Consider the following 144,179-nt stretch of genomic DNA (forward strand, 5'->3'; position numbering starts at 1 on the left):
TCCCTAACATAGGGGGTGGATTATACTGCTACGACCACAGGGTCGTATCAGCAAGGTTATCCCCCTTTTGCAGGGAACATCGCTGGAAAACCAGCGATGTTCCCTGCAAAACGGCAATTTCCTCCGCTATCTCTGGAATTTTATCGTCTTGGAGCAACGCGTTGTTGGTAACGCGCTACCAGGGCGATAAATTCCAGAGATAGACGGTGATGAATAACAAAGCGCTAAGCGCGTTTTGCGTTATTCCTTGCTGATATGCCCCGTAACAAGAGTAATATGCTACATGAAAAAATACAGAAACACATCCTGGAAAGAGCTACCACTCTAGGGGAATGCACAATAAATTAAAAGGTGCAAAAAATAAACATGATCGAAATCTCTGATAGGGATCACTTTAAGTTTCTTTCAATCACTGTGCAGAAATTGATCAGTGTTTTTGCCAGTAAAGTTAAGGCCATGTATATAGCGTCTGATAAGGACCCGTTTCAAAGCGCCTTTGTATTTACTTCCGGGTCTGAGACCCTGTTGGACCCGACCCACTTAAAGCCCTGCACAAGGGGTAGCTGTAGTCATGGATTGCCTTGCCTTGGGCAGCGTGATCTGAAACTCACAGACAGAAGCAGACACAATCTCGACCCGCTGTTCTTGCCGAGTTTCCCACAAATGGTAAATCCAGTCTGAGATTTGAGATTACAATAACCACCAAATTCAAAGCTTCAAACCAACTTTATGCCCGTCATTGCTGAAGCCGTGAAATCTGCTTCCAGGATCTCACCTTCAATGTTTTATCTTAAGCAAGGTGCTAAAGGCATACATATTCAAGAACTCTGTGTTGAAAGAACAGGCAGCTCGTTTGCTGTGGCTTTCTTTGTTTTCACCTTGTTGTTTTCAGTGTTATCCTGGTAAATTTTACAAAGCTTCAACAGCTGTGTATTAGGTCACACTCTGAAAGCCACTTTAATAAATAATAGAAATGCTAATATAAATATTTCATACTCGAAGCATTCATTGGTGATCTTTAATTCATCCGTTGCAGTACATACCTTGCCTCACAGCAATAGTCCAGTAGAAGCCCCTTTCTGTCTTAAGGACTTCTATAATAGACCAATGAGAACAATCACCTAAGCCTTCCAGATCAATATACTCTAAAATGCACAACTGTGGAAAAACTGAGGGGCATATCAACAACAACCGGCGATAATTATCTCTAAGCGCACTTAGCGCTAGGATAATTATCGCCAGCTAGCGTGAATTTTTATCGCTGAGATAGCGTGCTATTAGCAACGCTTATCTCAATAGCGATAAAAATCCTCACGCTAACAGGCTAACGTGAGATTATCGCTAGAAACCCAGCGATAATCTCACGTTACCTTGTTGATAGGGACAGGCAAACTTAGCCATGATATCCTTCTTCCATAGGATATCATGGCTAAGTCTGAAAAATACCAGACGTAAAAAAGCAGCGTTAACCGCGGTTAGCGCTGCTTTTTTTGTCTCTAACAGGGTTAGCGACATTCTTGATAATAGGAGAAATGTCGCTTAGCGACATTTCTCCTATTATTTTACTCTGGTACGCCCCCTTTGCATCTCATTAGAGATGCAAGGGGAAGCGTAGAGTAAAAGGGTGCTAACATGCAGATTTGCATGTTAGCACCCTGTTGTTGATAGGGCGCTAGTTTTATCTCTCCTTTTTTGGCTTTTAAAGCCAAAAAAGCAGAGATAAAGCCCTTGTTGATATGCCCCTGAGTGCTCCAAAGAATGGGGTAACCCGGGCCGTGAACAAGGTACACCTCCTCAAATAATGCAGCTCACAGTCCAGCACACCGGAAGTAAAACAAAAACAACCTACATGCGGTCAAATTATACTGCAAGGCAGTGGAGAGAATCCAAAACCCACCACTGACAACATGGCCTTCCATTTCAAAGCAAGGATTTTAAGGGGCATATCAACAACAACCGGCGATAATTATCGCTCAGCGCTCTTAGCGTGAGGATAATTATCGCCGGCTAGCGTGAATTTTTATCGCTGAGATAGCGTGCTATTAGCAACGCTTATCTCAATAGCGATAAAAATCTACACGCTAACAGGCTAACGTGAGATTATCGCTGGAAACCCAGCGATAATCACACGTTACCTTGTTGATAGGGACAGGCAAACTTAGCCATGATATCCTCCTTCCATAGGATATCATGGCTAAGTCTGAAAATTAGCAGACGTAAAAAAGCAGCGTTAACCGCGGTTAGCGCTGCTTTTTTTGTCTCTAACAGGGTTAGCGACATTCTTGATAATAGGAGAAATGTCGCTTAGCGACATTTCTCCTATTATTTTACTCTGGAACGCCCCCTTTGCATCTCATTAGAGATGCAAGGGGAAGCGTAGAGTAAAAGGGTGCTAACATGCAAATTTGCGTGTTAGCACCCTGTTGTTGATAGGGCGCTAGTTTTATCTCAGCTTTTTTGGCTTTTAAAGCCAAAAAAGCAGAGATAAAGCCCTTGTTGATATGCCCCTAAGTTTGCTGTGAACTGAACCAAAATCTGTAAGGATGTCTTCTCAAACTCATTTGTAGTGATTATCTTCCCGTTGCTTGTTTCCGGTCCAGGGAGGACCTGTCCTGGCAGTTCGGGCTGGACTGTTCCCAGGAGGCACAGGGTCAAGACTGATTTGCATATGGCCAGATCTAAACTGGGGTGGCATGGTGAGCAAAAGAATGATGTATTTAACCCAGATCTCTTGACTGGGGGTGAATGTTTTGATTTGTTCTGCATTCCGTCCATCAATTGTGTGTCTTTTGCTATCTTCCCGTAGTATGCATCCGTGAGCATCGACCCAGCCTTCTCAGATGGTCACAAGTTGCAAGGTGGGTGGGGCTAGTGAAGATGCTCTCAGTTTGAAGCTGAGAAAGTTGCCTTCAGATTGCATGTTTCAATCAGGTCTACCATCACTTACTATGTGGACTTCTTTCACTGCTAAATTGATATTTGTGCGCTATTGCCATAGTGGGGGTCGTCCACCGGGTAGCTTGGTAGGCAGTGCCATCTTAACAGCATTACAGGCCCCCAGGCTAAGCAGTGCACTGGGCCCTGCCCACACAATCACTCACAGGTTGAAAAAGGTTTAACAGAAAATTTGTGTTAAATTCTGGTCTGCATGGGGCCCCTAGGCTCGTGAGGCCCCCGGGAAACTGCCCAGAGTGCCCCTGCGTTAAGACGGCACTGTTGGTAGCTACTGGTAGCTGTCCGGTTTGAAAACAAAAAATACATATTGATTAAAAATACTGCCTAGTCATACGTTTCTGAGGAGACCACAGAATGTGCGAGGGGTGGTGACACTGAAAGGCATGAAAGTCATTGTTCAAATATTGCAATTAAAATAAAAAGATTTTTCAACGAAAAAAGCAGAAGTTTCTCTTTTATATATGTAATCATTTGGAAGTGCCATTGAAGTAGCTCTCTGAAGTGCAGCCCTGTACAGTACGTAATACCGAGGGTTTAGCCATTTTTTGAAGATGACAGCGCAACACATCTCCATATCCTTGCAGTGGCTGCCAACCAAACCAATGACAGGGCCATACACTTACAACCAATCATACACTGTGACACCCTGCAAGCTTGCAACATGACCACCTGTCTACACTGTCAATTTAGCAAAGGCTCATGGAGACCATTCATCAATAATAGTACTTGGGTAAGGGAAGAAGTGCCACCAATAGCCTGAGTGGAGTTGCTAAAGTGTGACAGAGAGTGGAAGTATGTGATAAACCTGCATTAGAAGGCCTGTAGCAAAAGAGACCAGAGGCTGGATGGAGAATGAAGACAGGTAGAAGATTTTCTGTGCATATATGCCATATGTGCATTTAATGTATGTGTTGCTTATGTGGCTGGCATTGTGTTCTTCCTTGAAAGATATTGTCTCAGGGAAAACCAAGTGTTTATGATACCCCCATCTCTGACACAACTGTGACTATCCCTGTCATAATATTGGTCCTGGTATAATAATGACAAATCTTGACATATTTTGGGCATGAATGGACTAATCATGGCATAAATTGAAGCCATATTGTGAGTATGCCGGGCCTAATTGTGGCTGTCAAATCAAATCATGAAATGCTTTATTCGATGATCAATCATAAAAGCAAGATCCATTACAAAATAAATAAGCAATTATAAAAATTGTTAAAAAGCGGGAAGTTTTTCCCTCAAATGTAAGAACCATAAAAAGAATAAAAACAACAATAAACTTCATAAACTCCTCTCAAGTCTATATACCAATGTACAAATAATAGAAAATGTAACAAACCATTTTCAATCATTACAGAGCCGCAATTACTTTTTCTCTTAGGTATATACCAATGTGCAAAAGATGGAAGGAAAAATAGACAATACAATATTCATGAATTTATAATGCCACAATCACTTTTGATCTAATTATCAATGCCCATCCTAAAAATTTGGCTGTAGCTATGGGCAACGGTAACCATGTTTCGGTGCAAATTAATCTAAGTGCAACCTCACATTTACGAGTGCCCAGAACACGGCAGATAGGAGCCAGCCAAATACGCCGTGGAATTATATATGCTGGACACACAAATAGCAAATGGGCCAAAGACTCTGTGGGTACACGACAAAAAGGGCAGGACATGTCAACTATTCTCCCCCAACATGCTGTGAAGGACTTAACGGGCAATGTACCCACTCTTAGTTGGAACAACAACTTTCTGTCAAAAGTCTTTTTAATACTATCCCAGTAAGCTTCTAGCCTTTGTGATGGTTTAGCCATCAGAAATTGGCCTGTCAAAGTCGATGGGTCACTATTCCGAAAAGTGTTGGCTTCCACCCATCCCCAGTATCTTTCCTTCAGCTGAACTTTCGATGGAAACCGGATATTTTCAGGATTCTCCCAAAGTACGACCATGCCAATGTTTCCTAACATCGATCTGATGTAATGTAACCATTTAATTTTCTTAAATTGGTCAGCTCTTATTAGGTCTTTAAAACCCTCAGCATATGAAGACAATTCTGGGGTTGACCAAATTCTTCGCAAGTACAATAGAGGACGTAGTCTGGCACTGTCGGCCAATGCCTTCCTACCTAAGTCACTAAGTAATGGCAACGCTGGTGTACTTTGCGGAAGATTAGTAAGTTTCCGTATAAAACTATTTTCGACTACAGTCAATTTAGAGAGGTTTTTATGTCCCCATAACTCTGCCCCATAAAGGACTGCACTGACAACTTTCATATCGTAAATAGTCAAGGCTGGGTTAATCGGTTTTGTAAAAGATGTATTAAACTCAGCTATAAGGGTACCAGCTAGCTGGCGATGTTTCCATGTGGCCATGTCCAGTTGCTTACCCCATTTCATATCCCTCTGTATGACGACCCCGAGGTATGTGTATTCTTTTACCTGTTCCAACGGGCGCTTGTGCAGCAGCATCGTTCCTCTTGAGGATCTGTGAGGATTAAATGTCATATATTTTGTTTTAGAGACATTTATCTCTAATCCCCGCACTTGACAAAAATCCTCAAAAAGAGATAGGGCTTGCAGTAGACCGCTCGGTGTTTTTGCAATTAGCAGCGTGTCATCGGCAAACATAAGAATCAGAATCCTTACACCCGCCAATTTAGGAGCATCCGTTGGAAAGTCTTCCAGGAATTTTATAACCCCATTAATAAAGTGGGAAAACAAAGTAGGGGCCATCACACAGCCCTGTCTCACCCCTCATTCTACTCTAAAAGATGGCGTAACCTGGCCCTGACTTCCCCACCTAATTTTTGCGTATGTTTCCTGGTGGAGTCTAGCTATGAGGGACAATAGAGTATGGTGCATCTTCAGGTCTTGCAATACTCTCCACAATCTATTACGGGAAACAAGATCAAAGGCTGATTTCAGGTCTACAAAGGCAGCACACAAGCTGCCTTTTTCCAATACCACCGTTTTCCAATAAAGTAATGTAAAGCGAAAGGTTTGATCAATGGTACTTGTACATGCCCTGAAACCAGCCTGAAAGGATGATAAAATATCTTGTTCGCTAATCCAATCCTGGATTTTATTTAACACCAGGCGTCCCATAATCTTCTGGGATGAATCGATTAAACTTATCGGTCTGTAGTTCCCAGGCAATGACTTATCACCCTTTTTATATATTGGGATTATCTCAGCTCCTTTCCATGACTCTGGTACCGACAGACCTTTATAAATTTCATTCATTAGAGTCAGGATATATCGGTTCCATTTGTCTTTGTTGGAAAGGAATATATCAGCTGGAATTCCGTCAGGACCTGACGCTTTACCATCCGATAAAGTGCACAGAGCAATGTTGACATCGGCTTCATTAAAAGCCGAACCATCATAATAAGTATATGAGAGCTCAGGCGTCTCCCTATCATCTAAACCACCAGCATATTGGGATTGAAAATGCTTTACCCATTGGTCTTGGCTTACATGGTTTATCGGCTCTAGGGGACAACTCTCTCTACCCCATTTTTACCACATCCCAAAATACTTTTTGATTTTTGTTTTCACAAGCCCTTTTCAAATCCTGCCATCTATTTTCGTCCCATCGTTTTTTTGCTAAAACCTGGGCTTTCTTATATTTCTGCCTAGCTAGCCGGATCTTAGGCATGTCACCTTCCTTAATGGCTATCCCCAACAACTTACGAGCCTCCTTACAATCCAAGTTAAACCATTTACTTCCCCTCTTTTGATGGGCACCCTTATTTTTAGTGGTTTTATAAAAGTAAGAACGAAGATGGGTAAAAAACTCAGCATGAAACCCAATAATCATTTCTGGGGGTGACGAATTAGCTACAAGATCCTCCAAGTCTACTACTGCCTTATCTACATCTAGGGAAATCATATCTAGGATTTCTGGCTTTACTAGTAGATTTGCCCATTTCAGTCATCTCATACTATTTGTGGAAACTAAATCTAGAGTTATCAGTTCCGTACTAGATTGGAGTGCGCCTTTTTCGACCACTACCTCAAAAACTACAGATAATGGGATGTGGTCGCTTTCGACCCGATTGACTACCATCATGTCCTTTAGCGCATACCAAAACTGGCAATTAATTAGTATATTGTCAATACGACTATGGCTAAAGCCATTATTAAAAGTACATGCGCCATCTCTATCTGACTGTGTTCTGCCATTTGTGGCCCTTAGTCCTTTCTCCATACAGAGAGAGTTCATCTGAACCACTACATCCGTCCATTTCTTTACCGGTTTTAAATCTATTTTCGGTATTCTCCAGAAATCATCTTCGGTATCGCAGAGATTAAAATTACCATTTAGAAGGGGTTCAAAGGTCATATTAAAATCGCCTGCTAAGATTACATCAATACCCCTAGAATGTTGATCGAGGAGAATACTCAGAGCTACTAACACCTCAGATTTCCTTCCCTTAGTCCCCCTTGCATAGATGTTATAAACATCCAATTTTTTGCCCACTCCCCAATTTAGCCGAATCACTAATATATCCTTGTTACTGGACTCAAGCACCTGAATCCAACATCCTGGCGCACCCAAGATGTCAGGCCTCCTGAAGGTCTGCCCTTTCCTCCAGCAATTGCGGGGACATAATAATTTAGAAACCCTGCGCAATGGATTGAATGCCCAGGTTTCCTGAAACAGGCAAATATCATATTGTCCAACAAATGATTGCCACTCTGGCGACATAATCTTAGAACTTAGTCCAGCTATATTCCACGATAGTACAGATAAACCAGTCTCTAGAATTCTAGCTGGACACGAAGATCTCACATTATTCAATGGGCTGCCATGGAAATCAGCTAACTCAATAGCTCGCTTTGATGTCGGTATGCTATTAGCAGGGGAGACGGTACAGGGCGGAATACCATAATCAATAGCTACCTCTTTAACTTCCTTAAAAACCAGCACACTAATATCGATGGAAGGTGAGCTCATGATGCATTCCACCTCATTGGAATAGTAAGTAGTGTCAGAAAGGGCCCTCTCGGGATGTATGACGTTTTGCATCACAATTAAAGGTCAATCATTTATATCTAGATTTAAGGATCCATCTAATGGGCGATCACCTAGCCCCTCGGAACAGCCCTGCCCAGTTGCAAAAGGAAAACGTCTAAATTGTATTGAAGAATAGTCTGGGGAAGATGTGCGAAGCTCCAAGGCTAACAAGTTCTCAACCAAGGCATGATCCCTTAGTGTTAGTTCTATGGCATCCCAAGGGTTTGTCCTGGAAGAAAGTCTACGAGCTCTCGAAATATCTTCCCTGATGATAGAACGACAACCCCTAACATGGCGAATCCAATGGATTGCTTTATTTGTGAGGGAATCTGCACTTTCTCTATTTTTCCCAGTATAGTATTTAGGAACATTGATCATGTAAATTTTTGGCTCCTGGTGCAAATCAATACCCAATAATGCAGAACCTTGGTGCCTTTGTTTGTTTAGAGGGATCCCTACGCCTAGATTAACGGGACATCTAGCCTTCAACTGTGAAAACTGTGGTTTTAAGGCATTTACGTAAGAGGGGCCGTCTACTTCTACGGTAGGTCTATTTTCTTCTCCCACCAACTGGCAGTGTAGAGTATTATGCTCCCTCCGTACACCCTTAGAGGATGTATCTGGGCGACTCTCATGTCTAGATGTCAACTTAGGTGGTTGGGGCAGCTTTACCCCACAATTTAGGTTTTCTGTGGGACAAGGCATCCTTTGAGTCAAGAAATCAACCTTTGCGGTCAATTCTACAAACTTAACACACATTAATGCCACCTCTATTTTTAGTTCACTAATAAGAGAGGGCAATCCCTGGAGATCATTGGTATTAACCGGGAGGGGTGGGAGAGGAGTACTACATGGTGACAAAAGAGAATTATTCGAGCAAACACCCACCCCTTCATGTTCGTGTAGATTTAAAAGGGGTGCAAACCTACTTGTGCAAGCAACCAAAATCTCCTCAGACACAAGACTACTAGCCCTACTCCCTGCCAGAGCTTGACTCTTGGATACAGATCCTTCTTTTTGTAGGTCAGCGGCATCTCCCCTGATAGTTTTGTGAAACATTGCGGGGATTATAATCTGCTGACATGTGGTAGTTTTAAGCAAATGTTGTGAGTCAAGATTTGGTTCAATACCTGAAACTTGAGTAGATGTATCACTACTTAAAATATCCTCACATTCGCTAATCAACAAATCTATTCTATCCAATGTACAATTATTAACCGCTGGCTACTGCCTCAAAGATTTCTTCAACCTTTTCCCCTTTGTTTCTCTGCTGCTATCCCCCCCCCCGCTCCGCTATTACTGTCCATTAATTTCCTTTTCCCCGGGATCAGCCCTATAAAATAAATAATGTTCAGAGACTCGTACTATTATTAGTCTCTGCCTCTATACAGAGTGAGATACAATCTTCTCAAAAGACTTTCCAAGTCCGTCAATAAAATGTAACGACACGATGATACGTCCTTCACCAAATGATACAGGAACAAAAGTCTCAATGTCCAAGCTTTGGGATGCTGCCACTAATACAAGGTAGCATACAACTCACCCAACTGCCGAACTGCTGCTACCAGGCAAAAAAGAAAATTCAAGAGCCCTGGCCCAGCCCAGCCTCCTCCGGGCGGCGACAGGCAAGGACGGGCCCGACCTTGGCCCAGGCTTCGCCCGGCGCACGCCCGCACGCGTCCCGCGAAGCGGGAGCCGCAAGCAGTTAAATAAGCCCCCCTGGGCGGGCTGATGGCTGCGTCAGCGGTAGCACCTCCGGGCGCGGCAACAAAGACTCCTGGGGCTTGAAGCCCCGATGTAATGTATTCACCGGGCGATGCGGCTCCCGCGAAGCGGGAGCCGCGAGCAGTTAAATAAGCCCCCCTGGGTGGGCTGATGGCAGCGTCAGCGGTAGCGCCTCCGGGCACGGCAACAAAGACTCATGGGGCTTGAAGTCCCGATGTAATGTATTCACCGGGCGATGCGGCTCCCCATCACAAGGTTGTGGCCATCCTTGGAATAATAATGCCCATGACTGACATAATGTGATGGTTCTTAGCATTATGCTGGGCAGCCATGGCACAATTGTGGTCCTGACATAATAGTGGACATACTTGACATTATGTCGGCATCATTGGTGTTATGTTGGGCATTTCTGGTATGTGATAGTAATACTGGGGCTGATGGAACAAAATCACTCATTATGATGCCTTTGTACTAGGGAAATCACAAGCTGACATTTTAAGGGACTGTGCTTGAAAATTATTTTTTGAAGCAGAAAATTAGTTTTTCGTTTAGAAAAAGAGAAGATTTTTTGAGTGTATTTACTTAGCATGGAAAGTGTATATTTGACATAAAAGCCTATTTTGAAAAACAGATATGCTGATGTTCGAAAACAAAAAATCCATATTGATTAAAAATACTGCCTAGTCCTACGTTTCTGAGGAGACTATAGAATGTGCGAGGCGGTGGTGACACTGAATGGCATGAAAGTCAGTTTTTTCCAGAAATTGCAATCAAAATAAAAAAGTTTTTTCAATAAAAACAGTAGAAGTTTATCTTTTACATATGTAATCATTGGGAAGGACATGCTTTTGGTGCACAGCCCATCCCCAAAGTAAGTTAATTGGGTGTAGATTTACACCGGAGGAGGAGACTCTTTGGTACAATGTAGGTTATGTGTCATGAACAGGCATCCCCAGAGGAGAGGGCATAAACCTCAAACCATCCACGATGCCTAAGGGTCAGGGAAGTTCTGACATATGCAGGGTGAGGGCCTTCTTTTGACAGATCACTGTCAAAGCCTTTTTGGCAGGTGTGTTGAGTCACATGTAATACTTGGGGTGCACTAGAAAGGGAGAGAACAGGATACCAAGCCAATTCTTGTGGAATCCCTGTCTGGTTGCTGAATGACCCTGCTTTTGTCCTACCAGACGTTTGTCTTTGGGTTTGTTGTGGGTACAATGCTTGCCTCAAATTGGATTTTAGTGATAAATGTGTGAGGACACTGTGATTACCATAGTACAGTCCCCACTCACACCCCCAGACTCAGAGCCCAAGTTTAGGGTGGCTGAACGCCTTCACCATCTTGGATTTGCTTGACACATTGCACTTTGGGCCTGTTGCAGTAAGGCAAAGCAGAACTACTGCAACAGTAGGTAGGTAGGCCAGGGCATGGAAAGTTTCACCCCATTGGTTAGAGAAGACTCAGGAGTCTCCACACTCGCTAGCTAGTTCCAGGCATAAATGTGGCATACCCAGGCACCCATACTTTCTGTACCTGTGGAAAATCAGTAGAGGATTGGACCTGTCCTCTGTAACTGAAGAGGAGCCATGATGGACTGGGTCAGCTCCCTCTTGTACCCAGGACAAAGAACTTGGCTCCAAGTAGTGGCTGTCTGACCTCCTGTGCGGCTACAGGGAGAGAACAAGCTGCAAGAGGCCTCTTACTAGAAATACCCATCTGACCACTGGTAACTAAAACTGGACTGGACCCTCCTGATGGCCTCTGCCTGACACCTTGTGAGTGCCTCCCCAGAGTTCCCGGGGTGTTTAGAAGTGTACTGGTGTGGTGAATTTAAAAGCTAAGTCAGAAGGTAAACTCTTTGACCAGGACGAATCCGGTTTGCGTATCTGACCGGTGCTCCATTGCGATGAGTCTGAAATTGAGCCTAGGTCCTGGACAATCGTGACTGTAAATTATCATTTGTGCCTAGTGCTTGTTGGCACCATTCCTGCTTAAAACTTAAAAATTCATATCTCAGTTCCGCTTATTAGAGTTCTGTAATTTTGCTTATTAAATTTTAATATATTTTTCTAGTTCGATTGGCGTTTTTTATTGTTTAGCACTTTGACTTCATCACTATTTTGGTACTGCTTAAATAATTTATACATTGCCCTAAGTTAAGCCTGTCTGCTCTGTGCCATAGCTACCAGGGGGCTGAGCTCATGTTAATTTAATGACTTGGAGGATAACCACCTTGACAATGGTTATGATTATTCCTTGAAGTGGGCAGTCACCCACCCCAAATAATAATCCAATTTCTTACTGTGTTCTACTCAAGTTTTAAATATCAAGTTATAAACAGTGTATCCAGAATATTGACTGCCACAATATCATTAATGTAAATATTTTTAGGTAAATTTAATTGTATTTGCATTCTAAACTCTATATCAATCGATCTTGAAGATATGTGTATTTTCAATATACAAAGACGTGGAGTTAAGAATAGCCAGACTATACTTGCCTATACACATAAATTTTAATGATATTATATTAGTAAATGTTCTAGTTATTACATTATGACATGACAACATTTTATCACTCGATGTTGTGACTTGCAACAACTGATCACTGTTGTGATTGTATTTGATGTGGTCATTACTGCAATGATGGTCGAATACATTAGTAGCTTGGGTCATTTTTATTGATCGGAAATAATTTTCATTATAGAAAACACTAGAGATGATGGAGGGTGTCAGAGAGGAGATTTTTCCATGGACAACAACCATCCATACAGACTTCTACATGGACTGTGGCCTACAGTGTCACAAGAGAGATAAGGACAACACTTCACCTACGCTAAATGTGCACTGGTCAGAAATCCATGTTACCTAAGGAAAGCAATCAGTTACTCTGCTTGTATCTCCTAGTAGCCAGTGGGCCAATTTATCTGTCATTAGTTGTTATCTAGAGCTACAATGTAGTTATCTCTGCATCAATAACTTAATTTGCTACCTGGACCCCCACCTTGGATCTTTTTACTACTGCTTTCACCTATTTGTCCTGCTTTTACCTACTTTCTGCGCACTTCTCCGCCACTTGCTTACTCAATCCCGCACCATCTTCAGCATCCCACCAAAGGACATCTGCCTGTAGCTGTCAATTAGGATCGACATGCATCTTTCTGTTATTGTTTTAAATGCAGTGATTAGTTTGAGCTGGTGGTTTCTGGCGCTCAGCACCAGCACTTAATTCTCAACATGGGTACTTGTGGCAGTTTGCCACATGGTGGCACTGTCTGTCTAATTTAGAGATGAAGACAACAACAGTTGTTTATTATTCTATATAGATTGATAATGACTATTACCTGCTGCCTAAGTCATCCTTATAGCTTTGGAGTAGTGGAATAGTATGAATTTTCACACTTATAAGAGTGTGATGGTTAGTAGTTGTGTTGGTACTATTATTGGCAGCACTGGCAGCAGCAATGGGTGGTGCAAGCTGCAGTCGTTTCCTGACGAGGGTCCTGGCACTTATTTTTTTTTTTCAAATTAAGCTCTGTTCAAACGTTTTCATTTTCGAGTCCCAGTGACAGAGTTTTCCTTTGACATTGTGAAAGATTTTGATAAAGATATTTTCTACAGCAACCTCTATTTTCATGGGTGATACTTTGGGCCTCATTTAGAGACTGGTGAGCGGCCTACCATCCACCAAGGGGGTAGAGCTAATACATTCCACCACCCTGGCAGGGTACCACCTGCCTGGAGGAAACCTCTATAAATTCAGACTAGCTGCCACCACTGCAGCTCTTCTGAAGGAATTTGAAGTTTGCCGAGCGGCCACCATGTTTCATGGGGCTGTTATCCCAACTCTTTTATTTTACAAAACGAACTCCGGATAGAGGGAATTTGGTTTTGTAAATTAAACATCTAATTGCCCTGAGAGTTTTCCTCAGGGTGTAGGGGTCATTTAGATTTTTTTTTCTGTTTAGGACCACCAGGCTTTTTTTTTCTGTCAGCCCGGATAGGAAAAAAATGTACGTTGGACCATCTGCTTCAAACAGGTCTGAGGTACGTAGTCCAAGGGCCTGAACTATGACTGCCCGTCAGCCTGTTTGGCTTCAATCACACTGATGGTGACTTGCGAGTGACAGTTGAGCACCATCCTTGTGAATACATTTGATGATTTTTTAAAGCAGTCGAGCTCCTTAAAGAAACCAAAGTTGTTTAAAAATAGGTGCAAACCAATGATACATACTTTAGTCTTCATCGCTGAAATACTTAAGTTACACCTGCTGTGTTAGCTAGCAGGGAACAGGCGTGGCGGGGCAAAAAAAAAAAAACACTTACCTTTTCATGGCCGCCATCTCTCCTCAGCTTCGGTCCCTTCTCATGGCCGCCTTCTCCTCATCTTCAGTCCTGGAAGCACACAGGCTCTTGTAAGCCAATCAGGTCTGAGTGCCATGGTTCTGTTCTCAGATGGGGACTGGGAGCCAGTGCATGTTCCCCACCAGGCTGTGTATTACAGCCCGGTGGGGAACATGCAAAGTTCACATGACTGTTTGGCCGGCCCAAGATGGACCCACTACTCCTACTCCTGTGACCCCAGTCCCGCCCTAACCTAGCCCCGTAGTGAAAAATGAAATGATAATAACGAGGTTATTATCATTTTATTTTTCCTGCTCTGAGAGCAATGGGGCGACGCCGTCCCTGTCCACCTGACTCTAAATGAATCAGACTTCAGTTTGGTGGAGAGGATACTTTGTCATCACTGCGAAGACGTACCCCATCACCAAACTCTAGATCAGGCCCTTAGCACACCAAAGCCAGCTGTGGCCCGTGCAAGTAAGTGCGGTGAGGCGGTGGGGCTGGGTTGGGGAGGGTATTCAACAGATGACCACAAGGGGAAATTAAATAATTAATTTTTCCTCGTGGTCAACTGTCGAAATCCCCCCCCCCCCCCCCCATCCGGTCCTGCACGTGCCGCAGCTGACCTGAGCCTTAGTTCTTTTAAATATTCCATATTATCAGTAGGATAAGTGCTGATCTGTATAGTCATACACCCAGGATTCAAAGAATTTGGCACTTGATTTCGTCCAGACCGCATGTCAATCTACGGCCGAATTGAGTGCATTTGCCATGACAAAGTCCAGTGGACAAAACACATGGTGGCTTTTTCTCTTTCCCTTCGCCACAATGTTACATCGGCCACCCTTGACAAGGAAATCAAGTTGTGAACCCAATCCATTGCTGGTTACATATATGGGGAGCTGTATTTCCTAATGATATGAGGAACTATGAAATGAAAGTGTAACAATAGGCTTCGTCCCAAATGATAATGAGCTGTATATATGAATGTTGATTTACATTTCATGAAACTATGATATGGACTATATGATATATAACTATACTTCTATTAAAACACTATTGTGTAGCATAAATACATACTGACTGAAATTTTGGCTAAAAACTGGTATTGCATTATAAGCCTAAACACGTTCAAGAGTGCCGCTAGCATATCTATACCTAATTTTAAATAGCCTTCCCGCTCTGAAGCTCTAATTCGTTTGGGCCAAGTGCTACCTGGTGGAAGTAGATGGGTGTCTAGGTTGTGGAGCCCAAAATGTTTAGGAAAGGCAGGGCAAAAGTAATATTATGCAAATGTGCCAAAAAATAGTGTCATGTGGTATCATTACCAATTTCACTCCTTCCACGACTGCTGCGCTACAACTACTATTGGTCTTCATTCCGTATATGAAGCTCCCTCGCCAAGTCGCATAAATGTTGCAAAAACTGAAAAGAACTCCCAAGCCATTGGTTGGCTGCACACAAAGGCGCTCAAATTCGGATCCAAGTGTCAACCCTGCTGCTACTAATTTCTTAATGTAGTTGGAGCTCTTTCAATCATTATTTTATGTTGCGAGAACTATAACACCATTGGAGCTACATCCACGTCTTCATGGCCTTATATCTAAGTTATGAACTTACATACTGCAGAACACGCCATATACCTTTTTTTAAATGACCGATAGACTTACATTTGATATCACAGTTTGGAATGTTGTATTTGAAGCTTATGCCACATTGCCACCTGAGTGCAATCAACCCTTAACATCACCATTAATCACAGAAAAATTATAATGTGCCTGCCGACTTCACCTAGACGAAATTATAGCATATCTTGTTGTAGTGGATAAAATTGGATGACATGTTTTTCCTTTAATGGTTCAAGAAACAATTTGCTTAAAAATACAAAATTAACACACAATTATCTAAATCATAAGCAAAACAAATAATCAGCACTTTAGTGGAAAAAGAGAAGAGAAAGAAATAAGAACGCCCATCTGCAGAAGAACAATCACTATAAAGTTATTATAAATTTATTACAAAATCTAAAACAGTTCAGACAATAACGCTCAAAACAATGTGCTGGTTTACAAACAATACAAATCACAAACCAGACAGGTGGCAAACGAAAAAATCAACGTTACATTGAGGGTACAACATATACAAAATGAATGTGTCATTCATAACTTTTTGGCCACATAGGCGTCGACCGCGTTTCGACCACTGTAGAGTTGCACTGTCATCCTCAGGACTAAAAGTTCCATTGAGCGTCACAAACAATTCAATATCTATTGAAAGAGGACTTCAACCTGAATTACTTCAGTTGGTCCAAGAAGAATATCACAGTATCGATAAAATGGGCAAGTGTAACTTCAGCCCGTTTCAAAGAGTTGAAAATTCAACCCGTCTCGAAGATGTCGACATTTTTCAAGTAAATGGCATCCCTCCTAGTAATTAGGAAGATGGTGTCAGGGGTCAGTGAGCAAAACATCGGTGTGCTTACGCACAACAATAGGCGGGCCAGTCGTTGAGGTAGCAGTAAGTTCAGGAAAGGCTCAACGACTGGCCCGCCTATTGTTGTGCGTAAGCACACCGGTGTTTTGCTCACTGACCCCTCACACCATCTTCCTAATTACTAGGAGGGATGCCATTTACTTGAAAAATTTTGACATCTTTGAGACGGGCTGAATTTTCAACCCTTTGAAACGGGCTGAAGTTACACTCGCCCATTTTATCAAAACCGTGATATTCTTCTTGGACCAACTGACGTAATTAAGGTTGAAGTCCTCTTTTAATAGATACTGAATTGTTTGTGTCTGAAGAAAATGAGTTTTTAATATGTTCCATTAATTTCCTTACATTCCTCCATTCCTTGCCATTTTGTGACAAAACCATGCCTACAGACTCCATTTCTGCTGACGCTCAAAACTATTGCATACCCAAGTCCCCCTGTTCTTTGCAGTTAGCCAATTCATCAACAGAAAGCCATGAGACACCTACGCCCTGTGTAAACAAGCTTGTTTTTCATCTTCTGCTTCCTGCTTGGTAAACATCCTTGACACCTTGATCAGGTTATCTGGACAATGGTCTGACTGACCGAGCCTTGATCAAGCTGATTGAACAATGATCTGAATGCCCAGCCTTGATCAAGCTGATTGAACAATGGTCTGAATGCCGAGCCTTGATCAGGTCATCAACTACAAACACCGCCTTGATCAGGTCATCAACTACAAACACCGCCTTGAGCAGGTCATCAACTACAAACATCGCCTTGATCAGGTTATCAACTGCAAACACCGCCCTGATTGAACAATGGACTGAATGCCAAAAGAGTGGAGTAAAAATGTATATAAGGCTTGTTCGCTGTGGAGTAAAGCAGCAGCCTCCTGGGTTTTGTCTCTGACTAGCTTGGGACTCTGTTCCATAGCCCGGGCTATTGTAATAAAGGTGGTTCTCTCTGCAGACAAAGGTTTCCGGGTCCACTTTATTATATAAGGAGGGTAAGAGTAGACTCGGGTGGTTCCTGCACCGCCAAGCCCCCACTCCTCCTTGAGGTGAGCGTTTCTTGGTTCTACAAATGGCGCCTGAACAGGGACACCACGGAGACGTAGGTCTGGCCCGGTGGTCGTGAGGGGACCCGTGGTGGAAGTCCGACGGAGGTACCCTTCCCGAGGGACCATTTTGAGTCTGGTAGACCAGAAGTCTTGCACACGGTCTTCCCCATCCGGTCTGGGCCAATTGACTGCGTACCGCTGGTGTCCCCTTAAGTGCGGTCTCTGTCTGGATCTGGGCTCGTGCCTACGTCTGCAGAAGAGAACAACATTTCCGGGTAAGGGTGGACTGATCATACACCACTTGTGCTCTGTTTTCTCTCTGTATTGACTTTTGCAAAAGCCAAGCCAGTAAGGTGAGTGTTTTTCTCCCACTGTTGTCTGCCTGAAGTAAAAATATGCCAGTCAGTAGTAAGTTCCGAAAGTTACGTGGTGCGTATGTACAGAGGACTCCCTTCTGGAGGCAGCCTGCCCGCTTCCTCCAGAAGGAACTCCAAGTTATGAGATGTATGTTAAATATGGGCCATCTGCTATCATGTTTTCTTCCTTATGGGTAAAATATACGAAACAAAGCAATGTTGAATTACAGTGGCCACAGTTTGGCTCCTTTGATCTCCAGGCCCTTTCGAGCTTGGAGGAGCAGCTGCTCCGCAAACGGTCTCGTCAAGCCATGTTTGACGCCACCGCGTTGTGGAGGAAAGAAATAGATCAAAGAATGGGAAAAAAACAAGCATTGAATAAAAAGAAAGAGATGATGTCTATGGCTGATCATTCGAAAGCGCATTTAGAAAATAAGGTTCAGGAAGAGGTTGAAATGGCAGATAGGCATCATAGGGCTAAGGCGACAAAATGTTACCCCGCTCGTTCTGCCAGGGACCTTCAGGTTGAAGATGAAGAGGGGGACTCATTGTTGAATGCTATTCTTGAAGGTCCACCTCCTGCCTATGCTCCGGCTCCTATGTATCCCGCTCTTCCTCAAATGTTCCTAACGCTCCACCCCCCCAGCGGTGGTTCAGGCTGCTTCACCCATTGTACCATTGCCTGATCCTTTGACTCCCGTCATCCTGCCAGCACCCCTCCCTCCAACAGTTCATACCGCCCCACCTATTGACCCAACCCCGGCCATACATTCCCGTCTGCTTGATAATCAGTCTATTGGTACCCCTGTTGGTGACCCTCATGCCACTCCGGACCGAACAAGATGGTCTTCTCTTATGCCCAATACCCTGTTTGGATTCTTTGGTACCCTTAGAAAGGAGTCTTTGAGGTCTGCTGAACTCGCTGGGGGTAGTGAAAGGGACGCTATGCGAAAACAATGTGCACTTTGGATAAATAATGGTAATATTTATGGCGTTAAAGATATCTGGCCGACGTTTAGACAATGGACGGCCATACAACAAACAGACATGGCCGAGTATATGTGCACACTTATAATGAAAAGATACGAAGCATTGTTCATAGATACTCCCCGGGGATTGATTGATTTAAAACTAACTATTGCCAAGGGTCATGTTCAGGGAGACGATATGCATGAAGCCTATGTTACCATGATTGTGTTCAGAGACACAATGGCTTTTCCGCCACCTCCGAATGACAAAGCCATTCCTATGAGAGAGACAGCTCCCGTCTTTATCCCTGCAGTGCTCGCCAATAACCAGGGTGTTGGAGAAGCCCCAGCCCACTGGCGTAGGATGTGGGTGCATGTCCCATGGAAAAGAGCGGATGTTCTTCAATTGAAATCCCAATTACCAGACCCCCGTAAGAATCCAGCTCTTTACTATCAGGAATTAGGTCAGATTGTTTCCTCTGGTGTCCTTACCTTAGAGGATACTGACTTATTGTTCGGGTCAGTAGTACCACCCAACATATGGGACAAAATACGCCATGCCAACCATAATGCCGCTTTGCATGGTGACTGGACCGACTTTGAGAGGATGAAGATTGACAGAGAGGGAGGGACTAAGCCTGATCCGGCTATTCTGGCTCTCCCAGGCCATCTGTTGCAACTCATGAAGACCCTTTTGCCCGAAATAGCTGTTAATTGGTTTAAGATAAATGCATGTAAACAACGTAAGGAGGAGTCTGTTGCTGATTTTTTCTCCCGCTTCGAAACTGAGTACAAAAGTCACAGTGGATTGGACCCTAGAGCCCCTGGCTCGGGTTCAGTGTTTATTGATAAATTTGTATCTAATTTATTACCGGATCTCTCGGCCCGCCTTAAGAAGGTTGAGAGTACGTGGTCAGCTCAGACTATGGCAGGCATCCTTGCCATGGCCCAATATCATGAGAATAGAGAGAATGAAGATAAAGACAAAGAGGGTAGGAAGAACAAGGACCTTGAAACGAAAGTTTTGTTACAACAAGCTTATCCACCCCGGGGACAAAATGCTAGAGGCCAAGGTCCGCCTTCGGACCAGTTCCAGAGGCTGCCCCAGCGCCCCCTTCAGTCTCCTTTACAGAAGTCCATCAGTTTGGCAGGTCCAGTTGATAAAGACCAGTGTGCCTACTGTAAGGCTTATGGCAACTGGGTTAGTGAATGCCCGGTATTAGCCCATAATATTCAGTCAGGAAAAACTAGGCCCCAAACCTAGAGAGAAGGGAATATGGGACCTCCTAGGCAGAGGCGTGCACCAGATCCTAATGTTCGACCCCGTATGGGTCCGCCCCAGTGTACAGTTAACAGATTTAACAACGGGTATGAGGCCACTAGGAACTACTTTAACGATGATTATGATGAGACCGATGAGACAGGTTTCTACCAGCCATAGGAAAGCCAGGAAAGGGGTAATGTAAGAGTGCCGATTCCTGTGGATCCGCAAGGTCCTTATGTCCGGATGTCAGTTGCAGGGGAAAAAAAGAAGTTTCTCCTAGACACCGGGGCTACTAGATCCTCTGTTGCGCACACCTTGATACCGGAGGCACCCCTTACTGGCTCTCTCAATGTCTCCGTGGGTTTTTCTGGGGTCCCTGTCACCAACCCCGTCTCTAAGCCTTTCCTGCTGGATCTCGGTCCAGCTCATATGGATGCTCCTTTGATTCTCACGACTGGATGTAGTGAAAATTTGCTGGGTATGGATTTGTTAAAGGCTTTACATTCTACCATTTCTTGTAGTCCTGATGGCGTGTCCCTTACAATATCATCAGATTCCTCCGCCACTATGTTCCTCTCTGGACCCCTCTCTCCCGTTCTGCAGGCCTTACCCTTATCACTTTGGGCCACTTCTGACACTGATGTAGGACTTCTCGACATTTCTCCGCATACTGTCCGTATCCAGCAAGTTGCCCAACTACCCCGGCTTCGCCAGTATCGGCTTCCCCAGGAAGGTGAGGCTGCCCTATTATCTATAATATCAGCTCTCGTGAAGACGGGAGTAGTTGAGGAGACATGTGGTAATAAGTGTAACAGCCCAATTATTCCAGTTCTTAAACAATGTATTGATCCCTCTCCCGTGGCCCCCAAAATCTATCGGTTTGTTATCGATCTGCGGGTTCTCAACAAAATTACGGTCTCACAGTATCCCGTTGTCCCTGATATCACAGCCCTCTTGACCATGGTCCCAGCGACCGCCACTAATTTTTCTATTATTGACCTAAAGAATGCGTTTTTCAGCATTCCCATACATCCGGACAGTAGGCATCTTTTTGGTTTCTCCCTTGGAAGGCGGAGTTTCCGGTTCTGCCGCGCCCCCCAAGGTTTTACTGAAAGCCCCAGCATCTATAGTCAGGCTCTAAAGAATCAATTGGACTCCCTGACGCTCCCAGCAGGAGCCACTCTGTTGCAATATGTAGATGACCTTTTAATTGCAGCCACTTCTGCTTCACTTTGTGAACAAGCAACAGTACATCTGCTTCACCACCTTGCCTCCCACAATCATAAGGTTTCCTTGAACAAATTGCAATTTTGTCGAGAGAAAGTGACCTACCTCGGCCACCTCCTCTCGAAGGAGGGAAGACAACTTACCGCTGACCGAGTGTCCCTTATTACCTCCATGCCTCCCCCTTTGACACAGAAACAAGTACGTGCCTTTATAGGCCTCACTTCCTATTTCAGACAATGGATCCCTATCTTCTCGGCCATTGTCAAACCTCTTTTATCTCTCACTACTAAAGATATGCCAGAAAGAGGTTTTCCATGGACAACTGAACATGTGGCTGCCTTTCAGACACTCAAAGATGCCTTATATACAGCTCCAGTGTTAGGCACCCCAGACTATGGCAAACAACTTTTTCTTTTTGTCCATGAGACACATGGCTGCGCTTGCGCGGTCTTAACTCAGATTTTTGGAGACAAACATCGCCCTTGTGCTTATTTCTCGGCTACACTTGACCCAGTAGCCCAAGTCCTCCCTGGATGTTTGCGCGCAACTGCTGCTGCTGCACTTATGGTCCGCCAGAGCGCAGGTATTGTTATGTCTTCACCCTTGACCTTAATGGTCCCACATGCAGTAGATACCTTGCTCAACAACACCAAGACACAACACCTTACCAGTGCACAACTTACATGTTATGAGCTCACTCTTTTTACCAGTCACATTGACATTAGGAGATGCAATATTCTAAACCCAGCTACACTACTCCCTACTGAGACACAAGGGAAAAATTCTGACCCTCATGACTGCATATTACGGACTGAAGAAGAGACAAAGGGCCGTGTGGATCTACAAGACACCCCCCTAACAGACGCTGAGGGAACACTATACATAGATGGTTCATGTCTCAAAAGATCGGATGGAACTACATCTGCTGCATATGCCCTCACCACTCTTCTTACAGTAGCTGAGACAGCACAAATTCCACAGGCATCGGCCCAAGCGGCTGAATTAATGGCCTTGACATGAGCTTGTGAAATCAATAAAAACATGACTGTTAATATCTATACAGACATTCAATACGCCTTTAGGGTGGCTCACAATTTTGGCAGACTCTGGAAAGAAAGACATTTTCTCACCTCACATGGGACTAGAATACAACATGGTCCCCTGATACACAGACTTCTGGACGCCTTGACATTACCTAGAAAAGTTGCAGTGATTAAATGTAAAGCCCACCAGAAAGTGACTGATGATGTACGGGAAGGCAATGCCCTTGCAGACCAAACAGCAAGACAGACTGCTCTAAGTAAATCAGATGGAATGTTTGTGACAGGACCAGGTAGATGGGTGGTGGAAGGAAAAATGTTGGAAAATACTAGTCAGAGTGTGGTCGAGATTCAATCTCATGCCACTGCAAAAGAACTGCTCACATGGGAGGAACATCTGGCAGACAAAGAGATAGAGGGATGATGGGTGCGTATATCCGAAGGGAGGCAATGGGTGTTACCAGACAGTCATGTCCCCCGGTTGTCACTATGGCCCATGGGCCTGCCCATATCAGTGTAAGTCATGTATGATCTGCCTTATGCACAATCCAGGAAAAGGTACAGTTACCCCCGCTGGTGGCTTCTCCCCTCCTATGTTTCCTTTTGAGGCCATCCAGATGGATTATATCCGCATGGGCAGGTGTGCGAATTTGAAATATGTCCTTGTAGTGGTCTGTGCCTTCAGCAGATGGGTGGAGGCCTACCCCACCAAGGATTGCACAGCTATTACAACGGCTTTGTTGAAAGAATACTTTCCCCGATTTGGGTTGCCCCATTTGATTTGAAGTGACAATGGCCAACATTTTACAGCCAATGTGGTCCAGTTTGTGTGTTCCGGGCTTGGTGTCAGACAAAAGTGTCATGCTGCTAATCACCCCCCAGTCAGCCGGGTTGGTGGAGAAATACAATAGGGTACTTAAATTAAAATTGGCCAAAATAGTGGCGGAAACAGGTGTTACCTGGGTAGATGCCCTAACCCTTGCTCTCTTGTCAGTAAGGACGACTGCCCACTCAAGGATAGGATTATCTCCCTACGAATTGGTATTCGGTAGACCAGCTAATGTATGGGGCGGCCCAAGGCCAAAGAAATTGTCTGATGTTGAGTTCCCAGTATTGACTGATTACCTATACCAGTTAACTGATTCCTTTCATACTCTTTATCATCAGGTACACACTGCTATCCCCGACAAGAGCAAAAGCCCGGGTCACACCATCCATCCAGGTGACTGGGTGGTAATCCGAAATTTCCAGCGTACCAAGTGTCAATCAATCAATCAATCAATCAAAGCATAGCGCACTACTCACCCAGAGGGTCTCAAGGCGCTAGGGGGGGGCATCCGCTACTGCTCGAACAGCCAGGTCTTGAGTTGTTTCCTGAAGGCGAGGTGGTTCTCGGTCAGGCGGAGGTGGGTCGGGAGGGAGTTCCAAGTCTTGGCGGCGAGGTAGGAGAAGGACCGTCCCCCTGTGTTGGCTCTTCGGATGCGGGGGACGGCAGCGAGGGCGTGGCCGGTCGATCGAAGCTGGCGTTTGGGAGCGTAGAAGTTGAGGCGGCTGTTGAGGTATCCTGGGCCTTGGTTGTGTAGGGCTTTGTGTGCATGGGTGAGGAGACGGAAGGTGATTCTCTTGTTGACCGGGAGCCAGTGCAGGTCTCTCAGGTGTCCGGAGATGTGGCTGCAAAGGGGGATGTCCAGGATGAGTCGTGCTGAGGCGTTCTGGATCCGCTGGAGTCTCTTCTGGAGTTTGGCGGTGGTTCCGGCGTAGAGGGAGTTGCCGTAGTCCAGACGGCTGGTGATGAGGGCCTGGGTGACCGTCTTCCTGGTCTCGTGGGGATCCACCGGAAGATCTTACGTAGCATGCGCAGGATGTTGAAGCACGACGAGGAGACGGCGTTGACTTGTCTGGTCATGGAGAGGGAGGAGTCCAGGATGAAGCCCAGGTTGCGTGCGTGGTCTGTTGGTTTAGGTGCGCTGCCTAGGGTGGGGGGCCACCAGGAGTCGTCCCAGGCGGAGGGTGAAGATCCCAGGATGAGGACTTCCGTCTTGTCCGAGTTCAGTTTCAGGCGGCTGTTCTTCATCCATTCGGCTACCTCTTTCATCCCTTCGTGAAGGTTGGCTCTGGCGGTGGCGGGGTCGTTGGTGAGGGAGAGGATCAGCTGGGTGTCGTCGGCGTAGGAGATGATGTTGAGGTTGTGCTGGCGTGCGATGTCTGCGAGGGGGCTCATGTAGACGTTGAAGAGGGTTGGACTAAGCGAGGAGCCTTGAGGGATGCCGCAGATGACTTCGGTGGCTTCTGATCTGAACGGGGGGAGACGGACTCTCTGTGTCCTTCCGGCGAGGAAGGAGATGATCCACTCCAGTGCCTTCTCCTGGATTCCGACGTTGCTGAGGCGCTGCACTAGTGTACGGTGGCAGACAGTGTCTAGGAGGATGAGGGCTTCTGTTTCTCCGTTGTCAAGCAGGGCTCGGATGTCATCGATGGCTGCGATCAGGGCGGTCTCGGTGCTGTGGTTGGCCCGGAAGCCAGACTGCGAGAGGTCGAGGGATCCGTTCGTCTCGAGGAAGGCGGCCAGCTGCTTGTTGACGGTCTTCTCGATGACTTTGGCAGGGAACGGGAGCAGCAAGATGGGGCAGTAGTTCTTGAGGTCGGTGGGGTCGGCTGATGGCTTCTTTAGTAGAGCGCTGAGTTCGGCATGCTTCCAGCTCTCCGGGAAGGTAGCGGTGTCGAAGGAGGTGTTGATGATGTCCCGCAGGTGGGGTGCGATGACAGCGTCGGCCTTGTTGAAGACGTGGTGAGGGCAGGGGTCGGTCGGAGATCCGGAGTGGATGGAGTTCATCGTGCGGACGGTGTCTTCGGTGCCGATCGGGGTCCAGGCGCGGAGGGTGGTGGTGGGGGGCCGTGGTTCGGTCGTGGCGTGCGTCGGTTGAGTGCTGAAGCTGTTGTGTATGTCCACGATCTTGTTGTGGAAGTAGGAGGCAAGGGAGTTGCAGAGGTCTTGCGAAGGGGTGATGTTGTTGTTTCCGGCGTTGGGGTTGGAGAGCTCTTTAACGATGTTGAAGAGTTCCTTGCTGTTGTGTGCGTTGTTGTCCAGTCGTTCCTTGAATGCAGTTTTCTTGGTGGCGTGGATCCGTTGGTGGTGTTTTCGGGTGGCGAGCTTGAGGGCAGTCATGTTGTCTGGTGTTGGGTCTCTGCGCCAGGCTCTCTCGAGGGCTCGGCAGTCCTTCTTGGAGCTCTTGAGTTCGTCGGTGAACCATGGGGCTTTCTTGCTGCCGGGTCTGCTAGGCGGGGTCCTCAAGGGGGCGAGTTCGTCTGCGCAGTCGCTGATCCACTTCGTGAGGTTGGTGGCCGCTTGGCTGGGGTTCGTTGTGCTGGTGGGTGGGTTCTTGCTCAGGGAAGTCGCGAGCTGGTCGGCTGTGATCTTGTTCCAGCTTCTGCGTGCAGCCTGTTGCTGGTGGTGGTGGATCGTGGTCCTTCTGAAGCTGAAGTGGACGCAGCTGTGGTCAGTCCAGTGGAGTCCGGTGGCGTGGCTGAAGGTGATGTCTTTGCTGGATGAGAAGACGGGGTCGAGTGTGTGTCCGGCGTAGTGGGTGGGGGTGGTCACCAGCTGCTTGAGTCCGAGGTTTGCGAGGTTGTCCAGCAGGGTGGTGGTGTTGTGGTCGTTGTTGTTCTCCAGGTGGAAGTTGAGGTCCCCGAGGAGGATGTAGTCAGCGGAGGGGAGGGCGTGCGGGCTGACGAAGTCGGCAATGTCCTCGCTGAATTGTGTGCGTGGTCCCGGGGGTCTGTAGATGAGGGTGCCTCTGAGGGTGGTCTTGGGGTTGATGTGGACCTGGAAGTGCAGGTGCTCGGCGGGTGCGAGGGTGTCGTCGGTGTTGGTCATGATGCAGATCGTGTTCTTGTGGATGATGGCGATGCCTCCTCCAGTCTGGTTGATGCAGTCCCTCCGGATGATCTTGTAGCCGTCTGGGATGGCGATGGCGATGTCGGGTGCTGAGGAGGCGTTCATCCAGGTTTCCGTGAGGAAGGCGACGTCTGGGGCTGTGGTGTCGAGCAGGTTCCAGAGCTCGACGGCGTGTCTGTGGATGGAGCGGGTGTTGAGCAGGATGCATTTCAGGTGGCTGCTGCTGTTGCTCGTCTTGGTCTTGGTCGGTGCTGGAGTAGTGCAGGTTCGGATGCAGGTGAACTTGCAGGTGTGGCAGCAGAAGGGTCCGTGGGTGCGTCTCGGGGTGGCTCGGTAGCAGCCCGGGGATCAGCCGGCATTGAGTGCGTTGAGTTCAGTGGCGTCGTAGGTCCGGCGGGGGGGCTGGTGTCTGCGGGGGCCAGGGGTCCTGGCACTGGGCGCGGTCCAGGCGCGGACGGGCGCAGACGGGTTTACCTTTGGCGCACCTTCGGCGCGCGTAGGGCACGCCCGCTGCGCGTGGCCGCTGCGCGTTATCCACTCTGCCATAAGTGGAGAGGGGGGGGGGCGGAGCGAGGGAGGGTCAGCTGGGAGGCGGGAGCGGGGAGGGCACAGAAAGGACGAGGGCGTGGCCGCGAGAACGGCGGCGGGAAGCAGGGAGCGGGGCGGGGAGGGCACAGGGGGTACAAGCACGAGAAAAACAATAAACTACAACAGTAAAGTACAGCAGTCACAAAACAAAACAACAGTGCAAAATACGAAACCGGGCAACAGAGTGCTACCTGGTCCGGCGGAGCCGAGACAGGGGGGAGAGCGCTCAGTGTGCGAGCGTTGCCTAGCAGCTGATCAGGCCGCAGAGGAAGGCGGGCCTGTGGGGCAGAGGACTGAGCGAGGCTGCGAGCAGCAGCGAGGGGAGAGGGCACCGGCACAGCTGGTGGCCGTGCAGCGCTGGAGTGTCCTACGAGCAGGTCACCTGGTGTCTGGAGCCCCGCTGGTCACACCCCCGACAGGTTCTTCTGGCCACCCGCACTGCTGTAAAAGTCGAAGGAAGAAAGAACTGGATTCATGCTACCCACTGCAAGAGGGTGCCTCTCCCCCTTCCGTACGACCAATGGGTGAAAGAAGGATTGCCGGATTGCGACACAGAAGTAGTACCGACCTTTGTCCCTTTCAGTGATGCTCGACTTCATTACACCACTACGGAAGCCGAAACTGATCGAATCTTGGGGGGTCCAGTCGTCCCTCCTCTGCAGGATCAGGGGAAGGAACAAGAAGCTCTCTTTCCAGAACACTCCATACCTTCTTCCACTCGCTACAACTTTAGACCAAGAAAAGGGGCTGGCCCTTGACTCTGTTTGGTGTCTATAGGCTGTAGGGCTGTGATATCCCGGCTGAGACCGGTGCTGGTATGCTGGACCAAGGGGATGTCCATAGGACTCTTGGTATCCACATCCAGTGAAGCAACCACCAATCACAGACAGCCGCTAGTGACAACAGGCGGAGCACAATGGCAGCAGTCCGAGGATCTGAAGCGCACAAGAAATATGTCAAACTTCTGAACAATAAATGTTTCCTTTCCATGATAGTTATACTTTTTGCTCTCCTCAGCCTGTTGGTTGTGGGATGGCTTCTGTTACTGACCTCTCCCACAGCTCCTCTGGTTACGACACCGACACCTGCGGAACATCTCAATGCCACCTTGTCACTGCATGAACTACCACGACGCCTGGAATTCATGAACAATACTTTTGTACAATTATTGCACCAGCATCAGCTTGTGATTAATACTTCGAACTGTTGGGTATGTGGGCTCATGCCACACTTTATGACACACAATGTCCCCTATTTCGTCTATCCATTTTCTGTTTTTGGGTCCTGTCTGGCTTGGAGGATGCTCGTCACTGATGCATATACGATCAATGGAACAACGAGCTCCATCATTGGCGATTTTTATGACACTTTCACCCGAAGCAGAACAGGCAATGTCAGTAATCCTTTCTGCCCTACTCCATCTGACATCTTGAACATTTCTCGTGCTGAACGCAATGCGATGGTTGCTTAGATTTGTGTTTCTGGCCATGGCCAGATATTCCGTGAGTCTGAATAACGTGTCCTAAGTATTCTAGTGTGTTGCCTTTCCTGTTTGAGTCTCCCAGTAGGCTTAGTCTTGCCTTTGCATGGCCTCTCTGGGTTCTTAGAAGATGCCTTTCCCTGTGCGTGATTTCACACTGTCTCATGCTGGCAGGTGCTGCTGTGTTTGCCAGCTGAGTGACATATCATTCTAGCCATACTTGGCTGCAATTCTTTGGGAAAGTCCAGGTACAGCTCTTCGAAACTACAAATATTTTCATTTTAAAGCCCTACAAATTCAACAGAATGATATAGTGACTACCATATGTATTGACAAAGGTCCTCACATAACGAGGAGAGTGGTGACATCCTGCCACAGTAAGAATTTGTCTGGCCTGTCCTTTTGTTTTTGGTCAAAGGATCAGAAAAACTACTGACGGTGCTCTGTGTTTTTGTTGCTCCTCCAGTGGAAACTGTGTGGATCAATGGCACACTATTCATAGAAGATCAATGGTGAATCCTCACCAGGTTATTGGATGACTGTACAACAGGCTGCAGCTTATTCTATAGTTCTGTTGCAAGAGCTTTAAATCTATGCCTTAAGCTAAGAACTTGCCAATCACATAACAGGCACCTTACATGGCTTCCTTCACTTTGCCCTGTGTGCATATGATAGGCTCTATAACATGCAACGTGCATATATTATGGGTGTGCCCCCTTCATTGATGCATATGTGTACATTTATTTGCAGTTGTATGTAGTCTGGACTAGACCTGATGGGTGTCACAGTGGTTTCCATAAGAACAGTTACAATGTAGGTGCTTTAGTTGCATACTTTACCTTTTTCTGAGGGTAGGTTCTCAAGTTGCTAGACAATCAAGCACAATCCATTCCTTTGAGGTAGATCCTGTATACGTTCCCATGCATTCTGTTTTAAATCCTGAGGCGCATTGACCAAAACAAAGATGGCTGCCCACGGTATTGTGATAATTGAAGTGAAACCAACCCAATTTTTCTCATGCATGGTCATGTTTTGCAATAAGGCTGCCTCCTATGTGGAGCGCTGCATGTGATGCAGGGCAAAAACTGTAGGGTGCTGGTGTCCTCACATATTGTCTGACCCTTCTCTCTGTGGAACTGCCAGCTGCAGTGGAGCCACTTCTATTCCTACCCAGCTCACTACTCTATGTGGATGATATCCTCAACAGGGACATGCCAAATGTAGCATGATATTGAGTTTCTCAACCATGTTGTCTTTGTGGACATGACACTTTTCATGTAGATTTCCCCCAGAAGCTCTGTGTCTAATTTGTGAGGGTTAATAGCATTCACAAAAACATCCTGGTCACATCTGAGGTCTTCAGGAGAACAAAGGACTGACCAAATCCAGAGTTGCATCCTGCCACAACTCCCCCGCAAGATTTGCCAAAATTGATTAGCCTCACATCGAAGGGTGCCTCATAATTCTCATGTTAGACCCTTATGGCTATCTATGGCCTTCCATTTTGTCCTGTGTTTGGTGATGTATGGTAGAAGGATAGACCAGGCAAGTGATTTCTTACCAATCAATCCTATAGTGTAGGTTCCTTTGACCAGCTAGTTCCTGCTCTCTTCCCTTCATTGGGAAAATACCTAGGAAGATGTGCCCAGCACAGATTGTTTACAGTTATAAAATTTGAATTTAGAAAACCTTTTTAATTGCCTCTAACTTCCGCCCATGTTCCATTAACTAGATAGGAAATGGCACTTCTGGGCCAGTGCTTGGTTGTCATCTTCTGATCTTCTGAGAAGCTCTGGAGCATCATCCGAGAGAGACTTCTAACCAGAAACAGTCTTTGGAAGATGCAGTCTTCCACTGATTCTTCGGCAATGCCTCGGTTTCTGAAAAATATCTTTTGCTGCGCCAAACTGTTAAATCTGGGGCATTGCTGCCCTGGAAGTAAGAAGGTGGCTCAACCTGAAGGATAAGAGCAGTTATAAGCTATCTGGGTCTGCAGAAAGGATGGATTTAGAATTGAGCCTGAGCTGAAACTATGACAATCTGCTGCCAACTGGCGGTTAAGACACCTAACAATATCTTCTTATAAAGTGAAATGAGGAGCAGCAGAATACATTCCATGACCATGAGTGTGATGAGTGAGCATTGCCCTGACCCACCATGTATCTAACTGAATTTGTGGGAGCCTGCAACACCCCTTATTCTGTCTACTAGGAAAACAAGAGTTTTTACATTTTGCTTATGGTTTTTCTGTAAAGGTTCTGTGTGCGAGACTTGTCATCTTAATGCAGGTAACTATTTGAACCATTGTCTACTCCTGATGGTCCTGAGCAATATCATGACTTAAAAGTGCAGAAGGACCCTAGACCTTAAATATTGTTCTCTGCTTGCTAATGGGTACCCATGGATAACCCGCTACTTGAAAATGTCCGCACCACCAGCAGTTTATGAGATACAAGCCCCCAATACACCTACCTGGTGCTATATCTAATAAGATCTCATCTAATACCCCTTCGAGAACATTTACCAGATTGAGGTGTATCCGGGCTATGTTTGAACTGGGCATAACTTTGTCTGGAAATTGACTTGTTGAGTATGATTACTCTTTCTTTTATCTGATTTCCAATCCTATTACCATTTTCTGGGGGTAACTGTTTGACCTAGCTACCCATGAAGAGTAAAAGGAGCTACTTTTATATCCAGCTGCAGTGGAATAATACCTGAGGACATCGCACACAAGTGTTAAACAGTAGTACCTGCACCAGATACTACCTATTCACCACTGACTGCCTCAGGACCCAGACAAAAGCTTTTCTACTGCGATAGTTTATTTATTTATTTATTTATTTATTTATTTATTTATTTATTTATACGTTTTATATGTGCTAGCTTGGCCCGTGGGTATCAGAGCACTTTACATACACAAAGGAAATGAAAAATTGCATTACATCACAGGACATGAGGATGCATAAAGATATAAGCAAAAACATAATACTTAGGCATACAGTGAAGGGGAGAAAAACGCAGATGGTTGAAACAGTCAGATAACCACCCATCCTTGAAGGTCAAGTGAGAGGGGAGTCCACTAGGTTATTGAAGTCTAGATTAGTTGACTTGGTCGGTAAAGTATTTGTTGAGGAGAAGGAGTTTCAGGTCCCTTTTGAAACAGGAGAAGAAGGGGTTGCATCTGAGATCTATAGGGAGTGTGTTCAACATCCTGGGTACGGTACCAGAAAAGGATCGGCACTGAGTCGTTTTCCTTTTCAATTTCGGAGGGATGAGAAAAAGTGCGTTGGTGCTTCTCAGAGTTCTGGATTTTCCTGCTTTTACTAGTTTGCTGTTTAGGTAGTTGGGGGACAGTTGAAGAATCTTTCTACATATTATAGAATGAGACACACACTTCCTACAGAAACATGAGACACCAAGAAACACAGTACATGAATGTGGTAGCAAAGTATACAAAACATAAATATACAAACCAGTATGTTATGTTATGTTATGCCATGCTATATTGTGTTATGTGCATTTTAATAGCAATTTCTACCAAGGCTTTAAGTTGAGTGAGTCCTTTATTAATTAAATTCATTTGAAAAAAATGCCTTGAATAGTAGTCCCTATCGGGCTTTATATTTGTGTCCTTAACTTTACTGGCAAGAACAGGGATTGATTTCTCAAAAATGACTACGAAACCCCTTAAGGCATTCCATATCAGTGATACAATCCCTATTTATATTTCACATGTTATACTTCATCTTGCATTCCCTTAGAATATTTTTTCAAGATACGTTTCAGTAGTTTTTTTATGCAACACATCACTCTTTTATAGAGCATATTTTAAACAGTGCTGCCTCCAGGTGTTTGAGTAAGTTCAAACTGTGAGTGTTTCAGACTGAGCACAGTCGAAAGCTCTGAATGTGTGGCAGAAGGCAGTGGGAGCTTCTCACAGGTCCGGTCAGTGTGCCGTAAAGGTATCCAGACTACATGGCAAAAACCAAAGGAAATGATGGACGGAGTGTTGAACATTGCAAGCACTCACCCCCAGTCAACTGATCTGGGTTTAATCCATCACCGTTCTTTAGCCCACTCTGCCACCCCAGTTCAGACATGGCCATATGCAAATCAGTCTGACCCTGTGCCTCATGGGAACAGTCCAGCCCGAACTGCCAAGCCATGTCTTCCCTGGACCGGAAACAAGCTTCCTGGGATGGGTTTCTGGTATTTCAGCCGTCTTCAGCCAGGCTTGCTTGAATCCAGTGGCAAAGTGAGCAAGGGACTCACGTCTGAGCATACCCTGCCAACTTATGGCGAACAAAGCAAAAACCAAAGGAAATGATGGACAGAGTGTTGAACATTGCAAGCACTCGCCCCCAGTCAACTGATCTGGGTTTAATCTATTACCGTTCTTTAGCCCACTCCGCCACCCCAGTTCAGACATGGCCATATGCAAATCAGTATGACCCTGTGCCTCATGGGAACAGTCAAGCCCGAACTGCCAAGCCATGTCTTCCCTGGACCGGAAACAAGCTACATGCACATCCAGTCCTTGGCCTCACTGTAGAGCGCACAGAGCGTGGACTGCGTATGTGCCGATGGAGGATTTAAGAAAGATGTGGGCAGAAAAAGAGGGTAAGGGTATAACAGAGAGAGAGAGACTGGAGAAGAAAGTTGTGTGAAGGAGAGAACAAAAGTGCCTGAGATGCTCTGAAGGCCACCAGTTCCACAGACCTTTGTAATGTTTAATTCACAGTCTTATATTTTCAGAATTGAAACATTTTCCATTTTAATTATTCACAACAAAATCACTGTTTTTATTCATTTAGCTACTGCAGCTAATAATCATTGGCAACACCAATATGTCTGGCTTATTTTAGGTATATGCGTTGGTTGCTGTGTGACATGTCTGGATGAAATAACAAATTTACCTTGAGGAACTTAAATACCTGTCACGTAAGAGGATTTTAGTTTTCGTGTTTTAAGGCACGACCTTATTTACAAGGGGCACGCGTCTTGAAGAGGATTCCCAGTCCACGACCCTTTTAAACAACCACCTTTTTCATTCTACTTAAAGCACTGCCTTCTACTATTAATACTGCGGTGTAGTGCGTTCTTGCACGGACTGCTCTTTTCAAACGTCTCTGGGGTTTCCCTCTACCGTTTGTGTGTGATTATTTGGCTGTTTCGTTAGCAGAGCTTTGAAAAAAGTCTACTTATTGTTCGTGTTGGTTAAATTGAAAGGAAAATGAGATCCGTGAATCCCAAACGCTTTGAAACACCTGTAAGCCCACACGCCATGCCAATCAATATTTTATGTAATTCATGTACTCTGAAGTTCCTATGTAATGTAAATTGTTCTATTGTAAAGCGCTCTGACACATTTGGGTAAAGTTCGCGCTATAGGAAAATGGAAAAATAAATAAAGCATTCTGGTATTGTATAATTTTAATTTTGGTTCTGTAGTAGATGGTAGTGGGCTTAATTTGGTACACAAGGACCTTTCCTGCCCTGTCCCTGTTTTTTTCGGTCATGCAAAAATAAAAAAACAATCTGGTATTCTATAATTTTGGTTTTGGCCTTGTAGTAGATGGTAGTGGGTTTAATTGGTACACAAGGACCTTTCCTGCCCTGTCCCTGTTTTTTTCGGTCATGCAAAAATAAATAAAGCATTCTGGTATTGTATAATTTTAATTTTGGTTCTGTAGTAGATGGTAGTGGGCTTAATTTGGTACACAAGGACCTTTCCTGCCCTGTCCCTGTTTTTTTCGGTCATGCAAAAATAAAAAAACAATCTGGTATTCTATAATTTTGGTTTTGGCCTTGTAGTAGATGGTAGTGGGTTTAATTGGTACACAAGGACCTTTCCTGCCCTGTCCCTGTTTTTTTCGGTCTACAACCTATCCAATTGATCAATGCTGCTCCGACCAGCAGGTCAGGGTTACCCCAGGGTTAGCAGGAAACTCCTGCCAGCGCTAATCTTCCTCTGAGATTGCCGCCTGCGATAAGAGTGACCCCATATCTAGCGCACGGTGCGCACCCCTCCCTTGCCCCTGGGTTCGCCCTCCAGATATAACCTCTTACAGTCCTCCGCCCTGACGGATCTCTCTCCGAGCAGCACTACGGAAGCCTCCCCCGGACATCTGGAGGGCCCGCTTGCCTGAGCAGACACCGCGCTTCTTGTTTCCTTCTCCGTGAGGCGCGCGGTCTGGAATGCGAGGTATGCTAGGTGGGTCTAGGGAGTGCGGGACTAACCCCTCTGACTGAGGGGGTGATGGATATGCTGTTGCTGGTCTTAAAATCATTCACAGTGAAGGTAAGAGCCTCGCGGCTCACTATCAAGATATGCATCTTACTGCAAGCACCAGGTTACCCTAAAATGGCCCATCTGGATAACAAAGTAAAACATACACTAACATCCATTTTGTGTCCCACACCCAATCCTTTCTGTGGTTAATCGCTAGCATCTGTACATCCCTAATAAAAAAGAAATTTTACTTTATTACCTGTGCACTGCACAACAAAAATCTGGAAGGACCAAGACTGTCTGAGGCAGCAAATAAAATGGCGGTTTGCATGAATGTAGCCAAAGAACTAGAGCAGACCCGAACTGTCAGGCCCAAGGCCACCAGCCCAGGTCCATGCTTTCCCTCAATACACATACACGGTACTGCTTGTCTGAAAACTGCATACATCTCCACACCTACAATGGGAACTGGAAGGTTTTTCAGCCGGCGGAGTCCTGGGCAGGAAAAAGCCACTTCACACAAATGTCACCTTCAGAAATAACATTAAAAGAGAAAACATTCTCCCTATGTTTTTTAGAACCCTACGACATCTGCGCCTATTCCCTCCTTTATTGAACCACTTAGACAGAATACTCATGGAGCAACTGTCATATTCAAATTGTCATTTTTAGGTAGAGCCCAGTGGCAGCGCGCATACACTGCTCGCTCTGCGAGGCATGCTGTATTATGGTATGCACTAGCAGCCCTGCCCACTTTCCGCCCATATTTGTCATTGGCTTTGTGTCATTGTTCTTCTTAAATGGTGGCTTCTGATTCGTAAATGGGCTTGTTAGGCCCGCCTTGGCACTGCCTTTTTTCCATCTGTTACGGCCCATAACGACTGGACCTTTTACTTGGCTTGTTACACGGCCTGCTTTATCTAGGGAGTGAGCACTATTTTTGTTATTGCCACTGATGGGGACAATGGCGGCTACTTTTTTGGGAATTTGCATAATGATTGCGGAACCCACTTTAGGGACACTGCGATCAATTTTAATTTTATTTATCTTTCATGTTGAGTGCGGCGTCCACTTCTGAGACACCGCGCTCAGTGTAAAAAAAAAAACGAGCACGGTGTCCTTGAAGTGGCGCCGCGCTCAGTTTTAAAGTTAATCAAACATTGGCAATGCAATAGATCTCGCATTTACGCAAGTTTAAGCTATTGGCAATGTCATTTGCAATGCCAATATTTTAAACTCGCGTAAATGCGAGACCTATTGCATTGCAAATGCTTGTTTAAACCTGTTCCTTCGCAGTTCTACTAATTCCCAGAGTGTGAGCACAGCCTGATGACTTCTGGCCACATGACTGTGACTTCTTGGCACCATTTTAGGTGAGGCCAGAAAACATTTGTGCAGTGTAGTCACTAAATCACTCATAGAGCCGACCGATCTGCACCAGTTGGTGAATGGACCCTGCAGAGGACATAATCCTCGGTTCTACCTTTTAAAGAAAAGCAACCAGGAAAATTAAAAATTTTGACATTCAGTACTTCAGTGTTTTGGAAGCATACACTTTTTTAATTTACGTCTAGTCCACCTCTCAATTGAACAAACTGGTACAACTAACTCAGTTAAATCCTTTCTAGTGGCCAATTTGGCACCACATGCCCGTCTGTGACTTTGCCCCAAAACAGCTATAAAACTCTTGATAAGTCCTTTATGAGAGGATTAATACATTCTTCTGCCTATTGCTCGCTGGATGATTTGGCCACTACTGAACATTGCTTAGAGACCCCTTGTGGCTCTGCAATAAAACAGGCAACACCTGCAAGTTAGGAGACTTTCCATACTCTCTTTCCCACTTCACAAGATAGAGGGGTAGCCGTGATTCCTTTGTAGTGAAAGAGTGAACCAATGTGTGAGCTCCTGCATTTTTAGGTCGAGCCTGGGCAGCGCATGCGCTGCTCTGTGAAGCATGCTGTATTGAGGTTGGGACTTGAAGCTCCGCCCACTGTCCGCCCACATTTTTCATGGGTGTTGGAGGGAGGACCACCGGGGAGTCGGGGGGACTGCTCCAGCACCCTCCCTTCCGCAAAGTTATAGCCGAGCGCCGCTGAGAAGCCTCTTAGGAGAGGTCCTTCTCCTGAGATCGTACTAAGCCCAGGAACCCCACCACACAGGACTCTGTATCGGTTGCTTATCTTGGTTCTTTATCAAAGGTAGCACATTCAATATTTACAGGGGGATCGAGTGATCCAAAAAGAGTCTCAATGTCTTTAGGGGGATAGGGTAGCGGGTCAGTCTCAGTACCAGCCAGGTACGGGGAGGCTCTGCGCCAGACCTTGCGTGCTGATCTCGAAGTAGCTCGGACGAGGAGAGCCGCGACTGCGTCTGCAGGGCTCGGGTGGTAGTTCCGCTTGGGTCGAGCCGCAACGCAGTCAGCAGGGCTCCGGTGGTAGGTCCGCTTTAGTCGAGCCGCGACGAGGTCAGCTGGGCTCTGATGGTAAGTTCAACAAGGTCGGGCCGCGACAGCGTCAGCAGGGCCCCAAAGGTTCGTGAAGGTCTTTAAGCACGGTGGAGCCGCGACGTCGTCAGCAGGGCTCAGGGTGTAGTTTCAGGATGAGTCTTTCTCCGTAGGGTCAGCCGCGATCCGATCAGCAGGGCTCTTGACTCCGGGATACAACTGTTGTCTTGTTGCCGGGTCGCCCCAGATATAGGACTGGAGCCCTTTGATGTCCGGACCCTTGCGCCCGGGGGGGGCGGAGAGGCTGGGTAGGAAGCGGCCAGACGCCCAGCAGGAGAGGCGCCAGGCCCCAGAGAGCTGTGGGGCGATCGCACCTAGGCGTGGAAGGACGGTTGGGGGTCCCATCGATAATGCCCTCCGCCGGGAGTGGGAAGGGTTCACGTGGTATCCCCCGGGCCAGGGGTTGGCGCCTCGATGTCGGACCCCGCTGGGACCGAGGCCGGGTGGAGCGGGGTCACGTCGGTGGTCACGTGGAGGGACGTATAATCCAAAATGGAGGAGCCCCGAGGTGCATGGGACCTCGTGCGGCTTAGCGAGGGGGAACAGGACCACGCCACGAGGCCGGCTCCAACATGCGTCCCCCCCAGCTGAAGGCAGGGAGAGTCACCCATCTCCTTGGGGGTTCTCCTCGCCGAGGCGGAAGAATCTGGACAGGCCGTCAGCATTGGCGTGGTCGTTGCCGGGCCGGTGCTCCACGGTGAAGTCCATCCCTTGCAGCGAGATGGACCATCGCAACAGCTTGGGGTTCTCGCCCCGCATTTGCATTAGCCACCGCAAGGGCCGGTGGTCAGTTTGGACTCTGAAGTGGGTGCCGAAAAGGTAGGGCCGGAGCTTTTTGAGAGCCCATACCACAGCGAAGGCTTCCAGCTCGATGGTGCTCCACCTCTGTTCTCGTGGCAGCAGTCGGCGGCTGATAAAGGCCACCGGTCGGTCGAGGCCCTCAGCGTCCATCTGGGAGAGGACCGCCCCGACCCCGTACTCCGATGCATCGGTCTGAACCACAAATTCCTTGCTGTAGTCAGGGGCCTGTAGCACATGGGCAGCACACATGGCCGCCTTGAGGGCTTCAAAAGCGGTCTGACAGCGGGGCGTCCAGTGCACCGCCTTGGGCTGTTTCTTGGAAGAGAGCTCCGTAAGGGGCCCCACAATGCTGCCATAATCTTTAATAAATCGCCGGTAGTAGCCTGTGAGGCCTAAGAAGGCCCGGACAGCGGTTTGGGTTGCGGGGGGCTCCCACGCCTGGATGGCATCGACCTTTAACTGGAGGGGCGCCACCTGGCCACTCCCCACCTGGTGGCCCAGATAGGTCACAGATCCTTGACCGATCTGGCATTTGCTGGCCTTAATTGTGAGGCCGGCCCTTTGGAGAGCGGCCAGGACTTCTCTGAGGTGTCCTAGGTGCGCGGCCCAGTGGTTGCTGAAGACGGCAATGTCGTCGAGGTAGGCCGCGCTGAAAGCTTCTAGCCCGGCCAGGACCTTGTTCACCAGCCTCTGGAAGGTCGCTGGGGTGTTCTTCATACCGAAGGGCATCACCCGAAAGTGGTAGTGCCCATCGGGGGTGGAAAAGGCGGATCGTTCCTGGGCGCCGGGAGTGAGCTTGATCTGCCAGTACCCAGCGGTGAGATCAAAGGTGCTTAGGTAGTGAGCGGCCCCTAAGCGATCGATCAGCTCGTCTGCCCGTGGCAGGGGGTGGGCATCGGTCTTGGTGACTGCGTTCAGGCCCCGGTAGTCTACACAAAATCTGAGTTCCGGAGAGGTGCCGGGGGCAGCGGCCTTCGGCACCAAGACCACTGGGCTGGCCCACGGGCTGTCTGATGGCTCGATGACTCCGAGGGCGAGCATCTTGGAGACCTCGGACTGTATGCAGGCTCGGACTCGGTCGGGTACTCTGTAGGCGCGGTGCCGCACCGGGGGGCTGTCCCCGGTGTCCACGTCGTGGACGCACCAGGGGGTCACCCCGGGCGTGAGAGAGAAGAGGGCCGCGAAGGGTTGCAGCAGCTTTCGGCAGTCATGGCGCTGTTCTGGGGTCAGGGTGGTGGAGAGGTGGACGCCTTCCAGGGAGCCGTCTTGGCCCGAGGACCCCAGGAGGTCTGGCAGGGGCTCGGAGTCGCTTTCGCCCCCGTCGTCGGTAGCCAGCAGCAAGCTTAGTTCAGTTCGGGCAAAGTGGGGGTTGAGCCAGTTGGCGTGTAGGACCCGGAGGGGGTTCCTCGGGGACTCCATGTCGACCAGGTAGGTGACGGGGCTCTTCCTCTCAACCACCTTGAAGGGCCCGGTCCACTTGTCCTGCAGGGCACAGGGGTCCACGGGCGACATGACCCAGACTTGCTGGCCCGGCTCGAACTCGATGGTCGAGGCATTTTCGTCATACCAGCGTTTCATGTCTTCTTGGCTGGCTTCGAGGTTGGCTTCTGCCAGGGCCCGGAACTTCCGAGTCTGGTTCCGCAGGGTCAGGAGGTACCGGTAGACGTCGGGGGGGCATCTTGGACGTTCGCCTCCCAGCCCTCCTTGACCAGGCTGAGGGGCCCTCGGACGGGGTGCCCATACAATAGTTCGAAGGGGCTGAAGCCCAGGGATTTCTGTGGTATCTCTCGATAGGCGAACAGGAGGCAGGGCAGCAGGACGTCCCATCTCCTCCTCAGGGGCTCTTCCAGACCCTTGATCATTCCCTTCAGGGTTCTGTTGAACCGCTCGACCAGTCCGTTCCCCTGGGGGTGGTAAGGGGTGGTGAATTTGTAGGTGACCCCACATTGTTGCCAGAGGGATTTCATGTATTTTGAAATAAAGTTCGTACCCCTGTCGCTCACCACTTTTCTGGGGAACCCCACTCTGGAGAAGATGCCCATCAGGGCCCGGCCCACCACTGGAGCGGTCACGGTGCGGAGTGGGATGGCCTCGGGGTACCGGGTGGCGTGGTCGACCAGTACCAGGATGAAGTGGTGTCCCAGGGCGGTCCGGGGGTCGAGGGGCCCCACGATGTCGATCCCTACTCGTTCGAACGGGGTGTGGATGGCTGGAAATGGTTGGAGGGGGGCCTTAACTCGCCCCCCAGTCTTTCCACTAGCCTGGCAGGTCTGGCAGGACCGGCAGTGATGGTCCACGTCTCTCCGCATTCGGGGCCAATAGAAATGGGTCACTAGGCGGCTGTAAGTTTTGTCTCGCCCAAGGTGTCCGGCGAGGGGCACGTCATGCGCCAAGTTCAGGAGGAACTCTCGGAATCGGAGGGGAACCACCAACACCCGGCCGGCTCCCAGTTCGGCGACTTTCTGCTCGCTATACAATAAGTCATTGTCCCAATAGATCCAGTGGGTTCCTGTGGGGTCCCCCGAGGCCTGGGCGGCCGCTTGCTGTCGGGCCCCCTCGAGGGATGGGCAGGCCTTTTGCTCTTGCTGGAATTGTTCGCGGGTGGGGCCCCCGTCGTGGCGCCACTGGGCCAGCTCGGGGATCTCGCTGAGGGAGGCGGCCTCGTCGGGAAGAAGTTCGGATGGCCCAGCCTCATCGTCAGGTTCCTCCGTGCCGGAGGAGGGTGGTAGTTCTGGGCCCGTAGGCTCGTCGGGGGCCGCGGCAGCGGCAGGTTGGGTGGTCATGGACCGGGTGGTGGCGCAGGCCCACTCGGGCAGCCCTAGCATCCCCAGATGCTCTCGGCGCTCCACCTGGGCCCAGGGGGAGCTCTCTAGGTCATTCCCCAGGAGGCAGTCCACCGGGGCGTTGTCGCGGACAGTTACTTTGAGGGTGCCTGACACTCCCCCCCACTCGAAGGGGATCCTGGCCATCCGGCACATGCTTTCGGTGTTGTCCGCGGTCCGGACAGGGCATAGGACATGCGGCAGGATTTGTTCGGGGGCCACCAGGTGGCAGCGGACAGCGGTCACGCTGGCCCCGGTGTCCCGGAGAGCTTCGGCCCGTTGTCCATTGATGGTGACCCACTGCTGGTACTTCTGGGTGTTGCTTGGGATGGCAGCCCGGGGCACCATTTCTCGGGGGCCCAGGCATACGAGTGACATGGCAGCTGGTTCCCACTCAGGAGACCCGTCCTCGCGGTTTTCCTCCTCTTCCTCTCCTTCCCCCAGGGCTGCGGCGGCTATTTGGCGGGGAGGGGGCCCAGCGGTCCCGCTCCGCCGGTTCACAGGGCAGGCCGGGTCGCTCGCATAGTGGCCGGTCTGTTGGCAGCCGAAGCAGGTCACTGTTGGTCGGGGTCCAGGCCTGGCGATGGGGGTCCCCCGTCGGACCAGGGTCGGGGACGTGTGGTTGGCGGCTTGGCCTCGTGGCGGGCTTCTGGGCGGTCCGGTCGGGAAGTCTCGACTGCGGTGGGACCCCCCTCCTCCGCCCCGCTGGCGAGGAGGTCCCGTGGTACTCCGTTGGTAGTCCCCCACGGGGTTCCGGGGGACCCGGGTGCTGACCCAGCGGTCGGCTTCGGCGGTGAGCTTCCGGGGCTCGGTCAGCTTACTGTCCAGGAGGTGTTGCCTTAGTTCCACAAAGCAGTTGTTGGCGAGGTGCTCCCAGACAATGAGGTCGAACAGTTCGTTGTACGAGGTGACCTTGCTCCCTTTTATCCATCCTTCAAAGGCCCGGCTGAAGAAGTCCACGTATTCGACCCATGTGGTGCCGGGGAGCTTCTTACAGTCCCGGAAGCGCTGCCGGTACATCTCGGCTGATAGTCCGTAGCGTGTGAGTAGGGCTTCTTTCATGTGGTCGTATGAGGTCATCACCGCGTCGGGGAGTTGCAGCAGGGTATCCCGGCCCTCGCTGAGGAACCTCCCCCATAGGCCGGCACCCCAATCCTTCCGGGGTACCCGATGGGAGATCATGGCTACCTCGTAGGCTCGGAACCACTGCTGGATGTCGTCGTTTTTGTAGTATTCCTTGACGACATCCTTGGGGATATGAACCTTCGGCTCGGTTGGTGGCAGAGCGTCCCGGGCCCTGGGGGTGCCGGTCTCCCCCGTTTTGGATTTCAGTTCGAGTGCCTTGAGGCCCCTCTCGTGCTCGAGGGTTAGCCGTTTCTCTTCTAGTTCTCGCTGCCGTTTCTTTTCTTCGATTTCCTCCTGCAGCCGGAGTTGCTCCAAGGCTAGTTTTTTCTCTGCCAGCAGGAGTTCGCCGTCCAGCCGGAGTCGGGCGAGGTCCATTTCGTGTGTCCGGACCCTCTCCCGTTCTTGCATCTCCTCGTGGGACAGGCCGGCTTCCAGGATGCTTCATCCCCCATCTGTCGGGGTTATGGTCGGTGGCCGGTTTCCGCCCCGGGCCGCGGTTCCTTCAGCTCGGGGGGGAGTGGTCTCGGATTCTGCCCAGGTTTTCAGGGCTTTCTGCATTTCTTCCTTGGTGCCCAATCCTGTGGTTGGGATCCCTTTGTCCTTGCAGAATTGCTTCAGTTCTTTGTGGGCGTATTCTTCCAGCTTTTCCAGTTGGAAGGTTGCGGCAATGGTTGCTTCTTGGACGTTCATGGTTCCCTTCTTTCTGTCTGGTTAGGTAGTGGTTGCGTTACTTTGCTTGTACGATTGCGTCTGGCTCGGATCCCGTCGCTGGCCACTAAATGTTGGAGGGAGGACCACCGGGGAGTCGGGGGGACTGCTCCAGCACCCTCCCTTCCGCAAAGTTATAGCCGAGCGCCGCTGAGAAGCCTCTTAGGAGAGGTCCTTCTCCTGAGATCGTACTAAGCCCAGGAACCCCACCACACAGGACTCTGTGTCGGTTGCTTATCTTGGTTCTTTATCAAAGGTAGCACATTCAATATTTACAGGGGGATCGAGTGATCCAAAAAGAGTCTCAATGTCTTTAGGGGGATAGGGTAGCGGGTCAGTCTCAGTACCAGCCAGGTACGGGGAGGCTCTGCGCCAGACCTTGCGTGCTGATCTCGAAGTAGCTCGGACGGGGAGAGCCGCGACGGCGTCTGCAGGGCTCGGGTGGTAGTTCCGCTTGGGTCGAGCCGCGACGCAGTCAGCAGGGCTCCGGTGGTAGGTCCGCTTTAGTCGAGCCGCGACGAGGTCAGCTGGGCTCTGATGGTAAGTTCAACAAGGTCGGGCCGCGACAGCGTCAGCAGGGCCCCAAAGGTTCGTGAAGGTCTTTAAGCACGGTGGAGCCGCGACGTCGTCAGCAGGGCTCAGGGTGTAGTTTCAGGATGAGTCTTTCTCCGTAGGGTCAGCCGCGATCCGATCAGCAGGGCTCTTGACTCCGGGATACAACTGTTGTCTTGTTGCCTGGTCGCCCCAGATATAGGACTGGAGCCCTTTGATGTCCGGACCCTTGCGCCCGGGGGGGGGCAGAGAGGCCGGGTAGGAAGCGGCCAGACGCCCAGCAGGAGAGGCGCCAGGCCCCAGAGAGCTGTGGGGCGATCGCACCTAGGTGTGGAAGGACGGTTGGGGGTCCCATCGATACTGCCCTCCGACGGGAGTGGGAAGGGTTCACGTGGTATCCCCCGGGCCAGGGGTTGGCGCCTCGATGTCGGACCCCGCTGGGACCGAGGCCGGGTGGAGCGGGGTCACGTCGGTGGTCACGTGGAGGGACGTATAATCCAAAATGGAGGAGCCCCGAGGTGCATGGGACCTCGTGGGGCTTAGCGAGGGGGAACAGGACCACGCCACGAGGCCGGCTCCAACAATGGGCTTGTGTCATTGTCCACTGTAAACTGTGTCTGTTCATTGGTCAAAAGGCTTAGTAGTCCCTCCTTAGTACCCTCTTTGTCCTGCGTGCTGTTGGACACGCTCTCTCCTAACGCTTTTTAAAATTTTACAGCACACATTTTCAATGCAATAGTTCTGGCATTTGCGATAGTTTAAGCTATTGGCATTCTAAATGACAAGGCCTTTTATTTATTTGTTTTACAAACAACACATAAATAAAAGGCATTGTCATTTACAATACCACTAGCTCAAACTCTCATAAATGTGAGACCTATTGCATTGCAAATGCTTGTTTGTCTTCTGTATCTGCACTTGGTTATTCAGTGCAATATGTCTGTTGACTTTCTGGTCTATGTGTGTGATACTTCTTTCTCTGGGATCAACTGGTTGGTTGGATTTAATATTTTGATCTGTGAGTCATTGTGATGGCTGTGGCAGGAGAACTAAATATCAGGGTAGAATGCTTGCTACACAAATAGCCAGTATAGTCACCTTGAAGCAGACATCAGAGGAACCCTCTGATTATAACCTATCTCATTTTACTCTGACATCCGGGTTGCCTAACACAGTACTGACAACACAGCCCTGGGATTAAGTTGAGGCATCTGACTCCCCAAATATGTTTTAGGATGGGGTTTGGGGTTAGTAACAAGACATATCATATATGATTGTTTTGAATAATAAATAAATCAAACGCAGCTCTAACAAAGACACTGCACACACACAAGGATACTGTACACACGTAGAGTACAACAAGTAATAGGGACCCGTCCGTCCTGTCGCTCGCGGTTCCTAATTGATGCTAATACTTGCGTAGCTTGAAGTAAGAGTTGAAGGAAAGAAGAGCGGTGGCAGCCAGGTTCAACCCCTCATTTCTCTGGATGGTTGGATTTAAGAGGGAACAAAATCAGCAGGTTTTGAGGGAGCATTACTCCCCGCAGAGCTATGACACCCCATTTAGCACAATTCCACTCCACCCAGATCTCGTCCAGATTTCCGGAGTTCTAGGCATGACCTAAGGCGTGGTAACTACTCCGGTTAGGACAAAGTCGTGTAGGCCCAATGGGTGCTGTCGCTTTTTGCAGCACATTTGGGGTGCTCAACGGACCAGAGCTCAGACATCTTCCTCCCTGACCCCACATGTCTGTTGGAACAGATGACTGTAGCAGCTAGATGTCAATCTTGAGGACAGGAGACAAACTCCCATCCCCATCAAGGCAAGATGAAGGCAGGAACGTGAGCTTGGTACTAAAACCTGGCTCTTATATTTTGAGGGCAGACATGCATGCAGATACACTTACACATGAACTCACAAATGCACACACATCCCTCCCCGCATCTCCCACAGTTAGAGTCAAATCCTCACCTTCTGTTTCACATAGGCACCTGGTACAGGCATCTCAACATTGGTAAAGTCTGTCCTAAAGTCAGGGCTTTAAGTGGGCCGGGTCCTGTCAGTGCTCAGCACCGGCAGTTCTAAAAAGCAGTTGCTGGGACAGGGCGCTATCAGGCTCTCCATTTTTGCCCTCACCCTCAGGGTGAAAAAGAAATCTTAGCAGCAGTACCACTCTTCACTGCCTTTGATGTAACTTCAAAGAGACTCGTTATAGTTCCTTCACAGTCTCATCATTTCAGAACTGAAGCATTTTCAATATTATATACAATGAAGCGATAGTTGCTGCTTTTTCTTCCTGTGCAACTAACAACCATTGACAAAACCAATAGTCCTGGCTTGCTTTAGGTGTACTATATATCTGAATGCATTGGCAACAAAATACCAGTTGGGTGGCACTCTATGCTAAGCACAGATTTTGAGCTTTCTTGTTTTTAAGCCACACCCTTAAATACATTGACCACGCCCCTTTGAGAGACCCCCAGTTTTTTCAGCCCACTTAAAGCCCTGCCTAAAGTGAAATTCATTGATCCTTTGCACTGATCTCCAAGGTATCTGGGGAGAAAGGACATCTCATCCAGAAAAAAAGAGAGGCAAGGAGGCTTTTTGTGCGTAACTATTGTGTTAAAGACACATGGACAGATAATCAAAACATTTTTGGCATCTTTTGTTAGCCTTGGAAGAAGAGAATCAACTCATGTCCCTTGAAAAGCAGTTTATACTTCTAACTGAATGCCCATTCCTAACCTCCGCGCACAGAGGATGGGATGTCACTCTTTACAGTTCCTGCTCCAAATTAATAGAACAGTTTCCCTCTCTCTTTGTATCAAACTCGAAAGTATCTGAATATCCCCCAAAAAATATCAAAATTATGTTTTTCCTTAAAGAGCACTGCATCACAGGAAACGCAGTCTGCTCTGAGCCAAGGAATGATGTTCGAGCACTTTGGAAATAGAAAAAACAAACTACTTTAGAACTTAATAGTTCTGCACCAAATTCTGCATTTCTCAGGATCTAACACCCATTTCGACTGGTAAATTTGGGTAAATCTGAACTGTCGTTAGGGAAAAGATTTAGGGGCAAGGTAATTTCTGCAAATCTCAGAATTCCCATCCTTGAGGAAACAGAGGTTTGTGAAAGATCAGAATTTACAGGCCCGCTTGCAATCAATGCACAAGAGTCATCTAATGCAGGCTCTTCTTATTGCCTCATAGAAATAAGGCCCGGATTACAAGTGCGTTGGAGGGGTAGGTGCTATTTATCGGACATAATAAAACCTGATTCCTAAGGATTATCAATTAATTAGATGCAACAAAAATTGCCCTATCCGAGATCCTGGGGAATAACATGCATGCAGATGCTGCACCAAACTCCACAAGGTCTGGTAAATACCATACTTTCCCCCCCTGTTATATTCATGTAGGGTTGGTCTCTCGAAATTTAATAAATCGCGCAGACTTTATCACACCTGATGAATTTTGGGTGCAGCAAACTCCACACATCTAGTAATTCTGACCCAAGCTCATTCATGTGCTTGCACAGGGGTGGCAAAACTTAAGCCCTCTCTTAATAAGGTCCTACGAGTCTGTCGTTATTGCATTTCATACAGGCACTGGTCTATAATTTTATGTGGCCTCTTGGTGCCCTGAAGGGGGCAGTCAAGGCACCTTTGGCCGTGGCCAAAGCTAGATGATTCTTTGCCCATTCCCCCACCACCCCATAGGATTGCCCGATGGGGCGATAAGGGGCAACTGAAATAGAAATTGCTATCTTGGACTCTGGGGATACAGGCCCAAATCTAAGCTTTAGCACTTACCCCCAAAAAAGTATTTTATTGGCAAATTGCTTTTTCACTGTGCCTCAGATTGTAAATATGTGTGAGAATATGGGAAAACATTGGTCAGTGTCTGGTGGTGTCCAAAAGTGTACTAGGTACAGGTTGATCCAGTAGACCTTAGAGGTAGAAGACTGATGTATAGTATATAGAATAAGAACCAGAAATCTATACATGTATGTTGTAATCAATACAAACTATAAATAAAATATGTCTCCCCTTTCAATATGCTAGCATTGCCTCAACAGTATGCCTCCACCATTCCATTTACCCTCCCGCTGCTCCATTACTTCTTTCTGCAATATGTTATCAACTGGACCACACTATTATTTATTTAAGAGGTTTCATATAGCGCTGGCCAGACCCGAAGGTATTGGAGCGCTTTACAGCAGATAGGTGAAAAATCACATAAAAGAGACAAAGGTAAACATAAGTGTTCAAAAGTCCCGGTGTGCTGAGTGTCCGAGGTGCGTCATTGAGGTAGAGAGGTCCAGAGGTAGTCTCAATGCGTGCACAAAGTCTTGGGCTACATCTTCCTCCGAGAGGCGGTGTACGAGGAGGGGGTTAGGGAGCGGGGATGAGGTAGGGAGTGGTGGAGCATTGCCTGGTGGCTGCAGAGTGCAGGCTTGTGTGTTTCAGATTTCAGTTTGGGAAGGCACGGTTGAGGTAGAGGTCTTTTAGGAGTCTTTTGAATTTTATAAAGGAAGGTATAGTCCTGATATGGGCAGGGATGGAGTTCCAGATTTTGCATTATCTTTATGTACACCACTTTGTGTATGAGATGCTCCTGCTCCAACAAAAATGTTTTATGTAAAATGCTTTGCTGCGCCTCGGAAGGAGCCCTGACGCTAGGCTGGGAAAAAACTGATTGTAATTGACTTTTTATACGATGCTTCATGGCGCAGTCACGAGCCTCTGCAACACTGTAAATAAAAGGTTTTGCTGTCTAAGGGAGCAATTATTGATTTCCTGAATGAGGGGAAGTTTTTGGAAGAAGTGAGTAAAGTTGTAATTCTGCCAGCAGTCTTGGGTGAAGTGCATAACTTTTGCACTTCACAAAGTTGCAAATCCATGCACTTTCCCAGCTGTATGGGGTGTCAGAGTTACCTACAATCAAAGGTTTTCGTATAGCATTTTTTCCTGCATTTATGGGAAAGAAAGTGTTGCTGAGCTTTTCCCATGCTAAACATAACCTCATGAGAATTTATTCAACCACTTTTTAAACGTAGTGAAATTTTCAAATTTTCACAAAAGCTTACGGAAGTGGAGTAGGCACAGGCACAAATTCACCATGGGTGTGCAAAGTTTATATTGCACACCTGAAATTTCACTGAGGTCAATTATAAGCCTGACTGTAGCTTGTGGAGTTTGCAGCTTTGGTGCTTTTATTAGGTCTCGGCTCGAAGGCTGCGCTTGCGCAGTCTCGATCCGAGATTTAATGACTTGGAGAAGAGGGGCTTGAACCCGCCCCTCTTCTCCATTGGCTGGCCTCTTCAATGCTGGCCAGCAATTGGAGAAGAGGTCCCGTCACTCCGATCAGGCCCCGTCCTTTTCGGATCGGGGGGCGTGTTTTTTGCAGAAAGTCTAATTATCTCCTCCAGCCAATGGCAGGAGGAGATAACAGCAAAACACGCCCCCGAATCCGAAAAGGACACTGCGTTTCTCCGAGGCATTTCTGCTCTGCCTCGGAGAAAGGCAGTGGTGTGTTGTTTAGGCCCATGGCAGTTTTCGGGTTACTCTTCTGTTGCGAAACCTACATCCCGGTAGAAACCCAGAATGTCAGCATTATGATTGTTCAGCGTCGAGGACTTTTCACAATTTTGCAGATTTTGTAAACAATACAGGGTCCTGCCGCAGCTCTTTGATGTGGCAGCCTGCTCGCATGACCCTGCGGGATCTTGAAATATTGCCACTCGGCGAAACTTCGCAGTACTTAAGCATTTTCTGAAAGAAAAAAAAACGCATTTTCAGAAAATCCAACCTGGCTCCTGTTCGCCTGTACCATGTGCACTTCTACCTGAGAACCAGCAATGTTGACGGTTCTCACAGAAAGCTGGACATGTTTGGGCAGAGTGAGCCATGATGCCTTTGTCAGAGCAAGTTTCACTACACTGCAGTGAAACTCTACAGTGCAGCTGCGCAGGCGGGTGGTAACATCTCCGGGATTTAAAAGAAAATAATGGGCGTAAGTGGCGTATCAAGGAAAAAAAACACGGATTCACAGGAAGTGAGTATTTTGCTCGGTTGGCTGTTTTATCAAAATTGTCAAAATGTAGTGCTCGAGGTGGGTGTGCGAGCCGTCGCTGCTCTACCTTGATGTAATTGGCAGACTCAGTGGTTCTGTTGATGTTCAAATACAATCGCACATGAATAAGTAGGCTGTTTGCCAATTGGATGCGTTCAACGTGGCACGTTAGTTTAAAAAACAAGTCCTTTCTCAGATTGGATAAAACCAGACCGAGTACACCCTCAGCTAGCAAGTTACACTGAAGCCACAGGCACTAGGCGCTACCCTTTTACCTGTGATAACGTTAAAGGGGCCATGATGTCACAATGCACTCAAAGCCCAAGCAGACAGCATAAAACAAAGGAACGTTCCAGATGTCTGCTGCTGGTAATGGTTAGCGATGCATTACCGGGTAAAGAGAACTGTGTTTTCTCTGCTTTGGCTGGCCCCTTTAAACAAGCATTTACAATGCAACGGTCTCGGCATTGTTAAAGTTAGAGCTATTGGCATTGCTCATGACATTATTTTTGGGGTTTTTTGTTTTTAAAACATGTAGAGAAACGGCATTGTTATTTACAATGTCAATAGCTTAATCAGTGTGTGTGTAGGTGGCTCTGTGTGTGGGTGCAAATGCAATAGGTCTCGCATTTGAGAGTGATTAAGCTATTGACATTGTAAATAACAATGCAGTTTCTTTAAATGTTTTAAAAACCAAAACATAAACAAAAATAATGTCATGAGCAATGCCAATAGCTCTAACTTTACCAATGCCGAGACCATTGCATTGTAAATGCTTGTTATGTTTACATCTGATGTACCCCCAACCCCACGCAAAGTGGCAACTTTTCATCACAAATTCCAATAAGCGCTGTGTACCAATGTGCTGTCTTCTTCAGGGTTAAATTTGAAACAATTTTCCTCGCGGCTTTTGAAAATAAATAGATGTTGGTGATCGTTGCATCCTGAAACAAATTAAAAGGCCTGTATAAGTTCCGATTTTAAAATAAAAAACCAGAGGCTGAGAAGTTTGTGAACTAATGGTATTTATCGTAGTATTTGCAAACATGAGTGTAAGTTCACGAGAGAAATAATGCACAACTTTGCATGTCACTAAAATCAATTTACCGTCTCTTTAGATTTGTTGGGGCAGATTTACAACCCCTTTGTGACACTTTCGCGCCTCCGTTGCGTCATTTTTTGTGACGCAGCGGCGGCGTAAACAATGTGCCACATTGCGGCCCATTTACAACATGACACATCTAGGGAGATGCGTCATGTTGTAAAGCCCTGCGTCACATTATACCTGCGTCAATGTAATGTAATGTATGCAGGGCGGGGGTTCCCACGCGGGAAAGCCTCGTAAAAGTGACGCAGTAAAATCTACAATATTTCACTGTGCCATTTCTAGGACGCCACTGCGTTAAAAGCCTACACCTGGTTTTAGCAGGTGTAAGGAGTGGCACAGTGTATTCGGAATAGGCCTCCCCATGCATTGCTGGAGTTGCGTCCTGCTTGCAACACGACTCCAGCAATGCGTAACTTTTGCACCAACAGATGTGTCAGAATTTCTGATGCATCTGTCAATCCTTGCGCCATGGTGCGCCGTATTATAAATGCGATGCATCCATGGTGGCATAAGGGTTTCGCAGGCTGGCACAGGGAAACTTTCGCATCTATGCAGGTGCGTCAATTCCTTGTAAATAAGCCCTATGGGGCAGATTTATGACGACTGGCGCATCCCTGCAAATCAGTGGGGATGCGCCGCGCCAGGTAAGATGCGTCACGCAAGTTTACCCTTGCGCCACCACAGATGCGCCGCATTTACTATGCAGCGCATCGTGGTGCAAGGATAAAAAGATGTGTGACGCATCTCCCGGCCGAAGGGTGGCGCATTGCTGGAGTCGTGTTGCAAGCGCGACGCAACTCCAGCAATGCTCGTGGCCTGCGCATACATAACGTGGTGCGTCACGCCTTACGCCTGTTTCAAGCAGGTGCAAGGTTTTGACGCAGTGGCGTCGGAAAAGTGACCGAGTGGAATCTTGTAGATTTCACTCGGGCACTTTTCCGAGGCTTTACTGTGCCGGAACGCCCCCCCTGCGCCGGAACGCCCACATGAAACCTGACACAGGTTTCATGTGGCTCAGGGCTTTACAACATGACGCATCTCCCTAGATGCGTCAAGTAGTAAATAGGGCGCTAGTGGCTCATGGTTTACGCTGCCGCTGCGTCACAGAAGTGACGCAACGGCGGTGCAAATGTGGTGCACGGGGCTCGTAAATCTGCCCCTGTGTCTTTTACTTGGAGCTAGTGGAAAATGTTAGCTCACTGCTTGCCCCGTTGTCTGAGGGAGTACACTGCATTGCTTGGAAACAGTCCTGGGGAGGTGGCCTGTTCCTAGGTAAATGGACGTGAAACCTCACTGCAGTATTTAAATGAGCAGACTGCCATACAGTGTCATATGAAGCATTCTATAGAGAAAATCCTTGGAATCCCTGACAGTTCCACGTGGTCAGCACAGTGATGTTCCCTTGGAGAAAGTTCTCCCCATAGCTGCAACTAGAAACTCACTTGAGATAAAACCCTCCATGCAAAGGGCGGCTCAAAAACTGCACTTTTGGCATTTTCCACTTTGTACCCAGTTAAAACATCTTAGTTATTTATTTAATTGTGGCTGAGGTGGGGATCAGGTCTCCTTGGGCAGCAGAACGCCCTCAAGGGAATGTGCATGTGCAGAGGCAACGTTACCCTGTGGTATCTATAGGAGAGAGAGGGAGAGGGGAATAGAAAAGAGGAGATGGGGAGTAGGAGCGAGCGGAAGAGGTTGAGGGAGAGGAAGCAGAGGAAGCAAGAGAAGGAGAGGACGAAGAAGAGGATGAGGGGATGAGGAAGAAGACGGAGGGGAAGATGAGGGAAAGGGAGAGGGAGAGAATGAGGAAGCAAGAGAGGAAGAGGGAGTGGATGAGGAGGAACAGGAAAAAGAGGAAAGGTAAGCAGGAGAAGAAGAGAAGAGCAGAGGAGAGGGGAGGGGAGGGCTAGGGTCTAAGGAGGAATGAGGAAACAAAGACAGAAGGGAGAAGGAGAGGGAAAAGGGGAGAATGAGGAAGGGAGAGAGGGAGTTGAGGAGGAGGAATAGGAAAAAGAAGAAAGGCAAGCAGATGAGACGAGAGGAGAGGAGAGGGCAGGGTTAGGGTATAAGGGAACAGAGAGACAGAAGGGAGAAGGATGGGGAGAGAATGGGGAAGCGAGAGAGGGAGTGGATGAGGAGGAATAGGAAAAAGAGGAAAGGCAAGAAGGAGAAGAAGAGAGGAGAAGAGAAGAGAAGAGAGGAGAAGAGAAGAGAAGAGAAGAGAAGAGAAGAGAAGAGAAGAGAAGAGAAGAGAAGAGAAGAGAAGAGAAGAGAAGAGAAGAGAAGAGAAGAGAAGAGAAGAGAAGAGGAGAGGAGAGGAGAGGAGAGGATGGCTAGGGTATAAGGAGAAAGGAGGGAACAGAGACAGAAGAGAGGAGTCAGAGAAAGGAGAGAAGTATTTAAGGAAAGTAAGCTAGGAAGAGAGAATAATAAGATGGCGGAGGGGAAGGTGGAAGCCGTGCCAGGGCCTGCAGCGCACGCGGAGGGCGCAGGCTGAAGATTCTAATGCAATAACCCCCCCTGACAGTGATTAATGACCGGCTCAGAGACAGGCTGCGAGCCGCGCAGCTCGTCTCCAGCACAGCCCTGATTCAATCACAGACTCCTGATAGCCTCCCCGGACCCCCCTCCCCATAGGATAATTATTTTACAAAATGTCACGCAGGAACTCGGGGGATGATGGAGAATTTAACTAAACATAGCTGAGCGTTAACCTTTTTCCAGCCAGGGCCTAGACAGCTAATCTCCCTCGGGGTCTGGTGGTGGCAGAGGCCGGGCAAGGGGGACTCCAGGACACGGGCACACCATGCCACCACCAGAGCGTGGCAGGGAGTGGACGCTGGCCACCAGACCTCCGTTCACGGGCGCTTCTCCTGTTACAGAGGCGCTGCCCGCTGTCTAAATGGCTTTTCATCAGCAGTAACACAGGCAGAGTCTAGGGAGACGCTCCCACTTAATACTGCACAGCCTAACCCGATCAGACACCACCATTGTCCCCACATGGCCTATAATAGCGGGCAGCAAGGGGACTGCAATTTAGGCTTCCGAGGGAGTCTGCAATTAGACACCATGGGGATTGTAATTAGAAATATGAGTCACGCCACCAGACACCACAGGTAGTGTGATCAAACTCCCCAGATCGTGATCAGACTCCTCAGATAAACAGTGGTCACGTTCCTCAGACAGACAGTGACCAGGCAGATGAGGGATACCTGGATCAGACACCGCAGAGAGACAGTGATCCCACTCTTACGGCAGAATGAGGGGACGGAAGGTTGACATGTTGACATCTTCTCTTAAGGAAAGTGTGACTTCAGAGAGTGCCCCCTCTTCATCACCATGAAATGGATGTAATCTTAAATTAGATTAACGCCTAGTACTACTATTAACCAATAGAAGTATAAGAGTGTTCCTCAAGTTGGGCAATGCATGCATGAATATGAATGCTGAATAGGTAGGGATAAAATGTAGCCCTGATAAAGGCCGTTCACCCGTAGGTGCACTCATTATAGCCGAAACATGGTGGCACTAGACAGTGGATATACAAGAACGCAAAGACAGCCCGTATCAATCCTTTTACCTTACCCAGGGTATTTGGTTAATAAAGAGATACCTCTTTGGTTTAACCCTAAAGTAATTTCTTCAGCCTGGGTCCCTGCATCTATCCAGTTAATTTTTATTAAGAACTCCCTTAACATTAAGGTCGAGTGGTATTTACCTACCAGAATGGGATAAGGAAACCAACGATGAAGAATGCCACTAACGTGTAGAGGAGGTTCTCATATCGATAATCTTTGATACCTTTGGGTGATTAATGGTCTAACAGAATCATTCAGATTACGTTGTTGTATTTTGTGTGGTATGCAGTATTGATAGGGAGGTTGGGCAACAGTTTTCCTCTCACTCTCCCCATGGTGATAACACAGCTAGACAGTGCTTAATTTGTAAAATACTTAGTGCCAGGGCTCTCGACATGAGGACACTAGAGCTTGCACCATCCGTTGACCCTGGCAGCACTGACAATGACAGCATCAACACACTACTAATCATCATACTCTTAAAGGTGTGACCATTCATACTATTACAGCCCCCCTTAAAGCTATAAAAATGGCTTTGGAGGCAAATACTACTAATTGGAAATGTAAATTTAAATAATAAACAGAAGTTTTTGTGCTTGTACCAAAATTGGCAGACACTTCTACCAAGTGGCAGACAGTCATAAGCCCTGGTGCTGGCAATTAAGTGCCGGTGCTGAGCACCAGAAAGCACCGGCACAAATTAAGCACTGCAGCTAGATAAGAAACCTGGATCAGATACCAGAGACAGACAGTGATCATACTTCTCAGACAGAGTGAGAGGAGACAATTCACAGAGACACTGATCAGTCGGATGAGAGATAGCAGGATCAGACACCTCAGAAAGGCTATGATCTCTCACTTCAGTGAGATGTTGATTAGACTGTTTATATTGACCTTGGTCAGACATCTCACAGAGACTGTGATTGGATTCTATAGGCACATACACCAGAAAGTTCAGGCAGACACACGCTGGCACTGTAATCACCAGTGACTTAGGAATGACATTCTATGAAATGTGATCAGATGAGGGTGTCTTTCAACTTAGTGTCATATCACCTGTTTTGCAAAACATTTGACAGCTACTTCTTGCTGAAACGCATGTCTGCGTGAATGTGCTTGGGCTGCATAGACCTTTGGTTCTTCAACTACTGCCCGAACAATAGTTTTGAGCATTTTCAGAAGTACTTCACAGCCAGAATCATATTTAAGTAACTTGCAGTGTACCCCTCTCTCTCACACACCTCTTCCACCACCACACTGGTAAGCACTGTATCCCATAACATGATAACTGCACCTTTGTGATCATCTCGCACGACATGGAAACCCTTCCCAAACAGGAGCAAAAAACAAAGGTAACACCCTTCAGACCACACACCCTACACAGCGTAGCTCGCTGCTCATGTAGGCAAGCGCTTCAGTCTCTCACATATCGGTAGTAATCGCTAGATAAATGCTGTAATACAATACAAAACAAAGAAACATCCTCATTTGCAGCAAGAGCTGGGATAATGCAGATCCTCAATAGCCTTTAACCAAATAATCAAGCTAAGAACCAAGATGCAACAAGCATTGGCCAAACCAATAGGTCTTGGAAAGCTGGTGCAACAGTTGGGTTATTTATTTTATATTGCAAGCATATTCAACTAAAAAAGGCTATTTATACTTTATAGCCGAGTTACCTAAAAAATGAATTTGTACTGTAATACACTCACACTTAATACATGCAACCTTCCCAAGATCAGCATGATAGTGTAACTTATTCACCATACAACTGAGATTGTTTTAATGTACAAGATTACAGTCTCATTCTTATTCTATGTCTACTCCTTGAATCTACCAGGACAATAAAAAGGGTATCTAGTAATTCCGTAACTCACTTCTCAACAATAATGATTCTACATCCCAATTTTTGTCTGACTTACCCTGCTGAGCCGCTCATATTTCAACTATCGATGCCAATATTGCCCTAGTACTAACAACTATACTCAATGACAATAATCTGTTTCAGAATCCCTAGCCGTATTATGTCATGCCCCATTTAGACCCAATGTCAGACACTTAGTATACCCATATATTTGTAGATAGTTAGATAATCACTTTTAAAATCGCCTTTTGACATTATCTTGTCTTACCTTTCGACACCGATGCTTAATGGAGCCACGCAATAGTGGTGAATACTCACATTAGTTCAGGTACTAAATGCCTGAGTTGGATATCACTATTGTCGTATACTGAAGCCATCATTCTTACAGAATCTGTTTTAAATTAGTGAGAGCTTCTCGCCATTACTCTATACCTACGGGAACAATAATCTTCATTCTTTGTGCATATCATAGTTTAATTCCCAATGAGCACCTTACAGACTGACTATATACTCATACTAAAATATCCCTCTATAGACAACCGGTCCAGGACTTAATTCATCTTACACCTTCACCATAGTCCGGAACAATAATATCATTTTAAGACTGGCTCCTCAATTTAATATCCTCTTTTCCTAAATTCTAAAAATGTACACAGTTTCCCGCACTCCAACAGTGCACTACCTCTACTTCTTGAAGCTGTATATTGCGTAGGCAGCATTACTCCGGGGCATATGTCCTTAATTTTCTAAACTATAGCCTCTAGTAGCACACCCTAAAGTATTTCATCGTGAAAGTACTATAACACACACATTTATATAAAGATCACACTTCACCATGCTGGGGTCTTTTCACCTCACCTTTGACTCTAAAATCTTACATTTTAGGGAGTACAAGGATTATAATGGCTAAGTACTTGTATCGGGAATTCACCATAACTTTACTATTTCTATTCCCACCATTTTCCCACCACCTGAACCATTTTTTTGTCATGATACACCTTGAAGGTTTTTTGTCACTGGACATTGAGCCACCATCATTTTTTTACTCTTTCTTGGAATGCACTTTCTTAAGAGATCTACATTTGTGGTATAGGACTTGCTGGATGTTGATTTGTATATTGTAATAATTGTAGGCTTGAACATTTTCCAGGTGGAAGGAAACATGTGTCAGCTGGTTTTTCGATAATCTTAAACTACTTCTACCGGATCCACTTTCCGTCTGATTTGTCTAAGGGCTCATTGTACTAAAATTGTATTATTCATAACTAAATGGACATTTCAACCTATTAACCTGTGATGAAAGCTGATTGTGATTATGCCATTACTGTCAGAGAATCCCGTATTGAACTCTGACCTTTTTACATATAATAAATAGAAATGGCTTACAATTCTTGTGACTAGCTGCATCCACTAGCTCGCTTATCTACAATTGAGTGGAGTGCTACCTCACTCTATATTCTTTAGTGCTTATAGTTCCAGAGGTCATTAGTTCATTACTGTACCCCACAACTGTATACCCTGCCAATGAACTCTTAGGTGATAAGAGGTCCTTTGAGCTTTCAACAATTCTGAATATAAATACCCATGGTTCTGGAAGGAGTTACGAGTGTCGTTGGACATACCAGTAACTCCTGTACGAAGCTGGTCTCCGCACCAAGATATGGGAGGTCTATGGTAACTGTACTTTCCTGGGTGCAGCTTTTAGTAGTCACCATCACTTTTGGATTTCATGTCATTAGAAGGTTCTGATCATCACCCATTCCATATATCTCATCTGTGATTGGTATGATAAAGGGATAAGATTAGAACATGATTTTTCTGCATAGCATGATTACTAGGGGTGGGCAGAATTTGCGAAATCCACTTTCGCAAATTATCGCGAAAATGTTGAAAATTATCGCAAACACGCGGAAATATCACGAAGATGCGGAAGTTTTTTTCCCGCATGTTCGCGAGATTTTCTGCATGGTTGCAGCTCGCCAACTTACTGGCTAAAAACAATACAACATCTCATGGAGAACGCGACCGGATCAAGAAAACTTGTCGGCGAACGCGGGGATTCAGGTAAGACGATTGCGCGCGCTCGAGAATGTATTATTTTACAGCGCAAGCAAGAAACAAATTATCGCCAAGCTGCGGAATGCGGAAATGTTGACATTTTCGCGCTTTCCGCGGAACGCAAAAATGTCAAATTATCGCAATTTCCGCGAACGGAACAAAATTTTAGCCCAGGCCTAGTTATTACTAAGACTTTCCTGTGTAAATAAATCCAGTTGGAGTCTTAGGAGTTGTATTAAGTGATGCATTTGTTATTTGTTGTTCTTTTGCAGTTTTGTGTGGCACAAACTTGGCTTGAGTGCAGCAGAGTGTTTTACGAGAGAAGCAGATTACGTTGCACATTTTTCTTATTCTTTTAGGCACATCGAGCTTAAGTATTTGCCCAGAATATCAGGATGTTGATGCAAGGCCAGAACACAAACATGGTTCTCCAGTTCTAAATTTGTCAGCTCTCTCAGCTAGTCCATATCTCCTCCCCATTACTGTTTTTGTTAATTGCAACTATTTTTGCTCATATTGGATCATTTTATTAGGGAACTGCAAATTAAAGGCCCCTGGGGTCTTGGGAGAACAGAGATACGCAGTTTGCTTGTGGGTATCTGTTCCTCCTTAAATGTGGAGTCTATAGACCAGATTAACTGTGCCTTTTGACAGCCTCAAACAGTATGATTTGCTGCTCGTGTCATTAACATGCTTTTTCGTATTTACTAATCCCATTTTAGAAGTCAGAAAAGATTTTCTGACTCCAAAAATGGGATTCTCTATGGATACTGAATTGGTATCTGGAAGGGGCGTGTTTAGGTGGCCTTTCCGGATACTGAATCCGTATCTATTGAATCAATGTTTTGTCACCGCAATCTGGTCACAAAACATTGGTATTTTACCGACACCTCAGAGGAGGCGGTAACCCATTAACAAGCGGACCCCCTCGCCTTTGTGAATGTACAGGACCATTACTTCCTCTTATACAAACAAAAATACATATTTTTTCTTTCAAACACAGCCCCATTTCATTTAAGAAAACGGGCTGCATTGAAAAAAAGTTTACTTTATTAAAAGCAATCACTGGCATAGTGGTCTGCTGACCCCAGCAGGCCACCATCCCTGTGATGTCCTCCAATCGTAATGAGTCACAATGTACAACCAACGTCGTTAATATGGATGAGTTATGTCAGATTCTGACCCACTACAATTCAGATTTTTTATTAACCAATATATGTACTAAAATCTTTACTATTCGTAGAAATGCTGGTTACAGTTTGTGACGAGTATTTTGTGACCAGATGGTGGTACATTTGGCCCCATATTCTTTTAACTATGAAACATTTTAAGGCCTTTGAGCCGCAAGATCCCTGAAAGTCTGAACAGTTGAAGTCTTATATGTTTTAGCCTCTTGCAAGGGTGTAGGACATGAAATCTCCTGTTACCCCGGAGAGGTACACCCAAGGCAGATAAAGACGTCAACCTCAATAGAGTGTAGTCTTAATGTTCACTAGAGACCAGTCTCGGCCGGTGCAGGTAATAGTGGCTGGGCGGGGGTGGCGTGGGGTGCGGGGGGTCTAGTCGACAGACGACAGAATAGAGAAAATAAAATTTTAAAAAGAAAACCACTTACCTTGCGCTCGCCACATCGCTGACTCGGCGATGCGGCGAGCGCAAGATATGTGATTTTTTTTTATTTTTTATTTCCCTTTCCCTATTCCTTTATTTGTTGACTTTCCGCCCTGCCCCCACCCCGCTGCTCTTACTATTTTTTAATTTTTTTATTTCCTTTTCCCTATTCCTTCATCTGTCGACTTTCCGCCCTGCCCCCACCCCGCTGCTCTTACCTACACCGACCGTGACTGCTAGAGAAACCTTTGTCGTGCTCAGAAAGGCATTCTTATTGACCGCAAGATAAATGCAAGGTGATGGCCATGATAGCTGATGGAGGAGGAGAAGATGAGCAAGAGAATTCATCCCCTGTAGGACCAATAGCAGAGACGGAGGTTGATAATCAATTCAGAGTATCTCACGGATGCAGGACAAAGGCCATCTCACTAGGATAGAAGCTGTGTGCACAAATAGTGAAAGACTTACCAGGAGCTTGACCCATCAGAGTGGGAGTGCTTGCAGCCTAATCACTGTTCGAATACAGGACTGCTGGACAAAAACACTCTAAGTCATCCCCAAAAGTAAAGGGGAAGCATCTCTGTTAGATTAACCTTTAACCTTTCTTAGTTCTTTGTGAAGAGCTGCAGATCCAGGCTTGGGTTTGTTTATCTGGCAAATGGTCTATACAAAAGAAGGGCAAAAAGATGCCAAGGGACTGACTTTTGTGCTCCCTTGGATTTATGGCCATGGGGTTAGAGTCATAATATTTACTACATTATTGCTTTATGAGCTGAAACGAATGGCCAGGGAAGTTGTTGAAGTTGTACTTACTCTAGTGCCAGGGAAACACATTCAAACATAGCCCTCCTCTCTTTGTTGAGCAGGTCAAGCAATCTAAGTGCCTTAAAATGTACCTTTTGGTTTTAATTAACTTTACAACAAAATCTCTTTTGTGCATAATCCCATTAATGCCTGTAAAGATGGCTCGGTTTTGCATGTTACTGATAAAGTCTACTTTAAAAAGTGGAATATTCCAAATTTTTTCTCAAAAGAATAGTAAATCTATACTTACCTATATGCACTTACCTTCTCTGTACTTTTATCCTCTATATTTTGTCCACAATATTTTTGGTAGCATGATTTTCTGGAGTCAATACTAAGGTGGAAAACCTCATACACAACTCTAGCTGAGAGCAGCTCATAACAGATAAAGAAGATGATTTCTTACAGTCCCTCCAGAAGGTCACACCAGTTTTCCATAAATGGCTTATAGTGAGCAGGGTATTGTAGGACTAATATGTGTGGGTCAGTGATGAGAGAAGGTTTGGCAATAATCCGCATCAAGGTGGAAATAGTGAACATTGTTGCGGCTATACTGAGCATTTGTGCATGAACAGTGAGTATGGGTGAACAAGTGTTTAACATGGATGTAGGAACAATAAAAATGTGTGTGGGAATAGTGTCAACAAGTTTGAGGATGTGAGTCAAGCTGCAGCACTAGTGAGCATGAGTGTAGAAATGGTGATGTAACATAGTAGGGCTGCAATGTAGGTCCATCTTGGTAGGACATTCATTTTTCAGTCCTGGGCTTTCGCGCCAGTGAGTTCAGTAAATTGTAGTCCTGGTTTCTTTACACTGAAGCATTTAGACAAACAGCTAATAATGCAGTGCTTAATTTGAACCGGTGATTTCTTGTGCTCAGCACCTGCACTTAATTGTTGGCACCGGCACTTAATTGTCAAAAACCAGCACTTATGACAGTCTGCCACATGGTGGCGCAGTTTGTCTAATTTAGAGATACACTCTGCAAAAGTAGTTTATTAATAGAATATACATTATAATTGACTAATAACTACCACAAAAGCCATTCTTGTAGCTTTTGGGGCCTTGAATAGTCTGAATTATTGCACTTATAGGAGTGTGATCGTTAGTAGTTGTGTTTGTGCTGTCAATTGGGAGGGATGGCAGGGGCAATGGATTGTTGCAAGCTGCAGTGGCCTCCTGACGAGGGTCCTGGCGCTTATATTTTAACAAATTAAGCATTGTAATAATGGTTTGTAGCAGATAAACCCACAGATGAAAACATGGGCCCAAATTTACTAAAAGTCGAGCAGTGCAGCACGTGTGTATATCCGCAGTGCTGCATTACCCCGCTGGTGAAAGAAACCGTGCAGCACCACAATTAGAAATAGCAGCATAGTGATGTCATCGGTCACACCCACATAAAAATGTTGTTTTAGTGTGACATTAAGCATTGTGGCTTGACGTGAAGGTGAGCCAGTGATGTCTTGTGTTTAATTTATAGTCAAATAGTTAAACTATGTGAAATATGTTATTCTGTGAAAATGATATATTTGAGGGAATATCACCCAATATTCTGCTTTCTCTTGTTTGCGCCTGGTTTCATTTGACGCTAGGATTTCAGGCAAAGCCAGGTCGTACTGCTCTCGCATATCTGGCTATGGTATGGTCCCTCGGCTAGACTTCCGACTTTGGTGTTGGAAACCAGCGATCGAGCCTCGGGGTCGCGTCCCCATCCTGTGACTCTGGGCAAATCACTTAGGGGCATATTATCAAGCCAGGCGATAAAATTATCGCCGCTTTCGCAGCAGAAAACTGCCGCTAAAACGGCGATAATGGGCTTGATAATATGCTCTATGGAATTCCAATTCAAGCCCAGGTTGGATGTGGAGGACATCTAACATGGGCTTCAATTGGAATTCCATAGAGCATATTATCAAGCCCATTATCGCCGTTTTAGCAGCAGTTTTCTGCCGCTAAAGTGGCGATAATTTTATCGCCTGGCTTGATAATATGCCCCTAAATCTCCTCGTGCCTAAATGTGTAACGTAACTGGTGCTCATGTAAAGCGCGCCAACACCTTCGGGTCGCGTTAGCGCTATATAAAATCTGCTACAAACAAACAAACATCCTAGTGGTAGTTGGTCTGTTATAGCCTATAGGGCTCCCTTTGCATTCTATTGAGGGGTTTGGAGCTATGTGATGCAAAGCCAATTATGTGTATATTTTATACATGTATGAATTAACAATTTGAATAGTGCAACATTTTTCTAAATGGTGCCCGGGGGCTTTCCAGAAACACTGTAAGGGAGCACTGAAACAATTTAATGCATAGGAAATAATCAGGTTTTTAATGCCTTGCGTAATTCTAGGAGATTGTCCAGCAGCCTGATGTAATGGGTTCCAGAATTTGGCACCCATCACCGAAAAATCTCTGGGACTGCTGGGTTTCCCTCAAAGTTTCGGTGCAAAATATATTTTGTACTGGAAAGTAGATCAACACATCCATTTTCACCACTTTGCATCACGCAGTGTTGCTCTGCATCGTGCAAGCATATGCGTAAAATCATAAAAAGTCTGGGTTACTATATCGTTGCCAGCATGGAGCAACATAACTCTGCATATAGGCAGGGCTACTTGAATTATGCGGCAGGGGAGTCCAATTATGCAGCAGGGATTAAATAAATTATGTGGCAAGTAAAATGAATTATACGGCATAATACAGCATTTTTTGTTATAGTATTACTTCATTATTTTGACCTTTTTACACGTTTTAACACTGTCTGGCATTGGTTACAATAAGCAACAGAAAGTTGACCAGTCAGCATTGGAAAGGGCCTTCCATTGTGCGGCAACACTTGTAGCTGCATTTTTATTAACTTTTGCATTGTTTGAGCTAGAAACAATTTTTTTTGCTAAAATCTGCAGATCATGCAGCAGATGATGGCTTATGTGGCAAACGCAGCAAATCTATAATCAAGCAAAAAACGCAGCGGCCGCACAACCGCATAATTCCAGTGCCCTGAACACAGGGCTCTATTGCTGCTCCATTTAAAGGTCCCATGCTCGCCCAACGGCCTGTGCATATTAGTCAGGAAGGTAAAAAGAATAAGTCAATTTTAAGGCCTTCTCACCAAAATGTGCGGGGTGAATAAATGTGGAAAAGTGAGCATTGATGAGGGCGTAATCTGCACCTATGGTGTGATATGAACGGCTCATACAGGTGAGAAACAAATCAGTGTCATAGCCAGGAGGAGCCCGCGCCCCAGCTCGAGATCTGATCAGCTTGGCCTCTCTGCTCCATGCCAGGAATTAAGTGTTCGCGGTTTCCATTCCTTCTTTCAGACCCACTGGGACCGCTGCCAGGTCGGGCTGGAAACAAGCTGAGATGTTGCACTTTGTCACCGGTCTCACAGAAGCCGCAATAAAACACAACAGTGACAGTCCACTGTTTAGTTTATCTCAGCATAAAATGTAATTAAACGCAGGCTCAGACTGCCAGCTTAGCTCTTACCAGCCTCCTGCTCTGACTCCGTGCCATTCGCAATGAAAAACGTTCCAAACACTGGAGGCAGAAAAAACACCTCAGGAATATGCAGCACAGAGCACAGCATGGACGTCGTTTCTGCATAAGTAACGCAGTTCGGCACTAATACACATCGCAAACTTAAGAAAATGAAAAGACTACTATATGGGGACAGTGACACCCAGGGCCATATTTAATAATTTTCACGCAACGCAGTATCTCGCGAAAAAAAAGCTGTGTTGCATTGCATGAAGTAACAAAAATAGCTTAGTGTCAAATTTACCATGTGTCAGGTACAGATGACAACACTCAATCAATCAGCATTTGTAAAGCGCAACACTGTCACTCTTAGGGGTATCTGAACGCTGTGTCTCTGTCAAAGAGCCAGGTCTTGAGTCTCTTTCTGAAGTCCGCCAGCGAGGGGGGTGTACAGAGCTGGAGGGGAAGGCAGCAGCGGTCCGTGTAGGTAACAGCGGTGGGGCCGGGTAAAGGGGGATTTCAAGGGACGCTGCTGAGGTACAATTAATTATTTATTTAACTATCCCTCGGTATTGTCCCTCGAAATACCCCCTCACCCGGCCCCACTGCCCCACTGCTGTTACCTGCACGGCCCGCGGCTGGGGGAAGGTTGTTCCAGGTCTCGGTAGTGATGTAGGAGAAGAGCGTCCACCCCTTCAGCTGTGATGGGTGTGGGTGTTTTTTTTTTTTTTTTATTCCTCATTTACTGCCATGGTTCCAGACTACTGAGAGCCTGCTGCTTGGGTAACAGGAGCTACGGGCGCACCGTTGTGCTGGCACAGCAATTGCTGGGAGGGCAAAAGATGAGAGATCAAATATAAGAGCCCTACAGCCACCACGGCCACCCTAACAGCTCAACCCTTGCTAGCCAGCTGACAGAAGTTAACCATCTTTGTGGTTATTCGTGCTGGGAAAGATATGTGCAACATGGGCAAAAGAAAGAGGGAGACCATCAATGAGACAGCAATGTGGTACTATGGCAGAATAATCATCGGAGCGAGGGAAAAAAAAAAAAAACCCCAGCAAGTTCAAACAGTCCCGTCCAGCATCTTCCAATAGTTTCTCCTGTCACGATTACTGGCCCTAGCTATATCTAGTTTAGAGAACTGAAGCAGAGATCTACGCCACTCAAAAAGAGATGGTGGCGTAGGTTCTTTCCAACGTTTACAAATTTCTCTTCGAGCCGCTAACATTGCGTAGAATAGTAGGTTACCAGCCATAGATCGTAAATTGTCTGCTGTTCCAAAAATTACAACTTTCATATCTATTAATATTGGACGACCCAGGCTGGCCGAGAGTTTACTGCTAATTGCATCCCAAAATGGAGTTAAATGAGAACACTCAAAGAACATATGTGTATCTGCAGCCTCCATAAGTCCACATCTCGGGCAAACCACCGGGCCTCCTGCAGCAAATTTCGAGAGTCTTTGTGGGGAATAATAAGCTCTATGTAAAGTGAACAGGTGGTTCCTGCGTAGCCAAGATGGTTTGACTAATTCCCACAGCAGTTTACAGGACATCAACCAGAGATCTGCAACATTGGAGGCTGGCAATGAAGAGCTCCAGAGCTGTTCTGGGAGATCAAAATCGCCGTCCATTTCGTCCAATATTAAAGAATACCATAGCGAGACCTCTTTTTTTACAGGAGTCTGATCAACCAAAAGAGTTTCCAAGTGGTTTCCTCCCCCTAGAACAAACTTATCAAACCGTGTGGGTCGTGATGTTACTGCTTGGGACCAACTTACTATTTGTAGATACTTAAATCTTGAGAAATTGGGCCCAACTTTACAAGCTAAATCCTCCCAGGGGATCAAGGTCCCTTCCACAAAAAGATCTCCCCAAACAGCTATCCCTGATTCCCTGAGTGGTACTGCAAGTGCATCACTTAGCCAGTTTGGGGGCTCTGGAAGATCCCAAAGGGGAGCTCTACTAGAATAATACCCTAGTTTAGTAGAAAATTTTATTTTTGCCCAAGTTCTTGCCAGGCCCTGTAAAATCTTTAACTTCACCTTTTTAAAAAATTTGGGGTCTCCGAACTTAAACAAAAAACCTGACTGCCCAGCACCTTCGCTCTTCAACAAGGTAGAAAGCAAGTTGCCAATCCCATCACCTGCAGGAGTTTTTAAGAGCTACGTGAATGGGAGAGCTGAAAGGCCCAGGCATAAATTTGCAGATCGGGCCCTGCCAAGCCCCCCTTCGACGCCTTATCTTTTTCCAAGCTATCCTTGGATTTTTATTGCACCAAATAAAAGAACTGATCTCACCCTGGAGTTTAGACAACAAAGCAGGTTCAAAATAAAGAGGGATTGTATTAAACAAAAAAGAGATTTTGGGAAGGATAGACAATTTGACTAAGTTAACTCTGCCAATTAGAGTAAGAGGAAGATGTACCCAAGCTCTCATCAATTTCCGGCATTCTTTTGCGATCCTGGCAAAGTTATTAGACGCGATCAAAGTGATGTCTTTAATAATATTTAACCCCAAATATCGAAGACATTTATTTGAGCCGTTGTTAAAACTGCTCCCGACGTCATTCCATACCAACGTTTCTGTTTTGGCAGCATTTACTTCGTAACCGGAAACATTTCCAAATTCGACAGCCAAGCTAATAACTGCCGGGAAAGCAGTATCAATGTCCGATGTCATAACCATGAGGTCATCCGCGTATAACGCAACTTTCTTCTCCCATTCCCTATATATGAAAGGTTTGATACGGGGTTCCTCACAAATTTTTTGAGCCAAAGGTTTGATATAGAGGTCGAATAAAAAAGGAGAAAGAGGACAGCCCTGACGGGTCCCTCTGGAGATGGAAAATGGTTCAGAGAGTCCGCCATTAACAAGTACCCGAGCTGTTGGACAGTTGTATAACAACCGTACAGCCCTTCGAAAGTTTCCCCCCACGCCAAACTTAGCCAAGACCCCCGACAGGTACAACCAATTGACCCTGTCGAAGGCCTTGGTGGCGTCGAGCGTGAGAATGGCCAACGGGGCTGCATTCAAGGTGGCCATATCTATGGCCCCAATTGGATCATATGTTAACTCGAAGAGCTGGCGGCCTCTAATAAAGCCCTTTTGGTTAGGATGTACTAATGCGGGTATGACTTGACCCAGCCTTCTTGCCAACAAGGAGGCAAAGATTTTGTAGTCTGCATTTAATATGGATATGGGACGATAGGAGCCACAGTCATCAGGAGGTTTGCCGGGTTTTAATATAAGAGTGATAGAAGCTTCATTCCAAGTTGCTGGTGGTATGGCCCCTCCTACTATGATATGATTAAATAATATTGTAAGAAAGGGAGAAATTTCTTCTACCAGGATCTTATATAGTTCTGCCGGTAGGCCATCCGGACCAGCGGCTTTCCCCCTCTTACTAGCACGGATTGCCCCTTCTACCTCTTCCTTGGTTACCTCCTTTTCCAACATATCACGTTGCAGATCCGAGAGTCTTGGAAGAGAGATACCCCTTAGCCAACTCTCTATATCTGCTGAGTCAATATTCTTGTCCTCCTGATAGATGTTCTGGAATTTTTTTTTAAAAGCGGTTCTAATCTCTATATCAGAGGAAACAGTACCCTGGGTGGTTGTTACCTCGCTAATAATGTTACGCACTCTATCAGACTTAGCCTTCCAGGCCAACAGTTTACCAGCCCCCTCTCCATATTCGAAATGCGACAGTTTACTCGCTTCCCATTTTTGCAAGATACGTGTATTTAATACGTCGGATAAACCCGCTTTAAGGGAAGCCAACTTCTCTTGGAGCGCAGAGTAAATAACTGTAATATCTTTGTTAGTGACATTAATTTCTGCTTGGACGTCCAGAAGCGCAGCTTCAATAGATGTTACCTCCTGGACATAAAGCCTCCTTCGATGTACAACCTTATTTTTAATTACTCCACGAAGACTACACTTAAATGCATCCCAAATGACCCGAGGGTCTGAAGATCCAATATTTATACGCATGAATTCAATGGTTTCTGATCTAATGGACAACACATCTTGGGAACAGGAAAGTAAAGATCTATCAAATGACCAAGAGTAGGTAAGAGGTTTAGTTACTCCGACCAGTTCCAAAAGAACAGCAGAGTGATCTGAGAGATGCGAAGGAAGGTAGGAGATGTCTTTAACTGAATCAACCAAGACGTGGCTTATCAGAAAGTAATCGATTCTAGAACGATGGTGATACTTATGATTGTAGAAAGAAAAACCTGGTTTCGTACCTGCTCTTGCCCGCCAGATGTCAACGTACCCAAATTGTTCCATGGAACTCTGCAAAAAAGCTCTGGCTTTAGATGGAGCTAACTGCCTGCTACAAGGGATCTTATCCAAAGATGGATCGAGTACTATATTAAAATCTCCTGAAAGGATTATCGGATCCGGAAAGTGTAACAGACTTGAGAAAAGAGACTCTAGAGGAGCAGGATCGTCCTGGTTGGGACCATAAAAACCTGCAAGTGTTAGATTTACCCCTCCAATAAGCACCTGAGTAATTGCCCATCTGCCTCCCGGGTCAACCTTACAGGTTATGATCCTAGTATTGACTGTTTTTTTAAACAGAACAGTGACACCCCTCGTATTTGAAGTCTGGGAGGTAGATACCGATATTGCAATCCACCTGTTCCTTTTCACTAAGTCCAACATCTCCTCTTCGATTAGATGTGTCTCCTGGAGTATAATGATCTGTGCATCAATATCACAAGGATACTGAAAAATTCTATTTGCCCTTGATTTGGTACGCAGACCATTAACATTCCAGGAGAGAATCCTGAGATCACTCATAGCTCAAGTTCCACCCTTTAGATGAGTCAAAATATAAGAATTCATACCAGGAAAAAACAAAAGAAAATATAAATTTACAGAACTGAATCTGGGACCAGACTGAAAACGAGGAAACTTTTCTGTTAATGCTAACCCACACCCCTAACCTTACCCCTACATCCCAGTGGCCTACCCGCACCCCCCCTACCCCCTGGGGAACCCTTGCCAAGTCCAACCGGAGACCGGTGTGTGGTGCCCCTTGCCCAACCCCACCCCCCGGAGTAAATGTACAATTAATATAGTTCCACTATGTGTGAGTATTTGTGTTTAGTATAGAATATATTATTTTTTTTTTGTGTCTTTTATCCTTTTTTTTTTTGCTTTCTTGCTCCCACTTTCCCCTGTGCCGGTTTCTCATTTCCTAACTTCGCATTCTAACACTAGTTTTATTTATAATTTACAAGGTGCTTCAGATTTACTACCTTACTTGTGATTCCATGTATGGACGTATGACCAATCTATGCATATATAGAGATGTGGGAGAATATGAAATTCCCTAAGAGTGCACCTGAGATAAAGAGTAATAGCTGTAAAAAGGATCGAGATAAGTTGCTCAAGGAGGCCCCCCAGCTGCGCCCTTATCGCTTTGAAGGGTAGCTAACAGATCATCAGCCGCCTGAACTGATCGAATATTGTACATTTTGTTACAAAACATAATTTTCAAAATTGCAGGAAAACTTAACTGGACCGTGGTGCCAATCTTCCAAAATGCATCCATCCTTTTGCCGAGTTCCCATTGCTTCTCAAGCGTCACTCTAGACAGGTCAGAGCGTACCTGAAATGAAAAACCTTTATAGTCGAGGGACTTTAACATTAGAGCTGCGTTAAGAATCTGCTCCTTTATAGTATAGGTATGAAAGTTCACAAGGATCCTCCTCGGTTTTGATCTTTGGGGGTTCCGTCTGAAGGGTTCTCTGTGTACCCGTTGAATATCCCGAGCTATGTCTTCTTCAGATAACCCCAGCTTTAAAGAGTGAAATAGCAGAGGAACAATGAGACCTTTAACATCAGAGCCCTCAACTCCCTCAGGTACATTCAAAACTCGGATGTTGTTGCGCCTTGCATGATTTTCCAAAGTCTCCATCCTCTCAGAAATAGAAATATCTTCGTTCTTAAGTTTCAGTATCTCATCCCTCGCTTCATCTATATGCAAGGATAATCCACCGACCGCTTCCTCTAACGCATTAGTCCTTGCAGTGAGCCCATCAACTTTGGTACCCAACGCTTCACAAAAGCTTTTAATCTCTCTCTGAATCAGTGCTGATTCTTCAAAACCTCGCTTAATATCGGCTGAGAGAGATCGAAACATTTGCTCTAGAGAGGGAACTGATGAGATAGATGAAAGAGGGGTTGCTAGATCAACTTGGTTCGTTTGATGCAACCCTGCCCTCAATGTCTGTGAATCATGCTCAAGGTTGCCACTCAATATCACATCTTGCACTCCTCGAGGCGAACACTGCTCCTGTGCCAATGAATCTATTGCAACCTGGCCCGAGTGGTGAACATCACCTCCTACCCCCTGAGGTGCCTGAACCATAGTATCTGATCCTCCGAGCTCCGACTTTGTAGCGTGAACGGGGCCTGAGACAGGACTGATGATACCTGGCATGTTAACCGGCAGTGGCGGAGACTCTCCCAAACCAAATGACTCAATAAACGGGGTCGCCACCACAGGGGGAAGGGGAGGTGTGCTCATAGGCTCAGAAGTAAGCTCGGTGATGGAATGCGGGGGCTCAGAGGAAGAAGTGTGAGGAGAGACCTCCATTACAGCCAGAGATAAGGAAGATTGCAGTGAGTTTAAGGAGACGTTAGGAAGAGAGGTTATCTGATTATTGTAAGACGACAATCTGGGGTCAGAGATTGAAACAGAAGCGGAAACAGAAGCAGGCTCTGGTAATGAGCGCAAAGAATAGTCTTACTTACGCCCGTGAGTGGCCTCAACACTGGGCAGAGGTGGACTGCCTAGATATGCAGAGGGGCTTTTGCGAATATTAAGAAGTTGGGGGACAACCTTAAAATAAGAACGTAAAGAAGGCGTAATCTTAGAGCTGGAATCTAGAACAAACTTTGCAGATTTTACTACTTTATTTGCCTTGGGAGCTCGTTTAGCCTTCACCTCATTAGCTAAGAAGGATGAAGTTTTTTTTGCGAGTTGTGACTCTTGTGGAGAAGCTGCTGCGGGCTGATGTATTTTCTGTAGCTTTTGTGCCCTTGCCCCCCTACTAGACGCCTTATTGTCGTGAGAGGAGTGATTTAGAACCTTGTACCCTTTTTTCCCTCCCTCCCTGCCTCATGCGCTTTAGAGACGCTGTCCCCGGCTCCAACACTGTCGGTAAACCCCGAGGGCCCAGACTGACTCCTCCGCTCTACGCCTAACTCATCTCCCCCGGGGGAATCTTTCAAACACCCCCGCAACCCCTTCCCTTTCACCTCAGGTCGCTGTTTCACCGACGCTGCTGTCGACCTCGTAGTAGCTCGCACTGGTTCCTTCGCGTTGGTCTCACCAACAGCCGCCACCGCTGCTACTGCTGGAGTCCCTACGCGAGCCGCCACCTCCACGTTGAACCAGGTCGACCCAGCGAAGGGACCAGCGGAAAGAGCTGTGATCCAGTAACTTCGTCTACTCCGCCACAGATCAACCGCCGCAATACTCCAGCGCAACACACCAGGTGAAAGGCTCTGACTCAGCTGGCTCGAGAGCGCCGGCCCCGGTTCCTTCACGCGTTCAATCCAAACACACATGGAGGGGAGAGAGAAAAGGCATCCGGACGGAAAAAAAATAGGAAAATAGGAAGAAGAAGCTTTAGTACTGCAAGTGTAAGTTTTCCTAAGAGCTCACAGAGGTAACGGAGTAGTCCCCTGAGCTGTCAGTAATGGAACCGCAGCTGCTGCATTCCCCCACTCCGGAGGTCAGGGGCGGAGCACCGCGACAGCTAACCAACTGCCGCCATGTTCCCCAACAAGGCTGGTCTCAAGATCTGGAGACCAAAGCATGCCCCCATCAGATGGGTGTGGGTGGTTTGTGCGAGGGCGAGTGAAGAGAAGTGCAGGTGTCTAGAGGGTTGGTGGAAGTTCAGTCGATGGTGGATGTAGGCAGGCCCTGGGTTGTGGAGGGCGATGTAGGCATGTGTGAGGAACTGGCATCTCTTCTGGACAGGGAGCAGAGGGAGGTCTCTCAGGTAGGGGACAATATGGGTTCATTTGGGGAGGTTCAGGATGTGTCTGGCAGCTGTGTTCTGTATGATATGGAGTCTTCTGAGGAGCTGGGTGGAGATACCGGCATAGAGGGCATTTCGTAGTGGAGGCGGCTGGTGACGACGACCTGAGTGATGGTCTTTCTGGTGTTGGTTGGGATCCATCAGAAGATTTTACAGAGCATGAAAAGTTTTAAGGAAGCAGGAAGAGGTGACTGCGTTGACTTGTCGTTTCATGGTCAGTTGGATGTCGGGGATGATGCAGAGGATCCGTGCATGGTCGGTCAGTGTGGGTGTAGATCCGAGTTCTGCAGGTCACCTGCTGTGGTCGCAAGCTGAGGTGTTCTTCCAGTAGATCAGTATTTCACTTTGTCAGAGTTTAGTTGGAGGCAGTTGCCTCTCATCCATTTGGCTATGTTGGTTTTGCCATGGCAGCTCCTCCGCTAAGACGGAGGAGCGTTGCCCCACTGCTTTCATCAGTGGAAATAAACAAAAAATAAAACTATATATAACTCTTTGTATTATCATTTTATTTGTTCGTGCTGCAACAGCTTTGTGGAGCGGGCGGGACTGCTCTGCTCTCAGAGCAGGGGGAGGAGTGGTGGGCACTCTATAAAGTGAGCATGACTGTTTGTCTGGCCATCTCGGGCCGGCCAAACAGTCATGCACCCAGGCTGCATTACAACCTGGGTGGAGAACAAGCGCGGGCTCCCATTTCCTGGCTGAGCGACGAACCACGGCGCTCAGGCCAATCACAATGCTGCATTGCAGTATTGTGAGTGGATTAGGGGAGCCTGGGTGCTTCCTGTTCCATCCGTAGCGAAGGAACGATGACGGACAACCAGGAGAGAGAGACATGGCAAAGAGGTAAGCTTTATTTATTTTTTCATAACCCCCTTACAGCCCCAAGCCCTCTGGCTCGCCACCCCGATCTGTGCCAGCTGCCACTGTGGTCATGGCATCGCAGAAGTTTGTTTTGGCATAGGAGGGGTCCTCGGTGAGTGAGAGGATCAGTTGAGGGTTGTCTACATCGGAGATTATGATGTGTCCGTGGTATCTGACAATGTCTGCGAGGGGGTCATGTAGATGTTGAGCAGGGTGGAGCTGAGGGATGATTATTGTGCTACGCTGCATATGATGTTTTTGGGGGCAGAGATGAAGGGAAGCAGTCAGATGCTCTGTGTGCATCCTGTAAGGAAGGAGGGGATCCACTTGAGAGTGTCTTGCTGTATGCCTATGTTGTAGAGTCTGTTGACGGGGGTGTTGTAGGAGACGGTGTCGATCACCATGGAGAGGTCGAGGAGGATCAGGGTCACAGTTTCTCAGTGATCGAGAAGAGTTCTGATGATGGCTGTGGCATGAATCAGTGCGGTCTCAGTGATGTGGGTGGCATGGAATCCTGATTTTGAGACCTCTAGTAGGTGGTTGTGTTCTAGGAATTCAGTGAGCTGCTGGTTGATGGCTTTCTAGAGTACTTTGGCCAGCTCGTAGATCGCTGGGGTAGGTGGAGTCTTTCTTTTGGAGGGGTCTGATCTCTGTGTGTTTCCATCTGTCCAGGAAGTTTGCTGTGGAGATGGAGGTGTTGAGAATGCTGGTCAGTTGCATGCTGATTGGGTTCATTGTAGAGGTGGTGGGGGCAGGAGTTGGTGGGCACCCCAGAGTGGATGAGACATGATGGCTGCAGTCATAAGGGTAGTGAACGGAGATCAGGTGGTGATGGTTTGGCTGATGTTCGCTGGTTGGAAGTCATCGTTGTGGTTGAGGGTGATAGGCTGGAGGTTAATCTGTTTGTAGATGTTGGTGATCTTGCTGTGGAAGTAGTCTGAGGGGGTGTCACAGAGTTTTTGGGAGGGATGGATGGTGTTATTCGTGGCTGTTGGGTTGGAGAATTCTTTGACTATTTTTAAGAGTTCCTTTTATGGTTGGCTGTGGAGTTGATGCAGGTGGTGATGGCTGCTTTCTTGGCTTCTTTCATGCACCAGTGATATTCGCTTATGGCTGTTTTTAGAGCTGCACTGTTGGTGGGGTTCTTAGTGGCACGCTATCCTTTCGCCAGCTGGTGGCAGTTGCGATTGGTGGTCCTGAGTTCTGAGCTCTGGGGTGTACCAGCTGGCATGTTTGGAAGTTTTGTTGGATTTTTTAGATTTGGTGCGGTGACTCTGTCGGCACTTTCAGTGATCCAGGCATTGAAGTCCTGGGCGGCCTGATCGATGTCTGTTGAGGCCTGAGGTTGGAAGATGGTGAGGGCTTGTGACCACTGAGTTTCGGTGTCCTTGCTCCAGCTGCAGAAGGGGGAGCTGACACCTGGTGACAGTGAGCTGGGCGTAGGTGATGGTGAAGTGTACAATGGTGTTGTCCATCCTGGTGAGTTCTGTGGTACAGCTTTATGCATGGGTTCGGTGACCAGTTGGGTGAGGCTGATGCTGTTCAGTTTCTCTATGCGGGTGATGGAGTTGGTGTCATTGGGGTCGTCGATGTGGAAGTTGAGGTCACTGAGTAGGACGTAGTGGTGAGAGTCGATTGCTAGGAGGGCTTACGCAGAAAGTGTGCTGTTCCCCAGATGCTAGTCGCCAAACAGAGTTGCACCACAAATAATTACATTTCCGCAGCAACATTGAACTATTGTTTGTGTCACTTTTCCTTCCTCAAGTACAAGTTCCTCACATACCACCCTTCATTGGTACAGCACTTAATGTGTGTAACCTTTGTAGCCAAGGAGACATGTTAAACATAAAAAAATTACACAATACCACTTCCCCCCATTTTTGTCCTTTATTTGCAGTAGTACTGGGTGAAATAAAAGTAATTTCGGTCATTTCATCTTACTTGTGCGATGTGAAATTACAGAAAATTGCCCCATGACTTGACTTTCTGGACTGGAGCTCTGTTCAGGGCCGGACTGGCCGTAGCGGGCACCGGGCAATCCCCTGGTGGGCCGCACGGGTGGGGGCCAGTTTTGGGCCCCTGGGGGCCGTTTTTGTTATAGGCCTGTGTTTGCAGCATAGCTGCAAAAGCGGCCCTGTAACAAAATCGGCCAAGAACTGGCCCTGGCAAAAAGCTCGGCGGCACCCCCTAACCCCCGGGGGGGGGGGGGGGCGCCGAGCACTTTGCCAGGGCTGGTTTTGGCTCCCAGTCCGGCCCTGGCTCTGTTGTCAATCCCATATATCATTATTATATCCATTTGCACACATAGTAGGGCTACACCTTCACAGGTAGATAATTTGCCATGGTTTGTAAGTTTATTTTCTACAGCCTGATAGTAATGCTAATTACTTTGTTTAGTTTCATCTGCCTAGTAATCGCAGCACATATGCTTCATAATACTCTTAAATAGTTTCAATAAATGCATTGTAAACTTTCCTTGTGTCTTTCTTTCGTTTACTAAGGGCATGCATGCGTGAGAGATGAAAGGTGAGGATCTGTTTCCACTGTTCCCTTGGGGACTAGAACGTCATGTTCTAGGTTTGCCAAAATCACCTGCTACTCTGGGAAAGTTAGGAGTTCAGGTGAAGCACTGTGAGATAGTCAGGATTTGGGATGACCGATACTGACATTGTAGAGAGACTCAGCCACTACATTCTGACGTCCTTTCATCCCAAGGCACAGTTCTGCTTGCCAGCAGAATCCGTGCAACATGGCATGATAATGCCTACTACCCCTCCTCGGGTATAGGCCATCAACCAGGACTCTCCACCCATCTTAGTCCTGGGTTTTTCTTTCAATCTGACTCCAGGTGTAACCCATCACCTTGCCGTCAGCTTTGAGGCCTCTGCGCCAGGTGTTTCTTGGCCTTCCTCTTTTTTCTTTTCCATGAAGGGGTTCCAGGTTAGGCCTTGCTTGGTGGTGTATGATGTGAGCTTTCAGAGGTTGTGACCTATCCAGCCCCAGCATCTTTTCATGATTTCTTCAAGAGCAGGTAGTTGAAAAGTCTGCTGCCACCTGTTATTGTTTCTGATGGTGTTTGGCTTGTGGATTACGAGAACGTTCCTACAGAAGGAACGATTTTACATTGGTGTTATAAAGCCTGATCCTAGTTTGCTGAGTTATGTCCTTGGCGCTCTAGATCTTATTTAGCTAAATGAAGGCAGCCCTTGCTTTGCCGATTCTTGCCTTGGCCACCGGCTCAAATTAAGCGCTGCCCCCTGGAAACAGGAACTGGGGCAAGTGAAACCCAGCCTGCTTCAAGCACTATGGTCAGGGCCACTTGAATTATGTGATTGTGTGGCCGCTGCATTTTCCACATAACTATAGATTTGCTGCACTTGCCACATATTCCATCATCTGCTCCGTAATCTGCAGATTTTAACAACAAATAACGGTGTTTCTAACTCAAACGTTTCAAAAGTTACTAAAAACGTAGCGACACCTGTCAGTGTGCCGTTAAAAGGCTCTTTGGAAAGGTTGGCAGGTCACTTTTCATGTGCTTTTTGCTGTATTTGGGGTTTAAACTGGTACTAATGAGGTGCAGTCAATGCCCAGATAGTGTTAAACAAGTGTAAAAATGGCAAAATAATGAAGACATACTACTAAAACAATGTGCTGCATTACGCCGCATAGTTGGCCTTTTCTTGCTGCGTGATTTACTCAACCCTACTTCACATTTTAGCCCATTCCTGCCACATAATTCCAGTGGCCCTAACGACAGTGCAGGGGCCATGCTACAAACCCCATGCTTGCTCAGTACATACAGCACAAGAGAAGGCTCCAACCCTGGGACAAGCCTATCATAAATAAGCCCTCAACCTTCAATAGTAGTCTCCAAGGAAGCAAACAAGACAAAATAGGATTCCTAAGCAAGAATGACAAATCTGATCTCCAACAACACACACTTACTGTCCCACTGGATATAAAGGGGGCATTCAGAACCTGCCACCGGAGTAGTCAGGCAAAACAGGATGTATTGTGAGTCCTTACGGTTCTTAAGGGGAACCGAATGAGGAGGAGACAAAATATAAAAACAGAAAGAAAAAAGAAATGAAATATATTTTTGTGAGGGTGTGTTTTCCTTTTGTAAGAAGGAAGGGGCATATTATCAAGCACGGCATTAAAATTATCGCCGCTTTAGCGGCAGAAAACTGCTGCTAAAGCGGCGATAATGGGCTTGATAATATGCCGCAGAGAATTCCAATAGAAGCCCATGTTGACACCAGAACATGGGCTTCTATTGGAATTATCAAGCCCATTATCGCCGCTTTAGCAGCAGTTTTCTGCCGCTAAAGCGGCGATATTTTTAACATTGTTTCTTGATAATATGCCCCAAAGTGGGTTGCCTGTCTCCAGGGAGAGGACAACTCTCATATTGTAAGAACTGTGACATGGAAGAGGGTGAGGTAGTAATGTAGTAAGGGGGAAGTGGCATAACTAGACCTTTTGCCGCCCGTGGAGGTCCCTGCGTTTGCCACTCCGCGGCAGTCACTTGTAAGAGCGGGGGTAGAGGGGAAGGGTGCTCTGGCGATCCCTGCATTTGCTGCCCCGCGACGGCCGCAGGTAAGAGCGGGAGGGGGAAGCAGGGGATGGCCACCACCTGCAAAACATGTACAGCCCAGGGCAGAACGCCCTCCCCCCCTGTCCTACACCACTGGGAAGGGAGAACGGGTGGGGATCCTCTGTGTGGAAAAAAATCATGCAAAGAACAGCAAGCAATGGATCTGGGCTGTGGAAGCGGAATAGGGCTTCTGAAATTGGAGGTTTGCTATGGGGCCAATCCTGTCCTTTCACTGGGTTGTAGCTACCTGCATGACTGTGCGGCCCAACACCTTTTTCAAGACAGCTGTTCACCAAAAGGTGTGGGGGTAGCCTATTCTGGATAAATATATTGAAGAAATTCACTGCAAGAACCTCACCTGCGGGTAAAATGAAACAGCGTCATAGACATTGTATCTGCATTTATAACAAAAACATAAATATAACACATACAACTCATCGAATAACATAAAATACCAATACAACTCATAGAAAAAAACAATACAAAATTATTAACTATAGGAATAACCAAATAAAACAATAAGATGTAATCCCATGTTCTTATCCTCACAGAATGAGGATTTCATGTCAAGGCAAGAGGAAATATTTCTAGCCCAATAAAATTAATAAAACCTTTTAACACCATACTCAGGGCCCTTCGCTCATGTAAACTCGCTCTTTTTGTCTATTTTCTAAAGCAAACGCTTTCTTCCCCTTGTTTTTTGGGGGTCTTTTTATGTGCAGTTCAGCTATGTTTAAGATGGGCTGTGGAGAGGTTCTGCTTCTGCAGTCTTCTTATGTTCACTTCCAGAAACGAATGTTGCATCTAAATAAATATTTGTTTACCAGGATGCAGACTAATTCCTGCAGGTAAAATGTGCAGCCTGGTTCCTGGGCTCCAGACACATTTAAAGGTCAGTGGGGGCCAGCCGAGTCAAATAGAATTGTTTACCATTGGTCTCTGGTGTCTCAGTATTTATTTATTTAATGCAATTTTATATAGCGTGAATTTTACCCAAAGGTGTCAGAACGCTTTACAACAGAACCAGTTACATTACATAAGGACTTCAGAGTACATGAATTACATAAAAGATACGAAACAGATAAACTCTAAACTCACATAAGAATGGTAGTAAGCACATATGTCTACTACAGATACTAGTGGTTAGAGTTGCATATATACAAGATGCAAATTCACTCAAGATTACATTTTAAGAAGAGTTGAAGCGATTAGGATCGGACAATTATATATTACATATATACAGATCATGATCTTCTTGCCACTGCTGGGGTTCTTGTGGTGCACGTTCAGCCAGGCCTTCAGGGTGTTGTTACACTCACTGGCAGTAATCTAGGGCCTGGAGGGATCCCGGATCTGGTGCTGGCCATAGGGGTAGAAGGCCGGATGGTGGTGGGCGAAGGCGGCATGCTGATGAGTAACCTGATGACTGTGCCTCCGCCATGCCCAGGCACTTGGCCAGTTCTCAGCGACCATCAGCTCAAGTGCCTCTCTCGCCCCTCCTTGCCTCGCGCACTCAGTACTATTCAACCCCTATAATGAATGGCCACATACTCTCTGTTGACTTGGCTTGACTCTCCTAGAGAAGCTAGGCAGAGGATTCCAAAGCATCCTGAAGGAGGTGACATAGATTAGACATTCAGAATATTGTAGGTCATTTAAAAATTCCTTAATTTATTTTATAAAAGAAATGTTCTGTAAAACAAACAAGAATAATAAACTGAATATAAAACAACGACCAGCAAAGAAAATCAGAATTCTCTAGTTCCTTTCTAGCCAAAGATAGATCTCAAACACTGTTATACCACTTATGGCTTGTTGGGACAGAAAAGACCTCTGCATAGTAAAGAGGTGTACCCCTGCTCTCAGTGCCCCACTCTACTGTTGTCTGGATCCCAAATGCTGAATTATTTTTTCATAGGCGAACATGGATCATGCGTTTGCGCCATGACATAGGCCTGTCACGGATTGAGATCTTGTTGAACTGGGAGGGACACACACGCTCAGAGTTGTGGAAGGCTACCGCCTTCACCAGGAGTTAAGCAGCACGAGCATGGTAGTGGCAGCATATCATGCAGTGGTCAGTAGTAGTGAACAGGACCTTTTTATCCTGTGTCACTGGAGTGAGGCCTACAGGCTCACTCACCTGTTTAAACGTTCTGTTACCGTGTGCTTAACTCACCCTTGGCCTACATCAGGTAAGATGTTGAGAGCTGCACAGCACATGAGTAGTGAGTGACTCAAGTTGGTTGTATGTGTGCCTTGGAAGGGTACAGTACAAGGATTGAGTAGTACTGTGCAGTGCATCTGTGTTTAGCACATTTACTGGGTGCATGTATACCTGAGAGGAATACATTGCATAAGAGATGTTGTGCCATGCAGTGCGTCCGCAAGGAAAGCATGTGCTGGGTGTATGCATGCTTGCATGAAGTACAATACATGAAGGGTGAAGTGTTGTGCAGAGTTCACATAGTAAGTGTGTGTGTTGGCAGAGTGTGATTTGTAAATAGCACACCCTGGTTAAAGATATAAAGCTTCAATGTTGAACAGTGTGTGCAGATTGAGTGTGTGTTCTGAATGCATGCACACATGTAAGGGTGCAATGCAAAGAGGTAACAGTGCTGGGCCCAAAATGTGCTGTAAATGTGCATTGAGTAAGTGTACCAGCAATGGTACATTGTATGGAGGACCCTGATTTCCATTTTGGGAAGCCCATGGCTTCTTGATGAAGACATGAGGAGAGATGAGTCGCCCAGACAGATTTGTGTATTGCTGCATTCCCGTATGCTGGGTGGGGACACACTGGAGGGGAAAGGGGGAGACTCCCTTTACACTTCAAAATACTGCTCTTTGATTCAGTGATAGATCACAAGGAAGTGGTCTGGACACATCTCAGGAAGGGAGATGGGGCTGATTAGGGAATCAAAGATTAGGGGTGGGGGGTCTTAGATTAACGATTTGATGCACATATCACTGTGGTTGACATCCAGGTTTGAACTCTAGTCCCTCCCATGAATTATGTTGTGGACAATCAGCTTCGTAGTTGTGCCTGCTGTGACAGACATCTATCATGAAGATAGAAGAAAAGGAGAAGGTTCAGTGGGGAGCGCTATCATGAGGGATTCCTGTGGGAGTTGTGATTGGGCTGTGCACTGATCGGGCTGTCGCTCATGTTCAGGATTGTTTTCAGTGAACACCGTATCGCAGGAGAGGGCTGCTGTAGACTGAGCCATGTGTTGAATGCCAGGTGGGTCTTGCTACGCCTATACTGCCATGCTGCAGTGACCCAGTATGCCAGAGTGGGCCACTGGTAAAGTTACAACTTCATGGAGTGCTAAGACTTGTGAATGTCTGGGCCAGGACGCTACTGCTGGAAGAACTTGTGCCCATATAAACAGGTACTGTGGCAACCTTGTATGCCAGGAGGGGCTGCCGGTACCAATGTTGCCAAAGGATTCAGTCACCGCCCAAAGGAGAGGCTCAGGCTACAATCTGTGGGTTGGACCACACTGCAAGGGAACTGCCCCTGACTCATCGTGGAGGACTTCCTGTGATGCCATATACTAAGTCGCATCCTTGCTGGTTCCAGTCAAGAGCTGAATAAATAATTCCCCCCTCATTGAGCATAGTCAAATTACCGCGTTTTTGCTAGCAGGTAGTTGCTCTGACATCTGAAAGAACTCCGTGAGTGCTGCTCAGGAGAAGGAGTCTGTGCCGCCGGTAGCAGTCCAACGTCCCCGAACTGTGCAGGCCTTGTGGATATGCGTTGAAGGCGCCTGCTGAGTGTGGTACTCTTCCATGCTATAAAGGTCAATTGGGCCCCGGGGGACTCGCTGCTAATGGTGCTACTGGACCACAGACACCATTAAGAGTACTCTTGAGTACAGTCTAATAGTTTGCAATCCCTGATGCGGCCACCAGTGAATGGGAAATAACCCTGAACAAATTACACAAAGGAGGGTGGGACAGGGATTCCCTGACAACTACTAGAGACCCGGCCACATGTGGGATTGTGTTGTTGCTTCTGAATGTCGTACTTCGTTGCATGTGTAGAGTTAGATATAATTATTCTAAAATACTACTTTCTTTGGGTTCTGGAGTAGTGTGCTGCTCACCAAAAAGAGCTTCAACGCCTCATCAGGGGTAGTAAGTGCTATATAAATACAATTCCCATTATAAAAGCAAGTATTTGGCTGGACATTGATTTATTGTTCGTATTGTTTCCACTTTGAGTTATGAGTCGTGTTCACTGACCCTGTTTCTACATCCCCCCAAGGGAGCCTTAACTGCTCAACCACAGCTACAACTGACAGTCAAATGCAGAATGGGTGCTTGGACCATTTGAGCAGGATCCATAGTAGGTGGGGCCCGGGTACATCAGGAGTAAGTGACCTCAACCCCCACAATTGGGCCCAGTAAACCCTGTGTGCCCTGTGACCCTCTGAAACGGTTTCTGACACGGCCCAACCATTTTAAAAAGATGAAAAAGGAAGATCTACGGTCAATGTTGTTTAGTGGAAGTTGTTGAAAAAACCCAAGCGCATAGATATGAAACACCAAATACAGCAATAATCCTTGCAGAAGGATCAAGAAAACAGTAGCACCAAATGTCAGTCTTTCAGTGCAATACTGCAAAGCACAAAGGATTACATTGATATCATTCGAAGGGAAATGGATCTGTTTGCATTCGTGCCATTTTTATTACTGATACTGGTGATGAAATGGTGATGAAGTTTCGATGTACCTACCATAAAACAATATCAGACCCAAAGCACAGCTTGCAGAATCCCTACTAAAATAAGTAAAGTCGCCAAGATAGGCTTTTGCATGGCTTCAGGAAGGACTGGCAAGCACAATTAGACCTGGAAAATGTTCCAAACCACCCCCACACTGAGCAGGCGGGGACCAGAACGTAGACCACAGGGACCTGGTTGGCCCATGGTAGAACATCCTGCCTGTAGCTTGGAGACCACTGGGGAAGTGCCAGAGAGGAAGAATGGCCTACTCCAGCCATGCATGGCATATCCTTCACTGGATGCCAAGGACCATTGTAAACTTAAGCAGCCTTGGATCCGAATCTCTGTTGCATGGAAGCGCCTGTCACAATTTCCTTCACTTCACATATGTTTCTTTTGCTCTTTCATGTCTTCCTGAAGTTGGCTGTTTTGTCGACTCTGTGAAGTGCTTGAAGTGACTAGCAGGATGTCAAAGCGCTTGCTCTGGCAAGCAGCACTAAGTGCTTCAATCCCTCCACTATCCTTCTCAAACCAAATAACTGACAAATATATCCACCACTCAAATTACTTTCATATTTCACTATACAAATTCACCACTAATCCTTTATAGGTTCCGGAGTAGTGTGCTATTCGCCGAAAAAGCGCTTTGACGCCTCTTCAGGAGTAGTAAGCGCTATATAAATGCAATTACAATACAATACAATTGGTGATGCCTCCCTGTGATGCACATGTTCATGTACTGTTGATCCAGAATTGATAATATTGAACTTTCTTGTTTCCAAAAGAAACAAATAAATGAAATCTCAGAATAGGTTAGTGGTTTTCATTTGGTCTGTTCCATTTTCTATTACCTTAATGATTATAAAGCGTCTTGGACTAAATTTAGAGCCATTAAAACAGGTCGCTTTTGTTTTTTTTAAATCATGCCCTGGTTTTACAAGTCTTTCGGGCATGAATATTTCCTGCTCAACGGCTAAGTTCTTCCTGCACAGGCTTCTGGGATCTGACGTGAATATAGCTGCTACTGTTTTCAGAAGATAAGTCAGTCGGCTGTCTTTGGTGATTGATGAAATCGTGCTGTTTCTGTGAATAGTTCTTTTTTAGGAGCTCAGAGGACAGGTGAAATATTATTTTTATAGGCAGACTGAAACACAGTACTTGATCACCTTTTGGAGACAGTAAGTGGCCTTGCAGAACAGGTGGTAAGGATGTTGTTTTGCCTTAAATGAGAGGCTAACTCTTCTTACTGTCGTTATGCTACTCTTCAACAATATTATTTATTTTGCATGTTGCGCTTGTTGGCTTTTATTGTTTGGCATATTCTAAAAGAGCTTTTGTAAAAGAAGTCCAGGGTTGTTTCTGCTTCTCCACACCCTCTTTCGGGGGTCATCTATTGTCTGTATTTGCTTCCACCCTGATGCTTTCAGCTCCAGTCTTTTGGGCTGTTATTAGGGTCTTCCCGGTGAGTACTGGTCTCGGGGATTAGGAAAGTGCCCTTTTTGTATGGTCACCCTCCCCGTCACACACCTTTTGCTCCAATGCTGATGGTTAGACTCTGAAAGTGCACTGTATGTACCCTGCTGCAATGGCCCCACTGCTCTCTCCATTAAACCAATATGTGTGAATTGGTAACCCCAATTGGCAAGGGCTATAACCCCTTATAACTCCTTAGAATATTGTATCAGTGGTACCCAGGGCATGGGTGTTAAAGGGGTCACCGGGGCCTGAAGCACTGCTTGTGCCACCCTGAGTGGCACCCAGGTAAACTACTGAAAGTAGGCCTGCCATTACAGACTGCAGGAGCATTGCAAACTTCTCGAACTCGCTTTGCCGTCACTATGTGTGGCAAAGTCAATGCAAGATATTTAATATATGCCAGTCACCTCTAAGGAAGGTCTCCTAAGCCCAAGAGGCATGGTGCCTTATATTATGAGTGTGGACATGTAAGTGTAGGTTTGTCCATATAGTGGTCTTTATAATTAAAAGACACCATAAGTGATAGACGGTCCATAGGGTAACATGGGCAACCCCAAGTTTGGCAGCTCCATTATGGTACCTCCTAAATATGCCCTGTTTGGCATAAAACAATGTGGCTCATCACCCCAGAAACAAATCTTGTGTTGAGGACGATGTGGCATGCACCCAGGTGGTTACCTTACAGGTTGCCCACCTGGTGGCTTCAGCCTTTCCTGTGCTCTGGCTGCCAGCCCACGGCTGCTGCTGCCAAGACTGGAATCTGACCCCCTGCCAGGAGGTGTTAACTTTCCCAGCAGTTAGAAACAGTGGCTTGGACGGGAAAAAGATGACACATCCCTGACAGGATGGCTAGTGAAGTGGCACATCAAGGCAGCGAGCTTCAAAGGCTGCACATCCTGTGATATGTGACCAGGCTGCCTCCCAAAGCAGGAAACAGCCCTTTCCCTGCCCACAGGCACATTTGCACCTGGCCAGGTGGGAAAATTAGGTATTCAGGAAAGTACACCCCCAGAAGGATAGCCACATCGCAAGGGTGGGCTACCTCATCTGTACAGCTAAAAAAGACTTTGCCATTTTTAAAAGTGGTAGAATAGTGGGTTCCGGTACAGAAGGTGACCTACAACTCTGGATGCGGTCACGTCAGGGAAGGATTAGCCCCTGGGACTAGAAGCCCATTGGCCACTTGCACCTACAACCTTAATATCCATAAATCTAGGATTTAGGAGCTACATCTGACACAAGAACCTCAGTTCTGATCTCACGTGCTACAAGACACAAGAAGAGACCCGAGGAGATGCACAAACCAAAGCGTGATACTCTGCACTTGTGGCAACCTTCCTGGAACTACATGACTGCGACTAGTCCTGGATCAAAGCATGGCTCCTTCAGAGGGAACCCTTTGAGAGCCAAAGGCATCACCTGACTCCCCTGGACTAGTGGCACTAGTCCTCTGCAACCGCAGTTAAAAAGAATGTACCAAAGAATCGCTGGCCATTGGCTCCTCCAAGGGATTGCCAAAAGTAGATGGTCCAGTACATTGTGGGAAACAGTCCTGACCTCCATGAAGTTTCAGGTGGCTACCGTGTTGGAATTAACCTTCAGCTGTGCTTACCCCTACCAAGCCTAGTTGGAAGTCAGTTCAGCAACCACCCCCTTTACTCGGCATTGTGCCACAAGGGAACTCCACAAAATCTTCATCCGACATCTGCAGTGACTTTATTGTTGACCTTTTGTACCCTGTTGCCCATCAGCACTGTGTTATTGGTCAAATCAGTTCTCCTGCAGCTTCCACTTCAGCACCGAGTACAGCCAGGACAACTATGCATTTGAGCTTCTCGAGCCAGGTAAATTTGAACTGACTATCATGGTTTTGTCCTGGGAGCCACATCGCCTTTACCCTTCTTGGGTTCTACGCAACTCAACCTGCAAGTGACTGATTGTCACCAGTGCTTTTTCCCTTTGATCGCAATGATAAAAAGTTTTGCATTACTGTTTTGTATTGATTTAATGTTGTTTCTAAAATTCAATACTCCGGTTATACATATCTGATTGACTTCGTTTTGCTGTCTAAAATTATATCAAAATCAGCTTTATTTTTATTTATAGGTGTTCGGATTTCTTTTGACCCGTGTCAATTACTTATCGGCGATGTTGGTACTCCAAAATGCTTAGCACATGTACCTCTAATAAAGCCTGACTGTTCTTTGCCACACTACCAGGACTGAGCTAAGGATTTATCATTGTGAATCCAAGGACCGTCTTTGGGATATCGTCAGAGTATTGCATGGTGAAGCCTAACCAGCATCACCACACAATACTCCACCTTCCTACAAGGGATTTTTCTTGTAATTTTTTTTTTTTTTAACGGGATAAGGTCAGTTAATATCACATTGGTAACTCTTAGAGTCCGAAGGACTGTTTGAGTGTCATTTTTGGTTTAAACAAACAGTATAAAAATTCCGGATTTAATCTGGTAAAAGTTAGAAACAACAAGTAGTAGCTAGGAGGCACAGAAAAACGAAAAGGAACATAGTGACACAAAAGTATGTAATTCAACTAAAATATTGTTGACAAAGCCACAACAGGGTCAAGTTTAGCTCAAGGTTGAATATACTTTCCAGTCCAGCCAGGACTCTTGCCTACATTGTCTTCAAACAAATGTCATTCCACCAGCTCAGTCTACCATTGAGGATGATTCAGTTCATACTGTGATGGTCTCTCCACTCACTCTTCAGTTTATCTCTATGTAAGAATAAGAGATAAGTGTGGCATATTGCATGGTGCTGTCATGGACCCTACGTTTGCAAGCATTTTTGTGTATTTGAGCATGTATTCGTTCATAGATATTTTTGTGTCAGCAGGTGGCCAGTTGGGTCTTGTTTCATCCATTCTTGTTTGTTACATACATTACTGCATGCAAGTGTTTTTCCTCCTTTGTAAATGTACCACAAAAGACAGCATACTACTGTTATAAAGGTATTGGAACTAGAAAAAGAGTGGTACTGTTTATAGCTTTCTTTAGGACTTATGCTTCTTTTTTGGACAGTGTATTCATAGAAACTGAGAGTTGATTTGTGTATGGTTTTTAGTGTTGCTCCGGCTCTATGATCCCTCCTAGTTGGTTTAGTGCCACTGGTGTTCCTTATCCATTAGTTCATCAGTATTGATTTCTTCATGAGTGGTACTTGGTTTTCAAGGGTTGCATGATGTCAAGGTAACTTGGAATGGAATTCAAAGAGAGGTTAAAAGTAATTGTGCCCAATGGATCATGCTGCAAAAGCTTGCTATTAAAAAATTGGAAAAATTGAACTAATTTGGAAGAAAATCTGGTTCTCCTGATGATCTGTCATTTTTCTTCACCCCTGTGCCTCAATACTTTTTCCATCTCTCGTTGTACAGTCTACTTCCCATTAAACTTTAGCTTGGTACTCCTGAGTGGAAAACAAGAGTGGTTACTGTGTTGTTGATTAAATGCAATCAAGAATCAACCAACGGAAAACATTAATAACCCATTACCCTGTTGCCAGCACTCTGCAAACTGATTGAGCGTATAGTAGCAAAACAACTTCCATTATTCTTATAAATGTCAGACTGTCTAGACCCGAGACAAATGGGGTTTTGCCCAGGGCATGGCACAGTAATGCCCCTGGCATAAGTACTTGATGGGCTAAGAACTGTAGAGGATCAGGGTGCCCGCTGTGTGCTGTTGGATCTTTCAGCTGCATTTCTCCCCATTTTCAAGCACCACCTAAAAGAGACAGGCAACCTCGGGGACAGTGGAAAATTGATTTGCCTTGTTTCTCGAAAATTGAATCTGAGCTGTCTCTCGTTCACATTCCCAATCCACTATTCGACCCGTCACATATGCCCTCCTTCAGGTCTCTTTGCTGTATGATTTTCAACATTTATGCGTGGCCACTGCTCCAACTTCTGATGTTTGTATTCTCCTATCAGATGTTGATCGCGTTTTAGCAGCCAGAATCTGTTTGTGCCTGCTTGCCATCAAACAAAGTGTCACCTTTAATACCTTATGCACAGCATTTTCAATGGCTCAGTGTTATAGAGTTACATTACTGTTGTTTCAATACAATGTTGTGTTGTGAGTCGCGTGCTCCCATGTGACTCGTACTGTTCTCCTTTATGTCTTCACTAGCATCCCAGAGCGCTGCTTTCCAATCGTGAAGATTCCTTACCAATGCCACTCTGGACGTTGGATTCTTCACGGCTGGACGGCTCCGGTTGTGGGTGCTTTACTCCTGCAATAAACCACGCTTTCGACATATTCTAACTTGTCGAGTACTTAATAACTTGGCGACGAGCGGGAACCTTCTCCGCACCCACCGCCAAGAGTCTACTCATCAAGGAGGCCTCTCAAGATCTCAGCAGCTGATCGTCCCTGAGCAGCTGATCGTCCCAGAGCAGTCGATCGTCTCCGAGCAGCCTGCTCGGAGACGAAGCGACTCTTGCTCTCCATCAGCTTACGTGACCTCCTCATCTTTACTTCTACACAAGGTCGTATTAACCTCATTTTTACCACCTTCTACCTCCGTGACAGTTGGACCCCAGCCGGCACCTCGCGCTTTACTGTGCGTCGCTTCAAATTCCATTCACGCGCACCCCACGCTCCTTTCTCATCACGTCACAGTGACTGCTCCGCGCTTTTTAACCACGTTTACAGCATCAAGTTGCCATCCATAACAAATAAGTGAAGCTGCTCCCTGCCTACAGCGATAGGCACGCTTCGTCACAGACTTTGCCTATTGCATTTTAGCATCTTAGCGATAGGCACGCTAAAACCGCTTGACATCCGCTTTCAGCGCGATCATCTCCACATTTTCAAGCTTCAATTTACAAGTATTAAGCTTAACTTTGTTCACTCGCCATCATTGCCTACTTGCAACTTGTCATGCAGAGATTGGCACGCTTTCATCATCCTTTCTACTTTCAATTTTTCACTCAGCGATCGGCACGCTTTCATCATTGCCTATTGCATCATTGCCTATTTGCAATTTTTCATTCAACAATAAGCACATTTCATCGTTCTGCCTATTTGCTATTTATTTACTCAGCGATATGCACGCTCTCACCTATGTTTAATTACAGTGCATGTCTCAACAAACATTATAAAACTGTGTTCTTTGCTACATACCCAGTTACAGGCACATCCTCCCTCATCTATTTTGCCTATTACACTTCCACTTTACCCTCAACAATAGGCACAGTTGTTGCATTGTTCCATTTCATCTTTTCACAAGTACATTTTCATCCAACTGATTCTCATTTCTCATATTTATCTTCATGTCTTCTTCACAACAATTTCAAACACCAGCTCAATTTTTACAAACACCTGGTAAACCACTACTCAAATGGCGTAATTGGTTAAAAGGTTTTGAAAACTATTTAGTTGCCATTGATGCTGTCAAATATCCTCTGGCTCGCAAAGTTGCCATCCTGTATCTGGGAGTTGCATCTGGATCTTGCATCCTGCATCTGGGAGTTTCAGCACAACAAGTTTTTGAAAACCTTCCAGTATTCCCTCCAAATTCAGGTGATAGTTGAGATATATATCAAGAAGCTCTTTGCCGTCTAAAAATGCAATATGACGATGAACCTAGCATTTTTTAAGAACGTCATAACTTTTTCAAACGTAAGCAAACTGTAGATGAAAGTGTGGAAGACTACATTGCCCAACTCAGAATCCTAGCTTCCACATGCGAATTTGGTTCAAGTACAGATACTTCAATTAGAGATCAATTCATCTTTTCATGCTTTTCAAAGAAAATCCAAGAACGCCTGTTAAGTTGCAAAAATCCCACATTAGCAGAAACAGTGGATATCGCTAACGGCATTGAACGTGCAACAATATCTTAAAAAATCTTACAAGAAAGCCTCTCTCAACTTAGTGTTCACATGGTTGATGAAGCTTCTTCTTCTCCCTCTGCTACCTGCTCTGTGAATCTCGTCAAACATTGGAAGACTCTTTCCACTCCGTTGTATCCTGTATGACTTCCCGCAGGTCCATGGGACAAAGTAGGGTTGGACTTTTCTGGTCCTTATGATATTTTACCCACTGAAAACAAATATCTGATTGTTTTGGTTGACTACCATACTAAGTGGTTGTACTATTCTTTCTGTAATGCAGCGTCAACTGATAATGCCATAACATTTTTGCAAACGGTATTTGATGTTGAAGGTTTTCCCAAAACCATTGTTACTGATACCGGGACACACTTTGTTTCACAAAAGATGTGTTCTTTTCTCAAAATCCATGACATTTCTCACTTTAAGGTTGCGTTGTACTCTCCCTCATCTAACGGTTTGGTTGAGAGGAGCAATCGAATCATCAAGTAGGGCATACAGACTGCAATCTCTGCTAGATTAGATCCTTTGTCCTTCGTACACGCCAAAGTTTGGGTATATAACACCACCCCACATGCAACCACTGGCATTGCACCATTTACTTTGCTTAGAAAAAGAAAAGTGCATACACATCTCAATCCCAGTTGGTTACATAAAAATGGTAGTCTTTCATTTAAGTCCGACTCCATCCAAGAACATGTTAAAGTAAAACAGAATGCCATGAAATCACGCTTTGATGCAGGTAAACACTCCTTAGACCAGCCCTTACAAAGAGGGGATTGGGTACTCATCAAAAATCCGAAAAAAATGCCGAAAGGACAATCAAAGTTCTCTTCTTCAACGTTAGTTACACATGTCAGTAGAGGCTCTGCCCTTCTTGATAACAAAGGGTGGTGGAATAAGAGAGCTCTCGTTGAGGTATCTCCTCTTCAGACCGATGTCATTAGAAAACATACCTCTTCAGAGTCAGAACATTGTGACTGGTTTGATTTGATTCACGAGAAACCTTCTTCCAGTTGCGTTTTGGTACCACCTGAAACACAAATCACTCAACCCATTGCTACTGACAATTGTGCTTTGTCCATACCTTCTTCAAGTTGCGTTTTGGAACCACCTGAAAGGCAACTCACTCAATCCATTGCCTCTGACCCTTTGCCATTGTCTTCGGAAACCCAAGTTATACAGCCCAGTGCTACAGACAGTGGTGAATTGTCTGAGGCAACGGCAAAAAGAGCGTTACGTCTCAGACAAATGTCTTGCAGATTGAGAGACTTTGTATTGGAAAAAGTAATATGCTTTTTGTGACTTCGCCTTACATGCATTTTCTTTTGACTTAACCTTTGTACTTACTTGCTTATTTTGTTGCCCTTTAAAGAGGGGAAGATGTTATAGAGTTACATTACTGTCATTTCAATACAATGTTGTGTTGTGAGTCGCGTGCTCCCACGTGACTCGTTCTGTTCTCCTTCATGTCTTCACTAGCATTCCAGAGCGCTGCTTTCCAATCGTGAAGATTCCTTACCAATGCCACTCTGGACGTTGGATTCTTCACGGCTGGACGGCTCCGGTCGTGGGTGCTTTACTCCTGCAATAAACCACGCTTTCGACATAATCTTCCTTGTCAAGTACTTAATACTCAGGCTCGGAGAAATCAGACCTGCAAAAATGATTCCAGCAATATAAAGTGTGCAGAAATCCATAAGTCTGCACTGATGTTCTCTGCCAGGGTTAATCATTGTATCACTGGAATCAAGCTATACCAGACTGATGAGCCCTAATGAGCGCAAAACCGGTCTTTGGTTGCTTGTGATCCGGTTCAGGGAGGACCTGGCCTAGCAGTTCCGGCTGGACTGTTTCTACCGGAGCACGGTCAAGAATGATTTGCATATAGCATGGGAGAGACTGAGGTGGCATGGTGTGCAAAATAACGATGGACTCAGATGTGGTCCTGAGTAATTACCAGTGGCTGAAATTAGTTTAAGCATTTTATCCATTTCTATTTATTCATACTTAAGTGCAATGGCTGGGTATTCCCAGATGTTGGTCAGGTGCACTCTATGCTACTGAAACCAAGCTATACCCGACTGATGAACTTTTATGAATGCGAAACCGGTCTTACTTTGCTTGTATTCTGGTTGATGGAGGACCTTGCCTGGCAGCTCGGGCTGGACTGTTCCTACTGGAGCAGGGCCAAGATTGATTTGTATATGGTTGGGTCCAACCTGAAGTAGTATGATGTGCAAGATAATGATGGACTGGTGATTTTGCCCTGAGACGAGTAATTAACTGTGACTGAGATTAATTCAAGAATTCCATCCATCACTTTTTTGTAAACTTCAGTGCAATGCCCTAGGTGGCATGGGTATGCCCAGATGTGGATCCTGTGCACAGTGTTGCACTGGAATCTAGCTATACCGGACTGATGACCCCTAATGAGGGCAAAACCAGTCTTGGGTTGCTTGTGTTATAGTTCATGTAGGACCTGGCCTGGCAATTTGGGCTGCACTGTTCCTATTGGAGCAGGGTCACAGCTGATTTGCATATGACTGGGTCCAAACTGAAGTTGCATGCTGTGTAAAATACCCATGGACTAGGATGCGGCCCAGAGCATTTACCTAAGGGTGAGCAAGCCATGCCTCACTTTTTTAGTACACTTTAGTGTGATAGCCTAGGTTAGGGCTGGTATGCCCAGATTTGGATCCCATGCACACTGTGGAACTGAAACCAAGCTAGACCCAACTGAGGAGCCCCAATGAGGGCAAAACCAGTCTTAGGTTGCTTGCGTTCAGGTTTAGGGAGGACCTGATCTGGTGATTCAGGCTGGACTGTTCTTATTGGAGCAGTGTCAAGACAGATTTTAATAGGGCTGGATCCAAACTGACGTGTCATGGTGTGCAAAATAATGATGGACTGAGATTCAGTCCAGAGTAATTACCAGTGGGTGAGATTAATTCAAGCATTTGATACATCGCTTTTTGTACACTTCAACACTGAATACGGCAATAAGCTAAAGAAGAAAGGGGGACTGAATAAAAACATTTCAGGGGGACTGAATAAAAACATTTCATGAAACCACCGCTCTATGCACAGGCAAAGGTAAACAAGTCATGCACTGAAGATTTAAAGCAATCAGAATCTCCACCCCCACAGGAGGAGAGACTGGTGAATAAGCAAAATTGCTTTGTGAATCTCCAACCAGGATTATGCAACAAGAAGTGCAGACTATATACTCATATTCAGAGAATTCCAACTGGTTCATGAGAAAATGAAGCAAAAATGTATGTTAACTAAATAAAGCCTGAACCCTACTCTAGGATAAATCTGTAGAATATGGATGAGAAGAAGCAAACTCCACCTCCAGCGGCAAAAAATGCTGGGGCATATTATCAAGAAACAGCGTTACAATTATCGCCGCTTTAGTGCCCTTGAGAATTCCAATAGAAGCCCATGTTCTGGTGTGATCATGGGCTTCTATTGGAATTCTCAAGGGCATATCATCAAGCCCATTATCGCGGCTTTAGCGGCAGTTTTTCGGCCGCTAAAGCGGCGATAATTTTAACGCCGTGCTTGATAATATGCCCCGCTGTTTTTGGGCTGCCGGAAGCAGGATTCGATAAGGTCAGACTGAAAGGAACACAATTGCCCAAAAAAGTCATTAGACACTGTCCATATTGATGGGAAAAGTATACTGCCAGCAACTTTACCATTACGGCCTGGTGTAGATGACTTATTCCACATGAATTTCCCTTAAATTCAGGAAATACTGAAGTTATTCTTCGCCATGGGAAGAAGATTATATAGGTGATTATACAGACAAGACCAACATAGGAGGGATGCCTCAGGCATTCCTTTCAACTATGAGAATAACAAAGAACGGATTAAAGCTTGAAGCTTGTTGAGAAAGATCAAACACTGACCCCTGCAGAGTACCTGCCCATTTGAGGCGTGGCAGAGCAGATATCATAACCAACAGAATTATTTTTAAATCATTGTACTCACCTAGAGCAAGCCATGATATATTGAATAGGGGCAACATCTTGAAAATAATCCAGACATTGCAAAATCTGAAACATGTTTGCTCAGAGGATATTTTATCAGTAAAATGTCAGTAAATTAGATTGAAAGAGCGAAGCGAACCTACAGAGAACCTATGGTTGTGTTACATCTTGGCAAAGACAATTCTGGCCAGTAAAGATACACTCGCTGAGTGGGGCATTAAAGTCTTCATAGCCACAGAGGGGCTGTACCCCAGGATCCAGGAGCAAATAGGGAAACAGAAAGTAAAGCATGATACCCATAATTCTAAAGTGGCTTTTAGATCAATAAATGGACCCACAACTAATTATGCCATCCAGACTGACCTAAACTCACCAAATAGGAGAAACAGAAATGATGCTAATAACAAATGAGAACTATCAATGAGGTAAATGCAGGGTGGAAGAGTAATGACTGGGACTGGTTGCCCACAGCCCTATCAGCACTCAATGAACAGACAGTTCATAAGAAATAGCCCGTGCCTGATATTTTCTTCTCACCAGGAACATTAGTAAGCTGGAACATCACTGGATATAACACAAAAGAAAAATAATAAGGACTGGGTTACCTTCTTAAACATTTCTGAGAACCGTTGCTTCTATGATACACGGGCTATGGAAGACTGGCAGTGGCTGATTGTACTCCTTACTGTGTCTCAGCAATCAAGCCATCATAGGGCAGACCAAAAATAGGATTAAGCACATGGATCTCAGTCACACTTAGGGGCATATTATCAAGGGCCTTATCTCCGCGTTTTTGGCTTTAAAAGCCAAAAAAGCAGAGATAATGTTTTAGCCCTATTAACAAGGCAGTGCTAACATGCATTAGCGCATGTTAGCAGCCTTGTTATCGACGCCTCACTTTGTATCTCTAATGAGATGCAAAGTGGGCGTCACTGGGCAGTACAATCTTGCAAATATTGCTGATGTGCACATCGCGATATTTACAAGGCTGCCCCAGCATTTAAGCAGATGTTAGTTTTTGGAGAAAACCGCTGTTTTCACCCAAAACTAACGTCTGCTAAAATGCAGACGGGGCATATCATCAAGGGACTTATCGCCGCGGTAGCGTCACTTTTTGGCGGTAAAGCGGCGATAATTTTATCGCCCTATCAACAATGCATCACTAACCCCCCATTAGCGCTAGTTTTCCGGTGATAGCAACCGGAACATTTATCGCCTTGCATGTCAGCGGTATTCAACGCCACTGATATGCAAGCAGGCGTTTCTGACTGAAATCTCACGAAAAAAGTCACTAACACAGCTTCGCACTATTATCAATGATATCGCTGACCTGCTTAGATACAAAAAAAGTCACGCTAACTCCGGTTATCTCCAGTTATTAACACCTGCTAAAAACCTGACTTACACTGGGTGTATATAAGGGAGACTAGACCAGAGCTCCCTCAGAACAGCCACCGAAGCCATGGAGGTAGTCATCATGCAGATTGGAGTCCCACCAAGTCAACAACAACAACCAATGCCAATGCCACCACCCCCAGGACCACCACCACCACCGATGCAGCGACGAAGAATACAGTGGGCACTGCGCAGACGTCTCTGCCTCGCAGACTTAACGCCAGAGGAAGTTATAGCCCACTACAGGCTCAAAAGGACATCCATCCAGCATATCCTGACCATGATTGCTCACAGGCTGATGCCACCAACACAGCGGAAAACCAACATCCCTCCGCAGACAAAACTGCTCGCTGTGCTGCACTTTTTGGCCTCTGGGACATTTCAACCAACAACAGCCAGAGTTGGTGGAGTATTACAGGCAGCCTTCTCAACATTGGATGGCATACTTAGCCTGATTCCCCAGCACCTTCACTTCCCCAACACTGTGCAGGAGCAGATTGCCATCAAGCAAGGATTCTATGCCATCGCTGTCTTCCCGCAGGTGGTGGGTGCAATTGACTGCACACATGTATCATTTGTGCCCCCTGCGGACAGCGCACACATTTAATGCAACAGGAAGCACACCTATTCAATGAATGTGCAGGCAATAGTGGACCACAGCGGACTGTTCACAAATGTCATTGCCAAATTTCCAGGGATTGTGCATGATGCATTCATCTTCTGACACTGCATCATAAACCAGTGCTTCCAGAATCGCACATATTGAAATTCATTGCTTGTCGGTAAGTACCAACTGAACACACCACATCCCCAAAATACACAATCCTGTTGACCCATCAAAAGGGAGGATGTAAATACGTTGCCTAGGTACCGATAGGTGGGGGGCGCAAAATGCATCGCACATCACTTTGTGTCACATGCTGATGTATTGTGGACGAGGATAAGGTCTACAGGCTCCACTGCATAGAGTAACCCCCAGCTTCTGAACATCTATGTTGCAAATCAAAGTTATCCTCACTGGTATCCCAGTCCGGTGTGTGGTCGTATTGTCGAGGAAGGTGATTATGTTGCTGTCCTTGTTGATGGTGATCTATTAGGGTTGACCCAATGTCGCATAAGTACTCACACATGTCAATTCAGTGTGTTAAGTCAGAGCTTTGTTGTGACCAAGGTTGTAACAATGCACGTTGAATGTAGGAGTTGCATTGTGGGGCAAATGTGCATGCGTAGGCCGAAAAATCGGTCATGAAATCACCATCTAGCGCCATTGGTGTTGACTGCAGTGTTGTGGGTGCTGCTGTTGATGGTGGTGTGTAGCATCTCCTCTCTGATTCAGCTACACATATTTCTCATTGTCCCATCTGTGATATGGTGTGTTTTGTGGTTGCCCGATGAGTAAGTGGATGTGTATTTGGTCACTACTTATGTGTTGAAATTGATGTGTCAAATGCAAATCTATTACAAATGCCAAGTGCGCAAAGATGAGCCCTGCCATGTGTATCAGTGTGGTGAAGTGTGTGGACAGTCTGATCTTGTCAAATAATCCACATAGTGTAATTGATTTTGAGAAGTTGTGTTATGTGAGATTGATGCTCTGCTAATGAAAAATGACGCAGTCCAGGAAGTTTACGTCGTGTCATGTGATGTTGTTGATGCTGTGTGCAAACCGTCACTGACCTCAGTGGGCCCTGCAGGTGAGGTGGCTGCTGTCTGTTGCTTTGTTTTAGCTCTGGACATACAATTGCATGGCTTGTGTGGTGTCACAGGTCTGCCGTCAGCATGAGACACATATCTGAAAGTGAGCTGTGTCAGGCGTGGCCTATGTCATTTGAACATTCACATGGCGTTGACTGCGAGGAGTGTGGATCAGTGCCATCGCTAGGTGGTAGGAGACCCAGGGTGCCTGTTGGTGTCTGTGTTTTTTGTACAGGTCACTGATGCAACCGCGCAGCTCACACTAGCAAAATGGCTGTTTGGAGGATCAACACTGAGGCAATGTACTCAGCATTGATGCCGCTAAATAGCCGGAAGCAACACATGTCTAACCTCAGTCTAAAAATAGCAAAAATCTCAATACACAAAACTGTCAACACTGCCAACATAGTATGCCTAATGAATCATGGACCCATCTCCCTATTACATGTCACAGGTGATCAAGGATATGCTCTCTGCCCGTGGATAATGACACCCATACGAAACCCCACCACCCAGGCACAGAGGCAGTACAATGCTGCACATAGGCGCACACGTTGTATCGTGGAGCGCACATTTGGCGTGCTGAAGTCACGTTTCCGTTGCTTGGATATCACAGGTGGCAAACTGCTGTACAGCTCAGAAATGGTAAATAAAATCATACTAGCATGTTGTGTATTGCACAACATTTTTGTGCGCACAAATGCCCCCTGGATCCAAGTGCCTGCAGCACCGGACAATGAGCAGGATGATGAGGAAGATCAGTGAGGTGGACCCCACCCCACAGCCACTGCAGCAGGAATTGCCTGAAGGGACGATATAATAAACAATTACTTTCTGTGAGCACATCACATTGTGAATGACAAAAATAAAGATAGGTCTGTGGAAAATTACCACAAAACTGTTTGTGACAATAAACAAACTCAACACACATACCCTGTCTGCAAGTTACTCTCCTGCATAAGTAGATTAATATGAAATGTTACCATTGTACAATAATTTCAAGTAAGATCCCAAAAGTAAAATCATGGTGTGTATATCTCCTCATTACAGAGATGCCATAGTGTGTCAATCGTGCACAACTTGCCTTTACAAGGAGTAAAATGTGGCACTCAATTCATCAATTGTTATGTCAAATTGTATGTAAATCATGATTTACATGGTGTACTTGGTATGAAAACTTAAAATGTAGGGGTTTGTAAGTGATAAATAATGAATTTGAATGTTTAGTCGGTGTTAAATTTCACTGTTAAACTTGTGAAAAGGGTGCCAAATCTGAAAATTGGGTGTGGAATGGGGTCAAATCTGAAAAGTGGGTGTGGAATGGGGGTCAAATCTGAAAAGTGGGTGTGGAATGGGGGTCAAATCTGAAAAGTGGGTGAGAAATGTGGGTCCAATCTGAAAAGTGAGTGTGAAATTGTGGGTCAATTCGGAAAAATGGGTCTGAAATTGTAGCCAAATCTGAAAAGTGGGTGTGAAATGGGGGTCTAAGCTGAAAACTTGGTGTGAAATTGGGGGTCAAATCGGAAAAATGGGTCCGAAATTGTGGCCAGATCTGAAAAGTGGGTGTGAAATGGGGATCAAATCTGAAAACTGGGTGTGAAATGGGGGTCAATTCTGAAAAAATATCTCTGCATGCATCCAAGACTTTGAATGAGCCACCAGCAGAGCTCACATGCACACCATCCCTGAACACCTTCATGAAGATCGTCAAGACCTGTCTCTACGTCGAACAAATCTGCTCATCGGCAGTATGACCCAACAGACAAGATGAACTATCTGAACATCTCCCTCCACCCTGTGGCGGACAAAGTCACCGAGAGACTCATAAACACCCAGCTGACTGCCTTCATTGAAGAGAACTCCATCATGGACCACTCCCAGTCTGGGTTTGGCAGCAAGCACGGCACCAAGAATGCACACCTTGCCGCCAAGAATGACATACGCATGCCACTTGACCTGGGTCACATTGCGGCCCACATCCTACTACACCTCTACGCAGCCTTCAACACCGTCTCACACTGCACCCCATACGCCACACTCCACAACCCGGGGATACGAGGAACCACCCTCTCCTGGATCCACTCCTTCCTCCCCACAATAACCCAAAGGATCATCTCCCCCCTCCATCTCCGAACCCACAGAGACCAACTGCGGAGTACCCCAGGGACCGTCACTAAGCCCCACGCTTCTCAATATCTACATGGCCACCTTCACCACTATTGTCAGCCAGCACGGGCTTAGCATATCATCGCACACAGAGGACACACAGCTCATCCTCTCCCTCACGGAGAAAGCAGAAGACACAAAACCCTGCGCCCAGGAATGAATGTCGGAACTTGCTGATTGGATGAAAAACATCTGCCTAAAGCTCAACTCAGAGAAGAATGAGCTCCTCATCCTCGGGCCATCCACATCCGCATGGGACAACCCCTGGTGGCTACCTGCCCTTGTGAGCCTGCCCTCAGTGAGAGAACACGCACGCAACCTCGGCATCATCCACGACTCCTCCATCATCATGACCTGCCAGATCAACTCCATTGCCTGCAACAGCTACAACTGCCTACTGATCCAACGCACTACATTCCAATGGGTAACCCCAGAATGCATCAAAAATGTCAACAACGTAGTCATCACTAGCAGACTGGACTACGGCAACGCCCTCAACGCAGGGATCAACAAAACGCCACTACACAAACTCGAAAACATACAGAAGGCTGCTGACAGACCCGTCCTCAGAACCCCACGTCACAAACACATTAGCCAACACATACAAAACCTCCACTGGCTCACCGTCAAGACTAAAGTAACCGTCAAACTACTCACACACGCCTACAAATCACTCCACATCATCGGACACAAAGACATCCACAAGAGAGTCACCCCAACATCCCCAAGAGGAACTGCTGCTCCGCCATCCTTGCCCTCGCAGACTCCCTGGATCTGCAAATCCAGAGCGGGAGGAAGAGCTTTCACCTACATCGCTGGCAAAGCCATGAACGAGATGACAGTCAACATCAAACGCTCCACTACCATGCAACCTTACAGGCGGAACAACAAGGCATGGCTATTTGACTGAGACAGAGCTGCACTCTCACTCCCCCACAGCGACTTATGAGCCTCACGGGTGAGTAGCGCACATCATGCCCACACTTATTGCCTGATTGATCTGCGCACATACTCATCATCTACAGACCACCACAGGTGAGTAGTGCCCTTACAATTCACATAATTTATTTGAATAAATGTTTGTGAAAATTGCTATTGAGGTGGTGATGATTCATGTCATATGCAATTTAGGCTGTCAACTGTCATGACATATAAAATGTAGGCTGTCTTCATTGTGCAAAACAATCCTTTCATTGTATTGTTATGCTTTGATTTGAAATTTGCTCTGACTTTCCATCTGTGTATGAAATTTGTCTTTGGGTGAAATCTTCACGCCCATGTGATGTTTTTTTCATCAGCGTTATGGAAAAAAAATCGCTGTACAATACTGTATCAGCATTGGGACATTTGCGGCCTATTTCGTGCAGATTTTTATCGCATTCAACAAAACGGGCCGCATATACATCACAGTATCAGACTAAGGATATTTGCGGCCTATTTGCGTGCAGATTTTTATTGCATTCCAAAAAACCAGCCACAAACACACAGGAAGTGATGTATGCATGATTCATGTCTCACATGGGAGTGGTCTTCACTTTCCCTTTCACTTTTGAGCACATTGCTGGTGATTGTTCTGAGTGAAGGAGGTGTCTGGTGGTTTGTGGTGTTGACCTGAGATTTAGAGAGTGTTGCTGTGTGGTGTCAAAAGTGTCTGTTAAATCAGTTTTTATTGTTTTAAATTGTTTAACTGTCTACTGTCCTCAGTCTTGTTGTGTTTGTGTAGGGGTATTTAATTTTTTTTTTTTTTTGAGAGGGTTATTATTTGTTAGGCTTGAGTGGTTACTGGAGTGTAGGGAGATGCCGGCTGTGGGCAGGTCAGGAAGGATGACTGAGGGGGCATTGGGGGGCTTCCTTTGGATGATCCGATTTTACCTGCCATTGATATTGGAGAGGGGAGGATGTATCCTGCAAGGGTACAATGTGTCAGTGCGGAAGCTGCGGTGGGAGCGTGTGCGTGCGCAGATGCTCCGGTGCTTTGGAGTGGACCGGACCGTGTGCCAGTGGAAGCACCGCTGGCAGGATATGCTGGCACGTGAGGCCGACCTCCTCGATTTCACCGGAGTAATGCCTGGCCTACAGGGTGGTAAGTACAAAGCCTATATTTGTCCATGACTATTGTTACGTACATAAATAAGTGACGTGTGTGACAAGAAAATATGACGTCATAATGCTGTCTCAAAACCTTGACACTGTAACAATGTGGTCAAGACAATGCAATTCACCAAAAACACTTACGCATGATGCACAAGACTTTGGATTTGTATGACTTAGTCTTCCCACAACAGTGTGTGCAACAGTAGGGAAGGTGTTTGAATAGTCAATCCTAATATCCCTTATTGTAGAGCGCCATCCAGTGCAAGTTGTAGTGACAAGTTGCGTTGTAATGACCGCAAAGAAAAAAGTTTTGCGCTGTAAAGACCAGATTGAAATGGAGATCTCCCGTGTGAGCCATCCAAAAAAATCACATGCTTATTGTGAGCGTCTACTCAGCAGTAAGGGTCGCAAGGCGCGGGGTGCTTTGCATGTTGAAGTATATCAAGGGGGTGTCTGTCGAAGAGATATGTTCAGAGGTTATCATTGTTGATGGTGAGCAATGTTGTCTGTCGAAGGTGGAGCGGAATGTCGTTACAGGCTATGTCTGTGAGGTAGAAAAAGGAGCAGACTCACGATCTGGTCTCTCTTGTGTGGGGGAACACCGAGTAGGATAGATGGTCTGATCGTAGGGGGTCCTTTGGTGTGTGTGGAAAGTGAGTCGGACGTTCAGGAATGTTGGCCCAGTGTTGAGGAGGGCTGTGTGAGCGTGGGTGAACATCTTGAAGGTGACTCTAGCTCCGACGTGGAGACAGTGGACTGTGCGCAGGTGGTGGGAGATGTGTCAGTGTCCTGGCAGTGTGAGGATCAGTCCTGCAGTGGCATTTGGGATGTCCTGTAGCTTGCAGATGTGGTTTGTGTTCATTCCTGCATGGAGATTGGTGCTGTAGTTGGGTGAGCTGTTACCCAGGGCATGAGTGACTGTCTATGTGTGTTTGAGTGGGATTCATTTGATGGACTAACATAGGAGGCAGAGGGTGTGGAAACAGGAGGAGGAGATGGGATAGATCTCGCAGTTCATTTTGATATTTGAGTCCATGATGATTCACAGGTTGCGTGCGTTGTCCGTGGGGGTGTGTGGGTTTCCAAGTGCGTGGGTTCACCAGGCGTAAATCCATGCGTCGCTGTTTTGGAGCATGACGGGAACTGACGTTTTGTTGGTATTTCGTTTTAGGCAGCTGTTTGCCATCCATTTGGCGAGGGCTTCCATGCCTTCTCAATAGTTGTGTATGGCAGAGTTGTGTCATTTGGGTGTGAAGAGGAGGAGTTGTTTGTCGTCTGCGTATGATACAATGTTGAGTCCATAGGTTATGATGATTGTGGCAGGCGGAGCCATGTAGATGTTGAAGAACGTAGGGCTGAGGGCGGATCCCTGGTGGACTCCACAGGTGGCTGTTGTAGGGTCCGAGAGGAAAGGGGGGAGTCTGACCCACATCGTTCGTCCATAGAGGAAGGAGCAGATCCAGTTGAGGGCCTTGTCTTGGATCCCTGCGTCGTGGAGTCTGCATATTGGTGTGTGTTGAGAGACAGTGTTGAACGCCGCAGAAAGGTCAAGTATGATGAGGGCAGCAGTGTTTCCTTTGTCCAGTAGGGTGCGGATGTCATCCCTTGCGGCGAGGATGGCAGTTCATAGACTGTGGTTTTACATGATACTGGATTGTAAGGAGTCGAGGATGTTGTGCTATCTGATGAAGGTTGCAAGTTGGCTAGTTGGCTGCTGATGGCTTTCTCAATGAGTTTTGCTGGGATAGGTAGCAGGGAGATGGCTCTGTAGTTTGGGATGTTTGTGGGGTCTACCTAGGGTTCCATCATGAGTGGCTTGATCTCGGCGTGTTTCCAGTCATTGGGCAACAATGCATTTGCCAGAGAGCGTTTGATGGTGTGGCAGAGTATGGGTGCAATGTATTTTGCAGACAAGTTGAAAATGTGGATGCAGCAGGGGTCCGTGCGGCACCCGGAGTGTATTGACTTCATTGCATTCAGTGTGTCTTCGTTGGTGATGGGTGTCCAGTTGTTGATCGTTTGTTTCCGGTTGGTGGTGGTGGTTGGTGAGGGTTCAGTGTGTTGGTTGTCAGAGTTATCGTACATGCTCATGGTTTAGTGTTTGAAAAAATGCTGAGTTTGTCGCAGATGTCTTGTGAGGTAAGGATGTCGGTGAACTCGCTGGTGTGTCGGGCCAACTCCATGGATGATGTAGAATATTCCTTTGATGTTGTGCGCTTGAGTGGAGATCCTGTCAACATTGTTTTTCTAATGTTTGTCATGATGAGTTGGTGTTGGCCATTGGTGGCGGGTCGGAAGTTGTAGTGGTCTTCTGTTGCATGTTGTTCCTCCATGCCTTTTTTATGCGGCGGCAACTGTGTCTGGACTTGCAAAGTTTGTTTTAAGACCATCTTGCTTCCGGGGGTGAGGGGTTGTACAGTTTCTTCTGGGGGGCTATGGTGTTGTTGCTGTTGGAGATGCATCTGTGCATGTTTCATTATGCATTGTTGTGGTTCTAGTCTTCCACAATGGTTGGGGTGGAGTTGCTGAGTGATGAGTTTGGATGTTGAGCAGTGATTCTGGTGCAGTTTGTTTGTGGGAGTAGGTGCTGGTTCCTGTGGATGGTGACTGTCTTGAAGATGAAGTGGACACATCGATGGTCAGTCAATGGAATTTTGGTGGCGTGGCTGAAGCTGATTGAGTTTCCTGTTTTGAAGAGTGGCGCAAGGGTGGGTCCTGATGAGTGCGTGGGTCAGTCACGATCTGGCAGAGTACAATGTTATGTAGGTTGTCCAGGAGGAATGCTGTGCTGGGGTACAGTTGTTTATCAACGTGGAAGCTGCGCTTCCCCAGCGGGTTGTAGTTGGTGGATGCAATGGCATGCGGGGAGATGATGTTGGTGATGGAGTTGACAAGAGGCCCGCGGGGGCAGCATTGGTGGCCGAGAAACGTGCGTGAAGGGAGGAAAAGAAGCCTGAAAGGACAAAATGAGTGAATAGCAGAAGGCCTGAAATTGAAGACCAATAGTTAATGGATGAGGGTGAAAAGAAGTGATGTAACAATTTTTAACGATTGAAAAATGGAGCTGTCAGCGGGAGACAGAAGTCCACTGGAACACCAGGGTTGAGGAGCAGGTGAACCTGTGGATGGAGGAGGCCTTCAAACAGTTACACTAGAGAGTGCAGGGGGAGCCCACATTCAATGGTGGATCTGCGATGGGGGAGAGCAATTTCACTGACAAATATTCAGCGGTCTTGCTCGTCTGTCCCCACAGCGGACGTTATTAGTAGTGGTCCGATTGCTAATGATTGGCTGAGTGAGGTGTGAGGTGCAATGTGTCTACACATGATGTGGTCACATCAGACACACAACGCTGCATCATGTTGACAAGCATAGGGGGCTATTATGGGTAACCCGCTGCGCTGGATCAATACATAGCAATGTGGTGCCAAAGCTGGAACAATTGTGCAAAGACTGTGTGCAGGATGACGTATGTTTGTATACAGTAAGGGTGACTGTACATGTACAATTCAAGCCATTGTGTGTGTGAGCTATGTACGGGACACAATCTAGTATAAAAATAGCAGTCCTACTTAAAAAGTTGAACTGTAGCTACGCTGCCCCTGTACATAGTTAATGTGTGTTAATGAATTTGAGAGGTCAAAAGACACAAAGGAAATAGGACATCTCCAGAGTGTCATACACCACAAAGCTCTGTGTAACTGCCTTTTTCAAATTGCAGAGATGCCATCATACACAGAACAAGTTTTATCTCATGCTCGTGTAGAAATGGTGCCTTGAGATTGCGTGACCCAACTCATATGTGCATGTCTTCAAGCAGTGATGTTTTGTGTGGGCCGCCACTGCATTCACAGGTCGTGTGTGAATGGCAGTCAAAGAAGACATAGTCATGTGGCCAACATGTAAGTCAACACCACAGTGATGTTGCATTTTCAGTGACTGTAATGGATTTAATTATGCATATTTCACATTAGTTTACGTCTGGTAACAACACATATTTACATTTGTTCACTCACAGATGGACGTCAACCTATCACACAGGGGGACATGGACAGATTCCGGGACCCACATGCCACTGGTGAGTATGGACAATAAATATTGGCATGTTGCGGTGTCCCTTGCCTACAATGTGAAGATGTATTTGGTATTTCAGATTTGTATACAAATTGGTAGGTGAAGGTGGGGCATTGCATCTTATTCACAGTTGTGACTTTGCCCATCAACAGTCAGTGATACACCTTTCAATTCATGTGCATAATTTCAAGCACCTAATCCCGCAAACTAGTCATTTTCACTGAAGTTGTGTTGGCAATAGGCTCCTTGGATTTTCGCTCCTGTTGAGTTGCGCTGCCTAGTCAATAAGGCACACTTTCATGCTATGTATATCGTCCAAGGGGCGTGCAGTGGGTGTTGCGTCGTGCACAAGGAGGCAGTGCTTTTCAGGCCGTGCAAGCTCAGACATGTGGGCACAGTGATTTCTAAGGTATGCTGCATAGCAGCTTCACAGAAGTGGCAGTGTGTAGCTTAGAGCCAAACTTATCAATGGCATGTTACACACACACATTCAAAAGATGTGTATATTAATTGCATTTGGAGATGCAGCGCACGCAATGAAATTCGTTTTATTAATTTTTTTCGTAACTTACCTGAAATTGCCCTTTGCTGCATTTTGCAACCCCCCACCCTGCCCCTCCTCTGCGCCACGTCACCGCCCCGGTAAAACGCCCTACACGGGCCGTCACTGGTAGGGTGAGCTTACAATAGGTTGACAATCACACCTGCACACAGCCACCCTTGCACTCTTGTGCAAGAGTGCCAGTCTTGCAACTGACTTGGTGAACTGCACACAGTTGCTGGGGGACACACAGGGCTGCACATGTGCATTGTACATAAGTTGCAGCAGTGTGTCACAGGATCGGATGAGGATGGTGCTGTGCACGGAGGGCTAATGCCTCCCTACACAAGTCAATTGTATATGTCACCCACAGTCAGGGTGTACAATGGTGCCATGTTTTGACTGTCATTAGCATTTTTGTGTGTCAGTACATGTCCCATGCTATGCACTGTCATGTCAGTCTCCACAGCCTGCAGTGAATGATTCATGCCTTGACATTTGTTTGAACAGGTAAGTTTGTGACTTAACAGAGTTACGCTGGTGTGTTGCCTCCCATGTTGTTTTGAACTTGGAATATAGATTTCATGTTGGACCTTGACATAGTGTAAGGGACTGAAAATTGACATTGAGCATATTTTACAGACATGATACCTGCTGAGCAACATACATTGCAGGTGGCCAAGGACTGCTACCTCCATGTGAAGAAGGTCACCAAAGGCTATCAAGGCATCGTGACGAGAAGAAAGCAGGGATCTGGAAGGCGTTTCTGGAGTACGACCAGACCAGCAGGCAGCCCATCCCCTCAACCTCTGGTGCCAGTGTGGGCTCTCAGACTGTGAATACCCCTCCGACCACACCCGCCCAGGTGCCAGTACCACCTGCACCTGTGGATCATGGGGAGGCTTCGAATGCCCAGCTCCTGCGTATGGTCACTCAAAACAATTCATTGCTAATGGACATTCGCAGTGAACTCCTGTACCTAAACAGGCAGATTCACGAAATACGTGACCACCTTGGACTGCAGTGATTCCTCCCCATGTTGTCCCCTATCCCCATCTTCTCCCTTCCCACAATGTTAATGTTTACATGTAATGTGGTGTTAGTGATGTTTTGTCTGTTTTAGGTAGAGTAGTTTTAGCGTAGGCATAGTTAGTTGTATATTTTTACTCTTTTTTTGTTATAGAATTTGATAGTATTTGGGGGTAAGTTTCATTTTGCTTTTGGTGGGGCTTGATGTCCGAATTCTTTTGGTGTGTTTGTGATTAGTTAGGGTAGCGAGTTTAGGAAATTAAAAATATTTGTAGTTAGTTTAGATTTAGTGGTAGTATTAGGGATTAGTGGTAGTGTAGGGAATTCTAACATTTCAGATTGCCAAATAAATCTTGTTATTTTTTATTTCTGCTTGCACTGATGTCACGGACGATGCTGAGTTGGGGCTTGCTCCATTGTATGCAACTCATACCATCACTGGACTAATCCTTCTATGTGTAACTATGGTCGTGACCTGTTACTTAGCAGGATGGATTGTGTCCAGATACCTTAGATGTGAGCACAGTGAACTTGCATGGCTGACAGATTTGCAAGTATAGTTTACGGCCTAGTCTAGGGACAGTTTATTGTGACGTCCAACATCTTAAGTGTGATGCACAGAGTTTTACTGCACATTGTAGCAAATTTACAACTCAGCGTAATTACATAGCATTGTGAGTCTATCAAAGTTGCTACAGTTATCCATCATGGAGATGTATGTATGCCCCGGCTACCACATTTTGGTGCCGATCACGATCCGGCAAAAACCGGGTACGAACCGTCGGACGGAGCACAATCTCCGCCCCACGCGTACCCGGTCGTCAATTTTTACAAACAAGGAATTACGATTCGCACGGGTACACCATTACCGTACGAATCGTAAAAAAGCCCGACCGAACAAAAAAACACCTACCAATGCGATCCGGGAAAGCGCCGACCTGACGTCGGGACGCTCGCAGCCAGCCATTCACGACCCAGGAATCACGATTCGCACCGACGTCACCCCGCACGGTGAATATTTTGCGGCAGCCAAAAACTGCCGGGAAATCAGGACGACGCGAACAAGGACCACCAGTACGCGACGGACAGACGACGACGCGAACAAGGAGGACCAGTACGTGACGGACACACAGGACGACGCCACCAAGGAGGACCCGTACGCGACAGGACGACGCGAGCAAGGAGAACCAGTACGCGACGGACAGACATGGACCCGAACCTACGAGTCATCCCTGCCCTCATAGCAGTCCACCTCCTCTACAGGTTACGACGCAGACGCCGCAGAAGGTCAGAATAACTAAGGGAGGGGGGAAAGTGGGGTGGGGTGGGGGTGGCAGGACCAGGGCAGGCCACAAAACAACCACATAAGTCACACACCACACATGGCCTGGACATACCTGACTCCCATGCCCTGGTCACCACGAGGGGGTGGGGGCGTGTCCTGATAAGCCAGCGACCGCCACAACGGAAGTCCGTCACCACGCGAACCGGCAACACAACCAGACAGGTACGTCCCGTACCCACGCCTGAAGAGCGTGGGTACGAGTCGGACCACGCCCACACACGTCACCCCAACAATGGCGGGACGGATCGCACCCACGTGGCAAAGGCCTGGGTACGGGCCGCACAAGCATCACATAGCGTGGGGACGGATATGTACGGACCCTACCCCCACCCCGTATGCAAGGAGCGTACCCCCCCAACAGTGTAAGTACGACTCCTACCCCCACCCGCGGACTCACGGACCGTACCCCCCAGCCCAACAGTGTAAGTACGACCCGTACCCCCACCCGCGGACGTACGGAGCATACCCCCACCACCACCAGTGTAAGTACGACTCCTACCCCCACCCGCGGACTCACGGACCGTACCCCCACCCCAACAGTGTAAGTACGACCCTACCCCCACCCCGTATGCAAGGAGCGTACCCCCCCCCAACAGTGAAAGTACGACCCGTACCCCCACCCGCGTATGCATGGAGCGTACCCCCACCCCAACAGTGTAAGTACGACCCGTACCCTCACCCGCGTATGCAAGGAGCGTACCCACCACCCCAACAGTGTAAGTACGACCCGTACCCCCACCCGCGTATGCAAGGAGCGTACCCCCCACCCCAACAGTGTAAGTACGACCCGTACCCCCACCCGCGTATGCATGGAGCGTACCCCCCACCCCAACAGTGTAAGTACGATCCGTACCCCCACCCGCGTATGCATGGAGCGTACCCCCCATGCCAACAGTGTAAGTACGACCCGTACCCCCACCCGCGTATGCATGGAGCGTACCCCCCAGCCCAACAGTGTAAGTACGACCCGGACCCCCACCCGCGGACGTACGGAGCGTACCCCCACCCCCACCAGTGTAAGTACGACTCCTACCCCCACCCGCGGACTCACGGACCGTACCCCCACCCCAACAGTGTAAGTACGACCCGTACCCCCCCCGCGTATGCAAGGAGCGTACCCCCCAGCCCAACAGTGTAAGTACGACCCGTACCCCCACCCGCGGACGTACGGAGCGTACCCCCACCCCCACCAGTGTAAGTACGACTCCTACCCCCACCCGCGGACTCACGGACCGTACCCCCACCCCAACAGTGTAAGTACGACCCGTACCCCCACCCGCGTATGCATGAAGCGTACCCCCACCACACCAGTGTAAGTAGACTCGTACCCTCACCTCGAATGCATTGAGCGTACCCCCACCGTGTATGTTCCAAGCGTACATATCCTGAAATCGGAGGTGTGTGTGCAGAGTCCACCCAGCAGTGCCCTGAGACAGGAGGGGTGGGTGCCTATCACTCCCAGCAGTGCCCAGATACAGGAGGGGTGTGTGCCTATCACTAACAGCAGTGCCCTGAGACAGGAGGGGTGTGTGCCTATCACCAACAGCAGTGCCCTGAGACAGGAGGGGTGTGTGCCTATCACTAGCAGCAGTGCCCTGAGACAGGAGGGGTGGGTACAGAGTGCTCCCAGCAGTGCCCTGAGACAGGAGGGGTGTGTGCCTATCACTAACAGCAGTGCCCTGAGACAGGAGGGGTGTGTGCAGAGTCCTCCCAGCAGTGCCCTGAGACAGGAGGGGTGGGTACAGAGTGCTCCCAGCAGTGCCCTGAGACAGGAGGGGTGGGTGCAGAGTCCTCCCAGCAGTGCCCTGAGACAGGAGGGGTGTGTGCCTATCACTACCAGCAGTGCCCTGAGACAGGAGGGGTGGGTGCAGAGTCCTCCCAGCAGTGCCCTGAGACAGGAGGGGTGGGTGTGGAGTCCTCCCAGCAGTGCCCAGACACAGGAGGGGTGTGTGCAGAGTCCTCCCAGCAGTGCCCTGAGACAGGAGGGGTGGGTGCAGAGTCCTCCCAGCAGTGCCCTGAGACAGGAGGGGTGGGTGTGGAGTCCTCCCAGCAGTGCCCTGAGACAGGAGGGGTGTGTGCCTATCACTACCAGCAGTGCCCTGAGACAGGAGGGGTGGGTGCAGAGTCCTCCCAGCAGTGCCCTGAGACAGGAGGGGTGGGTGTGGAGTCCTCCCAGCAGTGCCCAGACACAGGAGGGGTGTGTGCAGAGTCCTCCCAGCAGTGCCCTGAGACAGGAGGGGTGGGTGCAGAGTCCTCCCAGCAGTGCCCTGAGACAGGAGGGGTGGGTGTGGAGTCCTCCCAGCAGTGCCCTGAGACAGGAGGGGTGGGTGCCTATCACTAACAGCAGTGCCCTGAGACAGGAGGGGTGGGTGCAGAGTCCTCCCAGCAGTGCCCTGAGACAGGAGGGGTGGGTGCAGAGTCCTCCCAGCAGTGCCCAGACACAGGAGGGGTGTGTGCAGAGTCCTCCCAGCAGTGCCTTTATGTGGTAAATAATTTAATTACCGGTACTTAATTTGATGCGGAAAATCTATAATAATAGCTCAGTAAAATAAGAGGCAGAATCCGTGGTATTAGAGGTTCGGAACGGGCTTTATTCCAAAATCAATTTGAATTGAGGACTCCATATTCCGTCACCACGAAGGTTCAGGAAGTGAAGGACAATACTTTATTGACAGATAATCATATTTATAGAAGAGGCATTATAGTGAAACAGATGCAGGAGGCGTAACAGTTGATAACAGAGATAAAATCATACATGCGTAACTAAAATGGGTGTAACTAGGCGTAACTAAAGAACGTCATTAGGTGTGATGTCATAAATGGGTGGTTCCATGAAAGAATTTCGCAATGTCAGCAAAAATACTTGGCAGAGATGCGCGCGCAGCAGCATGACGTGTGATTGACGTGTAACTAGAGGGTGAAGGGGACTTGACATTTAGCTCTACATGTGGAGACAGAAGTCTGGGGTTATGTCAACCTAATCCCGAATCATATCTATCATCCTATGTTTAAAGAACTATGTTATCCAAAAGGAGAGGTCTCTTATGATAGAATCTTATTCTATACTGACTATACTGACTGTTAGTGCGTGTACAAGCGTCTAAGTGTCTACACTAGATGCGAGGGGGTAGGAATATTCCATGGTAACAGGCTATGAATTACTTGCATGAGGGCAGCGAGGCCTGGCCCTTTGCACGGAAGCTGGAAGAATGTTTACCTAAACTACTAGACAGGAATGCATCGGATGAGGAGCGGAGCAGAGCAGATAATCTTGAAGGTGAAATACAGTTTTTGGCAGGCAGATAGGCCGACAGGCCGAGTCAGGCACCGTTAGCCGCGCAGGGAGTAGGACAAAGTTCATGGTCACAGATGCAGGCTCAGACTGGAGCTTTCAGAGGCAGAAGGCAGAAAAGGCTTAATGGCAGAATCAGGGCCTACTCGCCTGGACTGTAAAATGGGATAAATGAACCATATAAAGCCGGTGGCCTTTCATACTTAGGAATAGAATATCCGGCCCATTCATGGCGGATCTGAAAGAGGACATGTTGACGGTGGACGCACATGTATTTGCGTCTTCATAACTGGAACTGGAGGGAACATACATGTACTTGTGATTTATACATGAAACCGTTGGGGTCCAAGATAGGGGACATAACTGACCATAAAAATCCATATTTCCACATTCCCTCCTTGTCCCCTACTTGCCCTTAAGAGATATCAATCTTCATCAATCCGTTGATCTGTTCATATAACATCATTTGTTCTTCTTTCTTCTTCCGGGATCTTGAATGAAAACTTGGATGTGGGATACACGAGGTGGCACATAGACCACAAATCGCTGGCCCACATTGTAGACATAAGCAGCAACTGAATAGTATGAGAAAGCCAATACCTAGGAAGGAGAGCATTCTCCATCCCCAGGCTGACAACACGCCCCAGAACCAACCGGACCAAGTCCAGGTGCCTGGATTCTGGTGTATCTGGCTTACAATCTTATGAAGGCGGGTTATGGCTTTATATACAGACGGCGAATTTTCTGGTATGAAAATGCAACAACTTGATCCGATGACCCTACAAGCTCCGCCCCTATCGGCCAGGATGACGTCAAGGACAAGACGATTTTGAAGCACAACAATCCGCATAGCAGACTGCTCTTCTGTTAAATTGCCTAAGGCGGAAATAGTTTCGTTCACTACTGCTTCAAGGGTTCTGGTTAATCTACGTATCAGCTTACTATTAGTGACTGTACCTATATAAGGAAAGAAACCTTTATTGAAATCTGTGTATTTTTCCCATGCTGTTTCAGTGTAATCGACGATTGGGAGATCTCTCTGCTGTCTATTGTGTACTAAAGGAGTATTTCTATGATAATCAGGAGGAGCTAGGAAAACAGGTGGTAGGAGGAATGCTATGTAACAGGTACCATCCCAATCTAAAGGTAGGCGTATATATGCGGTCTGGCCACATATAAAGTAGGAATGACGAGAAGCTCTAAATGTAGATTTGCCTTGATCACTGAATTCTATTACAGTGGTGCATCTACTATGGCCCATATGTATGGAGCCATTCTTTCTTATACATAGTTCACCTTTAACTGGAAATACTGACATAGCAGACAAAATTGGTGCAGCTTCGTATTCAATATTCAGGATCATGAGATTAAGCGTGAAATTACCTAATCCATATACTTCATTTTCTAGATCAGTTCCTGTTCTTTTGGGAAGTCCCTCCTTGTTAGGGTAGCAGACTTTAAGCAAAACTAAGTTCAGGTTTCCCCATACCCAGTTGTCTTGATAAACTGCGGAATTCGAATCTAGGGATTTAATTAAACTAAACCATGCTCCACAGGAGCCATTGTGTGTGAACGGATATGGAAAGAGAGGCAGAATTCCCTTATAATTCTGATAGGGAGGGAGTCGGCCACATATCCAACAATTTGTAGCATTGCTAGTCTGATGGGAATGATGTAACATACTAATAAAAGTGTTGTTGCGCAGCGCAAATCTATATGACAACTCATGCGGGGGTAATTCACTAAAAGAATGTTCAGCAGTAACATTGTAAACATGTTTGGAAATAGGATAATATATGTGCAACAATATACTTGCAGCGATTATTAAAAGACATAAGAAAAACAAAATTAATAACGTCACTGTGCAATGACTACGCAGTGATTTACAGAACGCATGTTTTTTCAACTGCATTTGATTATTTCTTTCTCTATTCCGGTCCAGAGGATACATGTCAGAGACAAATTCAACCGATTCACCTTGGAGAGGACTTAAACAATCAAATTGTCTGACTGACTGGACCTCAATTTTAGTCTATATAGTTCTGAGTTCGATTGTTCAACCAAAGGAAGCTTTGAGTCAATTGGTGAAGACACGCGAGGTGTAACGTTTACATCATGAAATTTCTTGATATGACTTGAATGTATCCAACCTTTGCGACCTTCGATCTTCACGGCTGTCCTCGTGGTGAGCAGTACAAGTTGAGGCGATTTCCACCTAGGATCCAGCTGAGTCTTCCGGTCAAAATTACGCACTAACACCAAGTCCCCGGGAACTACGTCATGGGGTTTCACCTCGGTGTTGTCGGGAAAGGCTGCAGCTACCTGTGAACGACAAGATTGTAGTGCAGACATCAAGGAAGCCAAGTAATCTGTCAGCATATTACAGTCAACATCAGTTATTTTGCGTGGTATAGGCGTCCCCCACATATTTGGTGGTCTACCGAAGATCACCTCATAAGGGGATAGCCCTGTTCGAGAATGTGCTACCATTCTCATGTAAAAGAGTGCAACTGGTAAGGCTACTACCCAGTCGACACCTTTCTCTCTACATATTTTGGACAATCTAATTTTCAGAGTTTGATTATGTCGTTCCACGAGACCTGCTGCCTCGGGGTGTCGGACACAGTGAAATCTCCATTGATAGCCTAACAGAAGTGAAACGTGTTTCATTAGTTCGGATGAGAACGGCTGGCCGTTATCTGAGTAGACAACACGTGGTAAACCGTACCGTGGGAAGAATTCTCGAACTAACTGTTTGGCAGTAGTCGGGGCAGTGTAATCTGAAACCGGGTATGCCTCTGTCCAACGGGAAAGAGCACAGACAACTACGAGAACATATTTGAATCCTCGACATCGTTCCATCTGGATATAATCCATCTGGAGGACTTCAAAAGGGTGATCAGGAGGCTGAAATCCACCCTGTTCTACTGGAATGCTTTTACCTGGGTTAAACTGACAACAGATCATACAGGTACGAACTTTTTGTTTAGCTGCTGCTCGTAAATTTTTGTTGAACCAAATGTGTTGAATGCTGTCTAGCATAGCTTTTTCTCCTAGGTGGGCTGGACTATGTATTGTATTAATGATAACTTGGACCATTGAGTCGGGAAGAAACCATACAGATTTTTCCTTCGTCATCCATCCTTGATCCGTTTGGATCCCTCCTAATTCAGTCCATTTCTTTATTTCGTCTGGTGTAGCATGTGTCTGTATGTCAATTACGTCAAGAGCGGGATCCTTAACCATCATGCAATGTGTTGGTATCGGAACTATTGTCTTTGTCATGTCAGATGTGTGAGTTTGAGCAGTCTGTTTAGCTGTTCTGTCAGCTAGATCATTGCCTTGGGAAATGATATCAGTAACTTTCGTATGAGCTTTACATTTCATAATTGATATTGCAGCGGGTAGATGTTTTGCTTCTAATAAGGCATGAATGAGGGGTCCGTGCTGAATGTGGGCACCGTGAGAAGTTAAATAACCTCTCTCACGCCACAGCACGCCGAAGTCATGTACAACTCCGAATGCATAACGTGAATCAGTGTATATGTTGACTTTCTTATTTGTGGCTTGAATACAGGCTTGTGTCAGAGCGATGAGCTCTGCTGCTTGAGCTGACAAAGTGTTAATACTATTTGTTTCAATGACTTCAGTGTCTGTTGTGACTGCATACGCGGCCACTAGCTCTCCTGTACTTGTTCTCATACATGAACCATCTACATACAGTGTCAGGTCTGGGTCTGACAATGGGACGTCTGTCAAGTCTTATCTGGGTTTCGTCGTGATAGTAATAACTTCAATACAATCATGTGCTAGTGGGTCTGTTCCGTTTACTGGCAAAAGTGTGGCAGGATTCAATGTACTACAACGTCTGATTTCTATGTGTGGCTGGAACAATGTTAATTCGTAACCGGTGAGTCTTGCTATAGTCAAGTGTTGTGTTTGCGTGCGGTTCAAGAGAACCTCTACTGCGTGTGGTACTTGTACTGTCAATTGATGTCCTAACACTATGGCATCGCTTTGTCTGATTGCTAAAGCTGTCGCTGCCACTGATTTCAGGCACGCAGGCAGAGCCTGAGCTACGAGATCTAATGTACTAGAAAAATAAGCACATGGTTTGTGTGATCCTGCTTGTTCCTGTGTGAGTACTGACAAGGCAGTACCTTCGCGTTCTGTAACAAAGAGTGTAAACTGTTTATTGTAACATGGTGTTGCTAAAACAGGTGCTTGACATAAAGCTTTCTTTAGGCTTTCAAAAGCTTGTGTATGTTCCTGAGTCCAAGGGAGGACAGTCGATGTGGCCGCCTCCTGTGTTGTCAACTGAATGAGTGGTTTTGCTAGAAATGCATACTGAGGGATCCACTGCCTACAATATGAAGTGAGGCCTATAAAAGCCCGCACCTCCTTTTGTGTCTTGGGTATTGGCATGTTAGCAATTAACTGGATGCGATTGGTTGTAAGCTGCCTTCCCTCCTTGGACAGCGAGTGACCAAGGTAAACAACTCGCTGAACACAGAATTGCAGCTTAGAAGGGGACACCTTGTGCCCCTTTTCGGCCAAAAATTGTGTAAAACCGTCAGTGAGGCTTTTTCACATTCAGGTTCGCTTCTAGCGGTGATCAGCAGATCATCGACATATTGAAGCAGGGCAGTGTTGACTGGCATGTGGATACTGTCAAGTTCTCGTTTCAGTGCTTGGCTATAGATGCTGGGGCTTTCTGTGAATCCTTGAGGTGCGCGCGTGAATTTAAAGCTTCGTCCATTTAAACTAAATCCGAACAAGTATTGGCTTTCCGGATCTATTGGGACGCTGAAAAAGGCATTCTTGAGATCAATTACAGTAAAGAATGTTGCTTCAGAATCAATGGCTGTCAGTAATGAAGAAATGTCTGGAACTACGGGGTATTGTGGTACAATACATTTATTTAATTCGCGCAGATCAATAACCAATCGATATACTGGCGGGGCTTTTGGATCAGTTCGTTTAAGAATCGGAATTATCGGGGAATTACATACATTGGAGTCAGTTTCCACAACCACTCCTTGGGTAATAAGCTCGTCAATGATTTGCAGTAAAGCCACTACAGCATCTGGGGGTAACTTGTATTGTCGCATTCGTGGTAGTACCACTCCTGTCTTTAGTGTGACTCGATATGGTGTAATGTTCATGCAACCAACATCTGTAGGGCCTTGTGCCCATAAATGTGCGGGTAAAGTCTGCAGTCGGTGATCCATGTCTCGGGACACGTAGTGCCCTTTGAAATCACGTAAAAACAATCTTACTCCTTCCGGAGAACAACATATTATAGCTCCTAGAGCTTTCAATGTTTTTATACCTAACAGGTTTTCTGGACATGATTTAGTAAGCAATAAATCTGTAGTTCGTGTCAAAGGACCAATCGTAAGGGGAAGAGGCTGTGATACCTCATTAATGATAGGTTTTCCTGAAAAACCAAGGGAAATATTCTGTGAGCCTGAGAGGGGTGCCCCTGGAACTTCACTACGTTTTATGGTTGTTCGGCTTGCCCCTGTATCAAGTAAAAATTTTCTGTCTTGGCCTAATAATTCACTGTGTACATAAGGTCCTTCTTGATCTACAGGGACCTCAATAAGGGGTAAGCCAACTTCCCTCTCTAGGCTGTTTCATGAGTATCGTTGATAATCAGGATAGTCATACTGTGCGGTCTGGTACATCTGTTGTGTCGTTGTCTGTGTGGCAGCAATAGGCTGCGGTGGTGGAGCTGGCATAGACTGTTGCGGAGCTGGCATGGACTGTGCATGCTGCGGGGCTCCTTGTTGGTTCTGATCCTGTCTAAGTGGCCGTGGTCTTTCTTTTGTATTACCTATGGCGATATTATGTTTTAAAACTGGACAATCGTGTACGTAATGACCTGGCTGTTTACAATAGTTGCATGTCCCTTTTACAGGACCTGGTGAAACACTGGACTGTGTCATACCCTTTTTATGACCGTCAGCTGGAACTGTCTGGGAAACTAGCATTTTCATTTTCGTGTCTTTCATGCGTCTTTGTTCATGTTCTTGTTCCTCTCTAATTCTATTGTGATGGTACTGTAGCATTTGTAACATTTGTGACGGAGTGTTACCTTGCCAGGTACTCTCGAATTTCAATACTCTATTCTTAACTTGGGGCAGAGCATTTTCAACTAATTTTGTCACAAACAGATGTGGATACGATTCGCTACTTGCTTTTATTCCACTATTTATACCAAAACATTTTTCGAATCGGGCATAAAAGTCACTAGTGTCTTCATCTTGCTTTTGTTTACAGGCTGAGATTGCACCCCAGTCTTCCTTTTTCGTAGTTAATAAACGTGGCAGTACCTGTACTAATAAACCTGGTAGTATTTTGGTCTTTTCCCCAAGCCCTAAACCTGGACCTCGAGCTGTTTCTTCGTTTTCTAACGCTGTCCAATCTATCTTTTGGTCTCCCACCTCCCAATCCTTTTCCTTGAGTTTTTCGTAAATGCCCGCAGGCATTAATACCTTTAATATTTTCATAATGTCGGGATAGGTATACTCTCCCATGAGCAACATGTCTTTAATTTCACGGTGGAAACCCGCTGGGTCTTTGTCATGACTGGGTACCACTTTCTTCATTTCTAATAGTTCCATTTTAGATATGGGTGTGTATACAAACACACGTTTAAACTGATTGTCATCACCTTTTATCGGGTGCACTTCGCGTAAGGGATTCTGTCTATCCATATAATACGTCGTTCTTTCCTTGATGGGCAGTGAGACATGTTCGGGGCATACAAAAAGAATGTACTGCTTTCTGGATTCTAGTATTTCTCTAATTAACTCAGTACCTGAACCTCTCCATTTATTCGTGAGTAATTCAGTCAATATATCAGGTAAGGGACCAGGATCGGAGTGTTGGCTTTTATATAATACGAGGAGTTGTTGAATCATATAGATGCCAGCTAAACGCTGTTCATCTGGGGTGAGGTTCAAAAACGTGTGTGCTAGTGTATCATCACTATATTTTCCGGGACTGTCAACCCAGTGAACGGCTGACCTGGCTAATTCTTGTTCGTCCATAGAATCGAGTATATGATAACCCCTTCGTTCTCGGAGTAATTTGTCAGCGGCTTGGAACGCATGTTCGGGGGACCTTATATTTATTATAGGTGTTTGGAAATTTCTGTTATTATCTGGACGTATCGGACGTATCGGATCAGTAAAGCCTCTAGTATTATTACAAGATCTTCCTCTACCTACATAGGCCATAGTTTCTAACTGTCCCGTGGGCAGTTCTATTTCTTCCTCCTCTTCTGTTTGTTCAGGCTGGTCTACTGCTAATCTTTCTTCGTGTATTCGTTCTACTTCTTTGCGGATTTTTCGGCACATAGCTATTATACTTAATCGTTTATCATGTCTCCCTTCTGATATATTCCGACTCCATGTGGTAAGAATTTGCATTTCTTCCGGATTTACTCCTGGTCGGTCTTGATTTCTGACCACACAATTTATGAGGAAACGTAACAGTTCTCCCTGTATCTCCACTTTCTGGTACTCCATGGCTCTATTAATACTTTCAGAATCTCGCCCTGACTGGACAAAATGATATATATTTTCTAAATGTGTAGTCATTCCTGGTAGCCTCCCTAAATATATTGCAGCTCGTCGGATACGTAATGATGCCAGCAGCATTTCGTCCTCTTTGCCGGGCACAGGATCATATCTACAATCTATTAGAAGTTCCTTAAGCGTGTCGGGAGTTACTAGTTTGGGCGTACGTTGGTGGGCTAATTCTTGAAAGGAAAGTTTATTTACTCTGGGTGGCGTGGAAAAAATGTTTGTTGTACCTCCTGTAGCACCGCCTGGGGTGCTGAATGTGAAAGGATTCGTTGAACGTGATATAGCAACCATAGGTGTGGGTACAGCTGTAGAAACAGATGTGCTTGCCGGAACTTGTGTCGGAGTTTGTTGTTGCGGAGGTACAGACGGAGGAGGGTCTTGGCGTTGAACCCCCTCGGCAGGCGGTCTATGTGGCGCGGTATTAGCATACTCGGGAGCTGCGTCGTCTAAATAAGAAGAAAGGAAAACATCTTCTGCGGTTCTGGGATGCCCTTTGGGATGTGCTTTTATCGGAAACAATGGGGGTGGCAAGTCTTTTGGTATCTCCGGAGTAGCCTTAGGTAAACCTTCGGCCAGAAGAGGATACATACCATTCATAAGGGCATTTCTTTGTCTATCTACTTGTTCTGATTTTACTCGGGTACCTTCTTCAATTAATACATTTTCTCGGACTTTATTTGAATTCTCCTTACTCTTCTCTTCCTGTCTACGTGCTTTTTCTGTACGTCTATACGATTCTTTACGCCATAATTCAATGGCATCTTTCTGTGATTGTCTAGCTTTCTTTTTCCATAATTCTTCCTCTACTTTCATGATGCAATCTGCATCCCAGGTCCCAGCTGCGGGCCACCTCTGACTTTCTGGTAATTCCTTGGTGTAGTCTGCCCATAAATCAAGAAATAATATGGCGTCTAGGCCATCTTTATGATACATGAAGTACCCTGGAGTGTCCCTAGGAGGAATGGGAACAGCTTCTTCGAGTACCCCTTTTCTAGTTTTGATCTGTCTTAATTTCGAAAAGAGCGGCATATTGAGAACTGATCTGATACCCAATTTTGAACACGTTTAATACAACAAAACACAATAATGAACAGTCATTCACACCACATTATGCAGAACGTATTTAAAACATTTTAACATTTAACATTTAATGAACAACAATGATGGCCATTTAGGGAACTAGTCACTAAGCATAATACTCGGCACTAACTAGGTAATTCTGAATTATATACTAGACATACTTGATATACTGCTGAACAGTACAGATACACTGCTGAAACAGTGCAGACCGGATTTGTGTACCCAAACCCGTCTTGACCGGCACAACCTATGTGCACGTCAGAACGCCTCCCCGACAATGGTACTCACCGGGTAGCTCGGAACGGAAGGCCTCGGAACTGAACTGAACTGGACTCGGACCGGACTGGACTCGACTCGAAACTTCGGAACTTCGGAACCTGGTGGGCCTCTGTATACCTCGGATCTTGCTCTCTCAGCTAGGCTCTGGTCGGGATACTTCGCACTTCTCACCGCCTCGTCTGGGTGTTGATCGCAGCCTCAGTTACCCCCGCTCGGCAGGAGGGAGATACAGGAAATCCTGTGGGTACGCGTTGTTGTCCGTCCAGCTGTGACAGGAGACCGGGCCTGCAACGCACCTCCGGCGCGTGAGATGAGAAAGTGTCCCTGTTCGGGCGCCATTTATGTGGTAAATAATTTAATTACCGGTACTTAATTTGATGCGGAAAATCTATAATAATAGCTCAGTAAAATAAGAGGCAGAATCCGTGGTATTAGAGGTTCGGAACGGGCTTTATTCCAAAATCAATTCGAATTGAGGACTCCATATTCCGTCACCACGAAGGTTCAGGAAGTGAAGGACAATACTTTATTGACAGATAATCATATTTATAGAAGAGGCATTATAGTGAAACAGATGCAGGAGGCGTAACAGTTGATAACAGAGATAAAATCATACATGCGTAACTAAAATGGGTGTAACTAGGCGTAACTAAAGAACGTCATTAGGTGTGATGTCATAAATGGGTGGTTCCATGAAAGAATTTCGCAATGTCAGCAAAAATACTTGGCAGAGATGCGCGCGCAGCAGCATGACGTGTGATTGACGTGTAACTAGAGGGTGAAGGGGACTTGACATTTAGCTCTACATGTGGAGACAGAAGTCTGGGGTTATGTCAACCTAATCCCGAATCATATCTATCATCCTATGTTTAAAGAACTATGTTATCCAAAAGGAGAGGTCTCTTATGATAGAATCTTATTCTATACTGACTATACTGACTGTTAGTGCGTGTACAAGCGTCTAAGTGTCTACACTAGATGCGAGGGGGTAGGAATATTCCATGGTAACAGGCTATGAATTACTTGCATGAGGGCAGCGAGGCCTGGCCCTTTGCACGGAAGCTGGAAGAATGTTTACCTAAACTACTAGACAGGAATGCATCGGATGAGGAGCGGAGCAGAGCAGATAATCTTGAAGGTGAAATACAGTTTTTGGCAGGCAGATAGGCCGACAGGCCGAGTCAGGCACCGTTAGCCGCGCAGGGAGTAGGACAAAGTTCATGGTCACAGATGCAGGCTCAGACTGGAGCTTTCAGAGGCAGAAGGCAGAAAAGGCTTAATGGCAGAATCAGGGCCTACTCGCGTGGACTGTAAAATGGGATAAATGAACCATATAAAGCCGGTGGCCTTTCATACTTAGGAATAGAATATCCGGCCCATTCATGGCGGATCTGAAAGAGGACATGTTGACGGTGGACGCACATGTATTTGCGTCTTCATAACTGGAACTGGAGGGAACATACATGTACTTGTGATTTATACATGAAACCGTTGGGGTCCAAGATAGGGGACATAACTGACCATAAAAATCCATATTTCCACACTGAGACAGGAGGGGTGGGTGCAGAGTCCTCCCAGCAGTGCCCTGAGACAGGAGGGGTGGGTGTGGAGTCCTCCCAGCAGTGCCCTGAGACAGGAGGGGTGGGTGCCTATCACTAACAGCAGTGCCCTGAGACAGGAGGGGTGGGTGCAGAGTCCTCCCAGCAGTGCCCTGAGACAGGAGGGGTGTGTGCCTATCACTACCAGCAGTGCCCTGAGACAGGAGGGGTGGGTGCAGAGTCCTCCCAGCAGTGCCCTGAGACAGGAGGGGTGGGTGTGGAGTCCTCCCAGCAGTGCCCTGAGACAGGAGGGGTGGGTGTGGAGTCCTCCCAGCAGTGCCCTGAGACAGGAGGGGTGTGTGCAGAGTCCTCCCAGCAGTGCCCTGAGACAGGAGGGGTGGATGCCTATCACTAACAGCAGTGCCCTGAGACAGGAGGGGTGTAACACATGTGTGTGAGGCCAGAATTATCCACATGCATACTGGCTACAAGGGAACATGTCCCCATGAACTCATGTCAACAGACTCCACACACAAGTACAGTGATCACCAAGGATGCCACGATTGTTGCAGGTGGAGACATGGCCCTGCATGCATGGCCAAAGTAGAAGGGCTCCGTCACACACACAGCTCATGTAGACACAGCTCTGCGCTAAACATTGGGAACACCCTGCAGGGAAGAAAGCTGGGTACACAGAGGAAGGAATACACCCTGGGACAAGTGCACCATGCAGTAACTGCTTACATGAACAAAGAAAGTTAGCCAACACCTTGTCCCACCAATGAGTCCCACCAATGAGCAGTACACTACTACATATCCCACACACCCAAACCCTTACACACCACCCAAAACCATGTAGCAGCCCCACCAACACCAATACCAGCATAGCAGTAGTGTGATAATGAAAACAAAATTAAGCTTTATTCAGCATGAGCACAATGTCCGTGGATCGCAGGCAGTTCAATCTTCACAAAGCCCATAGGGCAGTCAATGATTCTCAGCTGGATGGGGGACACAGTGGGATGCGTGTCCCCTACCTTGCCTGCACAGTCAAATGGCATCGTCTTCCACACTGGTGAGGGCATCAGGGGGGGGGGGAAGCAACAGGCACCGCAGGGACATCAGGGCAAAGGGGCGGCGTTGTGGGTGCAGGGATGGAGGACTCCACCACAGGGGGTGGGTCAGTGCCAAAGGCGGAGGCCAGGATGGCACTACACACCTTTGCAAGGTCCTCCAGGGAGTCCCCTGCACCCGAAGGGACCTCAGGCCCCAAGGAGGGGGGGGGGTCAGAGGGATGGGTCGCAGCGCCACCGGGGGAGGGTGGAGACAGGGGGGGAGACTCAACCACCCTGACCGGGGACCTCCTTGACCGCTTGCGTGGTGGTGTAACTGTGGGGCTCAGGGACAGAGCGGCCATGAAGGAGTCCTTGGGGGAGATGTGGCCAGGAGAGCTGAGGGGAGGGGATTTGGAGGGAGTGGACTGGGTGGAATGCGGACTCCCACTATGGCTGCGTGTCACACGTTTGCCCCCTGACCCAGTGGGTGTGCCTACCTCACCCTGTGTGTGCGTGTCAGGAGGAGTGCGGTGGACCTTCCCTGCTGGTGTGGTGCCCGTGTCCGTTGATGTGGGTGCATGCCAACGTCTGGGTGTACGTGGGACAGGCATGGGAGTGGGAAGTGTGGATGGGGCAGGGGTAGGTGGGGGGAGGTCGCGCTGCAGGAGACCCACTGCTGCAGTCAGTGTGGAGTCTATGGACCTCAGCAAGTTGCGTTGGTCAGCCTGCGATGAATGAATGCCCTCCAAGAAAGCCTCGATGTTGGTGAGGGTTTTGCCGTGGGCATGGAGGACATTAAGGATCGCAGCCTGACCAACCTGCAGTTGCCGCTGGATGTCCACAGACTCTGCATTGGCGGCAGCAGTGGAGACAGGGGCAGGGGGTGCGGTGCCTGGCAGGAAGGAGACATGCTGTGACCGGGCACGCTGGGAAGGGACACGAGCAAGTGGGAGGCGGCTGATGGAAACTGAGGGGGCGGTGCGAGGTGTTGTTCCGCTGTCAGCTGCTGGTGCAGCCTCCGCCCACTCGGAGACATCCTCCTCGGACCTGTCAGCTTCGTAGTCTGATGTGCCAGTCGACAGGTCCTCGGCCACACTCTCCTCCGCCTCTGTCCCACTCGATGTGCCAGACCCGATGTCACGGCTGGCACTGGTGCTCGGTCCCTCCGCCTGGTCTGTGTCCATGTCTCCCTCTGTGTCCCCCGACGATGCTGTGGGCAGGGTGGAGAGACAGAAATTAATCAGACACCTGTACACATCTGTCACATGAGTCCAATCTACATAGGTAACATTGCATAGCCTGAAAAGGAAGATCCCTAACATCTACTGAACAGGGTACCGATGTAGGGCATGAAACACACAGTTGGTTGAGCCACCATGCCACTGAAATACCATGGAGAGCATGAGACAATAGCTAAACACAGGAAACGGAGTCTGACATAGCACCCAGGCCCTGGGGACAATCCAGCACTGCATCTGCACCACACAGCGTTGGCGAAAATACCGATGACCAGGGACCATATCCATGAACTTGAGACACATGCTGCATAGGTAATGCTGAAAACATGCCCAACATGACTCGGTCACTGCACATTGCGTGTGTGTCCAGACACATCACACACTGCCCAGACCCAGCAAGTAGAAATCAGGATTTGACACATAGGCATTGCCCGCCCCAACAAGACCCTACACGAGGCAAATTGTTGAGACACAGGTGGCACCAACATCTCATAGTCTGGGTGATACACACAGGGGCAGGCAAAAAGCAAGATTGGACGCCAAACAGCCAAGGTGCGCCTGTACAAATAATGAGGTACCAGTGCCCATCCTCAGATGAGTATAACAAGACACACAGGCACTGGCAACTGAGAGTATGAAGAAGGACAATCAGGTCAGGCTGCACAGTGGACACCTGTACAAAATAGCACGTCTATATACATGGTGACAGGGGACAATGGCACAGAGCACGACCTACGCTGTAGACACTGAGATTGGCCACGTTTATGATGACACATACACCACTGAGGAAAAGGTGCCCCAGGGGACAGTAGTGGGCACGCAACTACATGCTACTGAATGGTAATGACTGCAACACACGTCACCATCCCTGCACTATGTGTATCGCACACTCATGCACATCATGTCACAGGCCACTACATAGGACATGCGCGCTGTAAGGCATGACACATGAGAGACCAACTCCCATGTCTGGAGTCAGCATCAGTGCCAACTGACATGGAACCCACATGCAGTGAACTTGACAGTGCACAGGCAAGGTCCCACAACCTGTTACACACCACCCCCACACATGATGCTACAGTCATTGTTCTCGTGGACAAAGCGCCAGCCTACATTACCTTGTGAAGGAGTGACTACACACAGACCAGGGAACACATTGCAAGGAGGGGAAGGGTGGCAGGGGCACAGCGCTATACTGGGGCAAACAGGATCTGCACAGCACCTTTAAACCCTGCCAGTGAATTCATGCTACTGTGCCCTTACAAATGCCGGTGACACACTACAAACACACATGTACCTACCCCCTTCCGGCTGCTGCATCGCCTGTAAGCGCCTCTCCAGGTCTGGAAAGACCACCGGCAGCACACGCCTGTGGAGGTGGCTCAGACGGCGGCGGCCGCGGTTCTTGTGGCTCTCAGGTGAGTCCCCCAGCAGGAGCCGTGCAATCCTCCGTGTCCAGCACCGGATATCCTGCCAGCGTTTCCTCACCTGGGGCAGGCTCCGCCTCCGACCATCCACACCCCTCACGGCACTGACGGCGGTCAGCCAGATCTGCTCCTTGGCAGTGGCGCCTACCTGTGAGGAGGAACAAGTGACACCACATCAATACACCAGCCACATGTCACAGAGAGACATATGGGTACAAATTAGCTGGTTACAACAAGGCATGTCATGCAGCCAACGCATTGCACCTTTGTCATAGGGACATCATCCCCTGGTGAGGGAAAAAGCAGTACGTGCCACAGTGGGTACACAGGTGGAATGATGGCAATGTCACAATCAATGATCAAGGCTCACACTGTGCATCACACCCACCCCTCCTGTCTCAGGGCACTGCTGTGAGTGATAGGCCCCCACCCCTCCTGTCTCAGGGCACTGCTGTTAGTGATAAGCCCCCACCCCTCCTGTCTCAGGGCACTGCTGGGAGGACTCTGCACACACCCCTCCTGTCTCAGGGCACTGCTGTGAGTGATAGGCCCCCACCCCTCCTGTCTCAGGGCACTGCTGGGAGGACTCTGCACACACCCCTCCTGTCTCAGGGCACTGCTGTGAGTGATAGGCCCCCACCCCTCCTGTCTCAGGGCACTGCTGGGAGGACTCTGCACACACCCCTCCTGGCTCAGGGCACTGCTGTGAGTGATAGGCCCCCACCCCTCCTGTCTCAGGGCACTGCTGGGAGGACTCTGCACACACCCCTCCTGGCTCAGGGCACTGCTGTGAGTGATAGGCCCCCACCCCTCCTGTCTCAGGGCACTGCTGGGAGACATCAGGCACCCCCCCCCTGGGACCCCCCCGACAGTACATGGCATGTGTGTTACACCTGGACACAATGGCAGAAGTCACAGTCACAACATAGGGACAGTCTGTGGCAGTGGCCTATGCACTCACCTGATACCCTGGTCGCCCATACAGCATGGAGTACTGTGGGAGGATCACATCCAGCAGAGCCATGTTCTCCTCCAGGGTGAATGGCTGTGTCCTCTCCACAGCCCTTGACATGGTTCCAGGGAATCAGTAGCAGCAGCTGGGTCGACGAATGCAAAGATGTGCAGGCAAGTGCTCCCTCATGGGACCTGGCTGCCTTATATGTGCCCTTCTGCCCAGTCTCATGCACAGGAGTACAGAGTGATTGGTCACTCACATTTGCATCCTATGTTTCCACCAATCCCTTCAAACCTAGCAGTCTGTGGGTTCTCTATCGGTTTCATTCTCCTGCATGATGTCAGCCCCACTAACACATTGCAACAAAGTAGAAGAATTCCAACTGACTTCTGCTGTGCACCTTCCAGAACAATTTCGAAATTTGAACTTGGTCTCCATGACAACCAGCATGCATGTAGGCCTTAATACTTGTCCCCTATGTAATTTGGAGCATCACACACAGGTACGGTGCGTTTCGGGGCCCTAGGGCACCCCAAATGCATGGCAACGGCCCGTACATGCATGCCTACGTTCACTATCACTATGGGTCTGCATGCGTATGCGTACTCGTAGTGGTACGGGCCGTACACTCGCATGTACGCTCACTATCACTACGAGTACGCATACGCGTGCAGACCCATAGTGATAGTGAGCGTAGATGCGTGTGTACGGTCCGTACCACTACGGGTACGCATACGCGTGCAGACCCATAGTGATAGTGAGCGTACATGCATGTGTACGGCCCTATCACTATGGGTCTGCACGCGTATGCGTACCCGTAGTGGTACGGAGCGTACACACGCATCTACGCTCACTATCACTATGGGTCTGCACGTGTATGCGTACCCGTAGTGGTACGGAGCGTACACACGCATCTACGCTCACTATCACTATGGGTCTGCACGCGTATGCGTACCCGTAGTGGTACGGACCGTACACACGCATCTACGCTCACTATCACTATGGGTCTGCACGCGTATGCGTACCCGTAGTGGTACAGACCGTACACACGCATCTACGCTCACTATCACTATGGGTCTGCACGCGTATGCGTACTCGTAGTGATAGTGAGCGTACATGCGAGTGTACGGCCCTATCACTATGGGTCTATAAATTATATAAACAATTGGAGTGCTAAAGCTGCCCTTCAATTAAAGCTACCATATTATTCTGGAGCCCACATTTAGAAAGAGTGAAACAAAATGTGTCAGAAAAATGAATTTATTCTTTTGTTTGATTGAATCAATATTTTAATAATCTAATTTATAGATCTTTAGAACCTTCCTGTAGCCAGAGGGGCTGAATTTTTAGAAAAAGTGATTAATAGAATATTTACATTACAACATTTATACATTCAATGCTAACATATCACAAACACATCTCATGCATTCACATCCATTCCTACTATCACACAGGCTTAATTCACGTTGAAAAACAGTTTTACAGTCAAAGGACCACAGAGTCAATTGTAAGAGCGCCAAGTTTGACTACAAACAATTCTTAAATTTCAGTATTTTAGCCTCTTGTGGTCACGGTATAAGGTCTACGCGTTTCGAGACCCATAGATCATTGGGTCTCTCCTCAGGACCTGTAAAGTAATAAGAAACCTAAATAAGTTTGGGTGCTTCCCCTATGCCTCTCTCTGAAATCTTTTTAAGGAGCTCAATTCATTTACCTTGTATCAGATGGAGACGGACGGGATTAGTCTAAACAAAGAAGAAATAGTAAAAGAGTGTAAGGACAACCATACCTTTTTAAAAAAATTCATTCAGAAAATGAATAGGTTCGGAAATGACTTACTGTTGTGTGAGGTTGCTCAACCGACGCAAAAATGCTTGTTTGTTTAGTAAAAACAGGAAGGGAGCGTGTTGGGCTGGACCTGGTTGAAAAACTGGGAAGGCAACAGACATGGCATCAGATGGTGCTTAATGTATTAGAGGGAAACACCTGGGTCCGTAGCATGTAAAAGCCAGGGTTTACCTTAGGTAGAAGTCTCTTATGGTTGATTTGAGTCTGGGCGTTAGGTGTGAGGACGCCGTTTTTCATCAGGAATGGTAATAGTCAACTCTGTAAAGAATCGGCACAATATTAAGAAACGGGGGGGGGGAAAAGGGGAAAAAAGACAAAGGAACTGATCAGACCGTAGTCTAAATCTTCCGGCGCTTCATACCTGTCGAAGTCAGAGGATTTTCGAAGCGGGGTATCCGTTCGTTTCCGTGTTGATCTGCCGATTTTCGTCGCAATGATAATCCCCTGTCGATGACGTTTTATGCGTCTGGTAGCCAATTGGTTGAGGGATTAGGCATAGAAAGAGGACTGATGGAGGCGGCTCGTATGTAATAGAGTGTTGTTTGCTATACGTGTCTCCTCACTAGGATAGCGTTTCATACAAGGCGAAGAGGGTGATCAAAAACGGTGAATCTAATTTCATTAGTTGCGTTAATTGAGGTTTGCGCAGAATGATGATAAAACTCACGTACTTGATTCGAAAAATCAAATCCATCTCAGTCCGTGAAGTTTTGTTGTTCTCAAGCAGACAGTTTAGATGTAGTCTTTCCCTGAAAATAGTTTGATGAAATACTGCAAAGAAAAACAACGTAAATGTTGTTTCAAAGGGTTTTTAACTCTCTTTGGATGATGTGATTGTAGGGTAATATAGTGCCTGTAATGTAAATTTGCGAGACCTCGTGAGTTGTGGTTCAGAAAAAGGGGGGGACAGGATAAAGTTATACTCACATGATGTCATTTTTCAGCCCGTGAATATTGGTTGTCCCAATGTGTGTTGTTTCGTGCAGGTTGGTTGTCTTTTTGACACTCATTCTCTTTAGGAGGTGGATTTGGAATGGTGGTACTTTAGTTTAGAAGTAATACGGTCCTCCTAGTGATAACTCGTAGTGTTCAAACCTTATACTAAGTTAAGTTGTACAGTTCAGAAAGTTCATTCAGGCCTTTGGTGGCAGAGTTGAATTTGAGAATTAGCATGGCTTCTGTTCTTGAGAGTTTCTGCTCAAGGTCGCCACCTCTTGCATCTCTATTTACTTTGGCGATTACTGTCCATTTTAGATCTTTGATTTGGTGGTTGTTGGTTCGCCAATGGTTGACCAAAGGGGCTGATATAACATTGTTGTTGATCCTAGACTTATGCTGTGACATTCGGATTCGAATTTCTTGGCTGGTCTTGCCTATATAGACTAAATCACACGGGCATCGTATGGCATAGATCACTGATTTACTTCGACAGTTGGTGAACGATTCGTGTTTCCAGTAAATCCGATTGTGTTCAAAGAGATCGCCTTCAATAGTCGAGTCACAACATGCGCATGAGCCACATTTACGATGGCCCTGAATGGGTTGTAGTCCTACATAATCCCGCACCGTCGGTGGTTTATTTTGTGGCATAGCTGCTCGAATGATTTGGTTAGCAATATTGCGATCTTTTTTGAATGCAAATAAGGGATTTTGTTTCAGTGATACGTCAAGATTTTTTATTAGATGCCAGTTCTGTATAATACATTTTTTCATTAGATTGGAATTAGGACAAAATGTCGAGACACAGACAATCCTTTCAAGTGGATGGCTCTCTTTCTTTTTGAGTAGATCTTCTCTGGGTGACCACCAAGCTCTTTTCATTGATCGTTTTAGTAGTTTCTTGGGGTATCCTCTCTTCTTTAGATTGTCGCATAGTGTAGTAGCGTGGGCCATGTATTCATCCTTGAATTGACAGTTCCTTCGGATCCGTAGAAATTGACCGAAAGGTAAGTTGTCACGTAAATTTCTCGGATGATAACTTGAGTAGTGCAGGGTTTTGTTCCTGTCTGTTTTCTTTTTGAACAAGGTAGTGGCCAAGCTGTTGTCAGAGGGATAAATTTCTACATCGAGAAACGCAATTTTGGTTTGAGAGTGGTTAAGAGTAAATTGGATATCGGCAGTGCGATTATTCAGCCAATGATGGAAATTTTTAAGGTTTTCAAGGGGCCCTGTCCAAGTCATGAAAACATCGTCAATGTAACGAGTCCATTTGCCGATGTATTGTGAAAAAGGATTATCATTGTAAATGAATTTCTCTTCGTATTTGGCCATGAAGAGTATCGCTAATTCCGGTGCAAATGGACATCCCATAGCCACTCCCTTGACTTGAAAATAGAATTCCCCATTGAAGTTAAAGTAGTTCTTTTTAAGCGCAAAGGTGGCTAGTTTCATGATGAATTCTGTTGGTACTTTAGGATTCACTCTTGTTTCTAGATATGATTGAATGACCGAAAGACCGTCATCCTGAGGTATTTGTGTATACAAAGAAACTACGTCCAAAGTTACTAGATGAAATAAATTAGGGATGTAATGTATAGATGATAATTTGTTGAGAAAATCTGTAGTGTCAGCTAGAAAAGATGGTACTCCAGCTATGAACGGTTTTAGGAAGTAGTCAACAAATTTTGAGATTGGTTCCAACAGAGAGTCGCAGCCCGATATAATCGGCCTGCCGGGGGGTGATGTTTCATTTTTATGGATTTTTGGGAGGACATAAAATAAAGGTGTCCTTGGGTTCTTATTTTGCAAAAATTCCAGTTCTTTTTTGGAGAGATAACCTTCTTCGAAACCTTTTGATAAAATCGGAAAGAGTATGTGCTGAAGATCAGAAGTTGGATCTTTGTTCACTTTTTTGTAGCATTGGATGTCATTTAATTGTCTGGTCACTTCTTTTACATAGTCCTCTTTGTCTAGAATGACTATGGATCCGCCCTTGTCAGCCTGTTTTATCACAATAGAAGTGTCATTTTGAAGTGTAGAGAGGGCTTGAATTTGATTTTTTGTCGTATTGAATTTTATCCCATGTTTGTTGTTTTCCATTTCTGTTATGGCTGAAAGTAGAGTTTTTTCAAAAATGGTTACTTCCTTGGGAATTTTGTTAGTGGGTGGGCAGAAAGTAGATTTTTTCTTTAGGCCCGTGTCAATTGTAGGCTCCATGGGAGGGTTGAGTGAGAAAAATGTTTTAAGTCTTATTTTCCTGCAGAATTCCATAGCTTCCATTTTTAGTCGTACAAAATCAGTATGTTTGGCAGGGACGAAAGATAATCCTTTTTCTAGAATACTTAGTTCGTCCTTTGTTAAGATTCTTCTAGATAAGTTGAAAACAAGTGAAGTATCTAATTTTTGTAATTCTGTCGTCTGGTTGTCATCTCCCACGGTTGTGTATTGAACCGGACTCTGCCTCTTGACCGTTGCTGGCCTCTCCCTAAAAAAGGAGTTTGTTGTTGAGGTCGTTGAAAATTGCCACGTTGGTTACTATTGCGTTGCCTGTCTTCTAATTCGCCTTCACTGCCACTTGATGACGATGAAGTTTCAGAAAATGTGATAAAGTTTTTTGACGATCTTCCCTGATATGATGATAGATATCTGCGGGATTCCGGTTGTGAGTAGAAATCTGTTTGGAGGTATGGGTAGATCTTAGATAGCGAGAAGTTACGTTTATCTTTTTCAAAGTTGAATGTTTTCTGATTAATCGTGTAGTCCTTGAATTCAAGGATCTCCTTCTCAATTTTCTCAAGTAGTGTTTTTGCGTCCGTGATAATATGATTTGTCTTAATCAGTGTTTCTAAGGTTTCAATCTCTTCCAGTTGTTTCTTGGAGATACGTTGAGCCGTTTCCACTGTCAGGACCATTAGGTCTCTGCTACATTTGGTCTCTATGAGGCTATAGCCTTTTTTATAAGTCGGATCATCAGTAAAGATTACCGGGATATTTTTGATTTGAAGTCCTGCTGGTATAGTACCAGTTTTGAGATGTTGTACATACGAGCCGCCTCCATCAGTCCTCTTTCTATGCCTAATCCCTCAACCAATTGGCTACCAGACGCATAAAACGTCATCGACAGGGGATTATCATTGCGACGAAAATCGGCAGATCAACACGGAAACGAACGGATACCCCGCTTCGAAAATCCTCTGACTTCGACAGGTATGAAGCGCCGGAAGATTTAGACTACGGTCTGATCAGTTCCTTTGTCTTTTTTCCCCTTTCCCCCCCCCCGTTTCTTAATATTGTGCCGATTCTTTACAGAGTTGACTATTACCATTCCTGATGAAAAGCGGCGTCCTCACACCTAACGCCCAGACTCAAATCAACCATAAGAGACTTCGACCTAAGGTAAACCCTGGCTTTTACATGCTACGGACCCAGGTGTTTCCCTCTAATACATTAAGCACCATCTGATGCCATGTCTGTTGCCTTCCCAGTTTTTCAACCAGGTCCAGCCCAACACGCTCCCTTCCTGTTTTTACTAAACAAACAAGCATTTTTGCGTCGGTTGAGCAACCTCACACAACAGTAAGTCATTTCCGAACCTATTCATTTTCTGAATGAATTTTTTTAAAAAGGTATGGTTGTCCTTACACTCTTTTACTATTTCTTCTTTGTTTAGACTAATCCCGTCCGTCTCCATCTGATACAAGGTAAATGAATTGAGCTCCTTAAAAAGATTTCAGAGAGAGGCATAGGGGAAGCACCCAAACTTATTTAGGTTTCTTATTACTTTACAGGTCCTGAGGAGAGACCCAATGATCTATGGGTCTCGAAACGCGTAGACCTTATACCGTGACCACAAGAGGCTAAAATACTGAAATTTAAGAATTGTTTGTAGTCAAACTTGGCGCTCTTACAATTGACTCTGTGGTCCTTTGACTGTAAAACTGTTTTTCAACGTGAATTAAGCCTGTGTGATAGTAGGAATGGATGTGAATGCATGAGATGTGTTTGTGATATGTTAGCATTGAATGTATAAATGTTGTAATGTAAATATTCTATTAATCACTTTTTCTAAAAATTCAGCCCCTCTGGCTACAGGAAGGTTCTAAAGATCTATAAATTAGATTATTAAAATATTGATTCAATCAAACAAAAGAATAAATTCATTTTTCTGACACATTTTGTTTCACTCTTTCTAAATGTGGGCTCCAGAATAATATGGTAGCTTTAATTGAAGGGCAGCTTTAGCACTCCAATTGTTTATATATTACAGGCTCAGCTTAACTGCTCCCAGCCCTCCTCCAATAGTGTTCATCACTATCACTATGGGTCAGCACGCGTATGCGTACTCGTAGTGATAGTGAGCGTACATGCGTGTGTACGGTCCGTACCACTACGGGTACGCATACGCGTGCACACCCATAGTGATAGTGAGCGCACATGCGTGTGTACGGCCCTATCACTATGGGTCTGCACGCGTATGCGTACTCGTAGTGCTACGGACCGTACAAATGCCTGTACGCTCGCCATCACGATGGGTACACATACGGCAGCACTCCCACAGTGATTTGGGAACATACACAGGCCCTCTCAGCAGCAGTACGGCGGTTTTTACACATCACTGTGGTGATAGGCGACACACAGGTAGGAATAGGGCGGACATACTTGTCCATGGATGGACATACTTGTCCAGGAATGGACATCAAGGCATCGTCTGTGCATTACTACATGTGTGGGGCACAGGTGTCACAGGCTGTGATGTGGAACATGCCTCCTGAGTGGAGAAGGCACCAGATGTATGATGAGATGTGTACAGGTGTACTGTGTGAGGGTGCAATGTGTGCCAGGCATGCCCTTGACTCCTTTGACATGTGTGCATGTGGGACTGCGCACTTGGGGTGAGCGTCACTGGCATGGCACGGACACCAACACACGGAAGTGTCCCATGATGCCCGGTACAGGGGTCATGACACATGACTTGTCACTACCCACAGTGCACAATGTGACTATGTCATATATGTGTCCGGGATTTACATCAGGTTGATGTTGTAGCACCCTCAAAAGCTGCAGCCGTTGCAGCAACCAACATGTGGCTGTGTGTAGATTGTCATTGCACACTGTTCCGCACACCATGCCACATGTGTTATCGGATGTGAGGTGCACATGTATGCATGGGACACGGAGTAGCGTGACAAGGCCATGTCAGCATCCTCACAAGGAATGTGTGGTGAGTCATGACATGTGCACCTTCATGGCAAGGTGTGTGGGCTGGACTAGTGTAATGTCATGTGACCTGTGGCTCCAGTGTTCCGCTACCAGTCTCTGCAATCGGCATCCCACTTCTGCTGATGTGTGGGTGTATGTCACTCCTGTCTTGCGTCGGGCTGTTCACTTGCACTGGGACACAGCTATTTCCATGGCGTGGCATGGGGAGGTTCTCAATCACCGTGTGTAGCTGGGTCTTGGAAGGAGTGTCACCTTGCATCCATACGTGTCCTGGGCATGTAGCACATACCTGACTCCCTATGTAGCATGTGTGTATTGCCAGATTTACATGTGCTCAGTAGACATGAGTTGTTCTCGTAGTGCACTCACTCTTCCTTGTCACTTCCAAATTACTGCAGAGCGCCGCCTCTTGCCCGAAGAATTCCAGACTTGGCTACCATGCAGGAGAATGACAGGATCTGGCTCTACCGCTTCACCCAACCGTTGATTCTGGAGCTGACGGCGAGACTGGCACCACACCTGCAACCGCAGCACAGGTATCCTACGGCACTGACACCCCAGCTGAAGGTAATGGCTGCCCTACATTTTCTTGCCACGGGTACCTTCCAAAATACCATAGCTCATGTTGGTGGCATGTCCCAGAGCATGTTCAGCGGTGTGCTGCATGATTTCTTGGAGGCCATGTTGATTCACCTGGATGACTTCATCAAGTTCCCAACCCCTGAACAGATGACTGAGGTCAAGCGTGGATTCTATGCCCTGGGAGGGATGCCCCATGTCATTGGGTCCATAGATGGGACACATGTAGGTTTGGTACCACCACAGGCACGGGAGGTGGCGTACCGCAATCTGAAGCACTACCACTCCATCAATGCCCTTGTGGTGTGTCTGTCCAATATGGTGATTTCACATGTCTGTGCTCGTTTCCCAGGATCAGCACACGATGCCTACATCATGAGGCGTAGCGGGATGCCTGATATGATGATGCAGCTGCGCAACGAACGGGCATGTGTTGTTGGTGGGTACAGTCTGTCTGTCCTGTATTCTGTATAGCCGACCAGCACGACCGCTTCACCAGTTCTAACGATGTCCATGTGCTTCCCATGTAGGGGACGCTGGCTATCCCAACATGCCTTGGCTGCTGACACCTCTCCGCAACCCCATCACGCCGGCCCAGCTCCGCTATAACACCGCCCATGGCCGGACAAGGCGAGTGATAGAGAGGACGTTTGGCATGCTGAAGAGCCGATTCCGGTGCCTCCACAAGACCGGCGGTGCACTCCCTTATGCCCCGGCGAAGGTCTGCAAGATCTTCATGGTCTGCTGCATGCTGCACAACATGGCAGTTGAAAGAGCTGTGCCACTCATCCTGAATCAACATGACGAGGACCATCCACCCGTGGAGGACGAAGGGCTTGGCAATGGGGCTAGTGATGTGGAGGATGTGGAGCCGCAAGAGGACATCCGGACTCGGCTCATACGCGACTTCTTTGCTTAGTGGTGAGTACCAGTGTCTGAGTGTGCACGCATTGGTCCCCGTGTGGCATGCGTTGTGATGTGTGTCTCCACCTGCATGTATGGCACGTGGGTCAGAGGTGTGTGTGGGTGTGTCACTGGAGTGATGGTGGCAGTGATGGTAGTATTTCCCCAGTCATAATTGTGACCTAGCATGTTGTCATCCATACATGTGTCGAGTAAATGCACATGCAAGTGGCTGTGCTTTTTGTGGCTGACTTCTTGTGTGTCTCTCTTCCCCAGGTACCTGCGCATGCCGTTTGCTGGTTGCATTGTTGTGGCACTGCTATTCCTCATGGACATGACATCGTGGGCTGACTCAGCGTTACAGGCACGGACACGTTTGGAAGTCTCCATGGGGTAAGGGATGCATCTGGGGTGTATTGGGTGTGGCAGTTGTTCACGATGTGTGCACACTGCCCCGGTCGGGGTTTGGTTCCTCTGCAGACATGTGGCATCCCCATGGGACACGACATGCAGCTGGGTACACCTGAATAGATGGGCTGCCTGGTTGTCAGTCATCAGTGATGGGATAGTGGATTGTGATGATGGCATCAATGTGTGTGACACTGCCCTCGGACACATACGGTTAACATTGTCTTGACATGGCGTGGGACTTCCACATCAGCGGATCTATGGTGTATGTCAGGCTCTCCGTGTGCAGCTGTGGGTATTTAGCTGTTAGCCGACACTTGTGTGCCAGTTCCATGGCTATCACGCATTTGTGCTGCAGAAGGGGGGTGCCAGTGTTGGACCCACATGTTACTCCACATGATGTGTTCATGTGTACTTCAAGTTGCCTCTGCAATCCCAAAAACATGACTGATAAAGGTGTCCCTATGCCTCCAAGGTGCCTCTTCTCAGTCAATGCTGGTGTGTTGGCACGGTGCATCCTGCATGTCTGGCATGGTATTCCCTGATTGTGGCTATGTGTCAATGTGTCGAGTGGCAAGATGCAAGCTGTGTGTGTGTGCTGAGACTGTGTATTGGGCATGATGTCCATGACTGTGTGGGTATTGTGACATGTGCCATCCCTATGCATCCAACGTTGTCCATGACCCCATTCTCTGCATCCACCGGACTCAAGCTTGCAGGACATGGTTCTGCCACCTGTCTACACATACCTGGGTGCCCCCCAGGACACTGGCCAGGATCCCTGACCTCTGCGCATGACTGTTGCTGTACTCAATGTGTCTGTCAGCACGGTTGTTCGGCCACCCCCTCAGCTGGTTCTGCCCATCACGGGTGTGTATGGTGCTCCATGTCTGTCTTGCCTAATAAACTGTGACCCATGTGTCCTGTGCCAGACTCAGGCCCCAGGGTGTGGATGGTTAAAGTGAACAGATGACTCAGGCATGTTTAGACTGTACAAGACACATGTTAGGTAATAATGCTACCAGCAGGCATCTACTCTTAATAGTGTGATTTATTATTGGGGGGGGGGGGACAAAGTGAGGGGCTTTCCGGGATTAGGGAATCCAAAGTTCAGTAGGGGAGTTGGTGTCCTTGCCATTGGAAATCCTCAGAGTCCATGCCACAGTCTTTGTCAACATTGGTCAGCCAGTGACCAGCAGGGCCATGTGGCAGAGAATGTCTCTTGATGCTGTGATGCTGTTGCTCCAGTGGGCCAGGTGCCAGGCCAGGTGTCCTGGGAGATGGTGATGTAGCAGCCACCCTCACGGTCCTTTCCGTGGACGACCCGGCTTCCTGCGGGGAACCTCAGCAGCAGGCCGTGACGACGTCTGGGATGCTCCGTCGGATGTTTCCTCCTCCTCCTCCTGATCCCTCCCTGTGGGTGGTGATGTTCTCCGCCTTCTGGCACAGGGAGGGTCGGCCATGGTGTCGGCCATCCGACGGAGTGTAGCGTGAATCCCCTGGAACGCCGTCACTTGCTCAGCCTGTCTGTCCTCCATCCTCCGTTGGTGTACCAGTAGACAGGCTATTAGCTCCGCATGTTGCTGGGCCTGCTGGACCTTGATCCCCTCGAGGACGGACACAACCTGGGCCATGCCCGTGGTGTCCTGCCGGTATGAGTCCAGGATGTTACGGACATGGGAGAATACCGGATCCCCAGCCAACTGGTCAGGCTCGCGCCTCCGCCGTCCTCCACTCCCACCACCCCTGCCCACTTGCGTCTGGCCTGCACTTGTGGGCACATCGGGTCTCCGGGACCCCTGAGGGGTGGCATTGGCGTTGTCGCCTGCCTCCTCCTGGGTGCCCGGGCCACCGTGTCCCTCCTGGCGAGCCTGGCTGCATTGTGGTGTTGGGGCAGGGATCCTGGGTGTCTCCTGGGATGTGGCAGGAGTGGGGGTGGTGGTTGGCACGGTTTTACCTGACGCAGGTGCTGCAGGTGGTTGGACACCAGAGGGGCCAGGTCGGTCGGGGTCGTCCGCAGAGTGGTGAGAGTGGTCGCTGCCGGTGGGATCGGTCTCCTGCAGATCCGGGTCCTGTGAGTGTTCCCCCCCAGTGTTGGGGGGTGCAGCACGACGTTGACCTGTGTGTGAGAGAGACAATGTTAATTTTGGTCCATGCAACATCCATGTTTCATCCGTTTCAAAGTTGGCACATTTCCTCTTGGAATTAGGATCTGTCTTGCATTCCACTCACAGTGCACTTGTGCATGGGTGTGTCCCTTGGGCACCAATTTGGCCCCTTTAACTATGTGTGGCACAGTCTTACTTGCTGCGTCAAGTGTGACTGCAGTCAGCAGTGGAGTGTGCAGGTGTGGCGAGCCATGCATTTGCGCCTTCCTTGTAGCACTGTACATGTGCACATGGAGTGGATCCACACACTTATATGATGCAGGTAGCTGTCCTTGTGCTCGTGTACAGGTTGTGACATGGCCCTGCGTTTTGCCATGATGAAGAGGGGGGGTTCTGGCACTGGCCACCCTTGTCTACATGCACGCAGTCCACCTGCTGACGAGCAGACATTCCCACACACCAAAGGACTGATTTGCTCTCCCTGTGTCTCCCTCCTTCTCTGTCCCCCTCTCCCTCCCTCTCTGTCCCCCTCTCCCTCCCTCTCTGTCCCCCTCTCCCTCCCTCTGTGTGTCAGCCTCCTCCCTCTGTCCGTCTTCCTGTGTCTCCCTCCCTCTCTGTCCCCCTCTCCCTCCCTCTCTGTCCCCCTCTCCCTCCCTCTGTGTGTCAGCCTCCTCCCTCCCTCCGTGTGTCAGCCTCCTCCCTCTGTCCGTCTCCCTCCCTCTCAGTCCCCCTCTCCCTCCCTCTGTGTCCCCCTCTCCCTCCCTCCGTGTGTCACCCTCTGTCACCTTGGCCCAGCTTCCTGGGCACACACTGTTAGCAGATCTTTGAGTGGCCCTTGGCCTGTTGATGTGAGTTTGTTTCTGATCTCCAGGCACCCATTTTGTCTGCTGTGTGTCTGTGCGCTGCTGCTGTGGTGGTGTGTGCTGCCACTCTTTCACAATGTTGGCTGTTCATTAGCTGCTGTCATGTGCAAAACAGTGCCTTCACCCCCATGTGTTGATGCAAGGCGTCCGCCATTTGCTGGCAAGTCATTCCTGTGTTGGGACACACTGCTTGTCTGGCTGTGACCTAGGCCATTTGGGCAGAGGGCATTGTTGTCTGCTTTGGAGTCGCACTATGTGATTTTTGGTGCCCAGCCTCCCGCCATCCGGGTTACCGTGTCATGTGTTGTTGTCTTCTGTGGCCTGTGACTTGACATTGTCCAGCTGGGTGCATGGGGCATGGTGGCAGCAGTGGCATGTGCCTGCTCATGGAGTGTGGTTGAGTCATGCGATGGCTTGTGGTGGTTGCGTGCCTGTTAGTAATTTTGGTTGTGGTTGCAGTTCCCCCCATGTGAGGTGCGTTGTTTGTGGACTCACCCGGGTCTCGGAGTCCTTCTACTCCTTCAACTGCCTCCACCGGCAGTATGGCCATCACCCTCTCCTCCCAGGGATGGTACTGTACGGCTCTGCGGGAGGGCCCTCCTCCGGTGGCGTTGGCCTGGTCGTGTTCCTCCTGCCTCTTGGCTCTGACCCTCCTCCGCAGATCGTACCACCTGTTCTGGCAATCCTGCTTGGTCCTCCTGGTGTCCGCAACGGCATTCACAGCATCGACGATGGTCTGCCACATGGCTGTTTTGGCTGCCTGGCTGGTGCTTCTGACCAATGTTCCAAAGATCTGTGGCTCGACTCTGAGGATTTGATCAACTAGGACCTCCAACTCTCGGTGACTGAACTTTGGATTCTTGGTAGTGGGCATGGTGAGGGGTGTGGGTGGGGATGGTGTGGGTGTGGGGGGTGTGTGGATGTTTGGGGGGGTGTGGATGGTTGTGTGTGTGTGTGAATGTGATGAGAGGGTGTTTGTGAGGGTGGTCGTGTGAAGGTGTGCAAGTGTAAGGTGTGGTGTAGCTTGTAGTCTGGTTCTGTGGTGTCTGGCAGCAGTGAGTCTGTTGCAAAGGCTCATGGTTTGTGTGTGTGGGCCCTTTTTATTGGTCCATGGGTGGGTGTGGCAGTGTTTGAATTTTGGGTGGGTGTGTTATAAGGAGTGGTGGTGTATTGGGCCTCTGTTTGTTTTTGGCAGTTGCAGGTCAGTGATTGTGTTATTTTAGTGGTTGTTGGCCATGTTTAGTGGCTTTGTGCCTTTCGAATGGTGTATTCTTTTGTTGTTTAGTTTTGTCCTGGTTGTGTACGTGCGTTTTGAGCGTGTGTACGGTGTGTACATGGGCCATTTGGTTGTACGATTATGTCCTTGTGTGTGGCTTTGTACGACTCGTACATGCGGTTGTGATGTTGGGGCATGGGGTGCGCTCCGTACTTAGGAGGTTGTGTTGGTGGTGCGCCAGGAACTACTGGGGTGTACATGGACGGTGGTACGACACGTACAGGGGTGGGGGGGTGTACATTGACGGTGGTACGACACGTACAGGGGTGGGGGGGTGTACATTGACGGTGGTACGACACGTACTGGGGTGGGGGTAGGACTCGAACGTACTGGGGTGTAGGTACACGGGGGGTACGACACGTACTGGGGTGGGGGTACGACTGGAATGTACTGGGGTGTAGGTACACGGGGGGTATGACACGTACTGGGGTGGGGGTGGGGCTCGAACGTACTGGGGTGTAGGTTCACGGTGCTACGACACGTACTGGGGTGGGGGTACGACTGGAACGTACTGGGGTGTACATAGATGGTGGTACGGGGGGTATGACACGTACTGGGGTGGGGGTACGACTGGAACGTACTGGGGTGTAGGTAGACGGGGCTATGACACGTACTGGGGTGGGGGTACGACTGGAACGTACTGGGGTGTACATAGATGGTGGTACGACACGTACAGGGGTGGGGGGGTGTACATTGACGGTGGTACGACACGTACAGGGGTGGGGGGGTGTACATTGACGGTGGTACGACACGTACTGGGGTGGGGGTAGGACTCGAACGTACTGGGGTGTAGGTACACGGGGGTACGACACGTACTGGGGTGGGGGTACGACTGGAACGTACTGGGGTGTAGGTACACGGGGGGTATGACACGTACTGGGGTGGGGCTCGAACGTACTGGGGTGTAGGTTCACGGTGGTACGACACGTACTGGGGTGGGGGTATGACTGGAACGTACTGGGGTGTACATAGACGGTGGTACGACACGTACAGGGGTGGGGGGGTGTACATTGACGGTGGTACGAGACGTACAGGGGTGGGGGTTGTACTCGAACGTACTGGGGTGTAGGTACACGGGGGGTATGACACGTACTGGGGTGGGGGTACGACTGGAACGTACTGGGGTGTAGGTAGACGGGGCTATGACACGTACTGGGGTGGGGGTACGACTTGAACGTACTGGGGTGTACCTAGACGGGTGGGGGTATACATATACGTGGGGTACGTGTCGGACGTACGGGGGCTGGGGGGAGTGTTGGGCGTGTATGCGGGCACATGTCTCCATGGTTGCTATAGGTGTTCGGTGCGGACGGTGTTTTTTCCATACGGTTGTACGCTCGGACGCACGGGATGGATCGTGATTCCTCGGTCGGACTTGGATTTTCACGTTTGTAAGGTAAATCGTCCGAGGACGTGTCGGACACATTTTCCGACCCGAGGACGTGTGGGGAATGATTCCCAGTGCGGTTCGTATGGACTTTTTACCATGCGAATCGTGATTGCCAGTTCGTACGGCACTTGTACGATTCGTACGGTAAAAAGACCCGATACGAGTCGCACGGGGGAATTTTTTGCCAGATCGTGATCGGCAACATAGCGTCAAAGAAATGCATATCAGATGCTTCAGGCTCTGAGTCCATCTCCATTGCACAGACCTTGGCACACTTGATGCGTGGTGCGAGTGCATCAGCTTGCTTTGCCTTACATGTTCCTGTGCATGGACGACCAATCTCCTTTACATGCATGATGTAGGTCAAATGTGTGTCCATTGGTAACGTCACATGGCACAACAGTATTTGTGATTTACATGAGTAATGTGGGACTGAGTTATGACTTTGGAATTTAAGTCATTCACAGATGTCATTTAGGATTTGCACTGTTAGGTATACTGACGTAACTGCTACTATCTTCCTTTTGTGACACCCTTAACAAGTTAAGTTATGCTTTAGTCACAGATGACGTATTGTTGCAGGCACATTGTTCTGCTGCACACAAGTGGTGACATGTTGCATTGCTCCCTGTACTGACAGTGTCATAGCCACTCATCCCAGCTGTTACTTTTGGCATTGGCTCATAGTGATGACACACTTGAAATGTTGCCAATGAATCAGACTATATGCTAAGTGCAGTTCAACAGACATCCATGGACACATTGGCCAATATGCTCACAGTGGGCACAGCATGAGAGGGCTCTGAATTTGTTTGGCATTGTTTGAGCACAGGTAGGGGCTGACTGACACTTTGCACTTTGGCTACAGTCACTATTCTAGACTCATCTACAGTGTGGCTAACTTTGTAATTCCATATATGTATGTTAGACATGTGCCCTTAGGTCTCCTCATCAATGTGAATCTGGTGTGCAACATCTAGGGATGTGATATGCAATGCGCAACATCACAATAATCTTTGTCCACCACGTCCAGTGTAAGTAGATATGTCAGGAGATTTTGGTTTGCTATCCTTCAGGGTGACACTACTTGTGTCCTGCGACAGACTTGTACATATTATCACACATGCATATTTCCTCAATGGACATGGGTCAAAGTTGGTACGTTGCTAGATTGTGCTATCTGATCAATGTGGGCACAGCATTTTAGCCCGTGTAATCTTGTTTTACCCCCTGTGCCCCTTCTTTACTGTCTGCCTTCTGTTTTTTCTTCTGTACCTTCGTTGCTAGTGTAATTTTGTTTTGCCCACTGTGCCCCATTCTTCTTGATTTGGTAGTATTGCTCCTTTTCCATTTTTACCCTGTATTGTGTCTGGCTTTTTTCTGCCCGTCTCCGCCCATCTCCGCCCCTACTTCCCACAGCAGCATCCCCTGCGGCCATGCCTCCCCGCACAGCCATTCGTCCCGCTCCCCCGCTGTAGGAAGGTGGAATCTGACTACATGGTTGCCCCCACTTTTTTCCTGGTGTTTTGATGGTTTTTGACTAGTCTGGCTGGGATCCTGCTATTCAGGACCCCAGCCTATCTGATTACTCCCTTAAACGACTTGGAGTACATATTAGATGTACTAGTGATTGGATACTGTGGTACCTTATGAGCCCCTAGTATGTGGTACCTTAGGTACCAAGGGCATAGGTACTTCTCAGGCCCACCAGGGGCTGAAGCATGTATTATGCCACCACTGGGAAGCAGACTAAATCTGACACCACAGGCCTGCTACTGCAGCCTGGGTGAGGTGGTGCTAGCACTCCTCACTGAGATATAGGTTCACTATAACTCTCTTACGCACACATTTAAACCTATCAGTCACCCCTAAGGCAGGCCCTATCAATCCTGAGGGCAGGGTGCTTGGTTTCCATGTGAGGGGGTGCCACTGCCTGAGCAGGGCCCCTCTGCAGCTCTCAGAGTCTATTCTCTGTGGCTGTTTGTGAATGCGGTCAAACCATATACTCTTAAGTGCATTATAACCTCGCGGTTAATGCTAACTTTGGAATGGCTGCATCAAAACATGTCGTGTTTGGTGTCAAACACTTTGGAATCATACCCCCACACCAGTAACTGTTGTGGGAGTATGATCCCACCCTTCTAGAGGGATAGACATGTCCCTACTGTGGAAACACGGTAGAATCCTGAAGAGCCCTGGCATCACAAAATGGTTGCCACCAGTCACAGACACTGGGCTGCCCTCCTGCTGATGACCGAAACTCGCAGTGGAGGAGGCCCAACAATAGGTATCCTGTCACAGAGAGGTGTGACCACCTCCCATAAAGGATTTAGTTTATTGGGGCTGGGTGGGTGCACTCCTAGAGTGCTTTGAAGTCCTGCACTGGGGGAGCAGTAGGCTCCTCTGTTCATATGCCAGTTCAAACCGGCTCAGGGGCTACCTGCCCCTGCTCTGGCACAAAACTGGACAAAGGGAAGTGGGTGTAACCACCCACTCCCGTGACCCTCCT

At 47.1% G+C, this 144,179-nt stretch overlaps 1 long non-coding RNA gene across 1 annotated transcript; it reads left to right on the top strand.

The window, feature by feature from the left end:
* Positions 1-34,507: 34,507 nt before the first annotated feature.
* LOC146798029 (uncharacterized) lies at positions 34,508-106,613 on the top strand. Its single transcript, XR_014969091.1, has 3 exons — positions 34,508-34,610; positions 104,704-104,763; positions 105,943-106,613. It is a non-coding gene; the product is annotated as an uncharacterized LOC146798029 (long non-coding RNA).
* The last annotated feature ends 37,566 nt before the right edge of the window (positions 106,614-144,179 follow it).

Source organism: Triturus cristatus, chromosome 9 (genome assembly GCF_964204655.1).
Source record: "Triturus cristatus chromosome 9, aTriCri1.1, whole genome shotgun sequence".
NCBI classification, from domain to species: Eukaryota; Metazoa; Chordata; class Amphibia; order Caudata; family Salamandridae; genus Triturus; species Triturus cristatus.